Below are 110,494 nucleotides of genomic sequence, written 5' to 3' on the forward strand. Positions count from 1 at the left end.
AAAAGCCATTTCTAAAGCTTTAGGATTCCACTGAACCATCGGGAGAGCCATTATCCTCACATGGAGAAAAAATGGAACAGTAGTGAACCTTCCCAGGAGTGGCCGGCCTACAAAGATTAACCCAAGAGAACAGCATTGACTCATCCAGGAGGCCACAAAGAAACTCAGGACAACTTCTAAAGAACTGCAGTCCTCCCTTGGCTCAGTTAAGGTCAGTGCTCATGACACAATAAGGAGGAGACTGTACAAAAATGGCATCCATGGCAGAGGTCCAAAGCAAGAACCAATGCTCAACAAGAAGAACACAAAGGCTCGTCTTACTTTTGCAAAAAAACATCGGAATGATTCCCAATACTTTTGGGAGAATATTATATGGACTGACAAGTTGAGCTTTTTGGAAGGTGTGTGTCTCATTACATCTGGCATAAAAGAAACACAGCATTTCAGAAAAAGAACATCATACGAACAGTCAAACATGGTGGTGGTAATATGATGATCTTGGGCTGCCTTGCTCCTTCAGGACTTCGACAACTTGGTGGGATTGATGGAACCATGAATTTTGCTCTTTAGCAGAAAATCCTGAAGGAGAATGTTCAGCCATTAGTTTTTTACCTCAAGCTGAAGCACACTTGGGTTGTGCAGCAGGATAACAATCCAAAACACACCAGCAAATCAACTTCTGAATTGCTTTTAAAAAAAAAAAAAAAAAGGGTTTTGGAGTGGCCTAGTCAAAGTCCATACTTGAATCTGATTAAAATGCAATGGCATGACCTTAAAATGCTTGAAAATCCTCAATTTTGGCTGAATTCAAAGGAAGAGTAGGCCAAAATCTCTCCAGAGATGTGAAACTCATTGCCAGTTATAGAAAACGCTTGATTTCAGTTGTGGCTGCCGAGGATGGCCCAACCACTTGTTAGGTTCAGGGGGGCATTCCTGTTTCACACAGCGCCAGGTAACTGAATAATTGTTTTTCCTTAATAGATGAAATCACCATTTAAAAACAGCATTTTGAGTTCACTTGGGTTGTATTTTTTGATTGATGATCTTACACATTACACATTCATGGGTACCGATATGTCTGCCGGTTTGTGAATTCCCCAAATTTGCAGATTTTTCTGGTTGTTCCTACCCTCCGTTATTCAGTGCTCTTTCTGAAACACCATACAGCGCACCGCCTAATAGAAAACGTGATTTGGCACCATCTTCTGCCATCTTATACAGCTGGCCATTTATTCATCCATCCATCTGTCCATCATTTCATCAATCCGTAATCCAGCCATCATCTACCCACACGTTCATTCGTCATTAATAGAAAAGTAGTTATTTGGGACCATCATGTGGCATTATAAACCTTTAAGGGAGGCATTAATGACTCGATTTTCCCTATTCTCAGCAGGTCTTTTCCCTATTTATTTTTTACTGTATTGTCATTTTTTTGGTGTTTTTTTTCTTCGTGTCTTTGGACAAAATGATAAAAGGGAGGTTTTTACATTGCTTTATTATGCGCTTACGTGGTTCTTGGTTCATTCACACTCTTTATATTTACACAGAGATAAATATGCTTTTTTGTTTTCAAAAGACTATACAAAGCGATAAAGCAAATTTTCAAGACACTTCTGTTCAGTTTTGGATTTTTTTCACAAACAATTACACACTGCATCCTCTTCATATGACAATGTCAAATAATGTGCGTATCGGTAAAACAGTAGGCTGCCATGTAAATGGAGGGGGGAAAAACACTCAGCGAGGCCCCTACAAGGTTGGGGATGCGAAGTCCAAAATAAAAAGACACACGTCAGAAGTAGGACAAAAATCATACCAAGTGCTGTTATTAACATACGGTGCATTACACTGTGGCTTCACAAGCGTGTGTGTTAGTGTGTGGAGTCTGCAGTGGTAAAAAAAAAGACTGGCTCCATGGTCCATGCGGAGTCTTTTTTGGGGAGGTGGGCCGGGCTCAGACGCTGAAGCTCTCTCCGCAGCCACACATGCCCTTGATGTTGGGATTGTTGAAGACAAATTCGCTTGACAACTTGGACTCCACAAAGTCCATCTCGGTTCCCAGGAGAGTCAGCTGGGCTTTCTTCGCAATGAACACCCTCACGCCTGTCACAGCGCAAAAAGAAGACCAATGAACAAGAAAGATACAAGCACATCATGGTGAGTTTTAATTCGGAATTTGACACAACTCGGACAAACTTATTGATACACCTGGCCATTACATTACATAAACAGGAACTGAAAATGGAAGAATATTATGGTGTTGGTCACCTCTTTTTAGCTATAGAAAAATAGAATTGTCCATAATGTATGCCTTGGTAACTGGATTTATTTATTCTTACTTAGCAAAGTGGTTATGGAAAACAAATATACTACTATTAAAATAAAACCTATGATGGAGATGGAAAGACCATGGTTTATCATTTTCAGAAAAACAACAACTTGTACAATTCAATTGAAAAAAATATTGGGGAGGAAATAATATACTGTATTTGGTATAAAGTGGTACCTTGACTAAAGGCCTTTTCACACTGCACTTGGTTTTCTTGATATTCACTGCTTGCTCATATTTGGAAGTGGTTGCTTTCCATCTTACCACAAAGTAAATTGGAGGCTTCTCCTGCTGGTTTGAACGTGAAGTAGACCCAGGTGCACCGTGAAAAGGTCTTTACGAGTTTCATTCACTCTATAACGAAGCTCATAACTTGAAATGAACTGAAATGCCATTCATCCATTCTAGCCTCCCAAAAGACATTCTTTTAATGTCTTTAACAAATAAAAAAAAGAACTGTATTGGAAAATATAAGAAATGAACTGTTTTTATAAAGTATAACGAAGCCACAAGTCCCACCCATATATAGCTGTTTAAAGTAGAAAACATTGACACTCAACATGTTCACTGAGTTCACAATCGACTAGCAAAGGGAGAAATTACAGCTATTACGACCATTAACATTTTAAAAATCAGATGGAACTGTTATAAAAACAAGACAGCTCACCATCCTGCTGCACCTCCTCATCACAACTTTCCTTCTGTTTAGCGTAGTCCAGCGTATACGTCAGCCCGTTGCAGCCACGCGTTCTCACTCCAACTTTCAAGCCAATCTGGGATTAAACACAGAGGCTAAATCACAAAATCACCTTTAAGGGGCCATTTCTTGTTTGGTCGGACAAACAAATTTTACAAAATATAAACACATTATGGCGGCCAACTGGTTAGCACATCTGCCTCACAGTTCTAAGGACCGGGGTTCAAATCCAGACGCCGCCTGTGTGGAGTTTGCATGTTCTCCCTGTGCCCGCGTGGGCTTTCTCCGGGTACTCCGGTTTCCTCCCACATCCCACATCCCAAAAACATGCATGGTAGGTAGATTGAAGACTCCAAATTGCTCGTAGGTGTGAATGTGTGCGTGAATGGTTGTTTGTTTATATGTGCCCTGCGGTTGGCTGGCGACCAGTTCAGGGTGTACCCTGCCTCTCGCCCGAAGATAGCTGGGATAGGCTCCAGCACGCCCACGACCCTTGTGAGGATAAAGCGGTAGAGAAAATCGATGGATGGATAAACACATTACTCACATATTCAGGCTTGTCCTGCAAAAAACATCGGATCTTGTTCACTGCAGATGGTGTCTAGAATAAAATTACAATTTAGAACTCACACTTAGAACAATACCAAGCAAGTTCCCATACTGAAACTGTAAGACTTTACACTTATTTATTATCATCACTTATGTTTACTGAGCTCTGATTGTTTTTCTTTGTATAATTTCCTCATTTAGACAGCAAGGATTCCTTTATTTCACATTATTTATTACTGTTGTTGCAGTGGTTATTGCACCGCACTACATCATACTGTCATGTCATTGTTTTATTTTTGGCCTTCGAAGGTTTTTTTTATACATTGGCATAGATGACAGGGATGCCACCCGCCCTAGCAAGAATGAATTATTGAATTTTTGTGTTCAGTGTCACCATTGGGCATTCAATTATCTGGCTACTTGTTGTTGTTGCTGCTAGAAGTGGGCACAATCCTCCTATCGCCATAACCATCACTTTTCAGGGGAAAAAATAAGAAATGAAAACTGCCTGTTTGTTAACGTGTATTATATTAATAAAAAAGTGAACGTTTGACAGGCCAATTTCCGCATTGTGGATTAGTTATCTTAGCAGTTAGACAACTAAACTCCGAATGGCGTTACAAAACAAATAGCCTGAGCAGCTTATGTAGCATAGCTGCCGAGTTTCGCAACGTAAGTGATACACAAAACAGTTAGGGATAGTTACGAAGTACTCCGCATGTACTTAATAGTAAATGTTTAAGGACTTACCAGAGTGAGTGCAGCTCTAGTGGGAAGTATCTTTCTTTTACTGACCGCTCGGACGGTCGCTCGTACCATGGAGGCAGACATGTTGGTCAAGTTCGCATCATAACAATGGACTGCGCATGCGCGTAAAATATGGCTGTCACGTCCGATAAGGGTGGTCGTGACTTGATGACGCAACCTGTTAATTTCGTATTGGTTCGAATCATGTTGTGTGCGGTTTTTTTTTTCTTTATCTTTTAGTCATCCACTTACGGTATCGGTTATTATCACACGTTACACCTTATCAAGTTTCTGTTGTGAAAAAAAGACCAGCTTCTCTATTATGTCATAGCGGTTTCGCCGTCATTTCGACCAATGACGTTACTAGATGAGGTCATGTGACATGAATTTGCCCAATTGCATCTCAGTAGCTGTCTTGACACACCGTGACGTTTTCAGAAAAGTAGAAATAAAAAGAATCTATAAAAATGTAGACCATGATTAAGTTGATTTTGTACCTTACAATGGCCTCTTATTTTCTTTTTGGTTTTCAAGTAAACAATAGCTGCAATTATTTCACAGGTGAACGATATAACCACACAAATTCTGAATACAAACTATGAATGACTGATGAAAGCGGTATGGACATTGAAATGAGCATATTTGAAACGGTGAAAGAGATCTGCTAACCAGCCGGCCACCTGGATGGAATATCATTGGAATAATCGATTCTAGAAAATATTTGATAGTGACAATCCTTGTCACAATAGAAATACTTAGGGGAAAAAGAAAAAAAATGTACATAAGTTGCAGAACACCAGGTTCTAATATTGATACTGTACATTCAAAGACTGGATGAAAGAAAATTACACAAATCTTTAAAAAGTCATGTTCATCTGCAGTGACTACACAACATAGATCTAAACCCAAGCAGTACATAGCCTCAACCTCTATCCCAGAATTACCAGACCCAAGAGAATCAATTTATTCACTTTTCATTGTGAAGCATTAATAGATAATACATTCACTAATGTCATACATAACAATATGGTGAGTATTTTATCTTCAGTGACCGCTTGCCCGTATTCACAGTACTGTATATGATTGCAAATATAACAAAAACAACCAAGATAAGAAAACACACAATAGATGAGTTAGGATGGCGGAGGCATGGATGCATTAAAAAATGATTTACTGACTCAGGACTATAAAAATATATTGGTTGTCAGACTTTGGCAGTAAGTCGGATTCGTTTCCAGTAAGGGTTGGACTCCAACCAGTTGTGTACAGTCAGGGCCAGCAAGGCCCGCTTTGCTGGCCTAAACACAATCACAAGCACTGACCTCCATTTACAACTCACATTCAATTGTATTAATTTATTTCCAATAGTCCATTGTATTCATGTCATAGTGTGTCTTTGCTGCCCAGCTTCCAGTAGTGTGTATGTTAAATTGTCATTTATTTTTTTTTGTCCAATCAGATTTCAGCTTCTATGTGTTGCTTCAGAATCAGGAGTGCTGGCCCATGACACATAGACACCATTGGCAATGGCTGTTTTTTAATTTTTTTAATCCAATCAGATTTCAGATTCACAAAACTTGTTTTAAGAGTGACGTCGGCATTTTTCTGTCCTCTTGCGATTTTCATGATTGGCGACAGAGGAGGAACGCCAGACATCAGTAAAAATATATTTTTAAAATGACCTTTTCAAGGAAAACAGACATTGTGAGGATAGGTGTGCCAACACCGTACCTGGAAAAGGATTCTCTCTGAATTGTGTTTTCGCAAGTGCGCAGTCAAACTGGTTGTATGAGCTCAGCTTTTGTGGGTTTTCATGTGTCTTACCAGGCTTACCTTTTGAATGAATCTTTTCCCACACACTGAGCAACTAAAGGGTTTTTCTCCTGTGTGCCTTCTCATATGTATAGCCAGGTGTGCCTTTTGCGAGAATCTTTTTCCACACACTGAGCAACTAAAGGGTTTTTCTCCTGTGTGTTTTCTCAGGTGTACTTGCAGCTTGTCGTTCCGGTAGAATGTTTTACAGCAAACTGAGCAACAGAAAGGCTTTTCTCCTGTGTGTTTTATCATGTGCGACAGCATGCAATCCTTTCGAGAGAATCTTTTACCACAAGTTGAGCAACTAAAGGGTTTTTCACCTGTGTGCATTTTCACGTGTTTTTCCAAATTTTGCTTTGCATTGAATGTTTTACCACAAGTTGAACAAATTAAGGGTTTATCGCCTGTATGTGTTCTCATGTGTGTTCTCAGATTTGATCTTTGAGTGAAAGTTTTACCACAAGTTGAACAACTAAAGGGTTTTTCTCCTGTGTGTATTCTCATGTGTGATTGTAATGTTTCTTTGTGAGCGAATGCTTTACCACAAGCTAAGCACCTAAAGGGTTTTTCACCTGTGTGTCTTTTCATGTGTGATTTCATATATTCCTTTAGAGAGAATGCCTTCCCACAAACTGAGCAAGTAAAGGGTTTTTTACCCGTGTGTGTTTTCATGTGTGATACCATATAATGCCTTTGAGAGAAGGTTTTACCACAAGTTGAGCAGCTATAGGGTTTTTCACCTGTGTGTGTTTTCATATGTGATACTATATAATGCCTTCGAGAGAAGGTTTTACCACAAGTTGAGCAGCTAAAGGGTTTTTCACCAGTGTGTATTGTCATGTGTATTTTCAGACTTTCTTCATGAGCGAATGTTGTACCGCAAACAGAACAACCAAAAGGTTTTTCACCTGTGTGCGTTCTCATGTGTAAAACCATATGATGCCTTAGAGAGAAGGTTTTACCACAAGTTGAGCAACTAAATGGTTTTTCACCTGTGTGTGTTTTCACGTGTCTAATCATATTTCCATTTCGAGCAAATCTTTTACCACAAACAGTGCAGCTGAAATGTTCTTTAAATGAGTGACGACTCCTGCATGTTTGAGAGCTTTCCATTTCAGAACATGTCAACTGATTGTCGTCACCTTGACAGTCTGCGTCCCTCCTCAAACGTTCATCTATGTCATCACTGTCTGACAGCGGAGCTAAGAGGTTGTTCGGTGGTGGTCCTCCACAGTAGTCTCCACTTGGACTGTGATGATGAAGCTCTGATGAGCCAGGTGGTTCGTCGTCTTCCCTCTTCACAGAGACATCAGCCTGCATGTCTTCTTTCTTGACATGGTGGTACTCTGGATCCTCCTCTTCCTCTTTAATGTGGAGGGACTGAGGACCCGTGTGTTCCTCTTTACTGTGAGAACACTCAGGATCCTCTTCCTCCTCTTTAATGCAGAGGGGCTGAGGGCCCGCTTCCTCTTTATCGTGGGGAGGCGGTGGAACCTCTTCTTTCTCCTCGACTTCACTCTTCACAGAGACACCAGTCAGTAGCAACATGCTAACATCGGCCTCCTCCTCTTCGACTTCATTTATGTGGGAGGGCTGTGAATCGTCCTGCCCCAAATTGGAGCTTCCCCCATGCGACTGAGGGCAAATGTCAACCCGATGACCCATCAGCTGCTGGACGTCTGAAAGACACAACGCAAATACAGTTTAGCGCACATGGGTCCAATCCTGAAAACGCTTGTTGGCAGTTTATCCCCGCTTAATCAATAATTTATAATAATCTTCAATGACCCTACCATGCATGTTTTTTTTAATGTGGGAGGAAACCGGAGTACCCGGAGAAAATCGGGGACTCACCAGTTAATTAGTACTTGCTTGAGTAGTTGTTGTTTTTTGTTTTAACTGAGGTTTTGACTGAGAATTATTTTGAGTAAAAATTTTTCGTCTTACTGCAGTCACATTATTGTGAGTTAACAGTACTCTTATTTGAGAACAATTTGTGGCAACTCAACCCACCCCTGCTAATGTGTAAACACAAAATTGACTATCTACGACCGAGGAGGTTGCAAATAAAGAGATAAGGCGAATGACTTTCCCATCCCGTTTAATAGTTAAAACGTGCACTGAAACGTTTACAATGGAACGTTATTGCGCCTTTCTGTAGACACATTTGAGAAGAGCAGCGGCGAGCTTAATAGAGAAAGCAAATGTGTCGTGAACGGACCTTGGGCGTGTTTGTTTAGCACCATGCGAGCAGATTCCAGTTGCTGTGGATGACGCTCACCGTCCTCTCCCGCTCGACAAAGTTGCTTCTCGTACAACGCCATAATTCTATTAGAAGCAAGTTATTTCTTTGCATTAGTCACGTTCTCACCCACACGATTAGTTATTTATTTATTTTTTTTTTTTACGTTTACCTACTGGCTCTCGCGAGATCCTATTTGTCGTCTTCTTCTTTCTGTTCAACCGCGGTTTGCAAACTGACTGCATGATCGCCACCTAATGGTTTGGAATGATTACTGCTTTGGCTAAAAGATCTTCCAAGATCATTCCACTGCTGCATAATTAACTTCCCCCTCTCGCTCATATTTTTACACTTCGTAATTCGGCCTACCTATTAAATTCATTCAATTTCAGTCTTCAAACATTTGTCTCCAAGGGCCGCGCACAAAGAACAGAAGGAGGCTAGGGAAACTTCAAAAGGAAGTCCTGTTTTAATTTGTTAACTAAGCTAAAGCCAACCCATTAAATTATATCTTTTTTATATTAGTTATTTTTTGGGGAAAAAACAACAACCTGTTACTTCTTAGCTTTCTATTCAATGTGTTAAGCAGTTGAGAATTTTTCAGAATTTTGTGGTGGCTGTTACCATAAGGTTCATAGCATTCCATTTGATATGGGCACAGATATTATTTCATTTTACATTGTTTTCCGTTCCTCAGTTCGTCTTGTATTTGTTTCCACGTTATTCCATTGATATCAAGATAGTTTGTAGCATTTTTCACCATTGCTATTTTTCTACTCTGTTTAGCTTGCTGGGTAAAGTTGATCACTTCTACTATAAAATATCGAAAGTTTACCTTGTTTACAATCATTGCATCTTCTTTTACATTAAAATAGTTCTGTACAATTTCCTAATCTTGCTTATTAGTTTGCTGATTTAAGTGAACTAGTTGAGCTGCCTCGGCAGATGACATTTTTCCTTTCATTTTAGTTACGGTTTTTAATTCCAACTTTGGTCTGGCGGGCAGTAAATACGACGGCGCTGCCCGATGACGCCACTTCTAGGCGACAGACACAGAAAGTGAACTACAATTCCCAATCGACTGGTTGACCCTCCTTCCGTTTCCGTTCTGTATCCGAAATAAATACGTTTAAAATCAATGCCGGAAGCTCATGTATGAAATTAATTGACAAAGACAAAAACGAAGGACATTTTCGCTGTAATTATAGTTAGTTATCGTTAGTTTTGAAAACGTAAAATGTTGTTTTAGTTAACGTTTCTTTTTTAAATTCTGGTTTGTATTTTATTTTGTTTGCGAAAAAGTGTTTTTTTTTTCCATTTTAGTTTTAGTTATTTCGTTTGTTTTTCTTTACCATAGTCTTGATTCAAACTCACGTTACAGTAAATGAGAGTCAGCACACACCTGCCACCATTTACATTAGAGTGCCTCTGATTAAACCAAAATAAAGCTCAGCTGTTCGAGTAGGCTTTTCCTGACACTAGGAGAAGAAGCCTGAAGGATTTGTGCTAACGCTGACTAGTATTTGGACCTGTTCACAATCTGCTATATGTGGAACAGGTTAACGGACTTGTGTTGTATGCTGTGCTAATGAGCAGGACTACGGTTTGATGACATGATTGTCTGAAGCTGAACTGTCTTATATTGTGTTTTCTTTATGGCTGGTGTCTTTTGACAAAAGTTCAATACATGTAAAGTATATCATTTATTTATACAAATATATATGTAAACACGAACGAAGCCCAAACATGAAATATTGTCATCTTTGGTGGCTCTGTGGAGACATCTTGTGTTAAAAAAGACATTAGATACATTTACAATTCCTACGGGTGCTTTATCACCATCTCCTTTAGCCTAAGCCAGGAGGAAGTGATTAGACCTGTGTTGCCAAATGTGGAAGTAGGTTGTGCGTATACCGGATTAGACTTTATATGGCACTTTTCATATGTTAAGTTGTAGCACAAAATTACACTATGTATGTATAAAATAACACATGAAAGAGGCCATACCAGCCAAATGTAATCATTGTAACAACAGTCAAGCATGCTGGGAAACGCTTCCTCCTCTGATTCCCTAACACATCACAATGTCTTTTTAATTGTCCAATGTGAATGTGTTCTATACTGCTTTTATACCTTTTACACATGACCATTTTGAAAACAAAATTAATAGAATAATATCCCATCCATCTATCATTAGTCTTGAATGACACGGGTGTCCGGACCTTGTAAGTGAATCCATTTTATATCAACAGCACCTCTCACAGAGAGGACTCACAAAAAGAGAAGACTCACAAAAGTATTAAAGTATGAAAAAAACTACAATTAGTGTTAATACAATAAAAAGAAAACCATAACAACAACAATAACAGCATAAGGGTGGTGGCCAGTTTGGCAGCATTGTCATCGGCCCGAAGACCATTAGTGACAGCAAAGCGCCAGTAGGTTTACCTGCTGCCACAGCGCTCAATTGAACTGGGTCAGCAGTGTCCCACACAATTCAAAGTGGAATAGTTTTTAGGCACTGACGAACGAAACTACTTAGGTTAGATACTGTTCATCTGATTACGCCTGGTTTGTTAAAAATGTATCGCTGTAATGCTTCGGTAAGAACTGCAACTGTGTCAGCATCAACGGTAAGTGTGTAAATTTATTTTCACCTATTAAACTGCCTTTGAAAAGTGGCCCACCAGCTGTCACACGGTCGCCAAGCCAGCCGGTCGAGCAACCGGAGCGTGGATCCGCCCCGGTAAGCGCCCCATTATACAATATTAATCAATGACGGTGTCATTAATTAGCATTTTTAAAGTGTATTAAAATTAGGAATTGAACATGATTTCGAGATGGTGTTCTGTTAATGTTGCTGGCAACAGTATATGATGGCAATTTAAGTGTGAAACGACCAAAACATGGCGGCCTCCATAAGGGTGTAGATATGATCTTTTAAAAATTTTTGGGAATAAATACTTCATTGATTCACATTCTCGCACATGCGCACTATCGCAAGAGTGAAAGACCTAAACATGGCAGCCTGCGTAAGCAATTAGATGGAATGTTTTAAACATATTTATTAGAATAAATAGTAGGTTTACATAAAGAAGATGTGCACATTTAAAATATACAGTAAGAGAAAGTTTTGGCAGCTTGGGTTTAGTTTAACATTAACTGCTTTTGGAGAATGTCTAAGGAAGAGACAGCTCTTCGCTAAAATCGAAGTGCAAATGTGTAGGTCATCTCCATACAAGGGGTTTGAGACCACATCAAATTTAACATCTCTGAGAGGAAGCATGTAGAGCGCAAACAGGATGGCCCTAAGAATGACCCTTGAGGGACAGTGCAGAAAGAGGGACAGACTCTGAGCACCAACCACAGAATTATGTATATGATAGCTACAGTGCCGTGAAAAAGTAGTCCGCCGTCTCAAATTCTTATATTTTTGCATAGTTTCCCCACTTTAATGTTTAACATCATGAACCAAATGAGCATAGATCTCGCCACACACTGATCAACTAAATGGTTTTTCTCCTGTGTGTGATCGCATGTGTATTACCATGTTAACCTTTTGAGTGAATCTTTTTCCGCACACAGAGCAACTGAAGGGCTTTTCTCCTGTGTGTGTTCTCATGTGTATTACCATGGTTGATTTGGCAGAGAACGTTTTAGCACAAGTTAAACAACTAAAGGGTTTTTCTCCCGTGTGTGTTCTCATGTGTATTTCCAGATTTCCTTTTCGAGAGCATGTTGTACCACAAACTGAGCAACCAAACGGTTTTTCTCCTGTGTGTATTTTCATGTGTGATACCATGTGATGCCTTAGAGAAAAGGTTTTACCGCAAGTTGAACAACTAAAGGGTTTTTCTCCCGTGTGTGTTCTCAAGTGTGATACCAAACGATGCTTTTCAGAAAAGGTTTTACCACAAGTTGAGCAAAGAAAGGATTTTTCCCCCGTGTGTGTTCTCATGTGTTTTACCATGTTAAGCTCAAGAGCAAAGTTTTTACCACACGATGAGCAACTAAAGGGCTTTTCTCCTGTGTGTGTTCTCATGTGTGATTCCAGTGTCTTCTTTTGAGAGAATGTTTTACCACAAAATGAGCAACGAAAGGGGGTTTGACCTGTGTGTTTTTTCATGTGTGAGTTCATATATTCCTTTTGAGAGAATGTCTTATCACAAGTTGAGCAACTAAAAGGTTTTTCTCCTGTGTGTATTTTCATGTGTCTAATCATGGGTCTATTCTGTGCAAATTTTTTGCCACAAATTGAGCAGCTGAAATATTTGTTAGGTGTGGGATATCTGCGTTTTTTAGAAGTTTTCTTGCTAAGAGATGTCTCCTTTTCAGAACATGTCGACTGCTTGTCATCACCTTCACAGTCTGCATCGCTCCTCAAACGTTCATCTATGTCATCACTGTCTGACAGCGGAGCTAAGAGGTTGTCTAGTGGTGGTCCTCCACTGTGGTCTCTACTTGGACTGTGCTGATGAATCTGTGATGACTCAGGTAGTTGGTCTTCGCCATCTTCAAACTTCACAGAGATGATAGTCAGCTGCAAATTGCTGACATCAGTCGGCTCCTCTTCCTTCTTAATGTGAGGGTGCTCTGGATCCTCCTCTTCTTCTTTAACATGGGGGGACTGTGGATCCTCTTCGTCTTCACTCTTCACCGAGACACCAGTCAGTGGCAACTTGCTAACATCGGCCTTGTTGGAGGGCTGTGAATCGTCCTGTCCCAAACTGGTGCGCCTCCAGTGCAAATGAGAGGGACGATCAACTTGATGACCCATCAGTTGCTGGATATCTGCAAGACACAAGCAACACAAAGACAGTTTAGCTCACAAGGGTCAAGCATATGATCTGGTATGACTAGTCAAAGTGGTGTTTTTTGAATAAAAATAATTTTCAGACATATCGGTGGCCAGCCTAAGCACGAACAGTTTGTATGTTTCCAATAGCCACAAATACACTGAAAGTGAACATGAAGAGAAAAGCAAAAAATGTTCACAGTGAGAAAATTATAAACTAGGGAAAAAATATATACTGGATTGTAAATGATGTCATTCCATGAATGTTAACACAGACCCCTGTCAAGTGATGGTGTCCAAATGTGGAGAACTCAGTATTTTTACATTCCCTGGCCATTGTGGATGGGCAGAGCCTCTGGCATACACCTGCTTGGCATCATGATTAGCTACAGTAGGTTCTTATGCACCTGATATATGTTGCCCATTGACATTTGCTTCTTCGATCGTGTGTTTCGCCTCGCACTTGTTTCCCCCCATAAATATTTGTGGTTTTCCATTAGTCCTAATATGATTTTTTCTTGTGTAGATTAGACTTTTGTTATCTTGTTTCTGTTCAATTCTCTGGGCCCGTGTAGTCCAAGAACGGCTCCCTTTGTTTTATTTCTCCTTTCTTTCCCGTTACAGTATTTAGGGTGCTTCTACGCTAATTCTTATCTCGTTATTGGTCTCTACAGCTGTGTTTTTCTATTACTGCTTTTGCAACATCTTTAGTTGCAACTCTTTGCGTGAGTGTTTTCGCTCTTTTGTTTTATCGGCTATCCACCTCTGGTGTGTTTTGATTAATTTAATTCGTGTCAGTCTTCTGCGAGGTAGTTTTTGTAATTATCTTTGCTCATGTTGTTTGTGCACCCTTGGTTAAATAATAAATAAATAATGATTTGCTTTTAAAACTTTGTTGGCTCTGGTTTGGGGTTCAAAGTTCTGTACACGCGACGGTGTCATCTCATAAGTAGGCTGGCGATTCAAGTCTAGACAAACATAGCGGTGACATAGCAGTGCATGTAAGTTTTGTTTAAATTTTTTGTTTATGGACAATGTGCACATGCGAAGATATGAAGAGACTGTTACACCAGATTTAGCAGGTAGCTAATTTCCATTTGTATCTGTTATACTGCTTTTGTACCATTGATAGGTGATGTTCACACTTTGAAAACACGCCATTAGGTGTGGAAATGTTTGGACAGGCACAGTCTTAAAGGAATTGTAAAGTGGAGGGGGGGGGACAGTCACATTTGACACACCACATACAAGAGTGTTGTTAACAATTGGTGTTTACAGTGATAGTTTCTAAATTCGCAGTCAACCCAATTTGTCTTATCCTTTCTAACATTGATTCCTAAATATTTAACGTTTTTCATTGTGATCCATAAGAGGGTGATAGTGAATAGCCAACAACATTTGTTCATATTTAAATATTGACCAGATGAAGCCGGAGGCAACTTCTTTAAAGCTTCCGGCACCCGAGCTTTATTCTTAAAAAAAAAAAAGTGTCATCTGCTAGTTGACAAATAACCCTTCACGTTTAATGAGCGTTAAGTTTTAACTCTCGGTAGTGAAACGTTACTGTGCTTTTCTGCGGTCACATTTGAAATCCGCCCAAATAAATTCACATAGGAGCTGCATTAAGATCCTTAATGGAGAAAGTAAACGTGTACACTGGAAGGCTAGCGAGCATGTGAACGGACCTCGGATATGCAACTGCGCCGTCTGAGCATCTTCCTGCCGTCGCTCGTTCTCCTCTCTGGCTCGACAAACTCGCTGCTCGTACGACGCCATGGTCCTTTTAAAAAGCACGTAGAGTTCGTCGGCAGCGGTAATAAGTTCCTTGCGCTAACCCACTCCTTTATTATTTTATAACGTTTTCCCCACTAGAGTTTGCATGGTGGGCCTTTCATTTTCTTCTTCTTTAGTTTAATGGCGGGTGGCAGCTTGCGTTTGTTACACTACTGCCATCTATTGTCTTGGAGTGCACATCTGTCTGACCCCGTGAGACAATTTGATTTCCACATAGAGTTAAACTGGATTATCAAGTCTAGCTGCTAAATGTTAAGAGGGCTTGCCATAGGAAACGGTGCACATCTGTCTGACCCCGTGAGACAATTTGATTTCCACATAGAGTTAAACTGGATTATCAAGTCTAGCTGCTAAATGTTAAGAGGGCTTGCCATAGGAAACGCCTTCCTCGCCTTTTTCTATGGTGGTTTTATCTTTTCTCTCTATTCCTTCTAAAAAAAAAAAAAAAGGGAAAATCCAGTGTTCTGTTGCTGTGCTAAAAAGTAAGTTTTGCTTTAATTTTTTATTACACAATCAAAAAGGGGCAGCATACATTCCAAAGAAAAGTCATTTTACAAAATAAATAAAATAAAATAATAATAAATGCCGTTTTAAAGCATCCACAACTTCAAACGGCCGCCATTTTGGGGCAGTACAGACAGCGGCTCAAAAAGAGAACATGGGAAGAAAGACAGCTGCAGAGGTTAGAATCCAAATGGTTCTTAAAGCAAAGAAAAAAATGTAAAAGCAAAGAAAAAAAATGTACATTAAAAATGACATAGCAGTCTTTATTTTTAGTTTATGTGCACATGCGAAGATATGAAGTGACTGTTACACCAGATTTAGCAGGCAACTAATTTCCATTTGTATCTGTTATACTGCTTTTGTACCATTGATAGGTGATGTTCACACTTTGAGAACACACCATTAGGTGTAGACATGTTTGGACAAGCACAGTCTTAAAGGAACTGCAAAGTGGAGGACAAAAAAAAAGAAAAAAAAAAGAGTCAAATTTGACACACCACAGACAAGAGTGTTGTTAACAAGCTTGCCAAATCCATAACCCAAAAAAAACAGAGTTCAGGGAAAATGCATTTTTTTAAGGTTTTAGGAGTTTCTTGATGGCTAGCTGTAGTGGTATAAATGGGACAAGTTTATTATTACTATGTAACTCACAATTGCACCAAATAGCCACTGATGGAATAACAGCTCGGTACTTAGTGGGGGGAGGGCCGACTCATGCAGACAGCCCAAGCCCCGCACAAAAAAAACAAAAACAAAAAAACTGAGATGGTGAAATATAGTTTAACACTATATCTCCATAATTCACAACTAAATTATCTTTTTCAGTCTTTGTGCGTTTTCAACACTTCAATGAAAATGACTTTACTGTCCCTCTAAACACACACAGCAACTCCTCAGTTTCTAGGTAAAGCCCTAAGCACAACACAAACACCCAAAACAGAGTGAAAGACTACAATGAATCAGCTTTGCAGAAGATTTGAAACGGCTTGTAGTTTACCGAACAGCAAAACGCAACATTCATCAGCTCTTCAGAATACAATTCAATAAAACAATATATGGTGTGATTGAACTGATGATTACTGTAAAACATTTACTCTCTCTGTGTTGTGCTTCCGCATATGTGCAGTCAAATGGGTCCTCCGAGCATAGCTTTTACCACACACTGAGCAACTTACAGATTTTTCTTTTGTGTGTGTTCTCGTGTGTGCCACCAGGGATGATTTATGTGAGAATGCGCGATCACACGAGGAACAACTGAAAGGTTTTTCTCCCGTGTGCGTCATCATGTGAGCTACCATGGACGTCCTATAAGAGAACGTTCGATCACACAACGAACAACGGATAGGTTTTTCTCCTGTGTGTATTCTCATGTGTACTGCCATCTTTGTGTTCAAAGAGAACATTTTTCCACACACCAAACAACTATGGGGTTTTTCTCCTGTATGTGTTTTCAAATGTGACACCAGATTGCTCCTTTGAGAGAAAGTTTTACCACAAGATGAGCAACTAAAGGGTTTTTCTCCCGTGTGTGTTCTCATGTGTGATACCATGCTTGAACTGTGACTGAAACTTTTACCACAAACTGAGCAACAAAAGGGTTTTTCTCCTGTGTGTATTCTCATGTGTGATACCACGCCTGCATTGTTAATGAATCTTTTACCACAAACTAAACAACTAAAGGTTTTTTCTCCGGTGTGTCTTCTCATGTGTTTATTTTTTTCTGAGATAGTATTGAACCCTTTACCACAAACTGAGCAACAAGGTTTTTCTCCTATGTGTTTTCTCGCGTGTCTGATCAAAGCGGACTCATGAACGAACCCTTTATTACAAACTGAGCAGCGATGAGGTTTTTCTCTCATGTGCGTCGTCATTGCTCCAGTCGTACGTTCTTCAAGAGCAACTCTTTGATCGCAATCTGAGTAGCTTAAACCTTTTTTAGGTGGCTCTATATTGCTTCCCAAAGCTTCTATGTCGTCACTGTGTAACAACGGAGCCGAGAGGTGGTCCGGTGGTGGTCCTCCACAGTGGTCTCCACTTGGACTGTGATGATGAAGTTGTGACCACTCCGGTGGTTCATCTTCAACGTCATCACTCTTCACAGAGTCAGCAGTCAGTGGCAACTTGCTGATGTCAGTCTCCTCCTCTTCCTCCTTAATGTGTGACTGCTCTAGAACCACCTCTTCCTCTTTAATGCGAAGGGGCTGTGGACCCTCTTCTTCCTCTTTAATATGCGAGGGTTTAGGATCCTGCGCTTCCTCTTTAATGCAGTGATGTGGACCCTCGTTTTCATCTTCAACGTGCGTGGGCTGTGATTCTGCCCCTTCCTCTTTAATGTAGGGGGGCTGCGGACCCTGTGCTTGCTCTTCAAAGTCCTGGGTCGGGTGATGTTCCTGCGCAAAAGTGGAGCCCCCCCACACGTCTGCAGGACACAAGCAACACAAACACAGTTTAACTCATACAGAGTCAATTATGTTGTGATTCTACCGTGTGTCATTGTAGTTCTGTCCAATATTACAATATGTATCTAATGCGATATTATGAAAAATAAAAATAACATGAACGACACATCGTTCTACACACAAACATTGTGTGAACAATGAGTGAAGGTTTTTGTAACTATAGCACTGAAACTACTTAGTGGTATCATTTTTACATCACTTTCAAGTAGAGTGGACCCCAACATACATGGATTCACCTATTTGCGGATTTTTTTCTCTCTTTTTTCATTCTTTGGGGTTAGGGGAACTAATCCTGTAAACGCGTAGTGGTGGTTTATCACTGCTTATTCAAAAAATTTCCATCCATCAATTTTCTGAACCCCCTTATCCTCACAAAGTTCATGGGTGTGCTGGAATTTTTGAATTTTGAATTTTTGAATTCAAACTTGAATTTTTGTGTGAAATTCAAGTTTGTAATGACTAACATAACAGCGGCATTGCATCTCTGGATTTCAGATCAGAGCAACTTTTGAGTTGAAGATGAAGATCTGGGGTGAATCTCAGCTTGTCACATCAATTATGAGATAAATGCCAACATGTTGGAAGTTTAGGAACCTCGCATTCAAAGAGTATGTATACATATCATATCAACTAAGTATGTGTCGCGATGGAGAGATTATGGAGTTAATGTAAGTTTTGTTCATTTGCAAATAAATTTGTATTTTGCCATCAAAAGGCCTTTCTCAGTCTTGTTTATGTTTTCAGTTTAAGGTGTCAAAAAAGCAAATTATCTCGGCTCCGTTGTTACACAGTGACGACATAGTCACTGTTCTGCCTGACATTTTACAAAAAGCTCGTTTCTCCACTTGTGGGTGAGAGACAGGCGCTTTGGGTGAAACCAATCACTCAAGAATGGAAAAAGCTAGAAACAAAATTTATTTTATGTGGGAAATAGTCTACTCTTTCTTTAAGTTCGGTGCATATATCGGCATAGAACAGTTTTCCATTTTTTGGAAAGAAAGACAAATTTGTTTGGGGGGGGGGCATCATTCACGCCAACCTGGCAACAGTGTCTGCATTGTTGTGCACTTGCCAGTGTAGCCACCTGACATGAAGAACGATGGAAGGAGCTCCAAAGATGATAAAACTTGGATTCAAGAATTATGTCAATGGAGTCTGCAAAAATAGGATGGCAACCTGCATGGCTTGCAACTCGCCCATTAAAGACATAACAACAACTACGACGTTACGCCGATCTGATCGGTATCAGCCGATATTTAGCATTTTATGCTGATCAGCTTTAATGTCATAATTCGCCGATCTGATCAATGATGTCATTGATCGGCTGCGCAAAAGACATTTTCTCCGCGTCGTCATCGTGCACAGTATATTTGACCTGACTGATTAGAATACATGACCTGACTCATGCTCTAAAGTTTTGGTGTGTGTGAAGTAATTTAATTACAGTAAGTTCGGAGCCATTATTTCTGTCATGTAATGTTGGTTTGACCTGACTGATTAGACTACAAGATGTGACTAGAGCAGTGATTTCCAACCTTCATGGAGCCAAAGAACATATTTTACAATTGAAATATCTCACGGCACACCAACAAACAAAAATGCCACAAAAAGTGAAAAAAGTTTTCATTTACTAATGAGGCGAGAGCAGAGCGGAAAGTAGTGTCTGAAATATAATGACAACCGCTGAATGCAGAAGAAGTGACGTGGCGTTGCTAGCATACTTTTGTTGAAAAATAAATTGAGTTTGAAATACAATTTTAAAAGAATTCAATGTAATAAATGCAGTTCATTTAACTGATCAAGGTTTCATACTTTTTTTTGGTGTCATGATTTGTGAAGCGGCACGGTGGACGACTGGTTAGAGCGTCAGCCTCACAGTTCCGCCTGTGTGGAATTTGCATGTTCCCCCGTGCCTACGTGGGTTTTCTCCGTGCACTCTGGTTTCCTCCCACATCCCAAAAACATGCATTAATTGGGGATTCTAAAATGCCCGTAGGTGTGGATGTGATTGCGAATGGTTGTTTGTTTGTTTATGTGCCCTGCAATTGGCTGGCAACCAGTTCAGGGTGTACCCCGCCACCTGCCCGATGATAGCTGGGATAGGCTCCAGCACGCCTGCGACCCTAGTGAGGAGAAGCGGCTCAGAAAATGGATGGATGGATGATTTGTGAAATAAAAAGACATTTTATTACTAATACATGTTGCTTGATTTTTTTCCCCCACAGTGACTTGGGTCTTGTTTGAGACTTGAAGGTTTATGACTTGAGACTTGCACATATGTGACGTACTCCCACCTCTGGCAATATGGGAACTGATTTGAAAACGACTAGCAGTGAATTATTAAAAAAAAAAACATATATAGATATATATAAATACACTTTTCATGATTACAACTTTAATCGCAGCCTTTTTTGCCCTAGTATTCCTTTATAAAAGTTATTTAAATGTTTTATTGATGCAATAAATATTTAAAATTCTACACTTTGTTTCGTTAGACCCGTTATAAAGACACCTGGGTCCTGCTTTGAGTAACGCGAAACGGTGCAATGTATGGAGTCATATGCTCCAAACAAACGTTATTGTGCCGCTCTCTGTTTACATTTGAAAGACACGCAAATCCATTCAACCAGGATTAGAGGGGAGTTTAACGGTGAACGTAAATGCGTTGCACAGAAGCCCAAGCTAGCCTGTGAACAAACCTCGGATGCGTAGCACCGTCTGAGCAGCTGGCCCTTGTCCTTGTTGCTCGTTCTCTCCTCTCGCTCGACAAAAATCACCCTCATGTGACGCCATTGTTTTATCAAAAAAGCGCGTAGATTTCGCCCTCACCAACTCTTTACACCTTTTTAACGTTTTCCCACTTTATTTCGCCTCCTGGGCCTTGTCTGTTTGCTAACCTTCTTCTTCTTCTTCTTCTTCTTCTTCTTCTTCTTCTTCTTCTTCGTCGTCGTCTTCTTCTTCTTTGTTGGCGGTTGGCATCAAAATCAAACGTTCAAGATGCATTACCGCCATCTACTGTGCTGAAGTGTGGGTCAGAGTACGTCTGTACATATGTACAGTACAAGGTAGCAAAATAAATAAAAACCAAATAAACTTTAGACTAGATTCTCTTTATCAATCCTGTTTCATTTAAAAACTGAAACAAGGCTTTGATCTTAATTTCTTCAGTGTTCAGTACCTTTCGAAGATGAAATACTGGAACCCCACTTGTCTTCAACTCATGTCTTAGCCTCCCTCTACTTATTTCATGCCTTTGAAAATACCAAATAACATATTCAACACTCTCCTCCTCCGCTCCACATTCACACAAACCCATACCATGCTTCCCAATTAAATGCATTGTCTCATTTATCCCACTATGACCTAATCTTAATCTTGTTATAATTGTTTGTTCCCTTCTATTTCAGCCTGCTGCCTTCTTGACCCCCACCGTCTGCTGTAATTTATAGAAATGCTGTCCTGCGTGACCTCCATTCCAAAGTGTTTTGATTATGTTTTAACATAAGCCTCACCCATCCCAAAAGGTATTCCCAACCATTCTACTCGTTTAAGTGCTTGTTTTGCAAAATAATCCTTTTTTTCATTCCCCCTTTATTCCTTTATGTGCTGGAACTCACATAAACCTGACGCTCGTCTCTAATTTACTTAATCTATATAATATCTCATAGATTTCAAATAGCATCTGATCTAGTTTGTGATACCATGTTTTTTTTAAGCACAATAATGCTGATAACAAATCTGAACAGACTACAACCCGCTTTAACCTGTTTTGTTCAACCAACTGTAGTGCCATCATGATTGCAATCAATTCCACTGTACAAACTACTAAGTGATCCGTTCCTGAATGTTTATATTTAAATCTGGAATGACACATACAAATGCTGTTCTCCCATTCCCAATAGTCCAATTGTAGTCTGTTCAGATTTGTTATCACTATTATTGTCCTTAAAAACATGGTATCACAAAGTAGGTCAGATGTGTTATTTGACATTTATGCTCATCAGCTTTTCTTCGAAATTTACTCAACAATGAAGAAATTAAGTCTTGTTTCAGTTTTTAAATGAAACAAGGGTTGATAAAGAGAATCTAAAGTTTATTTGGTTTTTATTTATTTTGCTACCTTGTACTGTACATATGTATAGACGTACACTGACCCACACTCCAGCACAGTAGATAGCGGTAATGCTAACGTTTGATTTTGATGCCACCCGCCAACGAAGAAGAAGAACCAGAAGAAGAACAAGTAGAAGAAGTCGAAGAAGAAGAAGACGACGTGTTGTCTTGCATGTAGCGAACCGCTTCTCATCTCAACGAAGGAGACACAAAGGAGTTGCAAAGCGCCGTTCTTGTTACACTTCGAGTCAAAATGTTGAAAGATTTGGTGAGGGAGCGACTCATTGCGGCCGCCGACGAAATCTTCGGGCTGTTTGAAGGAACGATAGCGTCGTACGAGGAGCAACTTCGTCGAGCGAGGGAGGAAACCGAGCGACAACGACGACAACTGGAAGCTGTTTGCAAGACTCAAATTGTCATACGCATGGAAGGTATGTTCACTTCTACTTCAGATTTACATTGTATTTATCTAAGAGCGTGGAAAACTTAAAGGTTTTGTGTCTGCCTTTCAAAGAATGGCTCCAAAACGTAAGACAATGAATGTGAGAAGCCACGTGAACAACACGCTTTAAAAAAAAAAAAAAAAAAACACTTTCTTTGTCCACCAAGTCCTTCTGTGTATTTGAGTCGTTCCAGACCCTCACGCCATGAAATTAAAAACAAAAAAATCCCCGCACAAAAAACCCAAACATGAATTTATTGTATAAATTCTACTTGTCCTGAGCCAAAATGTAACTGTAGCCGAAGAATGTGAAAACAGCTCAGTTGGTATAGCTCCACTGACTGAAGGGTTGGTCCTTCTCATCTTCTGACTGCCTCCTGTCTTTGAGCAAGACGCTGAACTCTAAATAATTGCCTCCAGATCGCCATTGTTACCTGGTTCAACAAAGCAAATTCAAGTTAAACGTGTGGGCGATCCTACCGTCCATCCGTGTCGCAGCTGGATTGACTGTAAAGCGGTTGAGTATTTGAGTATTCGAATATCCTACAAAAAAATGTATTGAATAATATAGTATTCAGATAAACTTACATAAGAAAAAATAAGCCGTTTCGCTTAATAATAAATGACCAATTTTGTAATTTTTTTTTACGATAAGTTTTATTTGGTGAATTTTCATTGAGCAGCAAACTATTTTATTTTCTATAAACATTTTCAGTGAGGCAATTTTAAACAAATACAACACAAACAAAAGAAAAGTTTAAACTGAAATGTATTTAAGTATAAAAAAACAAGGCATTAATTAAAAATAGGCTGCACACAATCAGGATGTTTAGTGCCGATCATTTAGTTTAAAAAAACAATAACTGATCACCGATCAAAAGAGAGCAATGTGTATTTAAATGACTTATTTACTGTATATAAAGGGTGATTGAAAAGTAACTCCCTATTTTAAAATATTTATTCATATGATGTAATATTTTTCTCTTTTTTTGTGTGTATGTTCCATGATTAAAGGAGCAAGTCTATTCTACCAAACCAACGACTTTGGAAGAACTTGAATGGCGAATACGATAAGTTATGTCTTCCATCCCACAAGAATTCCCTGTGAAATCAGTTAATGCGGTTCCCAGGTGGCTTGAGAAACTGGCTAATGCTATGATATGCGCCCATATCGAATTTTAAATAAAACTCCATGCAATACACTTTCTTCTCATGTTCATTTCTTGTAAGAATGATAGTTCCGAAATAAATTACAAGTTATAATTAAAAATAGGGAGTTACTTTTCAATCACCCGGTACTTCTGTACTGTATACTGAGTAACTTCAAAAGTATTCTCTAGTCCAGTGATTTCCAACCAGTGTTCTGTGGCACATTTGTGGGCCATGAGCGTTCTTCAGGTGTGCTGTGGGAAATTATCAAATTTTACTTAAGTGCTCAAAAAAATATTAATTTACAAGAAATGTATCTTTGTTCCTCTATTTATGCCAGTGAGGCATAGTGACAGAACAAATAAATGCTCTTCTATTAGATGGCAGGAAGTACATACTGTAATTACTGTGTAGCTACTTTTTGTGACATTTTTGTTTGTTGGTGTGCAGTGAGATTTTCCAATTGTAAAATATGTGCCTTCACTCCATAAAGGTTGGAAATCACTGCTGTAGTCAGGTCATATTCTCATCAGTCAGGCCATTACAACATGACAGAAATAACGGGTGCTAACTTACTGTAATTGAATTACTTCACACACACCGAAACTTTAGAGCATGATTCGACATAACGCCAACATGTTTACGTACAACCGTTAGTGCTACCACTAGCTTGCTAGGTTACATAACGTTTTGTTGCCTGCTTGCGAGCCGTATCGGAGTAAAAGTACGTGAACATACCTCAAGCAATCCTTAAATGGACGTAATCTCCCGAGCACCAGTGACCACCACCACACGTTTCCCCCCATTTTGTTCTTATAATACAAATCCTGTCGCGTTTGAGTTGACAGTGATGAAGCCCAGTCATCTTAAAAGATGGGATGCGGTGGTATCGGAATACACGATTTTATTGTAGTAGTCTGACATAGGGCAATCGTGAAAGACCTAATTTGTCTCGTAGTCTGATCCAGGCATTACGTGGTGTCTGTCCCACACACGATGGTGACGCGGAGTAAATGTCTTTTGCGGAGATCGGGTCGGCGAATTATGACATTACAGCTGATCAACCGATCAGCGTAAAATGCTAATTATCGGCTGATACCGATCAAGCCGATCAGATCGGTGTAAAGTCTAATTAAAAATTGTACAAACAGCCTTTATGTTGTGCAACGTCAGTTGAGCAGCGAGCATTTTCAGATGTGACATAATAATAATAATAATAATACAGTAGGTTCTTGGCTGTGCGTGTGCGCTCAGACCAGCTGATTAAAATGAGGACACCTCAAAAGGAAACACAAATGACAAATATTACCTTCATTTAGTTTGGGTACATGACCCGTTTTACTCTAAAGTCCTCTCTGACCACCTTTGCCACGTTTCACAACCTTCCCTGAAGACGTGGCATTACAGTACCAAACACATCTCTCGCAGTCTTTCTATGATGTATCCCTGCTTTCAGACAGGAAAATAAGTACAGGAAGTCCTCGATTTACGAACGAGTTCCGTTCCTACGCTGGCGACGTAACCCGAATTTCCGCGTAAGTCGGATTTCCCCGTTAAAGTCGAAATTTACGTCAAAATACTTCTGTTACGGGTATTGTCCCACGTGATTGTGACAGCAAGCTCAGTGTGTGTGGGCGTGTGCGTTGATGTGAGTGAGGCGGGACTGTGAGCTATTGGCCGGCACTAAGAAAAGCTCATTCATTTCAAATTAAAACAAATTACATAATAGACAAATCACCTTACAATATCACTAAGTGGAGGGAAATTTTTTTTATATCGCACAGCTGTATATCATAGCGTATTAGATTTGGCCCTTGTGACACACGCGGTGTGAGGTAACCTGTGCCTGTGTTGTTTTTGTCCTACAGACGTGCAACAGGTGATTGGCCGTCATGTAGAATTTAGCCCTCAGTTGCAGTGGGGGAGCTCCAGTTTGGAGCCGCAGGATCCACAGCCCTCCTATGTTAAAGCGGAAAATCTACAACCCCTCCATGTTAAAGAGGAAAAGGAGGATCCACAGCCCAACCATGTTGAAGAGGAAGTGGAGGAGGTTAGTGTCATAAAAATAGCGCTGAATGGTACCTCTGTGGAGAGGGAAAACGAGATACCTGAGCTTCATAATCACAGTCCAAGTGGAGACCACTGTGGAGGACCACCACCGGACAACCTTTTAGCTCCACTGTCAGACAGTGACGACATAGAAGAACCTTCGAGGAGCGACGGAGACTGCGAAGGTGACGACAAGCAGTCGACAGGCTCTGAAAAGGAGACAACGCTTAACAAGAAAACTCCTCGGATACACAGGAGTCGTCACGCTCCCAAAGAACATTTCAGCTGCTCAACTTGTGGAAAAACATTCAATACAAAGAAGATATTGAGAAAACACACTAGAACGCACAATGGGAAAAAAAACTTTTGTTGCTCTGTGTGTGGTAAAGCGTTCCCTCAAAAAGCGAATGTGGTATCACACATGAAAACGCACGTGGGAGAAAAACCTTTCAGTTGTCCAATTTGCAATAAAACGTTCACTCATAAGCAACATAAGGTCACACACATGAGAACACACTCAGGAGAAAAATCCTTCTCTTGCTCAACTTGTGGTAAAGCTTTCTCTCAAAATAGTCATCTGGTTTCACATGTGAAGACACACGCAGGAGAAGGAATGCACAGTTGCTCATTGTGTGATAGAACATTCTCTCAAAAGGCGTCCATGGTCAGACACATGAAAACACACGCAGGAAAGAAACGTTTGTAGTTGCTCGAGTGGCTGTAAAACCTGTCAAAGGTGTTCTCTGGTATTAAACATGAGTGCGCGCACAAGAAAAACCCATCATGTCCGTAGGTCCAATTTGATTGTACATGTCCGGGGACACAACAAAAGGACAAAAAAGCCTTTGCGGTAGTTCCCCACAATACTGCGGCACTAGAAGCAGACCATGAATTGTTTTTATTGAATTTTATTTTGAGCTGTAAGTACTTTCAGTAGGCCCAGTACACACACACACACACACACAGATAATCGGCTTGTTTTTGTGGAGATTGTTTTCACCAAGGAATCTTTGGGACTAAAATTTCATATTGAATCAAATAAAAACAATTTGTGATAAGACATTGAAATCTTTGAAAAAAAAATTGTTTTTTATATATATATATTTAACTACGACTCCGTACAGGCCTTTTGGTTGGACATGCAGGGCTGGCTTCAGTCTAAACATCTTGAACTGTCACCTTGGATGATGGAGTCCATTAAGTTTGGTGAAAACAAGAATTTAGACGTTAATAATGTGCTGTTATTTTAAAGTTTTTTTTTAATTCACAACTGTAGATATTTCAAGACAAAAACCTGTCTAAATCATTGGTTGAATGAGTTTTTACTTGTATTTGAAGTTTGTAAAGATTAAGAAAAGGCTTTGAACTTCTTTCACTGCTTGATAAGACTTCATTTTCTAAAGCCCTCTTGTGTATGTGTGTAGCTTTTTCTGTTGTCTACTGTAAAGCTCACCATACGGCTTTTGATGTGCAGATTGAGTGAAACAAAATGGGAAATTTTGTTGTATTTGTTCTTTAAAAAAATAAAAGATATTTGGGTCCACACTCCTTGCCAGTAGGTGGCAGAAATCCGCCATTTTGTTGTTTGCCACCCGCCATTTAGTGATCGAGGAGGGAAAAAAAGACAACGACAAAGGTTTCAACGTGACCGGCGTCGAGAACATCGATTGTACCTCAAGTGTTGTCCCTGTGGTCGTTGAGCATTTGACAAGAATGTTGAAGGAGTTGGTAAGAGAGCGACTGAAGGCGGCCGCCGACGAAATCTTCGCACTGTTTGAAGGAACGATAGCGTCGTACGAAGAGCAACTTAGTCGCGCACGAGGGGAGAGCGAGCGACAACGACGACAAGTGGAAGCCGTTTGCAAGTCTCAAATTATCATACACGTCGAAGGTATCTTCACTAAACACCACTGAATGTCGACAGTTGTATTTCGTTATCGTATAAAAATTATAAATGGATATGAGCCTGATGTATGGAGATGTTTCGTCGTCTGTACGTTTTACAATCAACAGTCGAATGGCTAACCGTGTCGGCCGAGAAAATAACAGTTGCTCCGATATGGGTCACATTTGTCTGTAACTTTATCGTTAAAGCAAATTGCACAGAAGCTTTGCTGTATAGCCTTGCTTGGCAACATAGGGCCCAAACCTTCATACTGTGGTTAAAACGCCCCCCCCCCCAAAAAAAAGAACTAGAATAGCTTGAATAAGAACGTGTTTGGCATTCCCAACCTAAATTATCATGTAAACCAGATTAAAGGACAGCAAAGATGATCAAAATTAAAGTGTGAAACGTCGATGAAACCTTTAAAATGAATATAGGGGGTTTACACAAGTGAACTGTAGTCCAGCCCTTATGCACCCCTTGACCATTTTGTGGCAATTATTTGGACTTTGTTTTCCACAAAGAGAAATCAGTTAAAATCAAAGGCTACAGGGCTGAAATTTGGCCACAGTTTTGAACAAGTTAAACATTAAAATAGCACCTGAAATATGAGCTAAACATTGACAATACATTATCATCCCTTGTCCATTTTATGACTCCCATAAGAAATCATATTTTTCAATCTACTGTAAACCTCGTGTTATAATGCTTTTCCTATGAATACTGAATGAATCCGAGCATTGGTGTGTGAAAGATACAAAACAAAAAACCTAAACCCCAAAATGGAACCAGAGAGCGAATTTTATGTTTTTTTTGCACAGCCAAGCTGTTTTATCTCCTGTTTCTAACGACTTAGAGGTTGCACTTTGGCGCCATTTTAAAGTTGAACTTGTTCAAAACTAGTGGCAGAGTTACAGCCCTTTTAGTGTTTTTCAACTGATACATGGACAAGGGTTCTATAAGGGCTTGGCGACAGCTCATTCATGTAAAACCCCCTAAATTCATTTTAAACAATTTGTACTGTGTGCTGTTTCTACCCCTACGTGTCAGTAAAGCCTAAGGCATTGAGTTCTGCGGTGGCCTGGAAGTGCAAACCACTATAACAAATTGTGAAACAGTTTTCCATTTTCAGAAAACAACTCAACAACAGCCAAAACACTTTTACATTTCAAAGAATAAATTAACAAAACCCAAAACACTTTTACAAAAGACGAAACAAATAACAATTGAGACCCGGAACCCGGAAAGGGAACGTCCTATTTCACAGACATTCTTGGAAATCCCACGCCCTTTCTCGGTAAGATCCGCCCCGCTTCAACATGATTGGCTCCTGCATCGCGGGAAGGGTAGGCTACGCAGATGTAACGAGATGTCCATCCCAAATATAATAATAATATAAAAAAAAGACATTTATTATGGCTAGGTTTAGGAGTAGGGTTGGGGTTAAGGTGTGACCTTTTTTGTTGAGTGTGTTCCAAACTTTCATACTTTTTCATCTTTAGCCTACTTTCAAAAGGCTGCCATCATTGGAAAACTTAAACACAGAAACTGATGTTAATTATTTCTAATTAACGGTAATTAATTTCAGTCACGAACATGAAACAAGTAAAAAAATAAAATAAAAAAATTACTTGAAAGCTGCAATGAGTATTACGTTTTTCACACAATAATCTGAAGCCCTTTTCGTAGCAACGTGACAAGTGGCTACCATCTTTGTGAAATTTCCAGGGGGGGAAGAAAATTAAATAAGCACTTCAAACGCTACTAAAATCCTCCCAAATAAATCCAGGAAAAAAACACTGAGGATTAAAGCACCTATTATGACCTATTGTACTGGACATACTGCTCTTCTCACGAATAATGTTCCATTTGCAATATTTAAGTAGTTTTTTTCCTTTTTTTTCTCCTGTCAATATGGGGTGCTTTGGGTGCATTAATGAGGGAAAAAATAATTTTAGCAAATGGCTGCAATATAACAAAGAGTGAGAAATTTAAGGGGGTCTGAATATTTTCCGTACCCACTGTACAAAAAACAAATAGCAAGCATAAAATGTATAGATAACACTGTACTAATTGTATTTTCTATACATTTAATTAAAAAAAAAAAAGTTATCTGGCCTTGTGTGAAAAAGTAATGGCCCCCTGAAAGTAATAACTGGGTGGGCCACCCCTCAGCGGCAACAACTGAAATCAAGTGTTGTCGTCATCTCTGTGGAGATATTTTGGTCCACTAATCCTTGCAGAATATTAAAAAAATAATAATAGTAATTTGAGAAGGGGGCAAATTATTTTTCACGTCGCGGTACATCCAGTGAGGTTGTGGGTCAGGGGAGAGAAAAAAAAAGAAAAAAAAAAGAGCACCAATGCCCCTGGTACTCCTTTGAGAACCAGAAACGTCTTTATGCACACCCCTGGATACTGTAAATCCAACTTTTACACTGTTTAAATGCAATAAAGGCAGCGGATGTGGCAAAAGTTAAAGAAATGTGTTGGTGTATGTTAAGATTTGTGCTATATGAACACCTTTACTACTTAATTTAATATTAATGCTTTTATTTTGGTCCGTGCTGTAGTTAGCGCAAAAGGGTGTGACGTTATCAGAAGGTCGGTTGACAAGACGAAGGGAGACTACTCTCCTGTTGAGACGCCTCATTTTGAAGACCAATGTTCAATATGATGCTTTTTTATTATTATTTCTGTTAAAGTTGTGGAATAAATATGCCTGAAGGCTATAATGAATGGAGATTTTGTCACTCTCACAGCCAAGGCAAAGATTCAACAGCTTAATAATGTAGAGAAATGGCTAGCAAACAGTGTGTGTGTTATTTCTTCAGAATAAAAAGTGTGTATTCAACAGATTAAAAGCAAAGTAAACTTCCTTCAGGGGCTGGGACAGATTCATTCTATTTCCATTCATTTCAGTGAGAAACTTTGCTTCCATTGAATAATGGAGTCACAAAACGAGTTCCACTGTACCACATATCGTACTGTCTCATACTTGACCCGTGTGAGTTGAATTATGTTTTTGTTGCTTGTGTCTTGCAGACGTCCGGCTGCTGATTGATCGTAAGGTTGAACTTCCCTGTCAACAGTGGGGGAGCTCTAGTTTGGAAAAGGGCGATTCACAGGTACTCTGTGTTAAAGAGGAAAATGAGGATCCACAGACCCCCCTTGTTGAAGAGGAAGCTGAGGATCCACAGCCCGCCCTTGTTGAAGAGGAGGGTCCACAGCCCGTCCACATTGAACAGGAAGAGGAGGAGCCACAGCCATCCCACATTAAGAAGGAAGAGGAGGCTGATGTCATCAAGTTTCCGCTAACTGGCGTCTCTGCGAAGGGTGAAGACAACAACGAAGAACAAGCCAAGGCGTCACAGCTTCATCACAGCCCAAGTGGAGACCGCTGTTTAGGACCACCACCAGACAACCTCCTAGCTCCACTTAACAAGAAAACTCGCCCTAAAAGATTTGCTCAGAACGGTCCTATTAAGAGACGCATGAAAACGCAAACTGAAGCTAAACCCCTTTGTTGCTCAGTTTCTGGCATATGTTTTAGTACTAGGTCAAGTATGATGAGACACAGGAGATCACATGCAGGAAAACCATTTTGTTGTCCAACTTGTGGTAAATGCTTCTCTCAAAAGGCAAATCTGGAACCACACCTAAGAATACACGCAGGGGAAAAACCCTACAGTTGCTCATTTTGTGACAAAAAATTCATGCAAAGGTCACTTTGTGAAAGACACACGAGAATCCACACAGGAGAAAAACCTTTCAGTTGCTCAACTTGTGGCAAAACATTCACTACAAAGGGAAATATGATCTTACACACGAGACTCCACATACGAAAGCCTTTTAGTTGCTCAATTTGTGGCAAAACATGCACTACAAAAGCAGCTATGATGTTACACATGAGCAAGCACACAGGAGAAAGACCCTATAGATGCTCGTTTTGTAGCAGAAAATGTATAAGCAAATCAAAATTAGATCGACACATAAGAAGCCACACAGGGGAAAAACCTTTCAGTTGCTCGGTTTGTAGCAAAACATTCACTATAAAAGAAAATATGCGCTCACACATAAGGCGGCACACACAGGAAAAAACCTTGAGGTGTTCAACCTGCGGTGAAACCTTTACTCAAAGGTCAAATCTGAAGGCACACATGAGAACACATCCAGGAGCAAAACCTTTTGGTTGCTCAATCTGTAGCAAGCTGTTCACTCGTAAGGGATCTGTTGTAAGACACATGAGAACACATAGAGACGCAAAAACCGTTTAATTTTTCAGCTCTGCTTACGTGACCAGTTGGCTGCGGCCATGCAGACCCACAGCACCGAGCGATCTGTACCTACACTCACTGATTTGATTTAGTGTTAAATAAAGAAAAGGCGAAGAATTTTAAAGTGGACCTTGTATCCTTCTATTTTTCTGTACGTGGCCTTTGGAAAAGTTCAGACACTCCTGATAAAGCCATTGAAACTCTGCATATATACTAACATGGCGGTTCCATAGCTTGTGTGTTGTAGGAAGGTTAGAAACGGCGAGACTTAACACACAACGCATCCTCTATTGGAAATAATTATCTTTTTTTTTTTTAAAAGAAACCAAGGAGCCTCTTGACCCTGTAACAGATATTCTGGAACCTAAAAAATACATTTCAAATATTCCTATGTCCTTTTGTAATTAAGGAAAGTTACATTTTAAATGGATACTAATCTAACTTTAGAATCAAAATTAAGTTTTTATTCATTTGTGTGTTTTCATTAGCAACCAGCACAGTGACTTTGGTACCATCGGTGGCACTTGAATAATTGTACAGCGCAGTGGCTTGACTTAAGAGTGCCCCAACATACACATTTTTCAAGATACGAGTTGTCGCTCAGCTGATTTTTCCCCCCCCCCTCGAATTATGAGCAATGACTGGGGAGGGTTTATGTTAAATATATTTTAGAAGTTATCATTTATTTGCTTAGCTTGCATTAGTATTATGGACGATTTTTAGAAAGGAAGATGTCTCAGCATCATCCGACGTGATCGGATGTGGTCGGGGACGTGACAGGTGTTGGTCCCATGTTTTGTTTTGTGTTGTGTCTTGCTGCTTAGAACATTATGTTTTGTGTTGTGTCTTGTTGCTTAGAATGTTATGTCTTGTAAAACCCTCCTATTTTCAAATGTTTTGTGTTGTGTCTTGTTGCTTAGAACGTTATGTCTTGTAAAACCCTCCTATTTTCAAGTAAATGCAGGAGCGACGGGAGAGATTGTTTAGAGCGTGTTGAGAGGCTGTAAACTGAACAATCTCCCATACGCCCTCCTCATGAGAAAGAAAAACCAGCGTCTTCATTCCTTTTGTGCATTTTTATTGGTGTTGGGTGAGATAAATCCAACAGTTTACCTGTAACTTGTTTAACGTTAATAGCTAGCGGCAAATGTCCGAGCACCCAAACCTGCAGTGACCTCGTGGAATGAGACAACAACAATAAACGAATAACTTTTGCTGATTAACTATACTATTTATCCTACTGATCTAAAAGCAGATTTACCGTGGAACCTCGATTTGACAGACCCGGAAACAACGGACTTTGGATTTAACGGACAGAAAATAGTGCCTAATTGGAACTGAAAACTGGATACTTTATTTGCCAAGTATGTCCAAAAAACACACAAAGAATTTGTCTCCGGTAGATGGATCCGCTCTAGTACGACAACAGACAGTCAATTGACAGAGAACACTTTGGAGACATAAAGACATTGACAAAAAAAAAAAAAGTCACTGAGCAGTAAAGGGTTCCTAGTAATCTGGTAATATGGTAATGCCAGTACTTTTTTTTTTTTTTTTTTTGACAATTGTGCAAAAAGATGCAGAGTCCTCTCGCACTTAAAGCAGTTCGAATGACTAATATTACAATAGTCCGGTGCAATGACCATTGTGCAAAGGGCGCCGAGACTTCAAGGAGTGTATGCGGCTTAAAGTGACGAGTAGTGTGATAATCTGGGACAATGTTGCTTGTGCAAATGTTGCAGCTGCTCCTCAATCATTGTGCAAGTGGTGCAGATGCTGCTCTGGCATGAGTGGCCAGTATTGGTCAACAACAACAACAGATATGCAAATAGTGCAGCGTACCTGAGGGAAGGAGCTGGAAGAGCTGTAGTTGACGAAGTCTCTTAGTTCCAGAATCGGCCGCTGTTGTTTACTGGCAATCAACAGGCAGAGGCTAGTATCCAATCCGTATTTCCGGGTTGTGCGGCTGCTGTTCCAGATTTAAAGACGAGATCCATCTGACAGAAGCGTCTACGTCACGTCCATGTTGGCAGGGGCCACGTTCCCGTCAAAGGCAGCGCATGGACAGACGTAGTGGCCATGTTGGAAAGGAAGTGCGGTTAAACTTATACTAAAATGTGTATTTAATATTTTTGTAAGCCACTGTAACATTATGCACAGTTCGAACATCAACACTGCACATAAATCAAGGAAATGGGGGCGGGAGGGGGGGGATACTTAAATGATTAAATAAAATCAGAATCAGAATCAGAATCAGAATCATCTTTATTTGCCAAGTATGTCCAAAACACACAAGGAATTTGTCTCCGGTAGTTGGAGCCGCTCTAGTACAACAGACAGTCAATTTACAGAACACTTTGGAGACATAAAGACATTGACAAAAAACAACAACAAACAACAATTGTGCAAAAAGATGCAGAGTCCTCAGTTCGAATGGCTAATGACGCAATAGTCTGGTGCAATGACCATTGTGCAAAGGGCACTGAGACTTCAAGGAGTGTATGCGGTTTAAAGTGACGAGTACTGCGATAATCTGGGACAATGGTTGTGCAAATGTTACAGATACTCCTCAATCAGTGTGCAAATGAAGCAGATACTACTCTGGCATGAGTGGCCACTATATGCAAATAGCGCAGCACGGCGAGACAACTACAGTGAGTGCACGAGTAATACATAATACAGAATACAGAAATGTGACAACGAACTCAAGTCAAAAAATTGCCAGCTTGTTGTAATGGAATTGTAAGTTAGCTGTTCAAGAAGTTGATTGCAAGAGGGAAGAAGCTGTTGGAATGTCTACTAGTTCTAGTTTGCATTGATCGGTAGCGCCTACCTGAGGGAAGGAGCTGGAAGAGCTGGTGACCGGGGTGGGGAGGGTCCGAGAGGATTTTGCACGCCCTTGTCTTAGTTCTGGCAGCACATTGCACATTGGTCAAAATTTATACGTGAATGTTTAAAGTTCCTAAAGATTAAATACAGATTTCTTGAATTTACAAGTTAAATACAACTAAACAGTACTTTGGCAGTGATTCTTCAGGAATCACTTTACTAGCTGAAGTAGATTGTTGATGCTTATGGATGGTGTATGTACTGAACTTTACATCTTTCATCTGTTTTGACAAAAACCGACAAATCCACCATGACAAGGTTAAAGTAGCTTCTCCGTAAGAATTTGGGCTTTGGAACCGGAGGGTAAGCACTCTAACCCTTTCAGTCTGGCATCTCTCCTTGCATGCGTACATGCATGTGATCTCGATCTCTGATGTGATGTGCAACAGAACATGTACAGCAGTGTGTGAATTGAATCTCACCTTGAGGGATTACAATGAGTATATTACATGTACTAATTTGGAGTTTAAGAACGTTGCCTAATCAAATGTTCTGTATCACATTCAGGTTGTGCACATTTTTCCATGGTGCAGAACCCCCCCCCAACCAAATGTATCAAATTAAGTTTGAGCACACTTGTACTACAATAAAGTGGATCTCTATAAACAAGAATATCATAGAAAGTAGCAGAGCATAATTTAAAAAAATGAAATTTACAGATCAAACGCACTGCAACATACTTTCCGAAAAGCCAATCCCTACCAAATTTCTGTGTTAATATTTTTGGTTGTTTCTTTTGTAATGCTGTATTCCAATTGATAAAGATGGTGAATTTGGGGTAGTCAGCTGTAAGCTATATAAAAACAAAAGTAAATATTTCATGGTGTGTGCAATGCAGCTGAAATCAAGAACACTGCTCTGAAAGAGAAAACATTTCAGGAAACAATTAGGATTTGGTTTGCGTTTAATGACAAAAATTGGACTGCAAAGTCGAACCTGGCAGGTCTCGGGCCCAAGAACGTCACACCGAACATCAACGAGTCGTGTCTGACACAAAAGATCAACAGTAAGGCTGCCATCTTCCCCCCAAATTTTTTTTTTTGCAATATCATCAACCACATTCTTTTATAAAATTCAACCTTATATCACAACAGCAATTAAGCCAGACAGTCTATATTGAGTGACAAGCAGTTTTTTTTTTTCTGTGTGTTTTTTTTTTAATAGCTAGCAGCAACATAAATGGAGGGTTTGGACCCTCACAGTGCAGCTACCAATGTGTGGCTCCACGTCAACAAAGTGTACCTTTGAGTCTGATACCTTTCTTCAATGATTGCATTCTAAATTTGGCCCTCTAGCGTGGTTCTATCCAGCTGTATCATTTCATTTTGCTCTTGATAGCCTGCTCCAAAGGGTGAGGGCAGTTGGGTCTTCATGTTTTCTTTGAAAAATAGGTGGACCCGTAGTCTCTTAAAATGAAACAATGATCCTAAAATATATACACAGAGAGAAAGCTGCTTGGTAGAAGCTTTTAGCCGAGGTGAAGTGGACTTTTGGGTATCAGTGCAAAGAGAGAGAGAGGGAAAAAAAAAAAAAAAAAAAAAAAAAAAATCAAGTTTAAAATCTTAAAATTAAAAAAAAACATGGCCAGATAAAAGTAGAGATAAATAAATAGAGATAAAGAAATCAGCACGCTCATGTCCAACAGTTTCAGGACAGTAGAAAATTAATAAAAAGCAAGAATTCATGCTTCAATGGCCAGACCAAGATCTACTTACCTTGGTATTTATCCCCTGATTCATAGAATTTGGTTAAAAAAACCGCTAACTGAATGGTGCATACATGAGTCACCTTGTTAAAATGAACACTTTAAAACTCCTCTGAAAGGGGCGGGGGATAAAACACTTAAAAAAGGCCCAAGATGGCTTCAACTCAAGGTGTCCTGGCTTTTGCTCTCAAATGGTGCTCTCTTCCTGTCAGCCCCGACAGTCTCGGTTTAAATTGACAGGGTTTCCGGGTGGGGTGGTGGGCGCTGCCTTCCTGGACACGAGTAGAACCTCAGAAGGTCTGTGCAGCCACTGCTCACTCCACCTGGCTCTTCCCATGACTGGAGTGACCCAAATTGCGGGTAGCTAAACTGCCTGAACCACAAGCAGAAGAACATTTATTAAAACACAGCTCAATACAAAAACCAGGCACCCTGTAATGGAAAGTTTTATGTCTATTATGGAATGACTTATTTCAGGTGTGTTCCATCTCGTCAACATGGGGGAAAAAAAAAGACTTTTCAGTCGAACCTTTAAGGTTGACCACAATCCTTCCCAGGACACTGGTCCAACTCTAATTTGATCCAGGGCCAAACTGTCATCATTATAAAATCTTTATTAACCGTTAAGACAATTTTAATATTCTTACATGTCATACAGGGGTAAGAACAAGTATTTATAATCAATAGTTATTTTCCAACCACAGCACTTATTCACAGTACCAACAGTGAATGTTGTCCTTCTCTTAATACTACTTGTTTTGTAGCCAAATATCCACAAAAAGGCAAAGAATTTTTTTTTATCACGATCCTGTGATGCCTGTTGGACGGCGCTTTGAGGTACGTTGCGGTCGATCTTTTGGAATAAGGTTAACAAAATTGTACAATGGAATTAACATTTACTTAGTATTTCATATTAGATAACACTTTTGTAACTATGTATGTCATCATATGCTTTTCCATATCATTGCTGTCAGTTGGAATCCACATTTCTCTACATTCACTACTTTTCAGGAAATAATATATATATATTTTTTTAAATCGGTTCATCTTGATTCTCAAACAGTGTCCCGGGGCACATTAGTGTGCCGTGAGCGCGCTTCAGGGGAGCTGTGGGAAATATAACATTTTACTTAATTGCTCAAAAAATTATTTATTTCCAAGAAACAATGTATCTTTATTCATCTATTTATGCCAGTGAGGCAAAGTGACAGACAGAACAAATAAATGCTCTTCTATTAGATGGCAGGAAGTACATACAATAATTAATGTATCCACCTTTTGTTTGTTGGTGTGCCGTGACATTTTTCAATTGTCAAATGGCTCCATAAAGGTTGCAAATCACTGCTCTAAGGACTGTCCATATTATGGATAGCGTACAACTCTTCCTCCCTCCTATAAATGATTGTGATTGGATGTAGGATCACAGTCACACTGTATTTAAACTAACTTCTAAAATGGAGAGGATAGAGCATATGACAAACTTTGTCTCAAGGATCCTCTCCCTTTGCAGAGTTCCTGCAGGGATTGGGCTAGGTTTAGTTTCTAGTATTCGACAAAGCCAGTTAGTCCTTCGATGCTTGCCAATCTGAGGCCTCGCAAGATATCCGACAATTCATCCTGCAAGTTTGGAGGAATCGTTTTCTACAAAAAAACAGTTGAATTCAGATTTGAAGGAGAAATGGTCATACCTGCTTGTGGACTTAGCATCACATGTTGATGCCTTTTCTTCTCATCTTTTGACGGTGAACCCTGGAGAAGGGAAATTCAACGGGTCTATAAATGTGTACGAATCATTCGTTGACTTAAGATTACATTCGTACTTGTTTCTCTCTGAAATTCCTCAAGAGGCCTGATGAGGACGAAGGGAAGTTTTCCATTTTGATACTTCCTGTCATACAAGACAGAAAAAAGGTTATCGCACTCCATTGGTAGGAGGGCTGCCGCTATCTAATATTTTTTTAAATGACTATAATTTGTCGTGGATAATGCGTACCCATATATAATACGCAACTGCATTGTTGACCTCAAAATTCTAGAAAACCCTTCCACCTATGTATAATGAATTTTTACACTGCATGATTTTGCGTCTACCCATGTGATCAAAACGATTATCTGTATTTTGTTAGTTTTTCCAATAATTATTCTGAAGTTAAGCACTTTATTTGAACACGTAATATTTTCTTTTTATTAACTTGCTCTTATTTAGAAATTCACAGCCCTACTTTTACTTAATAAATGAGAAAACACACAGTTGTGCTCACATGTTTGATTACCCAGGCAGAATTTATAAGATGGGTACAATTCTTTAAAGAAAACAAAGGGCCAGGCGAAACACATTAAATTTTATTTTAATGGGATTCAAATTAAACTGTCAAGCATATCAGAAAAGCATTATCATTAAACAAAACATAACCATAAAGAAATTAATGATGGTTGTTGTTCAGTCATCAGTCGTATTTAAAAAAATAATATTTCACAAATTCTGCCAGGGTATGTAAACATATGAGCACAACTGTACATATATGCAGTCATACGTACCCCTGTCAGATTGGAATTAAAGTGTAGGCTAAACCTTTTTCATAACCTCTAGGTGGCAGTGGCATATTGGAATGAAAGTGTACAGCTTTTTCATAAACTCGAGATGGCTGCATACATGTATAAAATGTATTTTTTCCATTTCCCGCTTTATCTATGTATAATGCGCACTATTGACATGACATTTTTTTTTTTGGAGGGGGGGGGGGGGGGAAATGAGCATTATACACGAGAAATTACGGTAAATATTTCTTACATATAATCAATCATCCCATTGATAAATCGAGTAATTGGGAAATTACAAAATTTATTTTGTATTAATAAACAATAACACGCGCATGTGAGTTGTAGGCATTTATTTATTTATTTTTACTTGGGGCTGCCCTCCTCACATTGTACAGATCTGGGACTTTGAATGCATGTGGCTTTAAAAGGCAGGGCCTGGCCTGGTGAGTGACGTGAGCGTCAGGGAATGAGAGTGTAGAGTCGGCTGCCTGTTAACTGGGTAACCCGTTATCCAGTCTGTGTGTTGAGTGACTGCGTGAGTTGTAGCCATCGGCAGCTCCTGTATGAATGTGCTTTATTACGTTTGTTTTCTTACCTTTTGTTCAATGAAGCGACGAAAAGTGCACCACCGGCTGTGTTTATCCTTGACCTCTTACAGCGGCATTAAAATATGTTCTAATTAGCGATGGTAGGCTGTATTAAATTATCATCGATATGTTACCTTGTGTTGGCGATCACAGACATGCTGTTGTGGTATAGTAGTATAGTTCGTTCGGGTTTGCAGTAGATGCATTGCACTTTTCTTATTTTTTAAGTGTGACATAATCCCAAATGTCTAGAAAGCTTCTAGGCAGAGACTGTGCTTCGACCTTTTTGGTATTCGAATTATTCAATTAAATGTTGCACTAATGCATCATAATGTGTTGTTTAATACGACAAGGTGTAGTGAACCTGCGGGGCCTCTGAAGAGCTGACAGTCCTTCTTGATGTGAGTGCTGGATCCACACAGGAAGCAGCAGCGTGGCTCCGGAGCGTCCCGCCGCCTCCAGTGTTCACTTTTGTGTCGGGACGCCAGCTCCTCTCCGGTGTCCGCTCGCTCACGCATGCCGTCCAGCCTTCTCTCAGAGTCGTGCCTGTGCCTGGACCTGCGTGACGCATAAAATAAAAAATTAATAAAACACTTGAGCGTGGCAGTCCTTTCACCTCTGAGCACATTACCGACGACACTCACTTCCTGCGCATGGGGCAGTCTTTCATAAAGTGACCGATTTTGCCACAGATGCGGCAGCAGCGGTCATTGGGGGCCACCTCTCCCTCAGTGAGGACTTGGGGGTCAAAGAAGTACTCCTGAGGAATGCGCAGACAAAGTCGAAAAAGTCAGAGGTTAGTTATTGTATGGCTTCACCGGGTGTCCCCCCTTTACAAATAACTTGTAATGTTACTTATGTTCAAATATCAAGACTGTCTCAGTATTGTTCTGCTGTGGTTTTCACCCCCAGTCCCCCTGTCCACTCTGTCCCGCTGTCTGTCCCCCCCTAAAACCCTTTTCTGTCCGGCTGCATTTTCAATAAACAATAGAAAAATTAAAAAATTAAAAATAAACAGAGGGAGTATTTCAAACTCCCCTGTTGCACAGCAAAACTGTTCCAGCACAAAGGGATACAGATCCACCAAGTGCCATTTTTCAGGAAGTTACCATGGCAACCACGCTGATCTCTGACCCCGGGGCTGAGACAGAATGAGCTGGGAAGTGACTCCCCTCCAACCAGTCCACACCATTTATACAGATGAAGATCTCTCTCTCAGGGTAATTCATGTTACAGCAGTTTTACTATTTACTATACCAACCATCTGACTGGGGTACTCGGGAGGAAACACCTTCACCGGGGTGCCAAACACTGTTCTGCCATTGATAAAAGCCTTCATGATGAAATTGGTCACTGTATTAACGAAAATAAAGAACAAATGCAAAGATGGAGACGTATTTGAGAGACAATATAAACAAAACATGAAAATCTGAAAAAGGACCTTACTTTTTCTTGAAAGACCTGCACCAAGATTATGATTGAGGTCAAATGGATCTGCAGTGCAAGAAGAGTCATCAGTCAACTAATAATAGCACAAAGGCAAGTTTTTCTAGCACTTCACAGCCAAAATAAATGACATATTTATACAAAGACAGCATATTTTTTCCTTATGTTTAAGTATATTTTCCTGTCTAGTTTACACAATTTGTCTTATTAACACCTCAAACTGCTATGATTTGACTCATATTGCCAGATTGTTGTACATTGACATTTTTGCTATTCATTTCTTCTTGTGTGCTTCTGCCAGAATTTTTGTGAACACCCCCTCTCCTTGAGCTGTCACCTTATCGTGGTGGAGGGGTTTGTGGGTCCCAATGATCCTAGAAGCTAAGTTGTCTGGGACTTCAGGCAACGTCCGGGCACAGCCCAAAAGGGTAACATGGGTCCCCCTTCCCATGAGCTCACCACCTGTGGGAGGGGCCATAGGGGTCGAGTGCAGTGTGAGCTGGGCGGTGGCCGAAAGCGCCTGTACGTTGGGGTTCACCCCGGTGGACGAGAGGGTAGCCTTCCGCCGCCTTCGGGTGGATGGACGGGACCTGACTGTTATTTGTGCCTATGCATCAAACAGCAGTTCAGAGTCCCCACCCTTTTTAGAGTCCTTAGAGGGGGTGCTGGAGAGCGCTCCCGCTGGGGACTCCATCGTTCTGCTGGGGGACTTCAATGCTCACGTGGGAAATGACAGTGAGACCCGGAAGGGTGTGATTGGGAGGAACGGGCCCCCCGATCAGAACTCGAGTGGTGTTCAGTTATTAGACATCTGTGCTCACCATGGAGCAGTCAACTGAACACCACCTAGTGGTGAGTTGGCTCCAACGGTGGGGGAAGATGCCGGTCCGACCTGGCAGACCCAAATGTATTGTGAGGGTCTGCTGGGAACGTCAGAAGGACTTTCAACTGAGGTAGTTAAAAAGCTCCTCGGTGGCAAAGCCCAGGGGGTGGATGATATTCGCCCGCAGTTCGTAAAGGCTCTGGATTTTGTGGGGTTGTTCGGTCCCTGTACGACCAGTGTCAGAGTTTGGTCCGCATTGCCGGCAGTAAGTCTTGTTTCCAGTGAGGGTTGGACTCCGCCAAGGCTGTCCTTTGTCACCGATTCTGTTCATAACTTTTATGGACAGAATTTCTAGGCGCAGCTGAGGCGTAGAGGGGGGCCAGTTAGGTGGCCTCAGTATTGCATCTTTGCTTTTTGCAGATGATGTGGTTCTGTTGGCTTCATCATTTCCAACTCTCACTGGAGCGGTTCGCAGCAGAGTGTGAAGCGGCTGGAATGAGAATCAGCACCTCTATATCTGAGACCATGAACCCAATTATGAACCCATGTTACACAGATGACTACTCAGCAGTTAAATAATTCAATACAAACAAACCACCTCCACATGAGGCTCATCAGTATTATTAGCTAGCATACTAGCCTAAATTACATGATAGCACAAACCTTTTGGCAGTGGCACACAATACTAAGTTTAAGAGAATATAGGGAAATTGTAACATTAATAGCTATTAATAGCTGTAACAGCAGAGAAGCAGACACATGGTTCCTGTTTCCCTTTTGACTGTGCATGAGGTGCATTCAAGTATTACCAACAATACAGCAAAGAATTACACCCACAAATACCAAGATTCCACTAGATGTTGTCAAAGTGATACTTTCATTGTTTAGGCCCGTGCACAAAAACAGCGACAAGCCGAGATTCTCAGCTAATAACGGGGGTTAGGTTTAAAAAAAAAAATAAAAAAATAAAAATTTAATAAACACAAAATGAATACGAAAATTTGTGAATATGCCAGGGTTCACTGTACTGTGTGCTGTGTTGTATAATTCGAATCTGTATCTACACTTGGTAAGTACTGACCTTCAATGACGATGTATTTGGACGTCCACTGCTTGTTGAAGGTGGTGAGGCGGGCTTTTTGACGGGTGCACACTACATGCTCTTTAAAGTCAAAGTCCTCCGTGTAAAACTGGAGGAGGCCGAGCCAAAGTTCCCCCACTCTCTCAGTGTTCTTGCCAAACTGTGGCCACCGACTTGGCTGCGGGTCGAGTAACAGTGCAGAAGCGTTAGAGAGATACAATGAGGACACAATTAAGTGTACAAAAGATACTGACCAGTGTTTTTAAATCATCATAGAAGTATACATTCCAGCCATCCACTAACACCTCAGGCTTCTTGTCACCATCGTAAAGCTGAAAAAACAGAGGTAGAGCCGTAACCATTTCAAATCAAGTGTATGGCGTTGGGAACAAGATCGTACAAAAAACAGCCACAAACAACCTACACCTATGACATTTTGACAAAAGCAGGTGAATGTTAAAGTGTACCTCCTGCAGCACAGGTAAAAGAGGTGGCTCCCTCTGCTGGAGGAAGAAGAGAACCATGAGGGTGTAGGCATAAGACGAGAGACTGCCACGTGACGCATCCCCAATGTCACACATCTGGAATTCAATGTGATCACAATTACACAAAAGCAGCGACATTTCAATGACAGCTTGTGTTCTGTAGCATACAGACCTTGGCAAACACCTTCATGACATAACAGAGGATCTTCACTCTCCTGTCAATGGCTGCGTATAATGCTAGCAGTCGCGTGTTGTGTAGAGCCTGTGGGTGAAACCAAACCTCTAATTATGTGCAATTTTCACTCCGGTAGGAAACAAACTGCCGTGAATTTCCTACCAGTCTATTGTAAAGGCTGATGTCTCCCTCTAGGCCAGTACGGACGTGGTAGAACTTCACAATGGGGACTTTGGCTGTAGTGATAGGCAGGATGTTCCTCAAATCTTTGAGGAATGAACAATTGATGAGACATTCAAAAGACAAAACATTAGCTTGTTCAACTAGAATGAGGATCAAGTGCTTCTTACCAGGGTGTTTCCTAAGAAGCTTCGCAAGACGCTCGATTATATTGATGCAGTCGGCATCCTGAGGACACAAATTAGAAGCAAAGTCATATTTTTACAAACTGAGATAGACCTACTTGCATGAATGATGATGCGGTTTACCGACAGTAACTTCAAATTATCAAAGTAATCTCTGTGTTGCCAAGGCTATTTTACTGTTAGTTAAATACAGCATACATACATACAGCAACAGTCATTTTAGTAATTTTAAGTACATTTCATTGGGGTTTAGCTCACAACAAAATTTATTTTGTTTGCTGCCATCTATACTGTATATTTAGCAAAAAGTGCATGGACAAGTGCTGATTTTTTTTTAATTTTTCATATTCAAAATAAAATGTCTGTTCACATTTTCAGCAATCTACAGTATGTTTTTGTTAACATTTCACCAATATTGTAATAATACTGAAATGTGATAACAGTGGTGTCCCAAGAGGTTGATTTTTTGCTTTTCAGATAAACCACCGCTCGAGTGTAAAGTGAGGGGGGGTGGGGCCATTGGCGGGTGGGTGCAGTCGCCGATGCACTTCCAGCCCTTTATCGGAACAAACAGTTAAACACACACAAATAAACACTCAGAAGGACCATGGAGCAGATGCTAACACTGAACTAACCGCATGGTAAATGTCCAACCTGACTGACTGCAGCTCTTGACCTCACTCAGTAACCTGCACATCAACATGCAATGTACTAATGTGTGTGTGTGTGTGTGTGTGTGAGACTTACTGCTTAATTACACTTTATGAAACCTAATCTCTTTAAATTCTCTTTTACTGTTTTATATTTACAATACACTGCTATTTTTCTTTATTATAAACAAGTAAATATTGTGGGATTTTGGAGGAAGTTATAGCGGATAAATCCCATTTCAAGTCATTAAAATGGGCAAAATTGATTTGAGTAAATTTGTTTATGAGCTTGAGCACAGAACTAATTCAATTTGTAAGTTAAGGTACCACTGTAATTTAAAGATCCATTACATACAATTGTAATGATTTGTAGAGTTAATGAAGCCACAACTGCAAAGATAAACCTCACACATACTGTACATGCTGCATAGAAATCTGACCATGAGATAACTTACATCTATGGTGTCCTGGCCCTCTCGCACCATACAGATGTCTAGGTCACTCTGCCTGAAGCCAAAACCATTTTTGGAAGATCCAAATAGCTGCAGCCGAGCACCTGCCCCCAAAATGAAGGAATAAATCAATAGTTTGGGGTCATCCTACCTAAAGTCAATGGCGAGGTTAAAAATACAGAGAAATTTTAAGATAAAATGCTGATTGTGGTGTACTTCACCAGGGAACTGTCGTCTAACAAAAGTCTCCAGATCTTGCAGGATGCACTCTCTGATGGCCACTTCCAAGTCATCTGGAGCAAAGTCCACTGCAAAGAAGCACACATCTTTGCTTAAACTGAAAGCTTACTCCAAAAACAATTTAATTAGTGCCACAAATACATTTGTTCATCTGACTCACAAATCTTATGAAAGTAAAAACACAAATGTATACAAATGGTCATGAATTAGGTATGCTTTTATTTCCACTATCTTATCTGTTATTGTGGACTAGAGGCTAATAACAGAAGTAAAACAGGAAAGAAGTGTGATGTGTTGGTCATCGAGTACACCATACAACAGTAAGTACGCACATGCTGAGTTTTTTTCTCGTCATGTGAGAGGTCTTGAACAACTCAAAAAAATGAACAATTATGAAAATATTTTTACACCAACTCACCAAAACACTGCTCACACACTTGGTCAAGCACACTGAGAAAGTCCGGTGTCATTGGGGGCAAAGGCTGCAACTCTACCTTCTTGAAATCCTCTGGACAATCTTTCTTCAAGTGGCCATCACGTTTGCACAAGCTGCACACAACCATGTGTGACTGTGTGGGACGAAAGGGAAAGATTAGTACGAAGTGCACAAAAAGAACTTCTACAAACCTTTTCATAATGTTTGTAAACAAAAGGAACCACAGTACTTCCAGGTGGCAAACGGGAGTGAGAATCACTGACCTGAATTGAAAATGACAAAAACTTTAGGTCTATGCCGCAAGGCATTCCCCAAAAGGTTTACTCCCCCCCCCCCCCCCCATTTTCTTTAAAAAAACAAAACAAACAAAAAAACATCTAAATTATTCGCCATGGCTTGTGTTGTAAGGTAACTGCAAAAATGTCAGTAAAAGCCTACCAGAACATCTGAACTGTATTGGGGGTTAATCAGAAACACTAAAAGGTGGCAGGCGTGTGCTAACTCCCATTTAACATGAGCTTGGTTTTGCTCGGTTAATTCTGAATACAGCTACAATCCCAGTATTAAGAGGGTGTGCACACTTGTGCAACCACATTATCTCAGTTGCTTATATTGTCTTGCCCTCTCGAAAATATATATATTTTTTCAATTGAATTGTACAGGTTAAAGGTCACAATGTTACAAAAAGTTTTTAAATGATTTCTCGGTCTCATTTTTTCTCTATCACAAAATGCAAGCATTTGAACAAGTGTGTGAATCTTTCTTATCCACAGCATGTCTGAATTTCGACCACGTCTATTTTTTATTGAATTTACCCGTTGAAATGTAAATTAAAACTGACATTCAGTCTGCCTTGGTAGCAGTTTACATCTTTTCGACTGGCACTTCAAACATTTAAACTACAGTGATCGAGAATATGGTTGACTGATATATGGATTTTTTTTTTAAGGCTGATTCTGATATTGGGCAAAAGTTATGCTATACGATTACCAGTAATTGGCTGATTGATTTAAAAAATATATATAATGAATAAAATAAACATTTTTGGTCCCTTAACGCACCTTAATAAGAAGATATGATTTACAGGCAGAACATTTCACTGTTTTACAATACTTTGTCATTTAGTATTGTGAATGGAGAAGATTTTGTTTGGTTATTTATGAGTGTATTATTATTATTTGTTTAACTTTACAACAGAGACAAAATGACAAAAGCATGCAAAAAGCATTACCGGTAACTGATGCATGTATCTTTAGTTTTACGCCATAGGTGTATACTGTATATAAAATACATAATGAGAAGTGACTGGCAAAACATTATGTAGCTCATGAACATTAATTTACATTGACTCTACTCCATTATTTTATTTGCCACGAAGTCATGACTCCCATGAACCAAAATAAAAACCAGTGACGCCTTCAACGTCATCTTTGACAAACACAGACAGTCCAACACTAATGGTAGTCCCATAACATACATTGAGTTGACAGGCTGTGTCATATTTAGGGCTGCAACTGACTATTTTAATAAATCGATGAATCTGTCGATTTTTTTTTGATTAATCGAGAAATAAATTTCGATAAATCGATGAATAAATTTTAAAAATTCAATTTCCAACCTTTTATCAAAAGAACGGCATTATTTCAACTTAACAGTGCCAGAAAATGCAACAACAACAACAAAAAAAAAGACTGATTCAGTTACTGGTTAGGTCTATAACATGTCCGCAAATGGGTAGAAACGATCCTTGTTACATAAAGACAATCAGTGTGCTTTCATGGAGGACTACAGAAATCAGAGAATATTTCAAAAATTCCAAGGATTTGGACAATTTTAAGTTGGAACAAGGTCCCAAAACATTTATTTATTTTCAAAATAGCTGTCAATTAATTCGCTAATTGATAAATCAATTATTTGTTGCACCTCTAGTCGTTACATATTTTCTGCCAAAGTAAAACTAAGAGTGACGACATCATGACAGTTGCCAAAGACAGACAGTAATGTTAATCATTTTAACTTTTCGGGCCTGCACTGAATAAACCCCCTCCCATCTATGTTCATACTGCTCCTCTTTAAATGCACATTAACATGCAGCTGACGCTCTGTACCCTGAAATATAACTCTGATCGCCAGAGGTGGTGCTTCAAGCACATTATTCTAGCGTATGCGCTGGTCAAGACATTAATAATAAATTCACGTGACCTACTGGTGCCGCCCCTTAGCCTATAGAAGCATGTGACACCGGAAGCCAAGTTTTTTTTATTCTTCTTGTGCTTTGGTCGAGTGTGGTTGTGGCTTGTTGCATTAGCTGCTTTCTTCCACAACTTATTCTTTTCCTGTTTTTTACCGCTTTTCATTTGGTAACCTGGCTGTGGATTGGTTGTATGGTGGAGTGGTAGCAAGCGTGTTGGTGAGGTGTTACTGTCGTTACAGCAGGTAAGCCGCTTTCAATTCAGATTTACTCATACCATACTGCTGCCGTATTGGTTTCAGAAGCACTGAGACCCACTTCAAAGGCGACACCGTTTCGCTAGCTTTGTGATTGCTGCTTTGTGCCGGCTGCCCATTTAAGTTCACCTTGGACTCATCACATTTTAAAGCTGCCACCGTCTTGGGGGTGGAGCTAAACTGTCTAATGCCTGCCACTTTTGCAGCCGGACTTTGTTTTCCTGGCTTTGGCTGAAGATGGCTTATTGGCAATGTATTCGACCACCTGTGGCGTGTTCAGCTCTTCGTGGTCTTTGGCTTCTGATACTTCGAACACAAGTGCCGTTTTTAGCTTGACATGGTCGTTTGCTTCTCATATTTCAACCACCAGTGGAGTTTTCAGATCAGTGTGGTTTTTGCTGCTCAACTGGCTCGATAACTTGTGGTATTTCCTTGCTTGAGCTGACCCACCAGCATGTCATTGGTGTCATGCTGGAGTCGTGCTGTAGAGCTTCTACGGTGCCGCTTCAGCCGGCTGTTGGCTATGATCTATATCATGCATGACAGGGAATCGACCACCTTAAGAAAGATCTGACGGAAGATGCTTGCAGCATTAAGCCTTTCTCCCTATGTGCTGCCCGCTTGGCTTGGCTGGAGGAGCCAGGTCCTGATTCATAGTCGCTCCAGCTGGTTAAGGGTCACAATGGACCGCAAAAACACTCTGCTGTTGGTGGCCCTTCCTTTGTCCCTTGTAAGCATAGCAAGGGTGAGTCCTTGACAGCCAAGGTTTGCAACAAAGACAGAATTCAGTGGAAGGTGGCTTCTTTTTGTGAGGAAATTCCCTTCCCGTGGCGGCTTCTGACCCACACGGTCATGACACTGAGCAGCACTGTGAAGATGCTTCGAATGTGCACTCGGTGTCTTCAGATTATGGCTCCTATACCTCCACCAGGATGATGTAGCTACATCTTCAGGAGTACCTCTTGCGCATTTGGAGATGCCTGTCCCCGGGACGAAGTCCAAGGGCTCCAGCAAATTTTTCAGGGATCGACTGCGTCCTATTTTTGTACCCTCCCTCCAAAGAATATATTGTGGAACTACAAGCGTGCTGGTCCGACACAAAAGCGTTTTCCAGGTCGACGTCTGATGTAGGCTTCTTGCATCCATGCAGAATGCGTCTGCTCTCACGCCCTGGGTGGAACCTGCCGTAGCTTTCCTGATCATGGAACCTGATCTGACCCCAGTGCCAGTGGCCCAAGACCACAATGCTGTGGTACACATTACAAACTGTGCAGGGCATATGACGCTGATGCACACATGGGTCATCTTGAAAATTCACTGTCACACTTATGAGAAGTGAAAAGTGCCCTCCACTACCTTTGCTAGATTCCACAGGGTCTCCAATACACTTGAGGGTGTTTTACACCAAAATTGTTCTTCCTGAGGTGGGTCTTTGTAATGGTCTGTGTTGTTACTTGAAACACCGCCTCTGGCGGTCAGGAGGGATGAAATGGAACGAAAGTTAAAGATGTAACTATGGTTCGATGAATCTCAGATGACCGCCAGAGTTTTCTGTCCCTTGGAACCCTCATGCTTTTGCAAGAACATTTAACGGCTTGGTTTCCAGTATCACGCGCTTATATATGTTAAGGAGCAGCACTGGTAGGTCAAATATAACTATTATTAAAATGTTGACCTGCACAAGAGTGATCATCCAGTGCTTGAGGCACCGCCCCTGGGGGTCATCCGGGATTCACAGAACCATAGGTACATCTGTATCTTTCGTTTTTTCTGCAGTTACTAGTTTTAGCTAATGCAACAACGCACGCATCAGAGCTCCATGTAGTGGACAAACGGCGCAAGGACCTCATTCTGTGAGACTCCCGACGCTTAAAAAGTATTTACTATTTTATGAGAAATTAAGAATATATCTGCATTTAATCGACAAAACTAATGTTGATTACTTCGAAAAGGGCTAAAACCGCCCGACCAATTAACTCATCATACAGGCGATTTCCCGTTTTCGCATTTGCTTTACACCTTGGTCAAACGACAAGAAGAGGTTTGTTTACAAGTAGAAAGCTCCCATCTTGTGCATGTGACGTCACGGTGAAAAGGTCTTTAGCTTTTTGTCACCTCTATTTAAACACTTTAAGAAGTTTGTTCAATAAAAAAAAAACAAAAAAAAAACATACCTTTCCTCTGGTGAAAGCTTGCTTGGTGAATTGATATGACCTTGTGGTCTGCATTTGTTTTTTATTTTCAGCATTTTCAACACTGTCCAGTAAACATGGAGGTAATGTGCCAGCGGGTGCCAATTCCTCCTCTGAAACAGGTGTGTCCAAATCTGGAGGTTCCTCATCAGACAAAAGGTCCTCCCCAGAGATCTCATCCACAGGGAAAATCTCCTCATCCTCCGTAGTAAAGCTGTCCAAGTGACATCTGCCATGCACCAGAGCATCTTCGTCCTCCTCTTCCTCAGAGTAGCTGCTTTTCCCAAAGTCCACCTTTTCCTTCTCCCCGTCAGAGTCACTGCCTTCCTCAATTTCCTCCTCTTCCTCAATGATGCAATCACAGTCTTCAGGGCCATTTTCTTCACATTTACTTTGCGAATGAATGCTCAGTTCACTCAACTCTGACAGGCACGCCTCCCCCTCACATGACTCCTTTGCACTTTGAGCTGAGGTCTTGTGATTGGCTGCCGGCATATTGAGTGGCAGTGCGAAATACTTGTATGTTGTTTTGAGGCAATGGAGGAAGTAGTCAAACATCTGTTGGCTGTTAACAGTGCGTGCCACGTTCCTCTTTACAGCAAAAGGGTCTATGAGTGACAGAAATGGACATGAGTGGTGCTCACACGTAAATAATCAAAATCCAGCATATTGCTTACCCTCCACAGCGATGCGTTTCTTGGGCCAGTCTTTTAACTCCCGGGAGAGGACGACACTGGTTCGTACGCTGACGACATTGTCAGCCATGTTGAACTCCAGGGAATAGAAGCGGAGCATTTCAACCCAGAGAAGGCCGACCTCCACAAGGGGGTGAGGGCTCTGGAAAACCAGTGGAACCTAAAAGGAAAACACATTAACAAGTTAAAATGTCAGAAGAAAGTCATGTTAAATTTTCAAAATGAAGCTTCATATTGGATGTCCTCAGTTGACAAGGTACCGAAAAATAATATTACGACTCCTGGGTACACACTGAGCACGATTAACGAGTTCGTGTGGTGGCATAAGACTGTAAGGGGCTTTATAGTGAGCCTTCTACTCAGATTATAATCGGTTTAGAAGCCCAAACCGAATGAAAATGCTCCATATAAACACCTCAATCGGAATAAACGGGCCGAATCCTAATGGAATATTCCCCTTTTGCCAAACCGATCAGAAGTAAATTTTTGTCAGGTAAACCATGAATCGGAATGGAGTTGGCAGCGCTCGGTCTGCGCATGCTCTGTATTGACGTAAATGAGAATCAGAAGCATCTTTATTTGCCAAGTATGTCCAAAAAACAAGGAATCTGTCTCCGGTAGTTAAATGTTGAATTATTAAATGTGCAGTGACTTCATCGTTTAGGCACGTCGTAAATATGGCGGCTCCCAACCGGAGCTCGTATGTGACGGGTATCTTGTTTTTAACATCTTATAACTTGTTTCAATCAAGTGGTTGTTTTAGTAAAAATGTAAAAACAATCCTGACTACTGTGCTAAATAGATGACGGACTTCCATCTTGATAAATGACGTGACGTTTACGTTGATGTGCGCATGTCGCACAGGTCTTTCGATTAAATGTAGTGCACATGTATGCGCCCAATCGGAATAAATCACATCACATGCAAACAGTTGACTGAGAGATCGAGACCGAGATCTTCAATCTGAATGAGTTCAATCGGAATGACAGTGAAGTCTCCATGTAAACCCAACGTATGTCACACGGCACAAGAAGGTACACTGCGTTACAGCCATACTGAATGCGTTTATTGGATTGCTATATTTATGGCCTAGAAGAGCTGTAATAATGACTTTATTAATGCATTAACATAGGTTAGTGATGAGACTATTAGCGACAAGACTATCGCACGCTCTGACTTACGACAGACAAACTCTGGTTATGTCACCACCATAGCAAAGGAACTCCGTTGTAAACAAAGGACACTCTGTACACAGTCTAGAACTTTTACATGCTTATGTCATACAATATATGTACGTTGTTTGGATTTAGAGGTTTTGTACTGTGCATGGATAAACTTTGAGTTTATGATTAACTAAATGATTAATTAAAAAGTCCTACTGTTTATCTTCTGTATGATAGAAGATAGAAGCACAATGTAACTGTTAACAGCTGCTCTACCTAATTGGGAAGAGGGCTAATTAAACCACCCTAAACTCTCAACTATGCTGAAACACGCAACATATAAATACAGTGAACCACCCACTTGTACTTGGGGGGTCACAACTCACAAATTCACATTTTTTCCCCTGTGGAACCCGTTACCTATTCGCTGGTCTCAGCGTATTTTCTGCTCTTCCTGTAATGATCTAAGATGCTAAAAGATGGTACCAAACTCTTGGCAAAGAGGAAAGTAGTAATTGGTGTCGAGGATGTATGTTGAAATGGCATACTTACGGTTTCAACTACTGATTAAAGTAATAATGAACATTGCTGGGGTTGTCAATGACGAATGGTTTTTCGCTATTCGCAGGAGTGCCTAAGCCCCGTATTACATTCCAAATAAAACTGTGGCCCGTGCCCCGGACACAAATAATCGACTATGAATCCAATGTGTTCCTGTGGGATACAAATAATTAATTTTTATAATTCTGCTGGGTCATCGGTATTGTTGTGGTTCATAAATTTAACCTCATTCACAGTCGTCCTGTGTTTGACTGGCATCCAGTCCAACTGGGATTAACTTGAACAGAATAGGCTGTATATAAATGGCTAGATAGAGCAATTCTGTTGTGATGGTTACCTCTCCCTTCATGCCGTCTTGTGGCTGTGTTGTGTCTTTGGTTGAAGAGGTGCAAGTCCAGTGCAAGCGTCGATCCTCGACACACGTGAGGTTGAAGTCTGAAAGCTTGCTGAGCGAAAAGGTCTTTATCTAAAAAAAAATAAGAGACTACGATTATAATCAAGTGTTAAAAGATAATCTGGCTCAAAATGAACTACAAACCGCTTGGTTCAGATACGTTGGCAAGAGTGGCTCCTTGCGCTGCTGTAAAAAATAGATGACCATGAGGGCGAAGACGTATGTCGGTAGTCCACCCTCCTCTGCACGGTCGACTTGACAGATCTAGAACATAAACAAAAGCAAGACTATTAGAGATTATTTAGGCCTCTTATTTCCAAAAGAGACAATTCGTAAACAGTGGTACCTTAGCCCAATGTCGCAGTCCAAGAACCAGTGGAGGAAGGAGATGCTCCTGCATGGCGAGGGATGCTAGATAAGAAGTGGTTTGGAACGCGTTTTCGTTCCCTGCACTCACTTTGCAGAGAAGACCACTGTCAAGAAAAAAAAAAAAAAACACTTGGTTTTACTGACAATGTGGAGTCATTTGCCTTGTTGCTATTGTCCAAGTTGTTGCATATAAATTTTTACTGCCACACATCTGGTGACTAAGCAGCTGGCAGGGGTACACACCTGTTCTTTTCTTTGCAGATGACTACAGGTACGCGAGCATGAAAATCAGCTTCCAGATCAACAAAAAGAGCTAAGGACAGACAAACAAAATCCATGAATAGAAACCATAACCAACATTTTTGTCCCCCAAAGAGGAATATTTTTGTGGTCAAACGTAGAAAAAGGTGACTCACGGGTCACAGCGAGGCACTCCTTGACTGACAACAAGACATCTGGCTGATGCATCTGTGAATACATTCCATTTCAAAGCTTTTACACAACATACATATAATATAAAAAGAGAGCATGTGAATATAGCGCGTTCTGCAAATGCCACATTCTCGGGTGGACGTCAGTGTTGGCGCTGGGCTACTCACATGTGCTGGATACTGAATGTCGATGTTGACATCAGAATCCTTGAATCCAAATTTTGTGCAAGATGATCCATACAACCGGAGCCTGATCTCTACAGATTTGGCAGACAAGTAACACCGTTAACTGTCAATGCACCAACGGTGTGCTGTACATAATTTACAAAGAACCCCCGCCTAGTCACGGTTCACCAGTCACAAATTTGCTTTTTTTCCCCCTATGGAACCTAAATTGGGAAATTCTAAACACTTTTTTGGGTGGAGGGAGGGGCAAATACTTAGATTTTTGCTATTCATGCCTAACACAAGTGAATAGCTGTACATTTACAGTAATCACCGCATATTTGCGGTCCACTATTCATGAATTGACCAATTCACATTTTTTTCTGTGGAACCTATCCCCAACTATTCGCTGTTTTTGTGATCTTTCTGAAACACTACCTAAGAAAAGGAAAGTGTCAAGTAAGTATGTTCAAGTGATACATCTCAACTGAGAGACAAGCTTTGTATGTTGGGGAGGAGTTTAGTCTGGGTTGTCAGAAGAAGTTACAGAGAGTATTCGCCGCATGTGCAAGGCAATGTAAGTTTCTTTGCAGGGCGCCATTTGTACACAAGGCAATTTCATGCGCTTTACAGCTACAGAAAATTACAAGAAGGTAAAACCATTCAGTAAAACCAAAAAATTATTAACTAAGAGCCAAGATAATTTGTCAAACACAGCTAAATAGACCTACAGGATAACGTGGATGTACACTTTTGTCTGGTGCAAGTTTTGGTTTTTTTAGCCATATCATCTGCAAGCCTTTAAGAATAATGTTATGTTGCAAATTTGAAATGATATTTAAAGTGTTTTGGGTTCACAGTCTGGAATATTTACAGTTTAAATGAGTAATATGGGCAATTATATATATAAAAAAAAAAAAATTGTAGAAGGGCATCAATTTCATTTTTTTCAGGATTTGTGCCCCTGCTCGGTTCCCATCTCTCAGGGGGTCACTATATAATTAATACAATGAACTTGTGAGGTTGCTCACCAGGCAGGACGGACAGGAGCAGGTCTTGCATGAGGGACACAACAGACTGTCTCCTCTCTACATCGCAGTCATCCATTCCGTGCTCGCGGACGACAGCCTCTAAGGCGGCAGTCAATGCATTAACATGCCCAGGGCCAGGAGGTGGGATTTCAGTCAGCATCGCGTGCTCTTTCTTCTCCTGCGGACACAAACAACATCCACATCCAGTTTACTACCGACAAAAGGCCAATGCGCTAATTTCTACAGCCCCGTTGGTAACATGGGTAACATCAGCGATAATGCCAAATTAATGCAAGCAAACGCTGGCTAGTCCCCCTCACCCTGAGCCTCCGCTTGTGACGCTTGTCTCGGATGTGCCTGTTGGCGTCAGACACGGAGTCTAGGAGGACGTCGCAGAGGGCGCAGGTGTAAAGGGCATTGGGCTTGCTGTTGGACTTCTGGTTAATGGAAGAGAGCAAAGATGTTTGACAACAGTGACAACGAAACAATAATTGCCACCAATTTCAAAAACATGACCGACAGAGGTATTGTTTTCATCACTGTTTACTGGTTGGTTGGTTGGTTAGCAGTATAACCAAAAAAAAAACTACATAGTCATTTAATTTATTCATTTACATGAACAAACCAATATCGCACAATATTAGGGTTACCCCTCATTCCACCGATCCTCACAAATTGTTTTATTTCAATGTACACAAGAATGAAACACTCAAACGTATGTGAAATTTGATTTTGCAAATATTGCAACACACTTATTTTTCACTATATTATTCATAATTATTTTTTAAACAAAAAATATGAAAAGTAAAATGTGAAATCAGTCCAAATAAATTTACAAATTGCTGAATGATAACGGAAATGTTATAGGACTCTTGATAACATAAATGCTTGATGGTCCGGATTTAAGATGGTCCACCACTCTCTTAGACACAACGGAGCCCGAGCAAGTTACATAAGCCATAACACACCAGATATAGCATTATTGTACTTCAATTTGTCTGTCTTTTTGGTTTCTTTTGAGTGATGGTTATTTCAAATATGCACAGTGGCATTCTGTTGGGAGCAATAATTGCCTTGACTATGACATATTTAAATGGAGTAGCTTTGAATGTGCTGACATATTTAAATTGAGTAGCTTTGAATGTGCTATCCTGTGCATTATATAGAAGAACTCTCAGTAGTCAAACAAACGAAGATGTCGAGTGAACGTGGCATGAATTGCCGAGTGTGAGTGTCCCTTAATACATGGAAGTACTTTAATTTCAACAAAGTACGTCACACTTATCATAAAAGAATATTCAGTAGAGTGCTGAACTCAGTAAAAAGCGTGCGTGTATGTACCTTTTTGAGACAGTGTATGTCATCTTTACTTAGACGCCTCTCGGCTTGTCGCAGAATGTGCAGATCTTTGGCTGAGAGTGAGGACTCTTCACTTGCGAGGTCCCTGTCCTCTTCAGCAAAATTCCTGCCTTTGTTCCTTGGCCTATGTCTTCTTCCTTTTGAATAAAAGAAAAAGGACAATGAGATGAAAAACGAAAAAAGTATAATTGTTCTTCAGGTGCCACAGAGAAATTGAGTCACAAATGCATGCCCTAATGTGCATGTTAAGCAAAGTGCGAAGTCCCACCTGCATTAAGAACATTTCCATCAGTGGTATCCCTCCTCCACTGATCCCTGTCTTCATGTAGGCCCCCATCACGGATACTCTTGCCCCACTGTTGTTGCATATACTCTCTCCAGTTTTCTTCTCGAGGCCTGCCACAGTTTTCCTGACTCCAGAACCGATGTAGATCATCCCTCTGCAAGGGGCTGTGACCACCTCGGAAGGCTCCAGGGGAGTAAGCCAAGGGGCCGAGTCCCCCCCTCTTAGGGCTGGCCCGGTATGGACCACCCTGGCTCTTTCTGCCTTGCTGTGCTCCATCCATTCTGAAGGTCTGTCCTCTACTCTGGTCCTGGCTCCTCCAGCTGTCTGCAGGTGCCCCCCAGCTACCTGGCCTTGTGCGGTTGGGCCTGTCGGAGTTCTCCATGATGCGCTAAAACTACAAAGCATTGAAAGGTTCAATCAAAATGTACAAAGTAATCCCCTTGTGTGCCAGTATGTTTTCTAGGGCTGCAGCTAACTGAATATCTTTACAAATTGATTACTGATTATCCCATCGATTAATCAGACAACAATTGATTTTGCATCATTCAACACAACATCTGTATGAGGTGCAAGCATTATTTTCTTCCACTCGGGGTCATCATACTCCTGTTCTACTGTAGTAACTAAGACTTTGAGTGTGTATGGCTTCAAAAGTGAGTGACGTGAGCGTTAGCGAATGAGAGTGTAGAGTTAGCTGGCTGTTAACTGGCTAACCAGTTAGCCAGTGTACGTGTTGACTGATTCGACACGAGTTGTGGCCATTGGCAGCTTGTGGATGAATGTGGTTATTATGCATTTGTTTTCTGACTGTTTGTTCATTAAAACCGATCGAAAGTGCACAGGTGGCTGCATCTACCCTTGACGACTTGCAGGGGCATTAAAATATGTTCTAATGAGCAATGGTAGGCTGTATTAAGTTACCTAACATTGATACGTTACCTTGTGTTGGCGATCATAGATGGGCTATTGCGGTACACAATGCACTTCAGCTTACTTTTTTTAAGTGTGAAATGATCCCAAACTTTGGATATGCTCCGTCTTTTACGAACTTTCCTCCTGGCTCGCCATCACACCAAATTATTTTAGATACTGAGTGGTGTGTGCGACTGCAGTAACATTTGTCCGTGTGGAAAAATTATCCCTACGAAGCTTCGAGGCAGAGATTTTGCTTCAACCTTTTTTTGCAATTGAGTTATTCGATTAATCGTTTCAGCTCTACGTCATTGACACCAATTACTACTTTCCTAGTAGCCAGGGCTTTGCCACCATCTTGTGTAAGTTGTGGCATCTTAGGGCTTTACACAAAGCACATAAATATACAAACAGGTGAGTTTTTCAGCAAATAGCTGGGGATAGTTTAAGACTGTGAACCACAAATCGGCACGGGTTCACTGTTAGTGTTTTTATCGGCAACGTGACAAGTGGATGCCATTTCTGTGGAACTTTCTACAAATCATGGAATGAGCAATGGAATTATTGTGCATGTCCCTGAGTCAGCAGTAACTAATTAATAAACAAAACAAGTGCAATTCAAGTCATTAGGTGCAAGGTGCGTAAAAAAAGAAACTACACGTTTAGATAAGCAATATGAAACTTCTTGTACCACATGAAAACATTCTTACTAGCAACGTGACAAGTGGCCGCTATCTTGATAACATTTTCTCAAAAAAAAAAAAAAAAACAGAGAACTTCAAATACCTCTAAAATCCTCCATAACAAATAAATTCATGAAAAAACAATTGATGACTCAAGTTCATGACATATTCTGCTGCCCAGACTGCTCATTTGATGAATAATGTTCAATTTGCGCTATTTAGGTTTAATTTTTTTAGGGAAAGTAGTGACACCAAAAGGTCACAGTAATCTTTAGGGGGTCAGTTTAGAGAATACTTTGGAATTTCAGCCCGTATGAGCTTAATAGTGGATATTTTTAACTGAAACTTGTCAGCTAATTGGGGAAGGAACTCACAGAGTAGTAGACGAAACGAAAAGATCGAGTGTCGCTATGGAAATCCGTACGATGACACCAAACGAGGTAAAATGTAGCTTTTCTGGTTGAGGGCGGACATGCCACGTCAGTTTGGTATAATCCCTTAAAATCATTAGCAACTGCTATCTAAAAAGTCAAACACAATTAAGTTTTCAGGCCGTAATTCAAAGCAGGCGTGAGTGCGGCACATACTTGTAGTTACTTTCACTTTGCTCCTAAATCCTTGGGTCCAGGTAAATTAAAAAAAATAAAATCATGGATTCCCATAAATTAAGGAAGTGATTGACTTATTTTCTGTTCCACAATAAGATGTTTATTTGCCTCTTCTTCTTTCTCCTCCTCTAATTTGCCTTAATAATAAAAACCTTCATTTAAATACTGCATTCTGTTTACTTGTGTTGTCTCTGACAAATATTTAAATTTGTTTGATGATGGGAAACATTTGTAACAAACACGCAAAAAAAAAAAAAAAGAACTGAGGAAGGAGGCAAACACTTTTTCACACCACTGTAAGATCAAAATCTAATTTAGCATGGCTAATTACATTAGTGTGAGAATTTTTGGAGAGATATGCTGAGAAATGATGAAATTATACCGTTTTATTTTAATTTGGTGTGTTCTTGACCATATTTTTGATAGGCGATACAACACAAACGCGTTATCCCAAAAAGGCTCTTTTCCCCACAGAAAATCTCAATTTTCTCAGGAACTCACATCCGATTTTCAAACGTCTTAATGCGTTGTTGTAATGCATTGTTCTCAGGTTAAAGTGGCCATTCCAACCAGACTTTGTATTTTGACAGATTTTGATTTTGATCTTGTCACGTTGCAATTCTTACGCCATCTGTAACTTGGAAATGTTGTGTGTCTGCGTTATTTGCATAACTGTTGTTGAATACTACTTCTACTACTAATTCTTGACAACTCGGCATCATTTGCATAATTGCCATTGTATCAGAATTACCGCATTACTGGTACCCATTGATTGCTCCGTATGTGTGTTCTTATGTCCTAAATGTATAGTTTGTCATAGTGGCTGTTTGTTGTCGGACTAGAGTGGCTCCAATTACCGGAGACAAATTCCTTGTGAATTTTAACATACCTGGCCAATAAAGATGATTCTGATTTGTGCTAATATTTAGGTTTAGTTTTTAGGGCAAATCACGTTATTTGAAACGTCACTGTAATTTTGACGCGCAGACTTGGAGAACCCCTCGGAATTTCGGTTTACTGAAACTTGTCAGCCAATCAGATAAGGGTTTCCCTCAGTAGCATATGAAACCAAAGGGTCAAGGAGAAATAATCAAGTTATACTGTTTTATTCTAATTTGAAGGCGTGTTTTGACCAGATTTTCTAGATGCAATATCGTTCAAAAACACTCCGCAAAAAGGATTCCTCTGCCCAAAAATAAAAACAACATTTCTCTGGAACCCATCATCCGATTTTCAAAATTCTTGGTGCATTGTACTCAGGTTGAAGTGGCCATTCCAAACAGATTCTGCATTTTGACAGACTGTCATTGTTGTGAAATCTTGTCACATTGCTGTTTTCATAACATAATACTCAAACAGATCCTTCCAGTTATCCGCATTCTTCATTTACTAAAAAGAAGCCAAATTATTTATTGTTCACTTTCTTAAAAATAAATTGTTACAAGTTACAATGTAAGTCAATCTGCCTTGTTTACACACACAAAAAAATAAGCGATTTTGCATTTCGTTCCCTTAGTGTTGCCAATGTGAACCGAATTGTGATCTTAAAACCAAGGTACGTATTGTATCGTGGGTTTTGCCAGTTACCTTTACACCTGTAGTGATTATACATCGTGGTTTCACCACCATAACCTGCACCAATGTCGACTGCGCTGTCAACAAGTTTGACGCATCTGATTCAAGCTGTGCGGCGGGTTGGATTAAAGTAAACCTCGTGTTTCGCCTCACACATTAACATTACAACTAATGTGCTTTGAGAAGTTGACGTTGAAGGAAATGAAAACCCCAAAAAAATGCAGCCTCAGCCAAGAGTCCAAGCTCCCCTTGCCGACTTCTACTTACGAGAGCTTGTTATGTCACGGCATTAGCATGGACTAGCACGCTAACGTGTGGGCACCGCTTCAGCTTCTGACTTTAGCCTCCTCTTCTAGGAGTTGACGGTTCACAATGTCACTAGTCGTGCACGGAAACACACGAATAAACCAATTTAAATGCACTGCAACATCGGCGATCACGGTTAACGCCGCTGTTAGCCGTTTAGCCTCCTTAGCCCTTAGCAGCTAATGCTCGCTAAGGTTTTGCCCCGTTTTTGTTTTTGTTTTGTTTTCTTCAACAATTCAGCTCGTAAGTACGCCAACGACAGCACAATACAATACGCTACTATTTCGTATGAATAAAGGACACTTTCATACCTTTAAAATGTGGACATAGGACATACTCAGCCGGGCGTTGTTGTTTTTTTTTAATGCCCCTCTTGCATCGAGTTTCGAAAGTGTACCGCCGCTTATCTGGTTCGTAGCGGCCAGGCAGCTTTCGTGTTCCGCCCACCGCAGCCAAAAAAACAACACACGGTTTCGTTTCTTCATAAACATTACTTTAAAAAAAAACAAACAAACAAAAAAAAAACCTTACACTTTCAATAAAAAATCGATATGAGCCAATATATCTATTTGGAAACATAAATATTCACAATTAACACTGCAGTGACGCTTGGTATAGATTGAATTTAAAATTATTATTATTATTTTTTTTAATATTAAACCCATCCCCCCTAGTTGTTTTTGCCCATGCTGGCTTAATTGGTTAAGTGTTTGACATATGGTGCACATGTGTGGAGAACTCCCAGTCCAGACAGGCAGGTTCGACTGTTTTGGGCTGGCTCTCGTTGCCATGGCAACGGGGCGAGTGAAGCGGGGAAGACCCCGGGAAAGGGGTCTTCCCCCCCCTTTCTCCCCTTCACCTTCCACTGGGTAAGCTCCGGCTTCAGTCTGGGCTGTGGTCCATTTGACGCACGGCGGAGATGGTGCTGATGAAGCGGGGCGGATGTGGCCGTGGATCCGTACGGGTAGGGCGGTACCGCAAGCAGAAACTTGTGTCCAGATTGAGCGACTCTGGTTTTGTGGAGGACTTTGCAGTTTCTCCTCCTCCTCCCTCGCCTCTGCGTGTGGACGAACCGGAGGGTGACCCGGCAGGACAAGCTTCTACCTGGTACCTCCAGTACGGTGACGTCGGCTACAGGATCCAGAGGGAGAGGGAGGCGCTGTTTTACCCGTGCCAAAGCCTCGCTCTCCAGCCACAAGTAGGCTCAAATCAGCACGGCTCGAAAGTCTTTTAAAACGGACTGTAGGACATATTGTGTCCAAGTACAAGTACTGATACCACTACACATAAGTAAATGTAAAAAAAAAAAAAAAGTACAAATCTAGTTTTTAGTATTGTTCTAACCAGGGGCGGTGCTAGGTTTTGACGTTCTTTTATTTATTTATTTATTTATTTATTTTTGGGCTGGGGGCAACGCCCCTGGTTCTAACTAAAGCAACAAGATTGCAAATCAATGCTGTGTCAGCTGCTATTGTAACTGGTAAAGGATAAACTTTACATCTATAATACAAAAACTTTGGAATATGAATAGTATTTGTCTTTATCTGATAATATGAATACCACAGGCGGCACGGTGGACGACTGGTTAGAGCGTCAGCCTCACAGTTCTGAGGACCCGGGTTCAATCCCCGGTCCCGCCTGTGTGGAGTTTGCATGTTCTCCCCGTGCCTGCGTGGGTTTTCTCCGGGCACTCCGGTTTCCTCCCACATCCCAAAAACGTGCATTGATTGGAGACCGTAGGAGTAACTGTGAGTGCGAATGGTTGTTTGTTTGTATGTGCCCTGCGATTGGCTGGCAACCAGTTCAGGGTGTACCCCGCCTCCTGCCCGATAACAGCTGGGATAGGCTCCAGCACGCCCGCGACCCGAGTGAGGAGAAGCGGCTCCGAAAATGGATGGATGGATGGATGAATACCACAGCTGTGTTGATTTTGATTGATTGAATGCGGAGAAAAACAGGCCAAAATCCAGATATTAAGAGCGTGCGCAATAGCTTCACTGTTACTACAGCTAGAGTGACTTGATATCATATGAAAAATATTTACAGAATAAGCGCATGTTTCTGTATTTTGTGCATTGACCATTTACAAATAAATGGGGGTGGCACTGAAAGTGTCCTATTTTTGGAATGACTGCTATACAGTAAATATGTTTATATATGTTGTTTGTAACTGAATCCTGATTCGGTAAATAAAGTTGATTGGTTATCTATAGGTGACGGCCGAGGCACGCTGCAAGCTGGTCAGCTGGCTCATCCCTGTTCACACGCACTTCCGCCTGTCCTTTGAGTGCTGCTGCCTGACTGTGAACATCATGGACAGGTTCCTGGCGTGCACGCCGGTGGCTGCCGACTGCTTCCAGCTTCTAGGTGTCACGTCGTTGCTGCTCGCCAGCAAAAAGGTATATACTTTAGGAACAGACACACTTTTATTCTGAACAGTATCTCGAATGGTATACACATCTGGCCACATGCTTTCAAATGACGACTGTTTTATGGCATTTTCCCCTTAGCAAAATAAATAGTTCCCATTGTAGTGTATTGTTGGTAAAACTGTCTAGTACTGTTTGACTATTCCAAACTAGAATGACCTCTGCCAAAATCAGACAATTCAAACTGAGATCAGCACCAAATTGTAGATTTGCATACATATACACCTTTTGTCTTTAAGATGAATGCATTTTTTCACTGCGAAATCGGGATCGGGAAGATTTTTGCAATAAAACCAAAAAGAATTCCAAATCTGCACAAAACATATTGAGTCTGAACCTTCCATTTGTTCCCACAGCAAATTTTAGAAATTCAAATTATCACCATCATGAAACCTTTAGGAACTGAAATACAATTTTAACATTCGTAACTGTCATAAACATTTACCAATTCATCACTGTTAATATTAATGTTAAGTCAGTCTTAACTTTGATGAAGAATTACAAAGGTACAATGCAAAATGAAATTTGTCATACAAATGAAAAAAGAAGTTAACCACTGTAAAGCGCTGGAGTCTTACTGCTTTGACTGTGTCACACATTCTTACCCTCCTCCCACATTCTTCTTTTCTCAAAGCCCCTGTGCATTATTTTGGGGAACAGGCCGCAAAAATAGGCACGAAATTTTTTTAATTACAAACATGCAGTGATACACCCGAATAAGGGTAAGTGCTATAGAGCAGTGATTCTCAAAGTGTGGCACCACCAATGGTCCGTGGGCTCCCTCTAGTGGTAGATGAAAGAATCGCTGAATAAAATGTTCATCCATCCATCCATTTGCTTCACCGCTTATCCTCACTAGAGTTGCGGGCCGCTGGCGCCTATCCCAGCTATCTTCGACGAGAGGCGGGGTACACCCTGAACTGGTCGCCAGCCAATGGCAGGGCACATCGAAACAAACTATCATTCGCGCTCACATTCCTACCTACGGGCAATTTAGAGTTTCCAATTAACCTACCGTGCATGTTTTGGGGATGTGGGAGGAAACCGGAGTGCCCGGAGAAAACCCACCAAGGCACGGCGAGAACATGCAAACTCTACACAGGCGGGGCCGGGATTTGAACCCCGGTCCCCAGAACTGTGAGGCACATGTGCTAACCAGTCGGTCACCAGGCCGGCATTTAAATGTTAAATGAAAAAAATGTATAAGTGGCTTAAACTTTTTGTTTAATACAGTACAGTACATTTGTTAGGTAAAGTTCAGTTGTATTTGACTTTTAAGTACAATACATTTCCATTTATTTTTTGGGGGGGAAATGTTTGTTTACAATCATTTATTTAGGTACCATTTTTATTTAACTTTGATGTTAAATACATTTAAATTCAATCATTAGTTAAATACAGTTTTTTTTTAATATTTATAGTATTTAAGCATAATATTAATGTTTAAACTGTGCATATTGTTACAGTGGATTACAATAATATTAAATCTACTTTTTAGGAATTAAAACTGCCTTATTTTTGCTGAACACAAAACTATTATGCTACTGTATTTTAATGTTAATAGTTTTGGTAGTACTTGAAGAGCTAAGTGTTTTTTGCGGAGCTACTTGGTGTCAAAGGTTCATGAACTACAGCTATAGAGAGTGGATTCACGCATGTGTTTCCCAGGTGGAGGTGTGCTCCCCCAGCATCAGCAACCTCCTGTCCTTGTGCTGCGACACCTTCACCAAGGAGCAGCTCTGCAACCTGGAGTGTCTCATCCTGCTGCGCCTCCACTTCCGCCTGGGCGCGCCCACCCTGGCCTTTTTCTTGGATTACCACGCCGACCGCACGGGAGCCGCCAGCGGGTCCCAGAGGCGTCGCAGCAGCCTGGCCCGAAAGGTGTGCGAGCTGAGCCTGGCCGACTACGCCTTCAACAAGTACGCCCCGTCTCTGACCGCCAGCTGCGCGCTCAGTCTCGCAGGCGAGTTGCTCCAGGCCGAACACGTGTGCGGCCGGTCGGAGGATGAATCAAAGGCTAACATGATGGAGGATCAGAGTGGGAGCAATCACGGCAGTTTGGCTCGGGAGTGCCGAGACAACCTGAAGCTGCTGGCTGCTCTCAACCAGGCGTCACTGGAGGTGCTCTCCAACATGTGAACTCAAGTTGAACATATGCAGCAAATTTTGACCATACTTTCAATACATTATCCTCCCATGTACCCTACTCACAAAAATGTGATAAGGATTTTTGTCTGAAATTTCTGGATGAACCTAAAATGCACTACAATCTTTACGGGTGAACTTAATCTGACTTTTTAAAATCTTTTTAATGCAAGTCCAAAAGTTCAATGTTTCAGTACTTTTTGCACAACTTGCTGTTCTACAACAAGGAGCTGAATGGCAAAATGAACAACAGGTGTTTGATCCATAAACCGACCAATACATTTCCAAGAATGTCCACTTCCATGCCTTTCTGTGACTCTTCCAGTCTCTCTGTGTCTCTGTTGCAGCCTACAGATAGATGACACTCTAAGCTCAGTGGCCACTTCCCTCTGAGAACATCCTGTTTGGGGCCTCGCATTGGCGGTGTAATGTTTAGTCATTGTTAGGTGTCGTCTGGGTCTCATGATGTCAAAGTGTGAACAGCATGATGAAGAGGACTGTAGAAAAATAGTCATTCTAATTGAACCAGGAAACGTATTGCTCCATTCATAGATCAAACACCTGTTGTGGATTTGGCCATTCAGCTCCTTGTTATGGAACAGCAGGTTGTGCAAAAAGTACTGAAACATTGAACAGTGATTCCCAAACACTGTTCTGCGACACATTCGTGTGCCTTGAGAGATCATCAGGTGGGCTGCGGAAATGATCCCATTTCACTGCCACAAATAATCTACTTATCTATTTATCCCAGCGACATATAGTGACAGGCAGAACAATTAAATGCTCTTCCAGTAGATGGCAGAAGGTACAATTACCTGTTTAGCAACCTGTTGCCATTCATACAACGGAATAATAACTTCGTGCTCAACTAAACAGGCTCGGATTTCACACTGAGTAAATTGAGATGAGATCATCATTATTTCCGTATTCATACTTTTTGTGACATTTGTGTTTGTTGGTGTGCCGTGAGATTGGTTTCATGTAAAATATGTGCCTTGGCTCAATAAAGGTTGGGGAACACTGCTATAAATGTTATTATTATTATTATTACAGTATTTTTGACATATGCTTTAATTTGAGTCAAATTAAGTCATTGTTTATCATGATTCACGTATTGGGATGTCTGCTATGAAGAAGCAGAACAATGTACAGTATGCAGAAAAGTTTTTTTTAACTGAAATAAAAGGAGAGAAAGTTGTTGGCCTATGAATAAGAGTCAGTGGAATATTACATTTGTTAATTTTTTTTAAATTGGACTAATATAAATCAAGTATACAGCAAATAAACCACTACAGAGTGTTATAGGAGTGGTTAACAAATAAATAAAAAAATTTTTTTAATTTTAATAAATGATTATTTTATGTCTTCACCAATTTCAAGGTACTATATAACTCGTCATATCGTTCCTTTGAAAAACCTCTTTTTATGATCGCCATAAAATAAATCATATTAAATGGTGCTTTTAATTTGTCATGATTGTTACCTACATGCCAACAAATCTTAAATATAACAATTTTATCAGAAAACACACTTTTAAAGCAGATGAAACCTATCCAGAAGTGGCGAAACGTCGTAAATCTTCGCGATAAAAGACACAAATACTTAAATGGAATGATTATTGTGTTCCCATGCATTGTCATTTGGCGTTGTATTCTTCCACGATGACCTGTGCGCCCACGGAGGCTCTTTATCTCGCTAATCCATAACACGTGGCAGCTCGACCCGCTGACACAGGTGCATTCAGCGTGAAGGACTTCTCCTTTTTGTTTGTTTCCCCGTGGAAAGGCATTTGTCACGAGTGTGTTTGCAGCGCTGTCGTCTTTAATTGCCCTTTTCCTTTTCCACTTCTACTGGCCTTGAACTCCTCTTCTGCTCTTAAACGCGTAAAAAAAAAAACCCAAAAAAACAAAACAAAACAAAAACAAAAACGAACGGGACATAAGTGCAGCAGCACCAAATATCGAGGATAATCATGCTAAATTTGGTTGTTTGGTTTGCACCACGACCAAGTGAATAGTCTGCCTGATGAGCTCTATAAATGACAATAAAAGGATACTTATGTGGCGTTGCGTTTGGCACTAAGTGGAGGAGGTGGGCCGGGCTGACTCAACTTCTCACTCCAGCCCAGAAAGACCGTTAGTCCCCTTGCAGCTCAATCTCCGAGGACGCAATTTGGTGCCTGGAGACCGAGGCGAATGCGTCCATTTGATTGGGCGAGCAACATGAAGCGGCGCCACGGACCGGGAGAATGTGGCCTTTATATGAGCCCCAAATGGCTGCAAACACAAGCGGAGGGATGAAGACGCACGCCGAGAGAAGAAGCGTCTGCGGTGCCGTGCGTCGCACTGGCGTCCCACATCCTGTCGAAAAGGTATGGAATGCGCTGCTGCAAATGTGGCGCAAACAATGCGGATTAAAAACGATGCTATATTCCCAAACTGGTCCAGGATAAAGCGCCCAGAAGCAGCAGCCCACTCACGGTTTATGTGGCGCTGCCCTGCAACATTGAGCAAGGTTGGCAAGGTGAATTTAACTTCTTTGCGAACCCCACTTTGCCCTTTCCGAGCTCAAATAAAACAATGGTTACACACTCTATTTTTTTTTAAGCCTTTCCAACAATTGCATGGGACGATTTAGAAGACTGCGCCACAAGAGAGAGCGACTCACTCGGCTCACAGGTAAGAAGGAAATCTCAATTTTATAACCACTTTCCCCCCCCCCTCCACGTGGCTAATGACACGTTTTGCACCTATAGAAGAGGTAAAACAAAATCAGGTGTCAGATCTGCAGTTGCGCATCACTCCCAGCCTGTTAATGTTTGACAAGCTGCGCCGGAATCCGGCACAAATAGCGTTGTGTAAGTCAGGCTACCGCAGGAGTTCTTTTGTCCTATTGTCCTGAACGCATCACACGCATCCTCTGAGCCATGATTGCTCGCGTGTCCGTAAAGCAACACTGTGCTCCTGCCTGGTGGCCCTGGTGGGACCCTCAGGTAGAAAGATGATGATTTCCCTGAGTTTTTTCTTGTCGCACATTTGAAACATGCATGTTCTTCGTATGAAGTGGATTTTTTCCTCTCCCTCCCAACAGGTGAATGAATCTGATGGAGATGAGCGAGACTTTGGGGATTTTGCACTGGATTTTATGGCGGGTAAGCGCAAACGAACAAATGCAATTTTCTAGAAACTGCATGTGAATACCAAAAAGCTAAACTGATGATCAACAAAAAGGTTGTAGACTTTATGAAATTGTTGAAATGTAAAATGTGTGACTTTGAAGTTGTAATTAATTGTAAATTGGTCAAAAAATGTGGAATTTGAGGTAAATATGTAAAATATCTCTTAAATTTGGGAATTCTATCGTGAAAATCTGGGAATTTTACTGTTAAAAGTGTGGAATTTTGGGACTGTGTAAATTATTGTAATGTGGAAAATAGTTCCCAGATGTTCTGAATAAGTCAAACAGTGTGCGTGGCTTGAAGCAGTCAAGAAATGTGGAAGGAGGAGGTAAAGATTGAAAACATATTTTAAATTTGGGAATTTTATTCTGAACATTTGTTAATGGGAGTAGTTCCCGAGGTAGCCTAAATGCATTGAATAGTTTAAAGTTGGAACGAAAGAAGGCGGTAACTATGTAAAGTGTCTCTTAAATTTGGAATTCTATTGTGCAAATTTGGGAGTTTCACAATTTTGGGAACGTGAGAATTTTTGTAAAGTGGAAAATAGTTCCCAAGATGTTCTGAATGAGGTGACCAGGAATGTGGGATGGGAGAGATGGGGAACTTTTTTCTTGAACGTCTCACTCACTCGAGTGGGTTTATTGGAGCTGAAAAATGTGGAATTCTGGGAAAACTGGTACATTTTGGAATGTGGAAAGTCCTTATTCAGGTTTGAATTGGTTGAAGGTCTAAGTGAAGTTAGAATTCTTTGAATTGGTGGAGAAACATGGAAGGAGTAGAATGACAAATATCGGTGGAATAGCATATGTGTGAACACTCTAATTCAACCGTTGTCGGCTTTCACCGACAATTATTGAGACGCTGTTGTTCTGCCAGATTCTTCGGTCAATCTGGAGAGCAGCCTGTCCCCTGCAGAGCTGGTCCCCTTTCAGGGCTGCGTCATACCCCCCCTCACCCCTCAGCATGTCTTCTCTCCAGAGGACGGCCTCACGCTTCCCAATTCTTCCTGCGCACATGCCCAGGATGGTGCGCTTTGGACGGGCATCAGCATGTGTCAAGCCAGGATGGAATGTGCTATGGAAGTTAATCACGAGGTGAGTGGGCTCCAGTTGGTCCACCAGTTTGGACTGGTCTGTGTTAGCAGAGCTGTATTATGTCAGTATGCAAAGGTCCGAGACAATAATACTTTCAATTTGAGGCATTGAAGTGGTGTGGCCCAACGCGCTACATTATGTACTAAATCCCTGTAAACGCCCTATCAGTATGTGATAGGTGGACATTGGGAAACATGTTTAAGTCGCACACCATTTGCGTGATCTTTAAGTGGACTTTGTGCAACATATGACCATTTTACAATAATATATGATCACACTGTGTTTTCCAGCAGGTGCCCAACACTTTGCACAGAAGACAAAGTGACCCATCTGAAGAGAGGAACCTTCACCTGAGGCAGCTCGCGTGCCGAGCAAAGCTTCTGGCCTCTGTCCTGGAGGTGAGTGAGATATGTCAGTAGAAACAACACAACAGTGAAACCCCGTTCATCACAAAGGGGTACGCTCCAATAGGTGAAAATCCACGATATAGAGACCACATTAAAAAAAAAAAAAAAAAAAAACTTACTTACTTGGTGTAATGCGCTCACATGTGGGAAAGGAGAGCCACAGTCGCCGATACACGTTTCAGGCCGTTACTGAAAAAGTAAGACAAAGCACGTACACAGTTAGCACACACGCCCGCCGACGCTGCTGACGGCCGCAGCTCCCACCCAGACACTCACATGTAGACTCTGAGATGTCACATGCCACCCCACGAGGCCCCGCCTCTTAAAGGCACATGCATGTATACAGACACTACAATACAGTATTTACAGTATAGTCTACATATTTTATGCTTGCATTTAGTTTTTTGTGTGTTCAAAAAGTGTATTTTATTTTTAAATGTGGTCTCTTTATAGCACAGACGTTCACCTATTGTGGGTGGGTCTGGAACATATCCCCCTGTAGATGCATTCCACAAACGTGGGTAATGTAGAAGGTCGCGGTAGGTACCCCGTAGGGGTGAAATTAATTTTAAATGCATTCCACATGGTAGTTATGGTTTCTATCAGAGGGCCATTATGATGTTGAAATTTCAAAGATGATTTGAGATACGAGTGTGGTGATAGAATGAATTAAACTAGAATCCCAAGGCACCAGTGTACTACTGTTCAATTTATGATAAAACAGGATTTTGTGAGAAAAAAATGAAATTTAAATAACAAATCAATTTCGCAAGAATCATGACGTAGACAATGATTCGCTACAAAAAGCAATGTCCAGATCTGGCCCACGGGCCTTGAGTTTGTCACATTTGCTCTACATCATGGAGGAAGCATCATCTTTACATGTGGGTCTTCGTGTGTCCTTTATCAGAAACTAATGGCAGTCAGAGAGCCAGAAATCAACGAACCGGCGAGGCCTCGCGAAGGTCAATCCACGAGCCCCTGCAAGAGGCAGCGACTGAATGACAGATGCGAGTCCTCCGACTCCGTGGAGGAGATGCTGAGAGACGTCAGCACGCGCTGCAATGCCGTGCTGCACGCCACAACCGGCGGGAGGGCGCCACCACAGGATTCGGACACTGTCCCCATGTATGGGTCATTCCCGGGCCTGCAGACCTCCATATGCAAGGAAAGAAGCAGCGAGGTGGAAGAGGACATGTTGTCTTTCCGCACGTCTTTGAGAGAGCACAGCAGTATAAGGACACGTGTGTTCCCTCAAGGCCGGGCCTTCACCTCGGGCACCCGACAAGGAGGATACCGCTTCCGCTGGGTTCCCAACCACAGTTGAAAGCGCCAAAAAAAAAAAAAAAGAAAAGCACAACTGTAAAGGAAGTGTGGGTGGGCAAATAACGTTAATGCTTAACTTTTAATCTCCAGTGATATCGGTAAATGATTACATGATGTCTTCCTCAGGTAGCTTGAAAACTAATCACTCACAGGACATAACACTGCCTTAGCATTTGTTTACATTGTGATGCTGTTTACATACTTCCAATTGTAATTATCTCAAGTCATTTTGTCAACATTTGCATTGCTTTTTTGTTATTTTGCATTGCTTTTTTTGTTATTTTGTGGTTCGGAGAATCCACTTGAACGCCGGATGGGATTTTATTGTGAAACAAGGGACTTAGGAAATGTAAATAAATGATTTGTGTGCTAACTTTGCCTGTTTGAGCAGTAATACAAATGTAACCTGGTGACCTTCTCCAAGGAGAATTTGCTTCCTTTCCTTTTGTCTCTCAGTCATCTACATTGACTGTGTGGTCTGAGAAAAACCACTGTGTCATGATGTATTGCAGTCGACATCCTTCTTTATGTCCTTGTTTTTCACATTTTTCACATTTTCACAAGTGTAAAACCACGGGCCAGATCCACGTCATTTTAGGTGGCCTGTGAACGCTTGCCACAATTTTATCCATCCATCCATCCATCCATTTACTGAGCCGCTTCTCCTCACTGGGGTCGCGGGTGTGCCGGAGCCTATCCCAGCTAACATCGAGCAGGAGGCGGGGTACACCCTGAACTGGTTGCCAGCCAATCGCAGGGCACATACAAACAAACAACCATTCACATTCACACCTACGGTCAATTTACAGTTGTCAATTAACCTACCATGCATGTTTTTGGGATGTGGGAGGAAACTGGAGTGCCCGGAGAAAACCCACGCAGGCACGGGGAGAACACAGGCCAGTCGGCCACCGTGCCGCCACAATTTTAGTTATGCATTATATAATTATAATCATCAAATACAGGGGGGATTATTAGGGCTCCCACAAAAAAACATACATTGGTGCCTTGAGAAACGAATGACTTGACTTGTGCATTTTTCGAGATAAGAACAATTCTTCAAAACAGAGGCTACAAGCAGTTTATTGTCATTCTCAGTTGAGATTTATGTTCAAACTTAACACACAACCGAAAATTCTTCGTGTGTAACAACCACATGGCTTAGGTTTATGCAAACAAATAATCAAAAACGCCATTGTCTCTTTGTTACAACCCTTTAAGCAATGGATATTTGAACACAAACAATTGAGCAATGCACGTAGAAAGATATACATATAAAAATAAAATAAATATAACAATACTCATAGCCAAATATTCTTTATCCTCTGTGACGAATGACTAATATTACTACGGTTTACTGAGGAGTGACCGTCTCCATGTATAGCTGTGTCTGTATTATACTGCCCCCATGCGACCAATGCACACCCACCAGAAGAAGCGGCACTATTTCCATTGACTTGAAGCAAAAAATGTGGCAAAAACTGTTTCATTTCATTCATTATATTCTATGTAATTATTTTAAGTACAGCTTTAACACGGGTCAGTTGTTACACTTGCAATTGCTCCAATCAGGAACAAGTTAGGAATCACCTGATTCACCTTGCAGATGCTTAGTTTAGTCCTGAGTCCACGTGAAAAAGTAGTGCCATAAAGCAGACACAGCAAAACTATGGAGGGAAAACATAATTTTGAGGTAAAGAGAGCAAAAACAACAACTTTATTTTTGCTCAAAATTTTCATGTGATTACTTAGCCTGCTTTATAGTCGAACTCATCTAAGATATGTTGATTATGTGTCTGTTTAGCTATGTTTCATTCAGATTGTTTGTGGTATTGTTTTAGCTGTTAGCTGTAAGCCAAGCTAGCAATACCACTAATGCAGACAGGGACAGTTGTAACAAACCTGCCTGGGGTAAGTTGTAACGTTTCTAAAATGCTACAACAAGCTAAATTGGACTGGATGCATGAGTACAAATTTGATTTTTATTTCAAAACAAATGGCCATGCAATCCAGCCACATTTAAGGAATGTGAAAAGCTCTTCAAGCCACAAGCTTAGCTGCTGACTAAGCTTCAGCCCCAGTTATGAACCACGGCACTTTTCCAACAACATAAAAAGCCACAGTATCGAATGGAGAAACACTGACTTGGCTGAATTTTAGGCCAACTGTTTTTGGACCCTTAATAAAAGCCAGACAACAGAACTCTCTTTAGCAAAAAGGAAAAGGAAACAAACAGCAATACTTACTTACACAACTGTCAAGATGGCATTGAAGTCGAGCAGAAGATGAAACCTGAGAAAATGAAATGGAAAATAAGCTTCCGCCCAAATAATTAAAAAAACATAATGTTTGATTGTTGATCGTAGCTAGTGCACAGAGGCACGTTTAGTACAGTTTTATTACTATGCATATTCATAGTTTAGCATAGTTTAAGTCATGTACTTTCAAAAAACACAGTAAGTGTGTTTCAAAGATTTGTACAAAAAGCTCTCAGTATCTTTACTCATTGTCATGGCCTTATTTCATAAAGTTACATTTTACCCCAAGGTATGTCACAACTGATGTGGACTATGGGGTCAATTATAACATTTCACTCCTTGTATTTGAGATTAAGTCATGCATCTTCTGTTGGTGTAGGCATTTTCTATACCATTAATTAGCAGACACTTAAAGTTAGTTTGTGTAGCAGTTTGAACACCCTAGGCTAAAAGAGCTAAAAGTTAGCAACATAAATATCAAAAATCTCCCTATTATGTTCCTTATTGAAATATCTATCTATCTATCTATCTATCTATATATATATATATATATATATATATATATATATATATATATATATATATATATATATAGATAGATAGATAGATAGATAGATAGATAGATAGATATATATCTCAGAATCAGAATCATCTTTATTTGCAAAGTATGCCCAAAAAAAAATAACACACAAGGAATTTGTCTCCAGTAGTTGGAGCCGCTCTAGTACGACAACAGACAGTCAATTGACAGTTTTGAGACATAAAGACATTGACAAAAAAAAAAACAGTATATATATATATATATATATATATATATATATATATATATATATATATATATATATATATATATAAATATATATATAGTATTTAACTTGTATCTCAAGGCAGCACTGTATGAGTTAAGTGCTAAGAAGTGTAAGTGCCAAGCACTCTTGCCACACACACAGACTGTGAACAAACACGGTGGAGCTCAGCTTCTGGCTAACGGACATCGCGTTAAACTTTGTTAACTCATTTGAAACGGCTTCATGCAAACGTTAATATCAGTGCAGCGTGTGTGAGTGTGGGGTAGGGGGGTAGTGCCATCCAAAGGCAACTTCCAGCCTCTCTAGATGAATCTTAAGCAATAACAAATGCAATTGTGGTTTTTAGAGCATAATAAGTGACACTGTTCAAACTGTTACTGTTGCACTCATCTGCCTCCTACATTCCCTCACAAGAAGAGAAACGATTTTTGTCGCACTGCTTTTGCATTTTGTTCTCTTACTGTAGCAATTTAAACGTTAAATACAACTGAACTGTACTAACCAAAGTGTGTGTACTGGATTAATAAACAAGTAAAAGCCACTGTAACACACACAGTTTGAACATTTAATTCAGCGATTCTTTACGTACCAATAGTATGCGTACCAAATTTTGTGAAAAACTGTCATACAAACCCAATTCCAATGAATTTGGGACATTGTGTTAAACATAAATAAAAACAGAATACAATGATTTGCAAACCATGTTCAACCTATATTTAATTGAATACACGACAAAGACAGGATATTTAATGTTCAAACTGACAAACTTAATTTTTTTTAGTAAATAATCATTAACTTAGAATTTTATGGCTGCAACACGTTCCAAAAAAGCTGGGACAGGTGGCAAAAAAGACTAATGATGCTAATCAAACACCTGTTTGGAACATCCCACAGGTGAACAGGCTAATTGGGAACAGGATTGGGTATAAAAGGAGCTTCCCTGAATTGCTCAGTCATTCACCATCAAAGATGGGGCGAGGTTCACCTCTTTGTGAACAAGTGCGTGAGAAAATAGTCGAACAGTTCAAGGACAATGTTCCTCAACATACAATTGCAAGGAATTTAGGGATTTCATCATCTAGGGTCCATAATATCATTAAAAGGTTCAGAGAATCTGGAGAAATCACTGCATGTAAGCGGCAAGGCCGAAAACCAACATTGATATCCCGTGACCTTCGATCCCTCAGGCGCCACTGCATCAAAAAACGACATCAGTGTAAAGGATATCACTACATGGGCTCAGGAACACTTCAGAAAACCAATGTCAGTAAATACAGTTTGGCGCTACATCCGTAAGTGCAACTTGAAACTGCAACGCAAAAGCGATTTATCAACAACACCCAGAAACGCCGCCGGCTTCTCTGGGCCCGAGCTCATCTAAGATAGACTGATGCAAAGTGGAAAAGTATTCTGTGGTCCGACGAGTCCACATTTCAAATTGTTTTTAGAAATTGTGGACGTCGTGTCCTCCCGGCCAAAGAGGAAAAGAACCATCCGGACAGTTATGGATGCAAATTTCAAAAGCCAGCATCTGTGATGGTATGGGGCTGAGTTAGTGCCAGTGGCATGGGTAACTTACACATCTGTGAGGGCACCATTAACGCTGAAAGGTACATACAGGTTTTGGAGAAACATATGCTGCCATCCAAGCAACGTCTTTTTCATGTACCCCCCTGCTTATTTCAGCAAGACAATGCCAAACCACATTCTGCACGTGTTACAACAGCGTGGCTTCGTAGTAAAAGAGTGCGGGTACTAGACTGGCCTGCCTGCAGTCCAGACCTGTCTTCCATTGAAAATGTGTGGTGCATTATGAAGCGTAAAATACGACAACGGAGACCCCGGACTGTTGAACAGCTGAAGCTGTACATCAAACAAGAATGGGAAAGAATTCCACCTACAAAGCTTCAACAATTAGTGTCCTCAGTTCCAAAACGTTTATTGAATGTTGTTAAAAGAAAAGGTGATGTAACACAGTGGTAAACATGACTCTGTCCCAGCTTTTTTGGAACGTGTTGCAGCAATAAAATTCAAAGTTAATGATTATTTGCTAAAAACAATAAAGTTTATCAGTTTGAACATTAAATATCTTGTCTTTGTAGTGTATTTAATGAAATATAGGTCAAACATGATTTGCAAATCATTGTATTCTGTTTTTATTTATGTTTAACACAACGTCCCAACTTCATTGGAATTGGGGTTGGAGTTCATTCATCAAAATATTTTAAATGTTCCTCCATTATCCAAATCCTTATCAAGAACTTTAAATAAATGAAGTCGTCTTAATTAATGTGACCTTTGGGAATCCATCTGATGGCGTTTTACACACGACACAGTGTGTCAACGTGGGGTGGACAATGTCGGACCTCAGGTCAGGCACCTGTTTAAACTTCCCCCAACTGAGATTGTTTGCTTTAGGTCAGTGAAGGCAGCGCCGCGGCCCCTTGGCTACGCTCAAGTCACATTTTACAATGTAGCCGTCCGTGACACCCGTCAGCCTCAACGATGATGAGATGCTGACCCTGAGAGCGTTAAGACCTCAATGGGAAAGAATAATATAATTGCAATATAGTTTGAGACCTTTAATGTTTTATGTATTAAGATTCTTAAAGAAAAAAATGGCAATGTTTGTTTTTTATCTTCCAACATCCATCCATCCATTTTCTATAGCACTTCTTCTCTGAATGGGGAGGGAACTGGAGCCTATCTCAGTTGACTTTGAGTAACACAAACAACCATTCACACCTATGTACCATTTAGGCTTCAATTAATTAACATAACATGCGTATTTTTGGAATGTGAGAGGACCACACAGTACTTGTTTTTGGGGAATTGTGGCATATGATACCTCGATTCTATGGGATATTTCAATATTGTTTGCATAAAAAATAAAATAAAATAAAAAAATAATGTGCAGGCCCATTATTCATTATTTAGAATGCTTTATAATGAATCCATAAATTCCCTCATTGGCTTAACAAAGCATATCTATAGCGAACTATTAAATATGATTTTTCTCAATTGTTTGGAGTCACACAGGATCTATCTACCTACCTACCTACCGTGTCTACAGTCGCGCTCTCATTCTGTCTATCTATCACTCTGTCTATTATCTTTTGTTCCACCTACCTACAGTCACAATATTAGGTACACTAGCACATTCTGATGAGCCCCAATCCAAGATCTGCATGAAAAATTCAGCCATTGCAAAGATAATGAAGCTCAGTTTTAATTGCCACTGTCAGAGAGGTATTATAGTAATTTAACAATGTAGAAATGATCTGTTTATATCGTGTTTCTGCCTATGTCTATCAAGTAGCACACATCAAAACTGAACATTTGTAATGCCAGAATGTTTGATATACAGTTGTACCCAATATTGTGGCTATAGATAGGATGTATGGGCCTCAGATCAACAAGTAATTTGCATTTTAACTATCTAGAGCAGGGGTGTCAAACTCATTTTAGTGTGCGGGCCACATTCACCCCAATTAAATCTCAAGTGGGCCGGACAACAATATTTGTGGCTTAAAAATCCATAAATAACAACTATTGAAAAATATCCCTATTGTTTTGGTGCAAATAATTACAAGTCATTTCGGACAATATTCACATTTATTCATTATTATCTTGTTGCAAATCATGAGGATTCTGAAATTTTTAATCGAACATTATTCCAACAGTATTATGAATCAGTGAGTGTGCACCATTCCGCTATGCATCCTTTGTAAATGTATACATAAAAATTTAAGTTGTGGCATCGAAAAAAAGAAAAAAAAAGGTTCCAACAAACCTACCGCTTTTTAAGTGAAGCTTTCGACTGAAATTTTGTCATATTCAATGTCTTAAAACATTTCTACAAGAGGTATTTATTTTCACAGAATTGTAGTGTGAACATGGCACACCATTTTATATTTGTCTGCTCCTGAAACTTGGCATCGTTTGGCCTTCGCAAGTGCCTCAATGCCATTTAAGTGTTGTCAGTGCACCCTCCAGTGGACAATATTAACAACAAAAGTTACTTTTATTGAAAAATAGCAGTGAATGTGCTCTCCATCCCCGCGGGCCGGGTTGGACCCCCTGACGGGACGATTCTGGCCCGCGGGCCGTATGTTTGACACCGCTAGAATTCTCGCATTTGGCGCAGCTTGTCAGTGAAAAGCGGGAAGCTTCGAGCCGCGTGCACGGTCCACTTTAATGACCGCAAACGAATGTGTTTGTCACGGACAGCAGGTCGTGCAGTGCGGCCAGAGGGGACGGGCTTTTGTTTAGGCACATTTGGCCGCTTAAAGCTAACCCCAAACGGCGGGAAGGGGGAAAGTAAAATCTACTCACACAATTGGTTTCTAAGGAGACTCAAAGCAAACCCGCGAGGGAGTGTGCGAAGCAGCTTGAGTTCCGCGGGAAGCAATGACAGGAGAAAAGAAGGCCATCCAGCCATTGCAGCAGACCTGGGAAAGGATCACATAGAGTACAATTAGAATTCAATCAAAAAAATAATGAAAATAAACATGATGATGTAATGCTTACCAATTCAATTTTACTTTTATGCTTTACTATATTACTATTTATCAATTACAGTATAGTGATTGAAATGACTTAAATCATCATAATAATTAGCAAACACAAACACACTCATACAAATCCTAAAAAATGCGTTAAATATTATCATCATTGCGAATTCAAAAATTTACAGTATCAGTCAACAAAGGATATTGCATGGATAATTATAGATGTAAAAATAAAATGCTATTCACTTATTAAAATATATATTTATTATATTAGTATTTGTACATTGGATTGCAGTATGATTATTTAAGCATTCATAAAATGTGATCAATAATGATATTAATAATCATTAAAATGTATAAATACTAGTCTTTCAGTGCAGTACAAAGGTTGATTAATAAAATATTATATTTTATCATATTAATATTTATAAATTGTATTATATTGTGATTATTAAAAATGACAAGTACAATCAATAATAATCAGTGAATACACAAATAGACAAAATAAGTTAGTATTAGAAATTAACGAAAATATGTATTAAAATGCATTTAAATTTCGTATTCATTTTATCTAATTAAAACACTTAAATAATTGTCTTATTCATTCATTGTAAATAATACAAAATATTAGGACAAGCCTAAAGACAGAGTAAAATGAACACTTTGACCACATATATATTAATTTAGAATAATTTGTTAAATAAATGGTTAATTACAAATGAATTGTAAAATGATCGTTTTATATATGTCCGTCAAAAATCAAATGTGACCGCAGAGAACAAAAGTTTCCTCATCCATGCCCTGATGAAAAATTCTGTCAGAATATTTAAATTGGACTCTACAGTCAAACGTCAGTTGCGTCCTGCGCCACACCTGGCCTACAAACAGTTACTGAGTCTGACCTTACAAATCCTGCACTTGAGCTGCAGGCTCACTTTTTCTTAATTGAGGCACACACTTGGGGAAAAAAGTGCTCGTGCACGCCGCGGGCGGGCACATATGGAGGTGGCAGGTGGCAGGAGCGCGCACCCACTCCCGCCTTACAGCCCACTTAGCGCCACGGAAGCCGCGCCATGAGGCTTCCTGGTGGCACAATCCGAAGCTATTGTTCGAGCATAATGACTGGTTACTTCACCTCGTGCATACCATACTAATACATAAGTACACTACAGAAATATGCACAAATAAGTAAAAAAAATAAAACATAAATAACGGTTTTAATTGTTTTTTTAGCGAGGTTATTTAAATATAAAAAAATATGAAAATGAAAATATGTAGACATTTTAATATTAGATATGATGTTATATTAATACAAATAATATGCACTTACAATCACAGTTACGAATTGTTTTAGTGTGACTAGGTAAATAACTAAAAAAATGCAATAAAAAAATAGATAATTCAAAGACACAAAATACTACAATTTAGTTAACAAATCTTTTGATGTAATACCTTAAGTTCACTGATCTGACTTTGCATGAAAGTACAATACCATATAAATTCCTTTTGAATTCACATTTTCTACTAGTGATCTGAAGGAAATTGCAGTTCGTGGCAATATTATTAACTCATGCATTATATATAAATTGTAAATATTTCACTCTTAAGAAATACTTTTCAAAATTAGCGGCAGTAAAAAAATTCTCATCTCGAACACTTATCTGCCCTATCCTGCAAACAAAGCCCCCCTCTTCAAAAAAAAAAAAAAAAAAAAGGTGTGTGCAAACATTCAACTGACATCAAACTGGCCTTCAACTGACAGTTACTGTTTTTTCTTTAACTGTTGTGTCCATGTGTTACTAGTGGAAACAAAGACGCGGAGGGAACCCGAGCAGGAGAGGGCGCACTTATTTAAACACTCACACACACACAAAGAGAGAGAGAGAGGGGAAAAAAAACTGGCAATCACAAAGCACCGAGTTGCTTCCCGCTGCATTGTCCGCCTGGGAGGGGAGTGTTGTAGGGGGGTGGGGTGGTGTTACTATTTAGGAGTACGGGGTGTCCTGGAGAGGTAACACAACACATAACACACAACAGGGACAGAGGCAGAAGGTGGCGGCCATCCTCCTCGACCAGGCTAAGATGATGTGCTTATAGGAAACGACGAGGAGTCTGGAAGACAGGTAAACACTTTTAATGGGTGAGCGATTTAAATATGGGGAGACTAGTGCAAGACTATTTTCTTTTACTGTAGTCCCGTGGAGGAGATTATAAAAATACTTCTTGATAGACGATATTAATATAGGTTTATAAATATCAATATATTAAGAAGCAATATCAAATAAAATCAAAAGTTCTAAAAAAAAATGGATAAAATGAAAGACTTTAAAAAGGTGAAATTAGGTTAATCCTTTAGCAAATTGAAAAGAAAATGCAAATAATGTCTTTAAACAACTGTTATACACAACTTTAAAAAATAGGCCTACAAGTGACATGAGTTTTTATTAGCAGCAGATAAATGTTGTATTGGCTGTAAAAATGAATGTAAACAGGACAAGTTCTGCATGACAGTTTGCAAGTTGAAAGTTATGTGTAGATTTTAATAGTGTAGTCAGGAAGTAGAACTTAAATACATAGTCCAGCAAAAGTTGCATTATAAGAGATGCTACTGAGATTTTTTTTCCAACAAACGTTCTTCGCGTGTGCTGGCCACTATTTAATAGATCAGTGAACATTGCTTTCGGCAGTGCTTCGTCTCTTCCCAAATCCTGTATAGTGCTTGTAAAACGTTTACAATTCTGCCCCTATAGCCTCAAGAACATGAGACGGGCAATATTTGTTTTTAAGCAAGGAAATATGACTGACAATGACCTGTTACCAACTTGTTTGTTTCTCCTTGTATGCAAGACGATTCATTTTCTACATTTGCTGTGCATGTGCAGGGTAAGAACAGAAGAATAATGCAGACAGACGTGGCAAGAAAAAGGAGAAACCATCTTTTCCAGGTAATAATTCAAATCAAATCAGATAAAGCAAAATGGTTGTGTTGGTTCACTTTTTTTTTTTTTTTTTTTTCTCCACGTGAGCTGGTGGTGACAGTGTCCTGCTGCAGGCTGTCGTTTGATTGACAGCTGTCAGTTGCACTCCTCACTGCTGCCGAAACACACACACACACACACACACACGACTTGTGACTGGTTAGGAGGCAGTGTAATGTTAGCTGGTGTTTCTTGTCCAGCTCACACCGCACTGCTGCCTGAAAAGTTACACTTGTAAACAAAATGCCAGCTGTGTGCTGCTCGAGAGTTTTTCCCCCTAATGGTGCCTTGAGATATGATTGACCCAACTTAGGAGTTTTTTGAGATAAGAGCTATCGTTCATACGAATTTTATTTATTTTTTACTTGGGCTCACTTTGCAACAAGCTGCAGTTTGGCAGATATAAACAATTCTTCAAAGGGGCTTTGAATTGTTTATTGATGCTCCCAGTTTAAATTTAGGGAGAGAAAGAGAAGAGAATTACACCATGTGTGTTTGAAACAACCACAGAACTTTGCCTTCAGAAAATCCGCTAGCTTAATGCTAACACACAATGCAAAATGCCATAGATGGGCTAATGAATAGCATCAATGAGGCAGTGTTATAACTCTCTACACACAAAGACAACCGGGCTGTTGTTGCGCCGACAGCAGCCCCTTGCAAGTGTTTTGACTTTGTATTTGTGTGTTCGATTGTTTGTTCCGTTCAGTCAATGGCTTAAATGGAATCCGCGACCATGGCTCCCCTCGCCTACATGTGAGAGCATCGCAGTACCTTGAGTGCTCCACTACTTTTTCATTTTACTCGAGCGGTGGGGTATCCAAAGCTTGTTTGTATACTTCAAATTATGGCAAACAAAAACCAACGAATGATAGCTTGTAACTCGATAAAACTGCCTTATCTTGGCTTGAGATGGTTAGTTGTACAGTAATCCCGTGCATATTTGTGGTTCACTATTCACAAATGAACCTATTAGCGTTTTATTCTGTCGAACATGGTTGTGAAATTGCTTAAAATCTTAAGCGGTAAGTACTGAGAGTGTCTCCCCTGTTGTCACGACTGTGGATGGTTGTGAGGCAGTGTCTTGTTAGCTGGTTTGTTGTTGTGTGCCAGCTTACCTGCGACTGCCCAACGACTGTCCAAGCAAACTGCAAACACACACACACAGAGGACTGTAATTAGAGAGCATAACCGTGCCAAAAACCTTTTGACTATGAAGTGGCGTAAGTACATGGATGTGTATTACTCTTTTTCTTTAATGAAATAGGCTGACTCCGTTTTATGCAAGGAAGCAGCTGTAGCCCCATATACTTTTGGGCCAATGGCCAGTCCTGCTTTGTTGTTACCATGATGACTATGGGCAGAGCTTTGCGACTAGAAATTAGGATTCACAGGCTCTTGTCATCTCGCCCACAGGTGTATGCAGAGTGTGAAAAAAGGGAGCATTTCATACACTACACTATGTATGCGGCAAACAGCCACATCAAACAAACAAAACAAACTGTTTCATGACAGTGGTACGGAAGTGCAGAACAGCTCGCTCACAGACACGTTTTAAGAAATAAGCATATTTAAAAAATGACACGGGTGTTTTGATTTCACACTTGATGGGTGGGAAGGCACTCCAGAGACCCAACTATTTGTATACAAACCATTAAAGTCAATTTTCTAGACTACTGTGTCCATTTTAAGAAAGTAAATACAGCAGGGTGTCACCCATCAAATATTTTTATAACACATTATCTTGTTTAATTGAATAAAAAAATATTTTGCAATTCTAAACACAACGTGCAGGTGAGGTGCAGGTATTTCTTTCATCCACTTGGGGTCTCCATCCTCATGGTCTACTGCACTATCTGTGACTTTGCGTGTGTATGGCTTCAAAAGGCAGGGCCTGGTCTGGTGAGTGACGTGGGCGTCAGCAAATGAGAGTGTAGGGTTGGCTGGCTGTCATCTGGCTAACCTGTTAGCCTGTCTGTGTGTTGAGTCACTTGGCATGAGTGGTCCATCGGCAGCTTGTGTATGAATGCGTTTATTACAGTTTGGTTTTCTTACCATTTGTTCACTAAAGCAACTGAAAGTGCAAACTAGCAATGGTAGGGTATGTTAAATTGGCGAACATTGATTCGTTACCTTATGTTGGTGATCAAAACCGCTTTGCGGTAGACATATTGCACTTTATTGTCCTTGTTAAGTGGTAAATGATCCCATATTTCAGACATTCTCTGTCTTTCCTCCTAGCTTGTCGCCATCGTGCCAACGTATTTCTACACAGTGGTGTGTGACTGCAGTAACATCAGTCCATTGATCGTCGCAGTCCTAAAACACGGTAAACTCTATGCCATGGGCAAGATTACTGACATACAGAATGCCTTGAGTTAGACCACCAGTTTATGCTTCCAACTTCGTGGGGAACCGAAGGTTATTAAATGTGCAACCGGTGCACAAAGCAAGGACCATAAAGGCATGCTTGGTGGAGTTTAGTGCAGAAGAGCTTGAGACCTCAACCACATCAAACACCTTTGCAATGAACTACAATATAAGAAAACTGTGAGCCAAGCTCCTTATCTTCTTCCATTTCAACTTCCTAGATTGGCCAGGTGTCATAATACTTTTGTCTATATAGTATGAGCTTACCTTTTCTGATTTTGTTTTGGTCACCACCTTGCTAAATTAGGCCCTACCGTTTTGGATGATTTATTTAGTTAATTACCTCATATTCTACTGTTAAGACAACAGTTAAGAGTAAAATCACATCGCCTTCATTTTGGAAAGTGTGTTGGCATAAATGTGACTCACGGTGCAAGTGGTTGTCCATCCAGTCCAGTCGCTAACTTATCGTCATGACTTAACTTTGACAAAACAATCTTAGGGTGATAGAAAACATTGGAAATTCTGTAGTTAGATCTTTAAATGTAAACATTTCAAGTGTAAATACAGTACAATACTTTTAAATGTTTACACGAATAGTTTACCTGATGACCTTACCCAATTCAGTAGACAATGCTGAAAGAAATCATAGATGTGAATCATCATTATTATGCTGTTTTAATTTGCGGCTTTTGACTCATGATTTTTAGTGGTAAATGTTTGCAACACTGCAACTGATAACTTACCTGAGGGATTCCTCCACCTGATAAATTGTTCTATATCAATAATACTATGTAGAATATACTGTACAAGTCACAGATTATTTTGCATCAATGTAGAAATACATTTTAATAAAAAAAACAAAAACAAAAAAACATTGAGTGAGATGTTTCAGATAAGAGCATGGACATAACTAAGTGTACCACTTCAGTGGTTTAACATCCATCAGGTTGAGGAAAATTCATGTTTGGCATTTTTTCATCCAATCCAATGGCCTCTCACACACACACGAATACACACATACATTGTCACGAGCCACACATTGCCTCCATTGGCTAAAACAGAATCGTTGATAATCCCACTTTTTGGAGTCATGGTTCAACCACGCACAATGTAGCCTAACATTTCAGTCCTGCAAGTTCTGGTCGTCAAGGCACAGGACAGAGTTAGGCAGTGTGTCCAATAAGTAAGGCTAAAAAAAAAAAAACGCCATCATAGCTCTGCTCGCTTTTTCAGGATGATCTCTCGCACCATCGCTGCCACCTCTTGGCGAATGCTCTCCATGGGCTCGTCGGCTCGCCAAAAGCGCACCACTTGGCCCTCTGGATTCACAAGAAACTTCCAAAAGTTCCACTTGGGAACTTTCTGCACAGAATCTGAAAAATCAAAAACGTCTTGTAAAAGATTAAAAGGAGCTGTCCAAACAACACTTGGTATACAACGGTCGGCACATACAGATGGTGTGCATTGGCATGAGCATCTATGGTCATGCGGCGCAAGGAGGTGTGCTGACTGTTTTTCATCTGATTGTTTTATATTTATGGCCAGAACTGTCTTTCATCTGTCTGTCTGTTTGTCCATTTGACTATAATTTCTTAAGTCAGGTGTTATTTCAGGGACAGTCTGAAATCATAGCTTTCCTCACACAATTGAAAAATGGTTCAGTCTATCTACTGAATCTACATTCTGCTAAACTTCTGTCCATCACAGACAACTCAGAAGATCCACTGCACAGCAGGCAGAGGAGAAAAAAAAAAAATAAATCAGAGGTTTTTCTAGCCCTTTTATTGGGGTGAAAAAGAACTCCTAAAATTTGAGAATTTATTATTATTATTTTTTTTAAACTGTTATTTTTAAACCTAGAAACGTTTAAAACAATACAGTATTTAGTTGTAACGTAATATTTGTAATAACAAAAATACAGCACACCTTGCCTCAAAAATGGTTTGTTCCACCCAATTCTTCCAACCTCCCCCGACTGGGCTCCAAGTGCGCTCCCTGTACAGAGCAATACGCTGCATTCCAGTGATCTCGTTAAGCAACTGGCTGAAACCAGGATATGTAGCACATTTCTTAACTTCCACCACTCAATACCAACACAATTATCATGACCAGCCCAGTCCTCATTTTTGCTGCACTTAATTGTAGGTCACTGTTTATGTTGACAAGTAGGAGTTACCTGATATTTTTTTCAAGCTAGGAAAGATTGAGGTGGTCAGACAGTAAGTCTACCACTGTCCACTGTCTGTATTGCATTTAGAAGGTAGATGTTGTATCACGCGCTTGTGATAATATTACAACCAAGGTGCTACTGAATAGTTGGAAGCCCATTAGCATTAGACTTTACCGATTTGATCGAGCTGATTGGTATCGACCGATATTTAGCATTTTATGCGGATCAGCTTTAATGTCATAATTCGCCGATCCGATCAATGACGTCATTAACCGGCTCCGCAAAAGAGATCCGCATCGCCGCGTGCACAGTATATTTGAATCCAAAAGCTAGTTTATTTTTAGCCTTGTCGCATGTCTTTTGACATAGTACTGTAAATATCTGACGGCCAAAGAAGTTTTTTACAAAAAAAATTCGGCGGTGCGGGACAAACACCTCGGAGACAGGCAACACGTAATGCCCAGATCAGACTACAAGACAAATTTGCCCTTTCATGATTGCACTGTCAGACTACTGCAATAAAATCTTGTAATTCCGATACCACCGCATCCCATTTTTTACGATCATTGGGCTTTATATTGTCAAATCAAATGCGACCGGATACACTCGTTACCGTGGCGACGACAACAAGAGTAGATCGCGCCGACTGTATTATAAAAACAAAATGGGGAAAAACGTGTGTTGGTGGTCACCGGTGCTCAGGACAGGAGAGGACGTTCGTTTAAGGCTTGCTTGAGGTATGTTCACGTACTTTTAATACGGTACGGCTCACAAGCAGGTAAAATGTTATGTAGCCTGGCAAGCTAGCGGTAGCATGAAGGGTTGGACGTAAACATGCTGCCGTTCTGTCAAATCATGCTCTAAAGTTTCAGTGTGGGTGAAGTAATTTAAATAAAAATAAAATAATTTAATTATAGTAAGTTAGCACCCATTGTTTCTGTCATGTAATGTTGGTTTGACCTGACTGATTAGAATACACAATCTGACTAGAGTAGTGATTTCCAACCTTTATGGAGCCACGGAACATATTTTACAATTGAAAAATCTCATGGCACACCAACAAACAAAAATGTCACAAAAAGTGGGTACATTAATTCCTGTATTTACTTCCTGTCATCTAATAGAAGACCATTGATTTGTTCTGTCTGTCACTATGCCTCACTGGCAAAAAGATACATTATTTATAATAATATATATATTTTTTGAGCAATTAAGTATACAAGTATATACAGTAAATGAACAGGTCATTCCTCCATCTTGTGATCGGATCGGTGATCGTTTTTTAAACTCGCTGATCGGCCCCAAAAATCTTGATCGTGTAAAGCCTAATTAGCATTATTACTAATTTTAGTACACATAGATAGATAGATAGATAGATAGATAGATAGATAGATAGATAGATAGATAGAGAGGGAAGAACAAAGGGAGGAGTTCATATATTAGTATTCACAAAACTCAAAATTCTATGAATGTGTTTTACATGTTGTTCATTGCATTTCAAATAAATGTCCTAAAAAAATAAGTCCAAGGTTCATTTTTGGTACTCACTGTCTATGTAGAGGCGCTGCTGTATGAAAAAAAGTTGTCTTCCCCAGAAATTGAGGTTACAATATGTTCCTCCTACGTTTCCAAAACATTCCTCTTTGCTGTGGCTCAACATTTAAATAACCTTCAACAGATTTGACAGTAGCACCACAGTGTAGTGCTCATCTTTCATTAATGTAGGAATGAAATGGTGTTAAAATGTAAAATACAGAAAACTTTATCTTGCCTGCATTAAGTACGTTTGCCTTCAGGGACAGTCTGAAATTATAGCTTTCCTCACACAACAGTCTATCTGTCTAACTATACTGCATAGTTATCTACTTAATCAATAGTGGAAATGTATTCAAGTGCTCATTTTAACCATATATTGCTTATTCAGGTAAGTTAAAACAAACAGCCCTCGGCGTGGTGCGTTCGTGTGCTCCTTACCTGTGAGGAATTTGAAAGCCGGTTCGGGCTCGGAGCCCATTATTTTGATCTTGCCGAAGAAGGGGAATGTGACCCCGTAGGTGGACTTGGCGAACGCCTCGATGTAACTGCTGGTTCCGGTCTCGGTGTCGCCGAACTGTCCGCAGGGGAAGGCCAGGACGTTGAAGTGAGACGTGCCCAGCTCCCTGTGGACCTCCTGGAGGGACCGGTAAGCCGCCTCCGTCTGCTCGCTGTGGCTCGCCACGTTGACAACCAGAGAAGCCTGCGTGGAGGGCAAAGTTTTTGAGCACTCTTTTAAAAAAACAAAACAAAAACAAAACAAACAAACAAGAAAAGACACATTGAACACGACTTGAACCAAACTAGAGTAAAAAGTTCTGCTTGGGTGTGTTCTCGGTCGTATTCCTTTAAATCCTGCCGATGATGTGGACTTACTTTTCCTCGGTACTTCTCCAGAGAAAGCGTCCTCCCTTTTGCGTCTTTTACCTCGAACGAATAAAAGTCCGCCGGCTTTTGGGGCTTCAGCAGCTGCGTCTGGAGCAGGAACAAGCAGCCCACGCCGACCGTCATGCTCAACAGAACCGTCAACTTCTTCACTTTGGGCCCCGAGGACTTGACGGGATAGCCCCCTAAGGCCTCCATCTTGGAGGGGGGAAGAAGGAAACCCGAGGGAAATACTAACAACCATGTGCGGGCACCCTTTCAAAATAAAACCGGAAGTAGATGTTTAATGCCATTACAAAGGCACTTTGGAAATCATTAAAACAACAAAAGCATGAATCGGGCTCGAGCGGGATGGACAAAGCGTTTGTGCTCAAGGGCCACACTTGATTTTTAAAACGAACTGGGCCATGCGATTCACAAACAAGGTTTTTGTTATAATGTGCTTGTTATATACCTGCATGTAAAATTACATATTTTTACGATCGAATAATTCATATGCTGAACCACTGATGGTGTAGTTGTAAGTTCCCAAAACGAGTCTAAACGCTCATTTGTGTCTATATGTGCTCTGAGAAGAGAGGCTGGGAGAAGCTCCATTTCACAAGGAGACAAGTGCAATAGTCAATGGCAGGATGAATGAATTAATCGATGCTTTATTATTTAGGATTAATTTAATTACAATTAATTGACCCATTATTGAATGAACTAAATTCGATACACATATAAAATGGATTATTTGATCAATATTTTTGTTTTATTATTTAAAATAAATTAATAGGAGAGTAATAATTATTTAATGAAATCGATGAATAAAGAAATAATTAATACAGTTTAATTTTAGGGGAAAACGGCTTCATTAATGCAACAAATATTGCAGGACTCTTAATAATATAAATGCTCGGTGGGTTGGATTAAGGAACGGAGTGGGCTGTATGGCCCGTGAGCAATACTTTGCTCACCCCTAGGCTAGAGTTAGAATAAAGATGTATTTTCATAATTTAACCGCGTGTTTTAAAGTACATACTGAATTTGAAGTCATATCCATCAATTTAAAGGTGTCTTTTTGCACTTGCAGCTGTGATGTTTTTGAAACATTTTAATGTGTTTCACCAGTTTGGACCCACTATGCCTATTTCCCCAAACCTTTATTGAGTCAAGGCACATATGATATATTATTATAAAGCAGAACAATTTAAATGGGGTTTCACTAGATAGCAGAAGGTACATAATTAACATGTGCATCCACTTTTTGTGACGTTTTTGTTTGGCGGTTCGCCGTGAGATTTGTTTCTAATGCAAAATTATGTGCCTTCGATGAAGGCTGGGAAACTGCACAACCAAATATTGGTAAAGAACGAAATACTGTTATTTAATAGGATATTGTTTCTGTATTGACAGCACCTGGGTTTGTGGGACACCAACATGAGATTGAATGGAATTGCATTTAAATATTAGTCCACTATCTTGCTTCTCTTCCACTGAGACTGTGTTCATTTTACTGCAGAGAGAACCCGACACGCACGTGACGTCATACAAACGCTTCAGGACGTGGCTCAGTCACAAGCACAGTCGCGAGAGTCCCGCTGTGAGTACGCCCTTGTCCACTGGGCGGCGCTGTGGGCCCAACTTTGAGTTGGACGATGTCGTTCAGAGGCTGGAACTGGATTCGCCCTCTCGATTTCATGCTGCAGCACAGAGGGTAGTCTACCAAGGTAGTCTCAAAGAGCTTTTCTTCTGGTAAAAATGTATTTATTTTAGGGGTCCTGACTGAGCAAAAAACAAACAAAACAAAAAAAACTCACCTAGTAGTCCCCCCAGAAATTTAAAAAAATTAACCCCAACATTAGTCTCACCAGTCAACATCACATTGGGTGACCATAAGTCATCAGGCTGCATGAAAAAGTCCAAGAGGACCCATGCTCCCAATTTAAACAGGAAGTCTGGCAATTTAGTTTGAAGAAGCCATTTTGCAGGCAAATTCCAGTGCTCTTATACTTCGATGTACTCTGTAGGAAATTCGCCCAATTGAGCCCCAATGGTGACATTGGGTGGATATGTCTATCTCAACAGGACAAATGAACAAGTCTCAAGGACCCATGCCTGAGATTGATCAGGAAGTCCTCCATTTTGGTTTGAAACATCCATGTTGGGCTGAATTCCCTAGAGTCGGAGTTCTAGTATGAGCCCTGAAGTTCACCTAGGATGGCTGCTTCAAACCAAATCAACCTCAATTGGAAGGAGGTATCCTAGACAGATTGGTTGTAGATTGTTAGCCGAATAGCATAATTGTCAAAATCAATTAACTTATCGTCACAATATCAATAAAAAAAATAATAAAGTGTTTGCTAAAAATGTTTTTTTTTTCTTTATGTCTGTGTAGATTCTCTATCATCCAGGTCTTTGTAATCTGCAAAGGTGGACTTGAGGCAACTGGACTTTTTTGTTTGTTTGTTGAGTTTGTTATCCTTATGGCTCATTTTCCTAAAATGTTCAAAAATAACTCAGGCAATTTATTCTGTTAGGCTAAAGGGATAGAAAGACAATTAAACTGCTCCACTGCAATCGTAGAGCAATGGCACAACATTTCAAACATATGCAAGGCCAACAGTGGGCTGCCTCGAAGCTGTGAGCAACACTCATCGAGGCCTACGTATAGCGTCGGTGCAGCAGATCACACCTTTGAGGTTCAACAGTCACGTGCAACATATTTGCCGCAGCAATATATGGACAAGTTTAAAAGGCAAATACATGCATTCTTGTGAACAAAAGGAAGCTTGTGCAAGCATTGACAGGAACACTGTGCCATTCACCTTGTGTATGAGTTCTTCAAACCTGTTTGTTCTATTTAAAGCCATTATCACCCACACCACCCTCCATACCAGTTCAATTCATGGACTTCATGTACAAAGTGTAATATTTCCTGTAATATAATATGCTCTTCTTTTAAATTCTAGAGTCAACACTGATTCTGGGCAACTCCAGCAGACCACCAAAGGCACAATGCATCCCAAATTCTGGAAGATACTCAGTCATGTTCAATGTGCCAGAACAGGTGTGTTCATAGAGCATCCAAAGGAAAAAAAAAACTACCTGCAGTGACCCAATGAGAAGGCGTATTTGTTTTTATGCTTTGTTTTCAGGAATGGATTTGGATTGAACATAAAGGTGGAGACGCACAATCGACAGGTACAGGCTGACAGCAGTTTTCCTTGGCATGAGACTAAGAACAATCACAGAAGTGAACAAGATTTGAGTATTTTATTCTATCTGTATGTAATACAGTCTTTTTCAATGCAGACTCAAAAGAAATCCAAAGTGATCCAAGGCCGTTTTCTGTTCTGAGCACATCTGTAGCAAGTCCGCTTGGAAATTCAACACTCAAGTTGGCTGCACCATCACTCGTAAATGACTACTGTAAGAATCTATCTATTTATCCCCTACATATACAAATACCGACTTACCAGGTTACCTACGCTCTTATCGACAGACCGACTGACTTACCTACCTACCTACCTGTCTGAACTTCGTGTCTGCACCCTTACAGACACACATCTTCTAGACTACAGCTGTAATGGCATCCTCGCATTAGCTCTGGACTCTTCTGTTTACATTTGGAATTCAGAAACCCGCTCTCTGCTGGGTCGGCTGGACCCGAGTCCAGAAACGGGTCGAAAGCGGCGCCAGACAGTCTCTTGCGTACGCTGGAGCGGAGACGGACACGTTCTGAGTATCGGAACCAGGCGTGGGGAGGTGCAGGTACCTACATGCTGGGGGCTGGTGGTGTGAGATGGACATGTAAAACCAAGTTGAATCAGCAGTGCAATGTTTGTGTTCACCTCTCAGTTGTGGGACGTTGAACGGAGGCAGAATGTGAAGACTCTGCCTTCACACTTGTCCGTGGTTCGAGCTCTTTCCTGGAAACAGCAACTTCTTAGCAGGTAGCAACATTTCTTCAACATTATCGGAAGCCCACCAAGGGTTTACCACCAAGGCTTCTCGACAGTTTTTAACTTCACCACAGAGCCGCGTCAAATTCTTGTTTAGCACCTTCATAAAGGAAGTGACATAAGTAGGACCTCACGAATGGTTTAGAATTAGTCTATAGAGCGTTAGATCAGTTTGGTGACTTAATGAACTGCTATAACGCTTAATAGACAATCAGTGATGCCAAATGGTGAACCCACATTGACTTTTTTCTACTTTTGAGTTACTAAGAGTTTATACCTTCATTATCCATCCATCCATTTTCAATAACGGCAGTCCTCATTATATTGGCAGGTGAGCCATCCCATCATACTTTGGGGCGAATGGCGTAGCACAACCCGGACTGGTCGCCAGTCAATTGCAGGGCACAAAAAAGGCAAACAACCATTCACACCTATGGACAATTTAAAGCAAAAGTGGGCAAATTTGCCGTTTCCCTTCTTTAATCCGACGCACCGAGCTTTTACATGATCAAGGGTCCTGTAATATTTGTTGCATGAATTTCACCGTTATTACTAAAATTGGTTAATTCAAATCAATATATTTATTTTTTAATGTATTTTGTTTTCATTTATCTCATCAAATAATTAGTGCACAAATTTATTTACACGCTAGTAAAATAAACAATTTTACGTTTAAATTATTTCATTAATTGTATTTGATAATTTGTTAATTCACTTAGTGTAAATAATACAATTGCAAATTTTAATAAAATAATTTCACATACCCATTAAAGATTTATTTTATTGAATTGGATAAATTCATGCTAAATAGGGAAATAATAATTTTACGTTTACATTTTTAAAATTATTTTATTTAGTGGTTGAGTACTGTACATAATCAAATAAATATTAGAAACATTTTACATATAGTTTTTATTTTATTATATAATTTATTCACATTAAATAACGCAATGATTAATTGCAATTTAATTATTATACATTTTGAAATATAATAATGAAAATTAATAACATTTGATTTTTTTTAAAATTTAAACTCATCAACAAATGATGTTGCCCATTGCTCAATTTTAAAAGTTAAATATGCTCCTTGAGGACAAAAGTTTGCATCCCGCTTATGTATGTAAAATTTTCAATTAACTTAGCATACATGTTTTTGGAACATGCAAATACCAAACAAGAAGGCTGGAGACAAGATTCCCATCCAGAACCTTAGAACTGTGAGGCAGACATGTTAAGGGGACTACAGTACGTTGCCTACCATTATTAACCCATTTATGAATTGGAATGGGAAAAGGTTTCTCACATTATAAGAGTGGTAGCAGGATATGTAGCTTTTTATTTCTTTATTTATTTTCGACAGTGGCTCCACCCTGGGACACATTCATCACAATGACCCACGGGCTCCATCTCCTTTAGTGGGCACGGTGATCCAACAGGAGGGTTTGTGCAGCCTTCAGTGGTCCCCCGGTGGTGAGTGGCTGGCCAGCGGCTCCGCAGACGGCCTCCTCCACATCTGGGACCGTGATGTCACAGGGTCACATCGGCCAGTCGCCACAATGAAGCAGCCTAGCGCTGTCAAGGTGTCAATGAGTTATGATCTATAATGGGGTTCACAAGTCCTGATTTTTAATAACTTAATCAGTTTTTAATCTGTAAGTAAGTACTGTATGTGGCACTTCTCGTTGCCAGAACTCACAAAGTGCTTACATACTTAAAATCAACAAAGACAAACATACAATTCTTTTCAACACTGAGGAATCGCTACTTCGATACAATGTAACGTAGTCAGTGTTCAGCTTGCAGATCAGTATAGAGACAGGCAATGTCTAAACAGTTGGCAACAAAAATGACTACACCCTTAAGTAAAAATGTATAAATTGGGCTGTGTGTCAAGTTGTTTTGAGGGGACTCTTTCACGAGCTTTACATTACATTGTAGCAATTGTGTCATTTATTCAGTGTTGTCCCATGAAAAGATATAAAGTATACACACAATACAGTTAATACAAGGAAGGAAAACAATCTAGATCAAAATGTCTTAACATACCTCTTACACACCCCAAACCTCAGGATTATTGGCATTTCAATAGGAACACATTTATTTAATATGCGATTAAAGTTACAAGCTTGGTTCCAGAATGAATTCAACTTTTAAATCAAGGTACCACTGTATTTGTGTTGGATTGCATTAGTTAGATGCACTTACAAGCGTGTGTGTGTTCAGGCGATGGGGTGGTGTCCCTGGAAGGGCAATGTGATAGCCACAGGTGGAGGATGGAAGGACGGGCAACTTCGAATTTGGGACATCGAGTCGGCGACTTGCGTCGGTTCCGCAGACACCAACTCACAGGTGCTGAACGTCACACAAGCGCTGACGCCGTGACTGTCCACCGGTGACTCTTGTATGTAACCACCCCGACTGCAGATCTGCTCTCTGGGCTGGGCAGAGGTCACCAGGCGCCTGGTCACCGGACACGGCCACCCCCATCATAATGCCATCTGCTGGGACTTGGAGTTCCCTTCGCTCAGGCCTGCTTTCCACCTCACAGGTACACAATCCATCCAAACAGACATTTCTGCAAGATTAAATACAAGCCTATTTTTCTTTAAAATTCAATCCAACTGAGCTTTACTGGGTTTAAAAAAAACAAAACCTTTGCCCAGTTTGAACATTTAATACAGTGATCATTTTGCATACAACTAGAACACAGGTGTCAAACTCAAGGCCCAAATCTGGCCCACCACATCATCTAATGTGGCCTTGCTAAAAAATAAACATTGCAAATTGTTTTCACCTTTAATGTTAATTGCAAGCATTTTTTTTGTTACCAGTTCCCCTGTTAAAATAAAATGAATGATAGTTAAACAGTTTTCATTAGCTTCTGATTTCAAAATAGTTATCCATCAGTATATATACACCAAAAATGAGTTTGACACACTTGAAACGAGAAGAAGTGGTACGCGGGTACCACTAGTGGCTAATGGTAGGGGAAAATAATTCCAAAAATCTGCTGCTGATCACTTCGACCCATTCACAACATTACCAAGGTTGTAGCCAATGGCGACACATGATATAAGGTCACCATTTTTTTTAGATTGGAGTCTAGACCTCCGTCATGTAAAAATTCTGCAAAGTATTTGAATTATGACATATTTGAAATGTTTTCCAGTCGGAGCTATCAAAGTTTCCCTTGAAGATCAACCTGAGTTGGTATTTTGTATGCAGAAAATTCCATTTGTCATTTTTTTGCAGGTCATTCACGTCGTATTCTGCACGTGGCCTTAAACAACGATGCTGGCCAGCTCTTCACTGCAGGAGCGGATCAGTGCCTTCACATGTGGGACATGTCATTTCCTCAGTCTCTACTTTCTTAAAAAGGCATGCTTAAACCATTGCAGTGATCGTGTCACTCTTTCTAATCATAGCTTACAAATGCACACTTCCCGTCCCAGCTGTCCAAAGCACCTTTGATTTGAACTATTTGTAATGATTGAATGAATGAATAAATACATGAATAAATAGATTACAGATATAGATTTTAAAAAATGTTTTGTGTAGATACCTTGTAAAAAAAAAATGTCCACTCAAATTTATTAGACCACCTATCATAAAGATATCATTCCAACCACACATTCAGCCAATTAAATGTTATTCTGTTCAAGAATGGAGGTAAACAATTATAATTTGACAAAATGTTTTACTATTATTTTTGTAAAACAGTAAATTTATAGATTCAAGTATATCAAGAATAATTTGATTTTCGAAATAAAAACATTGTTTTTGCTTAAATAGCTTCTACTGCATATACTGACCTATTACAGAAACATGACTTTTGGAATCTTCATCTTCAATTGACAATATCTTTGTGTCATGTTACCTATCCATCCATCCATTTTCCTCCGCTTATCTGAGGTCGGGACACTTCCCTCTCCCCGGCCACTTCCTCCAGCTCTTTCGAGGGGATCCCGAGGCGTTCCCGGGCCAGCCGAGAGTCATAGTCTCTCCAGTGTGTCCTGGGTTGTCCCCGGGGTCTGCTCCCGGTGGGTCGTGCCCGGAACACCTCACCAGGGAGGCGTCCGGGAGGCATCCTAATTAGATGCCAGAGACACCTCATCTGGCTCCTCTCAATGCGGAGGAGCAGCGGCTCTACTCCGAGCTCCTCCCGGGTGACCGAGATTCTCACCCTATCTCTAAGGGAAAGCCCGGACACCCTGCGAAGGAAACTCATTTCGGCCGCTTGTATCCGGGATCTTGTTCTTTCGGTCACGACCCACAGCTCATGACCATAGGTGAGGGTAGGAACGTAGATCGACCGGTAAATCGAGAGCTTCACCTTTTGTCTGAGCTCATTCTTCACCAGAACGGACATCCGATACAAAGGCCGCATCACTGCAGACGCTGCACCGATCCGCTTGTCGATCTCTCATTCCATTCTTCCCTCACTCATGAACAAGACCCCAAGATATTTGAACTCCTCCACTTGGAGCAGGATCTCATCCCCGAACCGGAGAGGTCACTCCACCCTTTTCCGACTGAGGACCCTGGTCTCAGATTTGGAGATGCTGATTCTCATCCCAGCCGCTTTACACTCTGCTGCGAACCGCTCCAATGAGTGTTGGAGATCACGGCTTGATGAAGCCAACAGAACCACATCATCTGCAAAAAGCACAGATGCAATACTGAGGCAATACTGAGGATATCTTTGCTTCATGTTACCCGATTAACAGCTAACCGCTGAACTTTAGCTTAAAAGGTCTGCTCTTTATCAAATTTAACGACCTCGACAGGAAGTTATGTCTCACTTGTGGGCAAGAAAACCACCATGAGAACATTCAGAAGAAAAACAGTGTGGTGAAGACTTCCTTTGAAAAATAGGGCAGCATTAATACAAACATTAAAAATACATAAAGGGTACTTGTCCTTTGAGCTTTTTTTCATTTTTGTAAAACATAATTTCTTCTACATTGGCTTGATATAGTTATTTGTTATTGTGTGCAGAGCACGGGTCATAGTTTTCATTGTGACATTTTTTCATTTCAGACAATTCGGACAATTATCATAAACTGTCCCACCTCTAGTTACGTTACTTAGCTGTACTAAAACATTCACAATCACATCATTTTTTCAATTTTTTTTAATCGTGCCAAACTAGTCTATGAAACCTAATGTTTGACCAGCTAGCTAAACTGTTAAATTAGCTTACCTGTCTGTGAGTTTTATTGTGACGGACGATGTTCGACGTCGTTGTTTTTGTGTCTTCAATGCGCAAGTTACAAACCGTGCAGGTTGCCATCCTCTTTTTTGCAGACTCCATCACAACATAAGTCCTTTGCTGCCTTCAATCAATGGATCCTTTATTTGATGCACCTGTGGCCAGAGTAAGGAAGACGTGCAGAACAATTTTCTGACTGCAAAGAGTAGATCAACTAAATGTGGTTTTCACAGTCATTTTTTCAAAAAAATATTAGGATCTGCAAGAGTGGTTATTTTATTTGTTTTGCCATCAATAAATCCCATCCACAAGCTGACACTGGCTCTGCGAATGTCCTTTGTGCTGGATTGCGTTGGGTGAAACCACCCAGCGGCTTTTTGGAAACGACCAAGAGAGCACATTTTACATTAGTTTTGCTTTCTCTTGGAATCATTGTGACTTATGAGTTGTTAATATATCTTTTGTTGAACACACGAGGCGTTCAAGACTGTCACAGACCAAGGCGAGGGATGTAGCTGTTTTGCTGACTCATTTTTTTTAAACCCCTCCTGCCCCCCACAGTATAAAAGGTGTGAACCAAGGTGGGCTTACAAGAAGACAAAATGTTCTTGAGTGCCTTTCTGTCTACCGCGGCCCTTCTCGTGCTCACGCCAAGTGAGTAAAACACGTTGTCATGAATTGATGATAACTGAATTTTGATATGATGTTTGATCTTCTAGGTGATGCCGCAAAGATTATCGGTGGGAAAGAAGTGAGGCCCAATTCGTTGCTTTACATGGCTCTGCTGGAGAGAAACACACCGGTTTGTGGGGGTGTTTTAGTCCATCCACAATGGGTTCTCACTGCAGCCCACTGTGAAAAGTAAGCCATGCATATACACCTATTGCAGTTATGTGAAGAATAACATAGCATACATTTAAAAATGTCTTATGAATTACAATTATTGTTAGTTTTTTAGGCGGCACGGTGGCCGACTGGTTAGAGCGTCAGCCTCACAGTTCTGAGGACCCGGGTTCAATCGCTGGCCCCGCCTGTGTGGAGTTTGCATGTTCTCCCTGTGCCTGCGTGGGTTTTCTCCGGGCACTCCGGTTTCCTCCCACATTCCAAAAACATGCATGAATTGGAGACTCTAAATTGCCCGTAGGTGTGAATGTCAGTGTGAATGGTTGTTTGTTTGTATGTGCCCTGCGATTGGCTGGCAACCAGTTCAGGGTGTATCCCGCCTCCTGCCCGATGACAGCTGGGATAGGCTCCAGCACGCCCGCGACCCTAGTGAGGAGAAGCGGCTCAGAAAATGGATGGATGGATGGATGTTAGTTTTTTAATATTTTAGGTAAACACTTTTTTTTCCTTTTGCAGGAAATATTATTTCTTATTTTTAAATGTATTCATGATTTTTTAAAATCATTTTTATTCTATATATATACATATAGTGTTATCCATATTTTATTTACAATCAATCTACTTTACAATAAAACACTTTATTTCAAGCACCGTTCAGAGAATCGAAGGACACTGAACAAAATACACAATATAGAGACATATATTAATGATCTTTATTTGACAGGGTCATGGCCCATAACAAAATTATATATATATATATATATATATATATATATATATATACATGGCAGTAGCATTGCATTGAAGATGGGGAGTAAGCAGTCTTGAGCATGAGTTTTGAAAAGAGGAAAAGAGTCAGTGTTACGGATGGCAGGTGGCTGGGAGTTCCAGAGTTGGGGAGCAGAACAGCTGAAAGCTGACTATGGAAGCCAGTTTCCGCCAATAAAAACACAAGCAAACAAACAAAAAAGAAAGTTAAACAAAAAAGATTTGTTTTTTGTTGTTGTTGTTTTTTTGCTGGTGTAAACGGAACAATTCACATTACGGGCTTCCATGTTTCCATCCATCAAAACAAAACCAAAGGTGTAAATCTAAAAAATAATATAAAATGTAGTCTTAGTCTTCTCCAGTACATACCACAAATTATGTATCTTTGTTCATCTATCTATGCCAATGACAGGGAGACCAATTAAATGTTTTTCCACTAGATACCAGAAGGTACAATTAACCTGTGGAGCCACCTGCCATTCATACGAAATAATAGTTTCATGTTCAACTACATAGGCCCAGATTTCACACTGAGAAAGTCAATTTGTGAGAAAAATGAGACAAGACATATACTTTTTGTGACTTTTTTGTTTGGTGCCTTAAAAAAAACTTCATTGTACGAACACTTGTGTGTTCATGTGACTTGACGTTCACATTGACACAATTTGCTTCCTGTGCATACAGTATAACAAGGGTGGTGCTTGGTGTTCACTCCATTCTTAAAAAGGAGAGCGCTTCTTGCCAGAAACGAAAGGTAGAAGAAAAGGTTCCTCATCCCCGCTTTGAGTCTGAGCAAAAGGGCAATGATGTGATGTTGCTCAAGGTGAGGTGCATCTCCACACAGGTTGGTCTTTGCACCATTACAAATGCAAAATGTTTTATCAGCAAACTTCATTTCTAAAGAAACTCTAACTTCTCTTGAATATAAATCTTTGTAATTCATTGTGGTGAAACTATGTAGTCACTCACATTGTCCTATGAACATCGTTGTTGTGCCATAGAAACTAACAAAATAAGAGGATTTATGCTGTTCATGAAAATAGAGCCCTCAGCCTCAATCTTGCCCTTCACTGGGTTTCGCCTTTCTAATTTAGATCCACATCAATTTCAAAAGGGAAAGAAAGTCTTTTAAACTTATTTTCAATTACCAACATTACAGCTGGACAAACCCGTGAAGCAGACCAAGACGGTGGAGCTTTTGAACCTGCCTAAGAAGGGCACAGACCCGGCGGCGGGAAGCAGCTGTATGGTGGCCGGATGGGGCAAAACGAGCAAATCCGACAACAAGATGTCCGATGTCCTCATGTCTGTCAACGTGACTGTGATGGACAGAAAGCTGTGCAACTCTGCCAAGTATTACAACCGAAATCCAGTCATCACTAAGGGCATGATATGTGCCGGTTCTGATGGTAAAAAGGTGGCAGACACCTGCCAGGTGAGTGTTCCTGTTGTATTTGTGTGCTGGAGTTAATTACAGGTCCACATGAAGTAAGGTCACGTCATGTTGTCTTCAGGGCGACTCGGGCGGTCCGCTGGTCTGCAACATAGATCTCGTGGGAATTACTTCATTTGGACCAAAGCCGTGTGGTAAGAAAAATCCCGGAGTGTACTCGTTTCTCTCAACGGAGCAACTCAAGTGGATCACAAAAACCATCAGAGGACGTGAAATATAATTGTCTCTTCAGTCTGCATTTGTGACAATTTCAATAAAGTTGGGAAAAAAATATGTGCTGCTTGCATGGTGTGGTGTGAATGTCAGATTGAAAGGTTTTTAAACCTTTGTCCATCCATCTATTTTCTATCGAGCTTATCTTCATAAGGGTTGAGGGTGAGCAAGCTTACCCATATGTGGAAGTGGTACCTTAGTGGTCTACCAGGAAGTATCAGGGATGCTTATTGATTGTTCCTTGTTGTTCCCACTTTCCCCTATTGATGTCACAGATATGAACAATAACTGACACTTTGCCCGTGTTAGCCTACTACTTTGAGCTATGTGACACTAAGACAGTAGAGGCAAAGTGTCTGCATGTTTGTGGATGGCACAAAAACCAACATAAGAAAACTTGCACATTGTGCTACATACAGTTACACACAAAAGCGTACATTAACAACAAGGGAAATGGGAATAACCTTTCATAGGTAAAATTATTTTGGGATGTTTATTTCGAATCTGTATGAACAGCTTTGACATGGGAACCTTGTGAAGATCGGTTGAGAAAAGAGCAAGTTATGATTTATTCTCAATACACCTGCATTGCCTTTGATGGGAACATTACCCTCACCAACGTGGCTGCCGAACTGCTACAGTGCGGTGGTGTATCTAGCCTTCTATTGATGTCTGTATAAAGTATGAAATAAATACCAGTTGGCGTGTTCAATACTTTTTCCCTGTGTCATTTCACATTATTACACAAAACATAATTTCGGATCTTATTTGTTCTACTTTCTTTGTACAGTATGTATGGATTACTTGGGTTGTTCCCAACATCTGGTGAAATTTTCAGGTCAATAGCACCTTTGGAAGTATATTTAGTGAGAAAAATGGTGACGTGTTAAATATTTATTTCAGCCGCTGTATTGTTAAATAATGATGGTGAAAAACAAACAAAAATCTAATCTAGGTGTAGCGCTGCAACGGCAAACACCCTCCTTGACGCGACACGGCTTTCCGTCGTTGCACCCTCACAGCTCATGCACAATGAATGGGTTTGTTGACGGCACGCTGTGCCCTGCTAAATTCAGTGTGAAAGGCTTTTACGGACGGACAGACGGATGCACACATGCACGCACTGTGTGTATTTTGTCCTCCGTTGAACCGCTGCTTCTGACTCACCGAACTCCCAGGGTTTGTTCGTACCCAGGTTAAGAACCACTGGACTAGAGTGACACGAGTTTCATACCAACTCGATACGGGAGTTTCATACCAACTCGATTTCACAGAATTTGAATGTCTGTTTGATATTTTACGAACTTTGCATCCATGCTCCCAGTATAAAACATGACAATGTCACGAATACTGTGATAAAATAAAATCTGTCAACAGAATCAGATGAGGTGTTTCACCTCACAAGGCAAATGTCACATCATTAATATTAAGTGCTCTTAGCCACCATATAAAATTGAAACACTTATTGCATAGATTAACCAGGGCGTGCGTGACAATGCAGGAGCTGGGAATGAATGAATTCTTCTCATAATTCTTTTGCTAAAATTACGTTTTGATCCAAAACCAATATACGCTACATCTGATTCGACCAAATCAGTTGTCCCAAGCCCTCCTCTCTGTCAAAATTGCGTGACAGTCAAGCTCGAGTTCATGTGAACTCGGAGATTCTGACGTTCTCAAGATCTGTCACCACACGACGCGAGAAAAAAAAAAAAAAAAAAAAAGGATCATGGTTCGCTGAGACGACACCACAGGAGGTCTGAAGGCAGGTTGGTGGGTGGTTTTCACAGTCATTTTTTCAAAAAAATATTAGGATTTGCAAGAGTGGTTATTTTTTTTGTTTTGCCATCAATAAATCCCATCCACAAGCTGACACTGGCTCTGCGAACGTCCTTTGTGCTGGATTGCGTCGGGTGAAACCACCCAGCGGCTTTTTGGAAACGACCAAGAGAGCACATTTTACATTAGTTTTGCTTTCTCTTGGAATCATTGTGACTTATGAGTTGTTAATATATCTTTTGTTGAACACACGAGGCGTTCAAGACTGTCACAGACCAAGGCGAGGGATGTAGCTGTTTTGCTGACTCATTTTTTTTGAACCCCTCCTGCCCCCCACAGTATAAAAGGTGTGAACCAAGGTGGGCTTACAAGAAGACAAAATGTTCTTGAGTGCCTTTCTGTCTACCGCGGCCCTTCTCGTGCTCACGCCAAGTGAGTAAAACACGTTGTCATGAATTGATGATAACTGAATTTTGATATGATGTTTGATCTTCTAGGTGATGCCGCAAAGATTATCGGTGGGAAAGAAGTGAGGCCCCATTCGTTGCCTTACATGGCTCTGCTGGAGAGCAACACACCGGCTTGTGGGGGTGTTTTAGTCCATCCACAATGGGTTCTCACTGCAGCCCACTGTGAAAAGTAAGCCATGCATATACACCTATTGCAGTTATGTGAAGAATAACATAGCATACATTTAAAAATGTCTTATAAATTACAATTATTGTTAGTTTTTTTATATTTTAGGTAAACACTTTTTTTCTTTTTGCAGGAAATATTATTTCTTATTTTTAAATGTATTCATGATTTTTTTAAATCATTTTTATTCTATATATATACATATAGTGTTATCCATATTTTATTTACAATCAATCTACTTTACAATAATACACTTTATTTCAAGCACCGTTCAGAGAATCCAATGACACTGACCAAAATACACAATATAGATACATATATTAATGATCTTTATTTGACAGGGTCATGGCCCATAACAAAATTATATATATATATATATATATATATATACATGGCAGTAGCATTGCATTCAAGATGGGGAGTAAGCAGTCTTGAGCATGAGTTTTGAAAAGAGGAAAAGAGTCAGTGTTACGGATGGCAGGTGGCTGGGAGTTCCAGAGTTGGGGAGCAGAACAGCTGAAAGCTGACTATGGAAGCCAGTTTCCGCCAATAAAAACACAAGCAAACAAACAAAAAAGAAAGTTAAACCAAAAAGATTTGTTTTTTTTTGTTGTTGTTTTTTTGCTGGTGTAAACGGAACAATTCACATTACGGGCTTCCATGTTTCCATCCATCAAAACAAAACCAAAGGTGTAAATCTAAAAAATAATATAAAATGTAGTCTTAGTCTTCTCCAGTACATACCACAAATTATGTATCTTTGTTCATCTATCTATGCCAATGACAGGGAGACCAATTAAATGTTTTTCCACTAGATACCAGAAGGTACAATTAACCTGTGGAGCCACCTGCCATTCATACGAAATAATAGTTTTATGTTCAACTACACAGGCCCAGATTTCACACTGAGAAAGTCAATTTGTGAGAAAAATGAGACAAGACATATACTTTTTGTGACTTTTTTGTTTGGTGCCTTAAAAAAAACTTGTGTGTTCATGTGACTTGACGTTCACATTGACACAATTTGCTTCCTGTGCATACAGTATAAAAAGGGTGGTGCTTGGTGTTCACTCCATTCTTAAAAAGGAGAGCGCTTCTTGCCAGAAACGAAAGGTAGAAAAAAAGATTCCTCATCCCCGCTTTGAGTCTGCGAAAAAGGGCAATGATGTGATGTTGCTCAAGGTGAGGTGCATCTCCACACAGGTTGGTCTTTGCACCATTACAAATGCAAAATGTTTTATCAGCAAACTTCATTTCTAAAGAAACTCTAACTTCTCTTGAATATAAATCTTTGTAATTCATTGTGGTGAAACTATGTAGTCACTCACATTGTCCTATGAACATTGTTGTTGTGCCATAGAAGCTAACAAAATAAGAGGATTTATGCTGTTCATGAAAATAGAGCCCTCAGCCTCAATCTTGCCCTTCACTGGGTTTCGCCTTTCTAATTTAGATCCACATCAATTTCAAAAGGGAAAGAAAGTCTTTTAAACTTATTTTCAATTACCAACATTACAGCTGGACAAACCCGTGAAGCAGACCAAGACGGTGAAGCTTTTGAAGCTGCCTAAGAAGGGCACAGACCCGGCGGCGGGAAGCAGCTGTATGGTGGCCGGATGGGGCAAAACGAGCAAATCCGACAAGAACATGTCCGATGTCCTCATGTCTGTCAACGTGAATGTGATGGACAGAAAGCTGTGCAACTCTGCCAAGCATTACAACCGAAATCCAGTCATCACTGAGGGCATGATATGTGCCGGTTCTGGTGGTAAAAAGGTGTCAGACACCTGCCAGGTGAGTGTTCCTGTTGTATTTGTGTGCTGGAGTTAATTACAGGTCCACATGAAGTAAGGTCACGTCATGTTGTCTTCAGGGCGACTCGGGCGGTCCGCTGGTCTGCAACAGAAATCTTGTGGGAATTACTTCATTTGGACCAAAGCCGTGTGGTGAGAAAAATCCCGGAGTGTACTCGTTTCTCTCAACGGAGCAACTCAAGTGGATCACAAAAACCATCAGAGGACGTGAAATATAATTGTCTCTTCAGTCTGCATTTGTGACAATTTCAATAAAGTTGGGAAAAAAATATGTGCTGCTTGCATGGTGTGGTGTAAATGTCAGATTGAAAGGTTTTTAAACCTTTGTCCATCCATCTATTTTCTATAGCGCTTATCTTCATAAGGGTTGAGGGTGAGCAAGCTTACCCATATGTGGAAGTGGTACCTTAGTGGTCTACCAGGAAGTATCAGGGATGCTTATTGATTGTTCCTTGTTGTTCCCACTTTCCCCTATTGATGTCACAGATATGAACAATAACTGCCACTTTGCCCGTGTTAGCCTGCTACTTTGAGCTATGTGACACTAAGACAGTAGAGGCAAAGTGTCTGCATGTTTGTGGATGGCACAAAAACCAACATAAGAAAACTTGCACATTGTGCTACATACAGTTACACACAAAAGCGTACATTAACAACAAGGGAAATGGGAATAACCTTTCATAGGTAAAATTATTTTGGGATGTTTATTTCGAATCTGTATGAACAGCTTTGACATGGGAACCTTGTGAAGATCGGTTGAGAAAAGAGCAAGTTATGATTTATTCTCAATACACATGCACTGCCTTTGATGGGAACATTACCCTCACCAACGTGGCTGCCGAACTGCTACAGTGCGGTGGTGTATCTAGCCTTCTATTAATGTCTGTGTATTGCTGTTAGCACTTTTAAATCACTATGCCAACTTCTCTCTTATTGGATGGGCCTTCTGATGCCACAGCAATGCCGTTTCAACTTGAGTGTAATCTTTGACATACAACGGCTGAAATAAGTATTTAACACGTCACCGTTTTTCTCACTGAATATACTTCCAAATGTGCTATTGACCTGAAGATTTCACCAGATGTTGGGAACAACAGTAGTAATCCTTACATACAAAGAAAGTAGAACAAATAAGATCATAAATTAAGTTGTTAAAAATGTGAAATGACACAGGGAAAAAGTATTGAACACATGAAGAAAGGGAGGTGAAAAAGGCATCGAAAGCCAAGACAACAGCGAAAATGTATCAATGCAGCAATCCAGACCCTTGTCGGTGCAAATGAATATCAGCTGGTTCAGTCGTAAATGATGGCCTACAAAAAGGTCTTATTGCCAAGGTGTGAGTCAAGACACATCTCACGATGGGTAAGAGAAAAGAGCTGTCGCAAGACCATCGCAAACTAATTGTTGCAAAACATAACGATGGCATTGATTACAGGCGCATATCTAAGCTTCTGAACGTTCCAGTGAGCACGGTTGGGGCCATAATACGTAAGTGGAAAGCCAATCATACCACCATAAATTTGCCTTAATCAGGTGCTCCTCACAGGATTTCTGACAGAGGAATCCAAACAATAATCAGAAGAGTTGTCCAAGAGCCAAGGGCCACCTGTGGAGAGCTTCAAAAAGACCTGGAATTCGTAGGTACTTTTGTCACATGGAAAACAGTGAGTAATGTACTCCGCCGCAATGGCCTATATGAAACCTCACCATGTAAGACCCCATTGCTGAAAAGAAAGCATGTCAAAGCTTGTTTAAAGTTTCCTGAACAATATTTGAACAAGCCAGTTAAATACTGGGAGAATATAGTCTGGTCGGATGTGAGCAAAATTCAACTCTTTGGATGCCCTAATGCAAACCACATTTGGAAGAGAAATGGCAATGCACATCATCCTATAAACACCATACCAACAGTAGAGTTTGGAGGTGGGAACATGATGGTGTGGGGCTGATTTTCAGCAAATGGTACTGGTAAACTTCACATTATTGAAGGAAGGATGAATGGGCAAATGTACCGAGACATTCTTGACAAAAATCTGCTGCTAGAATGGCCCAGCCAGTTGCCTTACTTGAAGCCAATCGAAAATCTATGGAAAGAACTAAAACTCAAGGTCCATAAAAGAAGCCCACGGAAGCTTCAAGATTTGAAGACTGCTTGTGTGGGGAATGGGCCAAAATCACACCAGAGCAATGCATGCGACTAGTTACCCCATACAGGAGGCATCTTGAAGCTGTCATTGCAAAAAAAAAGGCTTTTGTATAAAGTATGAAATAAATACCAGTTGGCGTGTTCAATACTTTTTCCCTGTGTCATTTCACATTATTACACAAAACATAATTTCGGATCTTATTTGTTCTACTTTCTTTGTACAGTATGTATGGATTACTTGGGTTGTTCCCAACATCTGGTGAAATTTTCAGGTCAATAGCACCTTTGGAAGTATATTTAGTGAGAAAAATGGTGACGTGTTAAATATTTATTTCAGCCGCTGTATTGTTAAATAATGATGGTGAAAAACAAACAAAAATCTAATCTAGGTGTAGCGCTGCAACGGCAAACACCCTCCTTGACGCGACACGGCTTTCCGTCGTTGCACCCTCACAGCTCATGCACAATGAATGGGTTTGTTGACGGCACGCTGCGCCCTGCTAAATTCAGTGTGAAAGGCTTTTACGGACGGACAGACGGATGCACACATGCACGCACTGGGTGTATTTTGTCCTCCGTTGAACCGCTGCTTCTGACTCACCGAACTCCTAGGGTTTGTTCGTACCCAGGTTAAGAACCACTGGACTAGAGTGACACGAGTTTCATACCAACTCGATACGGGAGTTTCATACCAACTCGATTTCACAGAATTTGAATGTCTGTTTGATATTTTACGAACTTTGCATCCATGCTCCCAGTATAAAACATGACAATGTCACGAATACTGTGATAAAATAAAATCTGTTTGTCAACAGAATCAGATGAGGTGTTTCACCTCACAAGGCAAATGTCACATCACTAATATTAAGTGCTCTTAGCCAGCATATAAAATTGAAACACTTATTGCATAGATTAACGAGGGTGTGCGTGACAATGCAGGAGCTGGGAATGAATGAATTCTTCTCGTAATTCTTTTCCTAAAATTACGTTTTGATCCAAAATCAATATACGCTGCACCTGATTCGACCAAATCAGTTGTCCCAAGCCCTCCTCTCTGTCAAAATTGCGTGACAGTCAAGCTCGAGTTCATGTGAACTCGGAGATTCTGACGTTCTCAAGATCTGTCACCACACCGCGCGAGAAAAAAAAAAAAAAAAAAAAAGGATCATGGTGCGCTGAGACGACACCACAGGAGGTCTGAAGGCAGGTTGGTGGGTCCAGAGACCACCACACACAGGAAATGTGATTCAAAATTATATATATATATATATATATATATATATATATATATAATAATATATAATGTTAATTCCGTGGGTATATGTATATATATATATACATACATATACATATACCCACGGAATTAACATTGTAAATATCAAGAATGTGTTTCTGACTAGTCATAATTACATGTTTTTATTAAAGATGTGTTCATGTAATTGTGACTCATCGAAACGACAGATAAAGATATGTATCGTTCAAAACCGAATTTAACAGATGCCTGCGACCTCATTTCCCCCCATGACAAATTTGCCATTCATGTGGATGAGGTTTGTCAATACAGATATCTACAATTCAGTTACAGACATCCGCTAGAGAATTACAGGTATCTGCAACTCAATTGTAGATACAATATCTGTAACTCCAGTTTGAGGTGTCTACAACGCCATTTTGACATTGACATTTCTATTTACAGATATCTACAACGTCATTGCGTCGAGTTACAACTTGATTTTAGCTCTCTGAAAACGGACGTGGATATCTTGAATTGAGGTGAATTTAAGATATCTTGAACTGGAATTATGACTAATCCGAATCAAATTGAGGATATCTCAAACTGGAGTTAGAGATACTCTGCAATAAATTCTGTTGCCATGTTATGTTGCCGATATCCATAACATCCACATATCTGAGCTGTAATGACAAACCCTTACACATGGATGGCAAAAGTGCCAAAAGGATGTTGCAGATATCTGAAATGCCAATTGTGGATAGGGGGAATGTAATTACAAATATCACAAATGTTCTTTTTGTGTAGACAAAACTGAATTTGAAATACCTTCAACACGGTCTCGCAGATGTTAAAAGGACTTATGTGTCACCACCAGATAGCGCTCTCTGCCTATGTTGACTAAGTGGCAGTTATTTATTTATTTTTTAATAATGACAGTTTTGCTCTCGGGCAGCACGGTCTACTAGTGGTGAGTACATCTGCCGCACAGTTATGGGGTTTCTAGTTTGAATCTTAACTCAGGCCCTCCTGGGAGGAGTTTGCATGTTCCATAACCTCCAGCTTCTTCCCTCATTCCAAAAACATGCATGTTAGCTTTATTGAAGACGCTAAATTGTCCTTGTCATTGTAGATACAACTACGCTCATGCTATACTGGCACATTGTTGCATTGGAAACAATGATAGTGAAACTTTCATTGTGTTTATACTGCCTCACTTTGTTGTTTTAAAGGAAACATATTATTTATATTAACATATTATTTCCCCCGCCCTCAATTTAAAACAGTTGGCAGGTGTCTTGACAAAACGTCACGCTGACATTCTTCCATGGAATTATCTACTTGTCACACTCTTACATCACGGTTTTGGGCCACACCCAAAAAGTTCTGTCGCAGGCAAATGCGCAGTATAGCTTTCATTACCATGACAACGGCAACTCAGTTTGGCAAAT

General features: G+C 40.3%; 12 protein-coding genes and 2 long non-coding RNA genes across 29 annotated transcripts; 7 read left to right on the forward strand and 7 right to left on the reverse strand.

The window, feature by feature from the left end:
* Positions 1-1,479: 1,479 nt before the first annotated feature.
* On the reverse strand, positions 1,480-4,481 carry isca1 (iron-sulfur cluster assembly 1). 2 transcript variants are annotated; one of them, XM_061767446.1, is made up of 4 exons: positions 4,329-4,481; positions 3,577-3,630; positions 3,000-3,105; positions 1,480-2,106 (listed from the first exon to the last, which is right to left on the reverse strand). In XM_061767446.1, the coding sequence occupies exons 1-4, from the start codon at positions 4,407-4,409 to the stop codon at positions 1,958-1,960; spliced, it is 390 nt and encodes a 129-aa protein (XP_061623430.1). In that variant the 5' UTR covers positions 4,410-4,481; the 3' UTR covers positions 1,480-1,957. The 2 variants fall into 2 exon arrangements, with proteins under 2 accessions (XP_061623430.1, XP_061623431.1); XM_061767447.1 differs by lacking the exon at positions 3,577-3,630 and having other exon boundaries at positions 4,329-4,446.
* A 776-nt stretch (positions 4,482-5,257) lies between these two features.
* LOC133475069 (gastrula zinc finger protein XlCGF57.1-like) lies at positions 5,258-34,013 on the reverse strand. Of its 5 annotated transcripts, none has more exons than XM_061767423.1 (3): positions 33,692-34,013; positions 12,742-13,173; positions 5,258-7,819 (listed from the first exon to the last, which is right to left on the reverse strand). In XM_061767423.1, the coding sequence occupies exons 2-3, from the start codon at positions 13,157-13,159 to the stop codon at positions 6,120-6,122; spliced, it is 2,118 nt and encodes a 705-aa protein (XP_061623407.1). In that variant the 5' UTR covers positions 13,160-13,173; positions 33,692-34,013; the 3' UTR covers positions 5,258-6,119. The 5 variants fall into 5 exon arrangements, with proteins under 5 accessions (XP_061623407.1, XP_061623406.1, XP_061623409.1 ...); XM_061767422.1 differs by lacking the exon at positions 33,692-34,013 and adding an exon at positions 14,863-15,341; XM_061767425.1 differs by lacking the exons at positions 12,742-13,173; positions 33,692-34,013 and adding an exon at positions 9,218-9,549.
* LOC133475072 (zinc finger protein OZF-like) lies at positions 15,434-20,909 on the reverse strand. The gene is made up of 2 exons (XM_061767435.1): positions 20,634-20,909; positions 15,434-17,894 (listed from the first exon to the last, which is right to left on the reverse strand). Exons 1-2 carry the CDS (start codon positions 20,725-20,727, stop codon positions 16,552-16,554), a joined length of 1,437 nt encoding a protein of 478 aa, XP_061623419.1. The 5' UTR covers positions 20,728-20,909; the 3' UTR covers positions 15,434-16,551.
* LOC133475077 (zinc finger protein 572-like) lies at positions 22,149-27,232 on the forward strand. 2 transcript variants are annotated; one of them, XM_061767441.1, is made up of 3 exons: positions 22,149-22,478; positions 25,507-25,688; positions 25,766-25,901. In XM_061767441.1, the coding sequence occupies exons 1-3, from the start codon at positions 22,301-22,303 to the stop codon at positions 25,829-25,831; spliced, it is 426 nt and encodes a 141-aa protein (XP_061623425.1). In that variant the 5' UTR covers positions 22,149-22,300; the 3' UTR covers positions 25,832-25,901. The 2 variants fall into 2 exon arrangements, with proteins under 2 accessions (XP_061623425.1, XP_061623424.1); XM_061767440.1 differs by having other exon boundaries at positions 22,163-22,478; positions 25,507-27,232.
* Positions 27,251-31,978, forward strand: LOC133475074 (zinc finger protein 501-like). Its single transcript, XM_061767436.1, has 2 exons — positions 27,251-27,578; positions 30,618-31,978. The coding sequence occupies exons 1-2, from the start codon at positions 27,401-27,403 to the stop codon at positions 31,847-31,849; spliced, it is 1,410 nt and encodes a 469-aa protein (XP_061623420.1). The 5' UTR covers positions 27,251-27,400; the 3' UTR covers positions 31,850-31,978.
* A 1,611-nt stretch (positions 34,014-35,624) lies between the features above and the next one.
* tut7 (terminal uridylyl transferase 7) lies at positions 35,625-61,355 on the reverse strand. Its single transcript, XM_061767449.1, has 29 exons — positions 61,214-61,355; positions 56,801-57,212; positions 56,515-56,669; positions 55,494-55,610; positions 55,174-55,351; positions 54,146-54,234; positions 53,963-54,014; positions 53,790-53,859; positions 53,524-53,650; positions 53,322-53,441; positions 53,121-53,249; positions 51,042-51,219; positions 50,347-50,972; positions 45,707-45,857; positions 45,270-45,356; positions 45,052-45,152; positions 43,932-43,989; positions 43,744-43,847; positions 43,579-43,668; positions 43,389-43,502; positions 43,176-43,253; positions 42,922-43,099; positions 41,018-41,065; positions 40,833-40,924; positions 40,216-40,331; positions 39,936-40,129; positions 38,264-38,331; positions 38,132-38,192; positions 35,625-36,816 (listed from the first exon to the last, which is right to left on the reverse strand). The coding sequence occupies exons 2-29, from the start codon at positions 57,198-57,200 to the stop codon at positions 36,758-36,760; spliced, it is 3,840 nt and encodes a 1,279-aa protein (XP_061623433.1). The 5' UTR covers positions 57,201-57,212; positions 61,214-61,355; the 3' UTR covers positions 35,625-36,757.
* A 156-nt stretch (positions 61,356-61,511) lies between these two features.
* Positions 61,512-66,499, forward strand: LOC133475083 (cyclin-O protein B). Its single transcript, XM_061767450.1, has 3 exons — positions 61,512-62,100; positions 63,116-63,301; positions 65,000-66,499. The coding sequence occupies exons 1-3, from the start codon at positions 61,822-61,824 to the stop codon at positions 65,468-65,470; spliced, it is 936 nt and encodes a 311-aa protein (XP_061623434.1). The 5' UTR covers positions 61,512-61,821; the 3' UTR covers positions 65,471-66,499.
* Positions 66,500-66,992: 493 nt separating this feature from the next.
* Positions 66,993-71,891, forward strand: mcidas (multiciliate differentiation and DNA synthesis associated cell cycle protein). 4 transcript variants are annotated; one of them, XM_061767455.1, is made up of 7 exons: positions 66,993-67,847; positions 67,924-67,990; positions 68,084-68,154; positions 68,567-68,627; positions 69,531-69,748; positions 70,039-70,146; positions 71,066-71,891. In XM_061767455.1, the coding sequence occupies exons 1-7, from the start codon at positions 67,725-67,727 to the stop codon at positions 71,480-71,482; spliced, it is 1,065 nt and encodes a 354-aa protein (XP_061623439.1). In that variant the 5' UTR covers positions 66,993-67,724; the 3' UTR covers positions 71,483-71,891. The 4 variants fall into 4 exon arrangements, with proteins under 4 accessions (XP_061623439.1, XP_061623437.1, XP_061623438.1 ...); XM_061767453.1 differs by having other exon boundaries at positions 66,994-67,847; positions 67,924-67,999; XM_061767454.1 differs by having other exon boundaries at positions 66,994-67,847; positions 67,924-67,999; positions 70,042-70,146.
* LOC133475089 (uncharacterized) lies at positions 71,341-84,366 on the reverse strand. Its single transcript, XR_009787716.1, has 4 exons — positions 83,156-84,366; positions 78,884-78,999; positions 73,728-73,773; positions 71,341-71,460 (listed from the first exon to the last, which is right to left on the reverse strand). It is a non-coding gene; the product is annotated as an uncharacterized LOC133475089 (long non-coding RNA).
* Positions 81,053-96,405, forward strand: LOC133475084 (cell division cycle protein 20 homolog B-like). Of its 2 annotated transcripts, none has more exons than XM_061767451.1 (12): positions 81,053-81,182; positions 81,942-82,004; positions 90,503-90,710; positions 91,953-92,050; positions 92,139-92,184; positions 92,296-92,412; positions 92,543-92,754; positions 92,842-92,936; positions 94,306-94,525; positions 95,169-95,294; positions 95,370-95,493; positions 96,198-96,405. In XM_061767451.1, exons 2-12 carry the CDS (start codon positions 81,960-81,962, stop codon positions 96,317-96,319), a joined length of 1,413 nt encoding a protein of 470 aa, XP_061623435.1. In that variant the 5' UTR covers positions 81,053-81,182; positions 81,942-81,959; the 3' UTR covers positions 96,320-96,405. The 2 variants fall into 2 exon arrangements, with proteins under 2 accessions (XP_061623435.1, XP_061623436.1); XM_061767452.1 differs by having other exon boundaries at positions 92,305-92,412.
* gpx8 (glutathione peroxidase 8 (putative)) lies at positions 85,074-89,228 on the reverse strand. 3 transcript variants are annotated; one of them, XM_061767459.1, is made up of 4 exons: positions 88,990-89,228; positions 88,555-88,816; positions 86,337-86,405; positions 85,074-85,783 (listed from the first exon to the last, which is right to left on the reverse strand). In XM_061767459.1, the coding sequence occupies exons 1-4, from the start codon at positions 89,194-89,196 to the stop codon at positions 85,620-85,622; spliced, it is 702 nt and encodes a 233-aa protein (XP_061623443.1). In that variant the 5' UTR covers positions 89,197-89,228; the 3' UTR covers positions 85,074-85,619. The 3 variants fall into 3 exon arrangements, with proteins under 3 accessions (XP_061623443.1, XP_061623444.1, XP_061623445.1); XM_061767460.1 differs by lacking the exon at positions 86,337-86,405 and having other exon boundaries at positions 85,075-85,801; XM_061767461.1 differs by lacking the exon at positions 86,337-86,405 and having other exon boundaries at positions 85,261-85,783; positions 88,990-89,226.
* On the reverse strand, positions 94,035-98,296 carry LOC133475088 (uncharacterized). Of its 3 annotated transcripts, none has more exons than XR_009787715.1 (3): positions 96,823-98,296; positions 95,151-95,520; positions 94,035-94,543 (listed from the first exon to the last, which is right to left on the reverse strand). It is a non-coding gene; the product is annotated as an uncharacterized LOC133475088 (long non-coding RNA). The 3 variants fall into 3 exon arrangements; XR_009787714.1 differs by having other exon boundaries at positions 95,151-95,540; positions 96,758-98,296; XR_009787713.1 differs by having other exon boundaries at positions 94,036-94,543; positions 96,758-98,296.
* Positions 98,297-98,610: 314 nt separating this feature from the next.
* Positions 98,611-101,494, forward strand: LOC133475086 (granzyme A-like). Its single transcript, XM_061767458.1, has 5 exons — positions 98,611-98,811; positions 98,877-99,018; positions 100,453-100,591; positions 100,928-101,203; positions 101,283-101,494. The coding sequence occupies exons 1-5, from the start codon at positions 98,760-98,762 to the stop codon at positions 101,439-101,441; spliced, it is 768 nt and encodes a 255-aa protein (XP_061623442.1). The 5' UTR covers positions 98,611-98,759; the 3' UTR covers positions 101,442-101,494.
* A 1,804-nt stretch (positions 101,495-103,298) lies between these two features.
* Positions 103,299-105,934, forward strand: LOC133475090 (granzyme A-like). Of its 2 annotated transcripts, none has more exons than XM_061767462.1 (5): positions 103,299-103,645; positions 103,711-103,852; positions 104,893-105,031; positions 105,368-105,643; positions 105,723-105,934. In XM_061767462.1, the coding sequence occupies exons 1-5, from the start codon at positions 103,594-103,596 to the stop codon at positions 105,879-105,881; spliced, it is 768 nt and encodes a 255-aa protein (XP_061623446.1). In that variant the 5' UTR covers positions 103,299-103,593; the 3' UTR covers positions 105,882-105,934. The 2 variants fall into 2 exon arrangements, with proteins under 2 accessions (XP_061623446.1, XP_061623447.1); XM_061767463.1 differs by having other exon boundaries at positions 103,299-103,572.
* Positions 105,935-110,494: the final 4,560 nt, after the last annotated feature.

This window comes from Phyllopteryx taeniolatus, chromosome 3 (genome assembly GCF_024500385.1).
Source record: "Phyllopteryx taeniolatus isolate TA_2022b chromosome 3, UOR_Ptae_1.2, whole genome shotgun sequence".
Classification (NCBI taxonomy): domain Eukaryota; kingdom Metazoa; phylum Chordata; class Actinopteri; order Syngnathiformes; family Syngnathidae; genus Phyllopteryx; species Phyllopteryx taeniolatus.

Coding starts and splice junctions, on each gene's coding strand:
- LOC133475077 (XM_061767440.1), top strand. CDS start 22,301: ATGTTGAAAGATTTGGTGAGGGAGCGACTCATTGCGGCCGCCGACGAA. Junction 22,479..25,506: donor AATTGTCATACGCATGGAAG/GTATGTTCACTT, acceptor TTTGTCCTACAG/ACGTGCAACAGGTGATTGGC.
- LOC133475083 (XM_061767450.1), top strand. CDS start 61,822: ATGGTGCTGATGAAGCGGGGCGGATGTGGCCGTGGATCCGTACGGGTA. Junction 62,101..63,115: donor GCCTCGCTCTCCAGCCACAA/GTAGGCTCAAAT, acceptor GGTTATCTATAG/GTGACGGCCGAGGCACGCTG. Junction 63,302..64,999: donor TGCTGCTCGCCAGCAAAAAG/GTATATACTTTA, acceptor TGTGTTTCCCAG/GTGGAGGTGTGCTCCCCCAG.
- mcidas (XM_061767453.1), top strand. CDS start 67,725: ATGTGGCCTTTATATGAGCCCCAAATGGCTGCAAACACAAGCGGAGGG. Junction 68,000..68,083: donor CATTGAGCAAGGTTGGCAAG/GTGAATTTAACT, acceptor TTTTTTTTTAAG/CCTTTCCAACAATTGCATGG. Junction 70,147..71,065: donor TTCTGGCCTCTGTCCTGGAG/GTGAGTGAGATA, acceptor GTCCTTTATCAG/AAACTAATGGCAGTCAGAGA.
- LOC133475074 (XM_061767436.1), top strand. CDS start 27,401: ATGTTGAAGGAGTTGGTAAGAGAGCGACTGAAGGCGGCCGCCGACGAA. Junction 27,579..30,617: donor AATTATCATACACGTCGAAG/GTATCTTCACTA, acceptor TGTGTCTTGCAG/ACGTCCGGCTGCTGATTGAT.
- gpx8 (XM_061767459.1), bottom strand. CDS start 89,196: ATGGAGGCCTTAGGGGGCTATCCCGTCAAGTCCTCGGGGCCCAAAGTG. Junction 86,406..88,554: donor GGCTTTCAAATTCCTCACAG/GTAAGGAGCACA, acceptor TGCTCTGTACAG/GGAGCGCACTTGGAGCCCAG. Junction 85,784..86,336: donor CAAACCATTTTTGAGGCAAG/GTGTGCTGTATT, acceptor TTGATTTTTCAG/ATTCTGTGCAGAAAGTTCCC.
- LOC133475069 (XM_061767422.1), bottom strand. CDS start 14,953: ATGGCGTCGTACGAGCAGCGAGTTTGTCGAGCCAGAGAGGAGAACGAG. Junction 13,174..14,862: donor GGCGCAGTTGCATATCCGAG/GTCCGTTCACAT, acceptor TGTGTCTTGCAG/ATATCCAGCAACTGATGGGT. Junction 7,820..12,741: donor GAGCGATGCAGACTGTGAAG/GTGATGACAAGC, acceptor TGTGTCTTTCAG/ACGTCCAGCAGCTGATGGGT.
- LOC133475086 (XM_061767458.1), top strand. CDS start 98,760: ATGTTCTTGAGTGCCTTTCTGTCTACCGCGGCCCTTCTCGTGCTCACG. Junction 98,812..98,876: donor CCTTCTCGTGCTCACGCCAA/GTGAGTAAAACA, acceptor TTGATCTTCTAG/GTGATGCCGCAAAGATTATC. Junction 100,592..100,927: donor ATGATGTGATGTTGCTCAAG/GTGAGGTGCATC, acceptor CCAACATTACAG/CTGGACAAACCCGTGAAGCA.
- LOC133475090 (XM_061767462.1), top strand. CDS start 103,594: ATGTTCTTGAGTGCCTTTCTGTCTACCGCGGCCCTTCTCGTGCTCACG. Junction 103,853..104,892: donor ACTGCAGCCCACTGTGAAAA/GTAAGCCATGCA, acceptor CTGTGCATACAG/TATAAAAAGGGTGGTGCTTG. Junction 105,644..105,722: donor AGGTGTCAGACACCTGCCAG/GTGAGTGTTCCT, acceptor TGTTGTCTTCAG/GGCGACTCGGGCGGTCCGCT.
- LOC133475084 (XM_061767451.1), top strand. CDS start 81,960: ATGCAGACAGACGTGGCAAGAAAAAGGAGAAACCATCTTTTCCAG. Junction 82,005..90,502: donor GGAGAAACCATCTTTTCCAG/GTAATAATTCAA, acceptor ATTTTACTGCAG/AGAGAACCCGACACGCACGT. Junction 95,295..95,369: donor CCGCAGACACCAACTCACAG/GTGCTGAACGTC, acceptor CCCCGACTGCAG/ATCTGCTCTCTGGGCTGGGC.
- tut7 (XM_061767449.1), bottom strand. CDS start 57,200: ATGGAGAACTCCGACAGGCCCAACCGCACAAGGCCAGGTAGCTGGGGG. Junction 51,220..53,120: donor AAGACGGCATGAAGGGAGAG/GTAACCATCACA, acceptor TTTTCCTTTTAG/GTTCCACTGGTTTTCCAGAG. Junction 41,066..42,921: donor CAAATACATCGTCATTGAAG/GTCAGTACTTAC, acceptor CTTGCACTGCAG/ATCCATTTGACCTCAATCAT.
- isca1 (XM_061767446.1), bottom strand. CDS start 4,409: ATGTCTGCCTCCATGGTACGAGCGACCGTCCGAGCGGTCAGTAAAAGA. Junction 3,631..4,328: donor CTAGAGCTGCACTCACTCTG/GTAAGTCCTTAA, acceptor ATTTTATTCTAG/ACACCATCTGCAGTGAACAA. Junction 2,107..2,999: donor TGAGGAGGTGCAGCAGGATG/GTGAGCTGTCTT, acceptor GCGCTGTGACAG/GCGTGAGGGTGTTCATTGCG.
- LOC133475072 (XM_061767435.1), bottom strand. CDS start 20,727: ATGGCGTCACATGAGGGTGATTTTTGTCGAGCGAGAGGAGAGAACGAG. Junction 17,895..20,633: donor GACGGTGCTACGCATCCGAG/GTTTGTTCACAG, acceptor TGTGTCCTGCAG/ACGTGTGGGGGGGCTCCACT.